The 122255-nt window shown below is 36.8% G+C and overlaps 9 protein-coding genes, 1 non-coding gene and 1 pseudogene across 10 annotated transcripts; 6 read left to right on the top strand and 5 right to left on the bottom strand.

The window, feature by feature from the left end:
* Positions 1–20947: 20947 nt before the first annotated feature.
* LOC116111341 lies at positions 20948–21373 on the bottom strand. Its single transcript, XM_031397537.1, has one exon. It carries the CDS (start codon positions 21371–21373, stop codon positions 20948–20950), a length of 426 nt encoding a protein of 141 aa, XP_031253397.1.
* Positions 21374–29642: 8269 nt separating this feature from the next.
* On the top strand, positions 29643–32104 carry LOC116111351 (ethylene-responsive transcription factor ERF054-like). Its single transcript, XM_031397549.1, has one exon. The coding sequence runs from the start codon at positions 30004–30006 to the stop codon at positions 31408–31410; it is 1407 nt and encodes a 468-aa protein (XP_031253409.1). The 5' UTR covers positions 29643–30003; the 3' UTR covers positions 31411–32104.
* Positions 32105–34301: 2197 nt separating this feature from the next.
* Positions 34302–36897, top strand: LOC116111352 (protochlorophyllide reductase-like). The gene is made up of 5 exons (XM_031397550.1): positions 34302–34437; positions 34605–34703; positions 35253–35787; positions 36129–36487; positions 36558–36897. Exons 1-5 carry the CDS (start codon positions 34387–34389, stop codon positions 36711–36713), a joined length of 1200 nt encoding a protein of 399 aa, XP_031253410.1. The 5' UTR covers positions 34302–34386; the 3' UTR covers positions 36714–36897.
* A 772-nt stretch (positions 36898–37669) lies between these two features.
* LOC116111350 (protein STABILIZED1) lies at positions 37670–41159 on the bottom strand. The gene has a single exon (XM_031397548.1). It carries the CDS (start codon positions 40980–40982, stop codon positions 37893–37895), a length of 3090 nt encoding a protein of 1029 aa, XP_031253408.1. The 5' UTR covers positions 40983–41159; the 3' UTR covers positions 37670–37892.
* Positions 41160–54508: 13349 nt separating this feature from the next.
* Positions 54509–57517, top strand: LOC116111369 (probable polyol transporter 4). Its single transcript, XM_031397568.1, has 2 exons — positions 54509–54792; positions 55715–57517. Exons 1-2 carry the CDS (start codon positions 54597–54599, stop codon positions 57076–57078), a joined length of 1560 nt encoding a protein of 519 aa, XP_031253428.1. The 5' UTR covers positions 54509–54596; the 3' UTR covers positions 57079–57517.
* Positions 57518–68191: 10674 nt separating this feature from the next.
* LOC116111368 (AB hydrolase superfamily protein YfhM-like) lies at positions 68192–71340 on the top strand. Its single transcript, XM_031397567.1, has 5 exons — positions 68192–68283; positions 68380–68594; positions 70302–70475; positions 70562–70797; positions 70893–71340. The coding sequence occupies exons 1-5, from the start codon at positions 68214–68216 to the stop codon at positions 71140–71142; spliced, it is 945 nt and encodes a 314-aa protein (XP_031253427.1). The 5' UTR covers positions 68192–68213; the 3' UTR covers positions 71143–71340.
* Positions 71341–71502: 162 nt separating this feature from the next.
* On the bottom strand, positions 71503–73721 carry LOC116111366 (lanC-like protein GCL2). Its single transcript, XM_031397565.1, has 6 exons — positions 73471–73721; positions 73190–73368; positions 72936–73047; positions 72701–72817; positions 72298–72615; positions 71503–71934 (listed from the first exon to the last, which is right to left on the bottom strand). The coding sequence occupies exons 1-6, from the start codon at positions 73630–73632 to the stop codon at positions 71596–71598; spliced, it is 1227 nt and encodes a 408-aa protein (XP_031253425.1). The 5' UTR covers positions 73633–73721; the 3' UTR covers positions 71503–71595.
* Positions 73722–76447: 2726 nt separating this feature from the next.
* LOC116111376 lies at positions 76448–76553 on the bottom strand. The gene has a single exon (XR_004125055.1). It is a non-coding gene; the product is annotated as a small nucleolar RNA R71 (small nucleolar RNA).
* Positions 76554–80784: 4231 nt separating this feature from the next.
* Positions 80785–81294, top strand: LOC116111340. The gene has a single exon (XM_031397536.1). It carries the CDS (start codon positions 80785–80787, stop codon positions 81292–81294), a length of 510 nt encoding a protein of 169 aa, XP_031253396.1.
* Positions 81295–99581: 18287 nt separating this feature from the next.
* LOC116111370 (clathrin light chain 1-like) lies at positions 99582–101382 on the top strand. Its single transcript, XM_031397569.1, has 3 exons — positions 99582–100047; positions 100410–100563; positions 100674–101382. Exons 1-3 carry the CDS (start codon positions 99662–99664, stop codon positions 101238–101240), a joined length of 1107 nt encoding a protein of 368 aa, XP_031253429.1. The 5' UTR covers positions 99582–99661; the 3' UTR covers positions 101241–101382.
* A 2653-nt stretch (positions 101383–104035) lies between these two features.
* On the bottom strand, positions 104036–105154 carry LOC116111339 (annotated as a pseudogene).
* Positions 105155–122255: the final 17101 nt, after the last annotated feature.

The raw sequence follows: 122255 nt of genomic DNA, 5'->3' as shown, positions 1-122255 counted from the left end.
TGGATAAATTCATTATTATTTATCCCAACAAAGATTTCAGAGTAATTAATAAAAACTATATTTTATAATGGCATTATTGGTGGGTCCTTTTTCTAGGTTTCTGCCCAATGTTTGCATGCCACCTTTCAATCACAATGTCTCTCATGTCAAACATTAATTTCCGCGTGCTCCCCACTCCTCTGCTTTTAATTATTTCTATTTCTTAAGATAAGTTTAGCTGCTGAAATATTATTATATTCTTAAGATATGAATGTCACGCGCTCTCCTTAAGGACTCTCCAGGTATAAAAATTAAAGTTGACCTTCTATAAATAGCGCTTCTCATGATCATCAAGTTGACCAAACTTTCTTCAATTCTCTTACTCTCACTGCTTATGTGATTAAGATTATTCATGCAAAATTTCAGAGACATATTAGTACTCACTTAAGATTAAAGATTATTGGAATGAAGGTAGAAGAACTCCCTATATTTTTGGGTTGTGCTTGTAATAAAACAGATATCTGGGTTTTGTTCATAATAGAATAAAACTTAGTGGAAAACGGTGCATTTTACTCTGTATTCAATGTATAAAAACATTGCTACCTTGTAACAAATTTCAGTTAGAAAAATTAGAAGAAGAAACTCGTCTTCTCTATAATCTTTTCTTTGTTTCTTGTTCTTTATTTTTCTTTGGTTAAACAAGAATCTTCATAGTATCAGAGCCTCGACAAACGTCAATGCCTACTTCGATTCCTGAAACTTCAAATGTCAGCTTGAAGATGGATTGAGCAAATTAGGAATGCAAACGCATCAGGCTTAGGAGCTCACTCTTCCCTTCCAACACTCTCTGTTAAACTAGTAGAGAAGAACTATGGATATTGGAGGTCCCAAGTTCTTCCTGCTCTTGCTTCACACAATCTTGATGGCTTCGTTAATGGTGAGAATATTTATCCCCCTATGTTTCTAATTGAGAAAGTAGTTGAGACTAAAGAGTTAGTAAAGAAACCAAACCCTAGGTATTTCAATTGGAAGAGAACAAACAAATTTTTAGTGAGTTGGTTGTTTTCGTCAATCTCAGAGTCTATGTTTCGGCATGTGACCAAATGCACTAGCTCTTATAAAATATGGAATACACTGGATCTTCATTTTCAGTCTTTTTGAAGGCTAGGACATTACATTTAAGAAATCTTTTACAGACCACAAAGAAGGAATCTTTTGAGTGTTAATGAATATGTCTTGAAAATGAAAGAGCTAGGAGATGAATTAGTTGATAGTGGAGTCAATCTTAGTGATGAAGAATTGCTATTATACATATATACGTGATGGTCTAAGACCAGAGTATGATGCGGTGGTACCTAATTTGACATACAATAGTAAAGATGCAACACTTCAAGAAGCTCAGCTTATGCTTCACAAGCATGAACTGAGACTGGCAAGAGAATCTAGTGCATTGACTTTCATGAGCAATTTACTTCTGCACTAATTTCTTCTAAACAAGGGCATGTCAATTTTTCTCCACATGTGCAATCTAACACGTCAGGGACTGTGTTTCCAAATACCACACACGTAGCAAACACAAGATCCTTAAACTACCAAACTCATGAAGTTTACTCTCAGCCATAAGGTATTAGTGTTGGTTTTACAACTCAAATGTTTCCTCAGTCGACAAAAGGAATCTTGAATTTGGGAAATGGTAGATAGTTAAGAAGCAATCTTAGAGCTCCTTATCCTGCTGGTCTTCCTTAGGCCTATCCTACTAGTCCTCCTTAGGTCTTCTAAAACAATATGGTGATAGGCAGAGGCAGAGGACGCAACTACTTTAAACCAAAGCTGATATGTCAAGTCTGTGGGAAAACAGGCTATTCTGCCCTCCAATGCTATCATCATTTCGATTAGGAATATCAGGGGTTTAACTCACATACCTACAACTAGTCAGTGCATCCAATTCGCTATAACCCTCAGTCAACCCACAAACTAACCTATCTGGAAACTTTAATGAACTTGCTGCTCTTTTTGCTTACAACCATTCACCTAACACCTATTTTAACAACTCATATATTGGTCTTCATAATGCTTCAGTTTCTACTCCTACTAATCTGACTCACAGTTCTCCTTATGCTCCTAATGACATTTATCAATACTCTTGTGGAACTTCACCTATACATACAAATAAATGACCATTTCCTAATACCTCATCACCAACTATTCCAACTACACCATCCTCATCAGCCTCCGTAAACTCTTTTCAATCAACCATTGCCACTCCACAAACTATCCATGATAATTTTGGTACATGGATTCTGGTGGGTCACACCACACGACTACAGATGCCTCCAACCTAACTCATGTAGCCAGTTATCCAAGGAACTTTAAGGTTCAAGTGGGCAATGGATAGTCTATACCTATTACTCATACAGGTATGCTATTTGTTCCCTCTTAGGATTCACATATAATTATTCAACTTAGAAGAGTACTATGTATTCCAAAAATTGCTAAGAATCTTTTGAGTATTTCTCAAATAACTAAAGATAATAATGTCATTGTGGAGTTTTACTCTAATCGTTGCCTGGCAAAGGATAAAAACAGCCAAGTTGTGTTGCTACAAGGAGCAATAAAAGATGGTCTTTATCAGTTAGACCTTCCTCGTACTATTTGAAAGATGGAATACATGGAGAATGATGCATGTGATACTATAACATGTATATTCATATTTTGCAAAAAAATATATATATTCAATCAAATTGAAGACAAGTAAGGTATAACTTGTTACCTCAAGTCCTTAGCAACCTTGGAGACTTTTAATTTCAAGAGAAAATAAAGAAAAGAGTATCCACACTAAGGTAAAAGAAGAATTAGGCTAACAGAGACATTTAGGGTTCATAGAAATTTTGATTTCTACCCTAAAATTGATATATCATTTTGTTCATATATGTAGCCTTGTAAACAATTCAATAATTGTTTTGAACTTCCTCAAACAATTCCATAATTTTTTTGGAGTTGTAAACAATTCCATAATTATTATGAAGTTGTTAAACTTCTTTAAATAACAACATTGGATTAACATTTAATCACAATTAACAATTTAACTCTTAAATTGTTTACATAAATATTATTACAACCCATTATTAAATCCAATTTAATATAAAGAAAATGATTAATTATGAATTGGAATTCCATTTAATTCTAATTAGCAATTTAACTCTTAAATTATTCATAATAACTAATATAACCATCCATTCAATCTAATTCAATGAAAATAATATAAATAACTTTCTTATCCTTGGTAGGTGCTAGCCAACCTTGGATAATCAACGCTCTTTGGCTATTTCTCCATTCTCCATTCTCCTTGGTTTTTATGTGTGACCTCTTAGGTTCACTGTGGCCTAGCCGTGGGCCCAATATCATAGTCTATTTTGATATGTTTTGTCATAAATCTTTATGAACAAAACTCCTATAGATTATGGTAGGCATCAAGCAATGCTCCATAACCCCTAAGTCACAATGAAGATATACTCCAACGAACCCTTCTATAATCATATGCGCTGTATAATCAAATCCTTTCGTTGTCTAATCCCAATTACGAATGGATTCATGGTATGTCAAAATCTTTATCTTAATTTTATATCAAATTGACAATCAATACATATGGAACGTGTCACCATGAAACAACCTTTCAAGTAACATTTTATATACCTCGATCGAAGATTTCTCTTTTCCAATGTATCTTGACATTTGTCTAGGAACTTGATATCAATCTATACCAAGTCAACAGATCACATCTTAACTATCACTTGTCCTCACACATAAACAACATATAGCCAAATCGACTTATTAACACATGACATGATTAGCCTCGTGTTTATACACCATATGAACCATATGCATTTATGTAGAATCCAACCATGATATCTCAGGTCTAAGGATTAATAATACACTAGTACGATCTTATGATAAATCATTGATTACATTTTAAATGTCCATGTGATTCATCATAAATGGCCATATTCGATAAATAGTTCACTAACCGCTTATCCATGCTAATGCCCTAGTGATATAACTTTTATAATCACCCACACTAATACCATTATATGATATTCTACGGAGGCATTCAATATGCCTACTATGTAATATTATTGCCCAATTAATATTATCTATGTAGGGAATACTTTGATGATTTTGATCTTCTAAATATTTGTATCATCCAGACATTTCACATGTAATATATATAAATAAATGAAGCAATATACCACATGTGAAATAAGAACACTTTCTTCTATTGATAAGATAAAATGTATGTACAAAATATATACATTAACATATATATATAAAACATAATGTCTTGGAACTGATGACACGATTGGTTCCTAGGGCATACACCAACAAAACTCCCACTTGCACTAGAGTCAATTGTTATGGTATCTAATACCCATCTTCTCAATATGATGATCTAATTGCTTCTGTGTCATCGCTTTAGTAAGTGGGTCAACTACGTTATCCGCTGAAGGTGTTTTCTACACCAAAATTTCTCCAGTTTCAACAAGCTCTCTCAAAATATGATATTTATGCTAAATGTGTTTTGATTTTTGGTGTGCCCTTGGTTCTTTTGCTTGTACAATAGCACCATTATTGTCGCAAAACAATGTTATCGGATAACTCATGTTCAGAACCACGTCAAGTTCAACTACAATTTTGTGTATCCACACACGTTCTTTTGCTGCTTCTGAAGCGTCAATACATTTAGCTTTCGTAGTGGAGTCGGCAGTGGTCGATTGTTTGGAACTTTTCTGACTAACTGCTCCTCCATTACATGTATAGATGAATCCGAATGTGGACTTTCTATCATCCATATTTGATTGAAAATCAGAATCTAAGTATCCCTGGATTTTCAATTCTGAACCTCCATAACTCAGTATTAAATCTTTAGTCCTTCTCAAGTATTTAAAGATTGTTTTAATTACTGACCAATGTTTCTCTCCTGGATTTGATTGATATCTGCTCGCAATACTTACAGCATAGGCTATATCAAGCCTTGTACATAACATTATGTACATAAGACTACCTATGGCTGAAGCGTATGGCATATTATGCATCCGCTATCGCTCCTGATCAGTCTAGGACTCATATTCTCATAAAGATGTAGTCTATGATCGTAAGGCAAAAAACCTCTTTTGGAGTCTTGCATGTTGAACTTTTTCAACATTTTTTCTATATACATGTTTTGAGAAAGCTTTTGACCACCACATCTTAACTTCAATCATTATGCCAATATCATTTCCCATTAATAATATGTCATCTACATATAATATGAGGAAAATTACATATACTATGAGGAAAATCGTGACATGATCTTTTACCCACTTGTATACACACGGTTTATCCGTATTTTTTATGAAACCAAAAGTTTTGATCGGTTCATCAAATCGGATATTCCAGCTTTTAGAAGCTTGCTTCAATCCATAAATGGATCTATGTAATTTGCACACTTTATGTCTCTCAGTATTGGATACAAAACATTCAAGTTGTTGCATATATATGTTTTCCTCAATAAATCCATTGAGGAACGCGGTTTTGACATCCATCTGCCAAATTTCATAATCATAGTGTGATGCTATGGCTAGCATGATTCTGATGGATTTAAGCATTGCAACTGGTGAAAAAGTTTCCTCATAATCCAACTCTTGTTTCCGAGTATAACCTTTCACTACCATTCTAGCCTTATAGGTCTCTACCTTTCCATCTGCACCAACCTTTCTCTTAAAGACCCATTTACAACCAATAGGAACTATTCCTTCTGGAGGATCAACAAGTGTCCAAACTTGATTAGCATGCATGGATTCTATTTAAGAATTCATCGCTTCTAGCCATCTTCCAGAATCGATATCTAATATCGCTTCTTCATAAGTTTTAGGATCATCTCCTGAAAAAGATTCAAAAACTTTTTCATGTAGAAAGTCATAATATCTCTCTAGAAGTCGAGATATTCTAGAAGATTTATGGGCTGGAACCATTGTGTCATGCATTGAGGGTTCTTGATTTGGTTCACCTATCGGAGTATTATCGATTTGAGACTCTTCAGAATATTCCTTAAGTTCAGTTTTTCTTCCTGCACCTCCTTCTTCTAAGAATTCTTTCTCAAGGAAATGTGCGTTTCTACTGATTGAAATTCTTTGATCAGTAGGGAAGTAAAAATAATAACCTAAACTTTCTTTAGGATACCCTATAAATCAACCTTTTTCAGATCTTACGTCCAACTTGTCTGTTTTAACAGTCTTTACATAAGCTGGACAACCCCAAAACTTTAAATAGTTAAGACTAGGTGGTTTGACATACCACACTTCATATGGTGTTTTCTTGACTGATTTAGATGGTGCTCTATTTAAAATATGCATTGTTGTTTGTAGGGCATACCCCCACAAGTAAATCGGCAAGTTCGTAAAAGTCATCATCAATTGTACCATATCCAATAAAGTACGATTTCTCCTTTCAGATACACCATTGTGTTGTGGTGTAAATGGAGGAGTTAATTGTGATATAATCCCATTTTCTTTTAGAAAATCTCGAAATTCTGTACTTAAGTATTCACCTCCATGATCTGATCGTAGAATTTTAATATTCTTTCTAGTTTGTTTCTCTACTTCATTCTTGAATTCTTTGAACTTTTTAAAAGATTCTGATTTGTATTTTATTAAATACAAATACCCATACCTTGAATAGTCATCAGTAAAGTTAATGAAGTAGTGAAAACCTCTTCTGGCCATTTCAATAAACGGTCCACATAAATCTGTATGTATTAATTCCAACAATTCTTTGGCCCTTTCCCCTTTACTTTTAAAGGGTGACTTGGTCATTTTTCCTTGAAGATAAGATTCACAAGTCGGATAAGGTTCTGAACCCAATAAACTTAAAAATCCACTTTCTCCTAACTGGATTACTCTTCTGTCTCCTATATAACCTAATCTATGATGCCAAAGTAATTTAGGATTAATTTCATTTCGAGTTCGTTTATTAGTAATGGAATTCATTATGCTATGCCCATTTAATTCTATCACATACAAACCATTTGTATTGATAGCTTTGCCAACAAGTTTATTTCCAAAATAAACTAAACATTCATTTCTATTGAACTGTACACTGTAACCATATTTGCATAATACAGAAATAGAAATTATATTTCTAGTGGCTTTAGCAAACTACAGGACATTATACATATAAAAAAGGTGTCCTAATGGAAGCATCAAACTACATGTTCCCATGGCTTTGGCAGCAACATTTGCTCCATTCGCCATTCTTAACATGACTTGATCTTTTGCCATAGCAAAACTATTCTACAGATCCTGCAAACAAACACAAATGTGTGAAGTAGCAGCTGAATCTAATATCCAGGATGAATTATTTGAACTAACATTTAATTTAAATTCAATGACATAGCTTTGGGACATACTTGATCCAGTCTTCTCCATGAGAAGAGCTTTAGTCTTCTTAAGACTTTCTAGATAGAGAGGACAATTCCTCTTTCAATGCCCACTTTCTTTGCACCAAAAGCATTGGCCCTTTTCTTTAGATTTATTGGCTTGAGGTGCAACCTTTTTCTTAAACCCCTTTCCCTTGGGTTTTGTTCCCAATTTCTTTTGGGATTTCATTGGCTTTTTCTTCTTTGTCTTATTGGAAGAAGCCATACTTACAACCTCTTACCTTTTGCCTTTTCTTTCCTCATCATAAAACAATTGAATCTCATTCAACAAATCAAGAAGTTTTGTCTCAATCCTATTGAGATGATAATTATCGATGAAAGGTGTGAAACTTCAAGGTAGAGATTGGAGAACTAAATCCACCTTGAGGGTGTCTGGCATTTCAATTTTCATAGCATGTAATTGCCCCAGAATGTTAATCATTTTCATGACATGTTCTTCTGGTGACACACCCTCTTTCAACTTCATTCCGAATAAAGTTGAACTTAATTCATATTGCCTTATCCTCGAATTTTCACTGTACAACTCTTGTAATGCGAGGTAAATTTCATTAGCACTTTTCATCTTTTCACACTTTCTCTGGAGCTCGTCACTCATCGATGCCATCATATAAGAGCGAGCTTTAAGTTCATCTTTCTTCCATTTTTTATATTCGTTATGCTCATCAAAAGGAGCATCAGAAGGAGGAGGTTCAAGTAGGGGCGTTTCTAAACAAAGGCTGCATTTTCTGAATTCAATATTATTGTCAGTTTCCTCAGCCAATCATTGAAATTACTACGGCCAACTAACTTTGTCATCTAGGATTTTCAACAGTAGGTTATTCATCTTTCACGGTTTTATATTTTATGGGAGATGCTGCAAGGAAATTAAAAATTGTGAGTGTTTTGTCACATATATCTTTTATTAATCTAATCTAATTAGCTCCAATATTTTATTCAAATCCTATACTTCCCCGGATAAAGATTCAAAAACTTTGCTGGATTAAAATTTCTAGTGGAGAATCAAATTCTTATCAAATTTAATAAACCTCACATAATAGAAATCTTGGTCCATTAAATTCGATAAGTAGGAAACTATTTCCTTTTATATCACTATATAAGCTATGATTCATTTCCTTGCCTCTAGTTTTGAATACCTCACATAATAGAAATCTTGGTACCCTAGACTAGTTAAATCTGACCCATTATGCTTTCTTAAAATAGAATTCCTATTATACCCTCACATAATAGAAATCTTGGGTACAATGTGAATTTCTATCCAAGAACTAAGACAATCAATTCTATGTCATAAATTAGCATCCCTCACATAATAGAAATATTGGGATCTCTGATTCTATGGCAAAGAATTAATTGATTCATAATGGAAGGCTTAGACTTAATATTTTAATTAGGGAAGACTTAAAGATTAGGTTTTGTTTTAGGTTAATGTTTTAATATCTACCCAGTAGCAGATCCAGAAATTCTTGTTAAGGTGGGCCAAAATAAAATGTAATAGCATATAATATTCATATTATATGTTTTTAGTTGAAATTGTCATAAAAAGAAAAAAAAAATTACAAATAAATATTTGTATCTACCCTATACATATCAACCATATGGATCAACTAAATATAAAACATAAACCTCAAACTACAAGCCTAAAACTAAATGTCATGCCATAAAATTAAGTTTTGACACTTCATATAAATATTAAAACTTAACTATAAATAATGGCATAATTAATATGCATAAAACATACAAGCATATTACATGCTTCAATATGACATCACATGTTATCAAACATAACAAATATGCATTATGTTAATATAACACACATATATCCCATATATCAATTATATTCAATAAATTGCCTATCAATAAACATTAATTGAAAACAATTAATTAAACTTTAGGGTATAATGTAACATTTACATTAAATAAGCAATTATTCAACCAATATTTGACCATTAAAAATTGGTGAAGAAAATTTATGCTTATCTTATAAGACACATGGCATATTAATATATATTAATCCAATTAATCTTATCAAACACACAATTAACAATTAAATTGTGTTCACACTACTTTTCCATGTTTTTGGCACAAAGACAATTTTACCCTTAACTCTTTAAAGCAAATTATCTTAATACCCTTTAATGTCCATTAAATCACATATTTAACAAACATAATATAACATAACAAATTATGCCAATCAAGATCAAACAACCCTTTTTGCACCTAATGAAAAATATGCAACTATTTCTCACATGAACAAAATTCATCTCCAAGCATCCATGAACATTTTAATCACTATTAAAACATTAAAACTTTTGAATTGTCTAAACAAGTATGCTAATTAATCAATAATTAATTTACAAACTTGTCATGGCCAAAATTTCACATAATCAAAATTATGTGAACAACATCAATTTTCATCAAAATTGACATATTTGCATCCATACAATGTTCTAAACACCAAGAATCATATTCTTCAAGCCACAAATATTGAACAAGCAACATTTTAACTCAAATCTCATTTGGCCAACTTCAATCAAACACTAAAATTTTAGTTAAATCTTGATGTTCGTGCCATAACCATCATGTTCTCTAAACAAAAATCATAAGAACATTGATAGAAATTAAAAATTTCAAAAACTTAAGCCATGGCCGAATTTTGCTAGACAACTAACATGATCAAAAACAAATTTTATGGCACATAAAGGATACACATGCAAGGATCTACAACTCTTACAAAGCAAGTTAACATGTAACTTCACAAATCAAAATTTGAAAAATTACACAACATTATTCAACATATGAACATGAAATTTTTGGCCAATTTTAGACAAATAAGGATCAAATCATTGGCTCTAATACCATTTGAAAGATGGAATACATGGAGACTGATGCATGTGATACTATAACATGTATATTCATAATTTGCAAAAAAAAATTCAATCAAATTGAAAACAAGTAAGGTATAACTTTTTACCTCAAGTCCTTAGAAACCTTGGAGACTTTTAATTTCAAGAGAAATTAAACAAAAGAGTATCCACACTAAGGTAAAAGAAGAATTAGGCCAAGAGAGACATTTAGGGTTCTTAGAAATTTTGATCTCTACCCTAAAATTGATATATCATTTTCTTTATATATGTAGCTGTTAGTGTAAGCCCTAGGAACCAATCGTGTCATCGGTTCCAAGGCATTATATTTTGTATATATATATTACTGTATATATTTTGTATATACATTTTATCTTATCAATAGAAGAAAGTGTTCTTATTTCATATGTGGTTTATTGCTTCATTTATTTATATGTATTACATGTGCAATGTCCGGATGATAAAAATCTTTAGAATATCAAAATCATCAAAGTATTCCCTACATAGGTAATATTAATTGGGCAATAATATTACATAGTAGGCATGATGAATGCCTCTGTAGAATATCATGTGATGGTATTAGTGTGGGTGATTATAAAAGTTATATCACTAGGGCATTAACATGGATAAGCGGTTGGTGAACTATTTATCGAATATGACCATTTATGATGAATCACATGGACATTTAAAATGTAGTCAATGATTTATCATAAGATCTTACTAGTGTATTATTAATCCTTAGACCTGAGACATTATGGTTGGATTCTACATAAACGCATGTGGTTCATATGGTGTATAAACACGAGGATAATCATGTCATGTGTTAATAAGCCGATTTGGCCATGTGTTGTTTATGTGTGAGGACAAGTGATAGTCAAGATGGAATCCGTTGACTTGGTATAGACTGATATCAAGTTCCTAGAGAAATGTTAAGATACATTGGAAAAGGGAAATCTCTGGCCGAGGTATATAAAATGTTACTTGAAAGGTTGTTTCATGATGACACATTCCATAAGTATTGATTGTCAAATTGATATAAAATTAAGATAAGGATTTTGACATACCATGAATCCATTCTTAATTAGGATTAGACAACGGAATGATTTGATTATACAACGCGTATGATTATAAAAGGGTTCGTTGGAGTGTATCTTCATTGTTACTTAAGGATTATGGAGCATTGCTAGATGCCTACCATAATCTGTGAGAGTTTTGTTCATAAAGATTTATGACAAAACATATCGAAATAGACTATGATATTGGGCCCACAGCTAGGCCACAGTGAACCTAAGAGGTCACACATAAAAACCAAGGAGAATGGAGAAATAACCAAAGAGAGTTGATTATCCAAGGTTGGCTAGCACCTACCAAGGGTAATAAAGTTATTTATATTATTATCATTGAATTAGATTGAATGGAGGGTTATATTAGTTATTATGAATAATTTAACGGTTAAATTGCTAATTGGAATTAAATGGAATTCCAATTCATAATTAATAATTTTCTTTATATTAAATTGGATTTAATAATGGGTTGTAATTGTAAACATATGAACAATTTAAGGGTTAAATTGTTATGTAAATAATTTAAGAGTTAAATTGTTAATTGTAATTAAATGTTAATCCAATGTTATTATTTAAAGAAGTTTAACAGCTTCATAATAATTATGAAATTATTTACAACTCCAAAAACAATTATGGAATTGTTTAAGGAAGTCCAAAATAATTATTGAATTTTTTACAAGGCTACTGAAAGATGAAATGCATGGAGAATGATGCATGTGAAACTATAACATGTATATTCATATTTTGCAAAAAAAATTCAATCAAATTGAAAATAAGTAAGGTATAACTTGTTACCTTAAGTCCTTAGCAACCTTGGAGACTAATTTCAAGAGAAATTAAATAAAAGAGTATCCACACTAAGGTAAAAGAAGAATTAGGCCAAGAGAGACATTTAGAGTTCTTAGAAATTTTGATCTCTACCCTAAAATTGATATATTATTTTCTTTATATATGTAGCCTTGTAAACAATTCAATAATTATTTTGGACTTCCTTAAACAATTCCATAATTGTTTTTGGAGTTGTAAATAGTTCCATAATTATTATGAAGTTGTTAAACTTCTTTAAATAATAACATAGGATTAACAATTTATCACAATTAACAATTTACCCTTAAATTGTTTACATAACAATTTAACCCTTAAATTGTTTATATGTTTACAATTACAACCCATTATTAAATCCAATTTAATATAAAGAAAATGATTAATTATGAATTGAAATTCCATTTAATTTCAATTAGCAATTTAACTCTTAAATTATTCATAATAACTAATATAATTCTCCATTGAATCTAATTCAATGATAATAATATAAATAACTTTATTACACTTGGCAGGTGCTAGCCAACCTTGGATAATCAACTCTCTTTGGCTATTTCTCCATTCTCCATTCTCCATTTTCCTTAGTTTTTATATGTGATCTCTTAGGTTCACTGTGGCCTAGCTGTGGACCCAATATCATAGTCTATTTTGATATATTTTGTCATAAATATTTATGAACAAAACTTCTATTGATTTTGGTAGGCATCTAGCAATGCTCCATAACTCCTAAGTTACAATGAAGATATACTCCAATGAACCCATTTATAATCATACGCACTGTATAATCAAATCTTTATGTTGTCTAATCTCAATTAAGAATGGATTCATAGTACGTCAAAATCCTTATCTCAATTTGATACAAATTGATAATCAATACATATAGAACGTGTCACCATGAAACAACCTTTCAAGTAACATTTTATATACCCTGGCCGGAGATTTCCCTTCTCCAATGTATCTTGATATTTGTCTAGGAACTTGATATCAATCTATACCAAGTCAACGGATCCCATCCTGACTATCACTTGTCCTCACACACAAACAACACATGGCCAATAGGATTATTAACACATGACATGATTATCCTCGTGTTTATACACCATATGAACCATATGCGTTTATGCAGAATCCAACCGTAATATCTTAGGTCTAAGGATTAATAATACACTAGTACAATCTTATGATAAATCATTGACTACATTTTAAATGTTCATGTGATTCATCATAAATGGTCATATTCGATAAACAGTTCACTAACCGCTTATCTATGCTAATGCCCTAGTGATATAACTTTTATAATCACTCACTGATACCATCACATGATATTTTACGAAGGCATTCAACATGCCTACTATGTAATATTATTGCCCAATTAGTATTACCTATATAGAGAATACTTTGATGATTTTGATCTTCTAAATATTTGTATCATCTGGACATTTCACATGTAATACATATATATAAATGAAGCAATAAACCACATGTGAAATAAGAACACTTTCTTCTATTTATAAGATAAAATGTATATACAAAATATATACATTAACATATATATACAAAACATAATGCCTTGGAACTAACGACACGATTGGTTCTTAGGGCATACACTAACACTCTCTCTCTGCAATATAAACTCTCAACTACACCTACCTCATTTACTTTGTCACAAGCAGCTCAACTTGTTGCTGCCAACTCTGCAACTGGTGTAGGTCATCTCGTTAAGCATTCTGGTGTTGAGCAAGCTATATCTGAAAGTTGAGTTTCTGATTCAAAAGGACTTCAAGCTTTTACCACTGCTGTTTCTAGTACCTCTAAATCTAGTATTAGTTCTTAATGAAATAGCTACAATGTATCTTTGAATTCTTCCAAGTTATGGCATGCAAGATTAGGACATCCAAATGTTAAGATTCTTAATGTTGTACTGAATAAATTGAATGTAAAGAACTCACTTTCTAGCAATAAAAAGTTTTTCTCTGAGGTTTGTCAGTATGATAAATTACAGCAATGTACTTTTCCCTTTTCTTCCTCCAAAGTAGCAACTCCATTAGATTTAGTCCACTATGATCTTTGGGGACCTGCTCAACTTCTTTCACATGAGGGTTATAAGTACTACATTATTTTTATTGATGACTTTAGTAGGTAAGCTTGGATTTATCCTTTGAGACAAAAATCAGAAGCATACACTATGTTTGTGCAATTTCATAGCTTCATAGAGAGACAGCTAGGTGTAAAAATGAAGTGCTTGCAAACCGATTGGGGTGGAGAATTCAAGTCCTTTGCTGGATACTTACAACATCATGGTATTATGTTTTGACATTCATGTCCATACCTTCACCAACAAAATGGTCGAGTGGAACTAAAACATAGGGTTATTACTGAATATGGGTTATCTCTTTTGGCTCATGCTGGTATGCCATTGAAGAATTGGTGAGCTACTTTTAGCACAACTACATATCTCTTAAACAAATTACCATCCACTGCACTAGAGTTTGTATCACCTTGTTATGTTTTGCTTCATCAAGAACCCAATTATAAAAAAAAACTTAAGGTATTTGGATGCAACTGCTATCCATATCTTCGACCCTTTTAGAAAAATAAGTTTTCTTTTCAAACAAAAAAATGTGCCTTCATTGGCTATAGTTTAGCCCCCAAGGGATATCAATGTTTATCATCATCCGATAGGGTGTATATTGCCAAGCAAGTGAGGTTTAATGAAGAAGATTTCCCATTTAAGTCTGGTTTTCATATAGGGAGTAGTGCAGATTATGTTCAACCTAATGAGGTCTCATATTGTGATAATGCTAATCTTTGGTGTCTTCCACAATTTGCGCATGACCTTACTTTTATGAATATTGTTCCTAATTCTTCTTCTCCTGCAAGTTTTCAAACATATCCTATGGTTCTAGAGTCTAATATTATTTCCTCTTCCTCTATGGCATACTCTCGGCATAGTCTACAGGAAGCTCAACCTGGTGCATCTCCCTTTGTTAATACTTCAATTTCTACTTCCACATAGCAAACAGACCAACTCAAGGTCGATATGTCTATAGCTCCTCAGCTTGAAAGTTCAACTAGAGCTACTCAATTTGAAGAATTTGTTCCCAGTTGGACAAGGTAGAAAGCACAAAACAATGTTAATATACCTGAAGCTTCCTAGTTTGATAGATCAGCTAAAGCTCCTTAGTGTGAAAATTCAATTCCTATTTTGATGAGTGATAAAGACTAAATTAATGCTTCAATTCCTATTTGTTGGGATTCATGCATTTTGGATATGGAAATGGAGAGAAAATGATGATCAAGATGATGGACATAAGATAGAAAACAAACCATAATAACATTAACATATTAATGTAAGAAAATGATAGAAAATTACCAACTCCTTTTCCTATTAAAAGCTTGATGTTAAAATTTGGAGTCTAGATTCTTCAAAAGAGAATGAAGAAACTCAAAATGAAGTCCACTCAAGCCAAAGATGAGAGAGCAGAGAGAGTGAGAGATTGCTTTTTGTTTCAATTGAATTAAAATGGTATAAAACTTAATTTATATACCATGGGCACAAAGTATAATTTTAAATGTTTTGAGAAGGCCTCAAACAATTTAAAATTAACTTGAGAATAAACATTTATGTCAAGTCCTTGGTTTTATGGTTAATTCATAATTAGACCAAATTTTAATTCCATTAAATACTTTAACCCTTTGGAATAAAACCAATACACTTTTGCCCCCATCATTGAATCCAATTCAATAATAATATTTAATAAATCCTTATTACCCTTGGTTAGTGCTAGCTATCCATGGATAATCATTTCTCACCAATACATTAATTCGGATGCAACCGTTTACGCCCGAACATCATTAATATGATTAATGATATGTATTACTCTTTCTCTTTGAGTTTGGTTTTATGTGTGACCATTTTGATTCATTGTGATCTAACCGTGGGCCCAATATCTGATTTTCATATGTTTCGTTATAATTCTTTATAATCGAAACTCCCACTGATTATGGTAGACATCTAGCAATGTTCCATAACCCCTAAACCACAATGAAGTGTAAACTCCAATGAACCTATTTTGATCGTACGTACCGTGTATCAATCTCTCTATTATCTAATCCCGATTAAGAATGGTTCATGGTATGTCAAAACCTTTAACTTAATCTTTAATCGAACTATCAATCGATACAATGGAATTCGTCAACATGAAACTACTTTTCATCTGATATTCATTATACTTTGGCCAGAGATTTCCCTTTTCCAATGTTTATTGACATTCATCTGGGAACTCGAGATTGAACTATTTTGAGTTAACGGATCCCATCTTGACCATCACTTGTCCTTGCACATGAATAACATATGACCAAACTGGCTTATTACACAAGACATGACTAGTCTCGTGCTTATACACCATATGAACCCATATGCATCCTATTTTGAATCCAACCGTGATGTCTCAGGTCTAAGGATTAGTGGTATACTAGCACGATCCTACGATGCATCATTGACCATATCCATGTTATTCATCGCAATCGGTCGTATTCGATAAACAGTTCACTAACCGTTTATCCATGCTAATGCCTTAGTGACATACTTCTTATAATCAACCACACTAATACCATCACATGATATTCAATGGAGACATTCATCAGGCCTACTATGCAATGTTATTGCTCAATTAACATTACGTGCGTAGGGAATTCTTTGATGATTTGATCTTTTGAAGATCCTGTCGTTCGGACATTTCACATGCGATATTAAATATAATATAATATAAATGAAGCAGAAAATCAAAATTTGAAATAAGAACACTTTCTTTTATTCATAATACATTTACAAGATATAATGTCTTGAAACCGACAACACGATTCGTTCCTAGGGCATACACTAACAAAACTCCCACTTGCACTAAAGTCAATCGCTATTGTATCTAATACCCATCTTCTCAAGATGATAGTCCAACTACTTCTGTGTCATCACTTTAGTGAGTGGGTCAACTACATTCTCTGCTGAAGGTGTTTTTTGCACCAAAATTTCTCCAGCTCTAACGAATTCTCTCAAAATGTGATATTTACTAGGGGTGTTCAAAAGCGGTTAACCGAACCGGTTAACCGCTTTTCTAAACCGAACCGGATTTTCGGTTCGGAAAAATTCCCGAACCGAAACCGAACCGGTTTTAGGGAAAACCGGTTTTTCGGTTAACCGAAAAACCGGTTAACCGTTTTAAAAAAAGCGGTTAACCGGTTTTGAACCGGTTTTCCCTTTTCTTTTTATAAAACTTTTTTTTTTAATTTTGTCCTAAATTAAATTGTAAATATAGACAATACATTGGAAACTAAGAAAAAAAATTTGGGTTGGGATTTTAGATTGAGTGAATTAGGGATTTATTTTAGTTTAGGTTATTATTTATTTATTTAATATATATATATATATATTTGAAAAACCGGTTTAGAAAACCGGTTTTCGGTTAACCGTTTCTAATTTTGCCCAAACCGGTAACCGAACCGAAAATTCGGTTTTTTGAATTTTTCGAACCGTAACCGAACCGTTTTTTCGGTTAACCGGTTTTTCGGTTCGGTTAGCGGTTCGGTTCGGTTTTTGCATTTTTTTGAACACCCCTAATATTTACGCTAAATATGTTTTGACTTTTGGTGTGCTTTTGGCTCATTTGCCTGTGCAATAGCACCAGTATTGTCACAGTATAAGGTTATCGGATAAACCATGTTTGGAACCACACCAAGTTCAATCATGAACTTGTGCATCCAAACAGCTTCCTTTGCTGCTTCTGAAGCGATAATGTATTCAGCTTCAGTTGTGGAATCGAAAGTAGTTGATTGTTTAGAACTCTTCTAACTGATTGCTCCTCCATTGCATATGAAAATGAACCCGGATGTAGACTTTCTATCATCCACATCTGATTGAAAATCAGAATCAGATTATCCTTCAATTTTCAACTCTGAACCTCCATAACTTAGTATTAGATCCTTAGTTCTTCTTAAGTACTTGAGTATCGTCTTAACAGCTGATCAGTGTTTTTCCCCTGGGTCAGACTAATATCTGCTTGTAACACTCATAACATATGCAATATTAGGCCTAGTACATAGCATAGCATACATGAGACTACCTACGGTTGAAGCATAGGGTATTCCACGCATCTGCTCATGCTCCTGATCAGTCTTTGGACTCATATCTTTTGAAAGATTAATTTCGTGACTACAAGGCAAAGTTCCCCTTTTGGAGTCATGCATGCCAAACCGTTTTAGCATCTTTTCTATGTACATCTTCTGGGATAAGCCTATTAATCCTTTCGTTCTATCTCTATAGATACGAATTCCTAAGATGTAGGTCGCTTCTCCTAAGTCTTTCATGGAGAAAGTTCCAGATAACCACAACTTAACTTCAATCATCATCCCAATGTCATTTCCCATCAATAGCATGTCATCTACATATAGTATGAGAAATATGATTACATGATCCTTTGTCCATTTATAAACACAGGGTTCATCTGAATTCTTTATAAAACCAAACGTTTTGATTATTTCATCAAACCGAATGTTCCAACTTCTTGAAGCTTGTTTTAACCCGTAAATGGATTTATGCAGCTTACACACTTTATTTCTTTCAGAACTGGATACAAAACCTATAGGTTGTTGCATGTAGATATTTTCCTCAATAAATCCATTGAGGGAATGCATTTTGACATCCATTTGCCATATCTCATAATCATAGTGTGTAGCTATGGCTAGCATAATTCTGATTGATTTAAGCATAGCGACTGGTGAGAAAGTTTCCTCATAATCAAACCCTTGTTTTTTAGTATAACCTTTCGCAACCAGTCTTGCTTTGTAGGTCTCTACATTTCCATCTTTGCCAATCTTTCTCTTGAAGATCTATTTACATCAAATAGGAACTATTACTTCTAGAGGATCAACGAGAGTCCATACTTGATTAGCATGCATGGATTCTATCTCATAATTCATAGCTTCTAGCCATTTTCCAGAATCGATATCTAATATCGCTTCTTCATAACTTCTAGGATCACCCTCATGATTGACTTCTCAAATCATGATATATTCAAAAATTTCTTCATGAAGTAACCCATATCTTTCTAGAGGTCGAGATACTCTAGATGATTTACGAATCAAAACCATTTCAGGTATTAATGTTTCCTGAGAGGGACCACCCATTTGAGTATTTTCGGTCTAAGGCTCCCCAGACTCTTCATAGAGCACAATTTTTCTTCCTGCACCACTCTCTTCTAAGAACTCTTTCTCAAGAGTGCATTCCTACTTATCGAAATTCGTTAATCAATGTGGAAGTAAAAATAATATCCCAAACTATTTTTGGGATACCTTATAAACCGACATTTCTCAGATTTAACGTCCAACTTGTCTGTCTTGACAATCTTGACATAAGCTGGACAACCCCAAATTCTCATATATTTAAGACTAGGAGGTTTACCATACCACATCTCATATGGTGTCATCTCAATAGATTTAGATGGTATCCTATTCAGAATATGCACAGAGGATTCAAGGGCAAATCCCCATAGTGACGTTGGTAAGTCCGTAAAACTTACCATCGACTGTACCATATCCAATAAAGTACGATTCCTCATTTCAGACACACTGTTATGTTGCGGCATATACGAAGGAGTCAACTGGGATATTATACCATTCTTCTTTAGAAAATCTCAAAATTCTGTACTTAAGTATTCACCACCACGATCTGATCGCAGAGACTTAATACTTTTTCCAGTTTGTTTCTCTACTTCATTCTTAAACTCTTTGAACTTTTTAAAGGATTCAGATTTGTATTTCATTAAATATAAATACCCATACCTAGAATAATCATCGATAAAGGTAATGAAGTATTGAAAACCTCCTCGAACCATTTCATTAAATGGTCCGCATACATCTGAATGTACAACCTCTAATAATTCTTTGGATCTTTCCCCTTTACCCTTAAAGGATGATTTGATCATTTTTCCTTGAAGACAAGATTCACAAATTGGATAGGGTTCTAAACCCAATGGGCTTAAAAACTCATTTGCTTTTAACCTGATTATCCTTTTATCTCCTATATGACCTAATCGATGATGCCAAAGTAATTTTGGATTAATTTCATTTCGAGATCTCTTATTTGTAATGGTATTCGTTATGTCATAATCATTCATTACCAAAACATACAGACCATTTGTATTAATTACTTTGCCAACTAATTCATATCCAAAATAAATTAGACATTCATTTCCATTAAACTGTATTTTGTAACCAGATTTACATAAAACATAAATAGAAATGAGATTTCTAGTTGCTTTGGCAAAATACAAAGTTCTGTACAAATACAAAATGTGTCTTGATGGCAATGTCAAATGGCAAGTCCCCACTACCTCGGTTGCAACTTTTGCTCCATTTGCCATCTTCAAAATGACTTCACCTTTTAAGAGTGCAGAACTATTCCGCAGTGCCTGCAATGAAACACAAATGTGAGATGTAGTAGCTAAATTTAATATCGAGGAATGATCATTTGAACTAACATTTAATTCAAATTCTATAACATAAGAATGGAACATACCTGCTGGAGCTTTTTTCAAGCTCTTTAGATAAAGAGGACAATTCCTCTTCCAATGTCCATCTTTCTTGCAATGGAAACACTAGCCTTTATCATTGACCTTTTTTTTGCCCTTCTCAGTCTTAGAAGCATCCTTCTTAAAAGGCCTTTTCCGTGGTCCAACTTTTAGACCTTTTTTTTGCTTTCATTGCTTCTTCTTGGTCTTACTAGAAGAAGCTGCAAAAACATCCTCTTGCCCCTTTTCCTTTGTTCCCTGCTTATAAAACTGTTGAATCTCATTCAACAGTTCTGCAAGAGTGCACTCAATCCTATTGAGATTATAATTTGTGATGAAGGGCTTGAAACTTGGTGGAAGGGATTGCAGAATCAAATTCACCTCAAGACTGTGTGGCATCACAATCTCAAGTGTACGCAATTGCCCTATAATATTACTCATTTTCATAACATGATCATCCGGGGCAACTCCCTCCTTAAGCCTCATTGTGAATAGTATCAAACACAATTCGTACTGCTTCACCACTGAGTTCTCACCATACAACTCTTGTAAATGAATCATTATCTCATTCGCACTTTCTATCTTTTCATGCTCAACCTGGAGCTCAGCATTCATTGATGCTAGCATGTAGGGTCGAGCTCGTAAGTCATCCTCCTGTCACTTACTGAAAACTTCATTTTCTTGCGGTGTGGCATCAAGAGACAAAGAAAGTGGAAGAGGTGCTTCCAAGACATACCTGGCCTTTTTGAAGTTGAGAATAATTCTCAAATTCCTTAACCAATTATTAAATTAGGTCCGATCAGCATGTTGTTATCGAGAATCCTCAAAAGCAAGTTATTGCTCATTTTCATTAACTAAATATCACAAAACACCGAAAGAGACTACAAGGAAAAATATAAGTTTTATTAGTGTCTTGTAAATTCAAACCCTTTAATGCTAATCTTATTAGCTCCCACTGTTTTATTCAAATCCCATACTCCCCTAAATGATGATTTGGAAATTTCGTTGGAATAAATTTCTAGTGGGGAATCAAATTCTTATTAAATTTAATTAAACTTCACATAATAGAAATCTTGGTCAATTAAATTTAATAAGTAGGAAACTATTTCCTTTTATATCACTATATAAGGTATGATTCAATCCTTGTTTATAGTTTTGGATACCTCATATAATAGAAATCTTGGTACCCTAGACTGGTTAAATCCAACCCATTATGCTTTCTTAAAATAGAATTTCCATTATACCCTCACATAATAGAAATCTTGGATATTATGAAAATTTCTATCCAAGAACTAAGACAATTAATTCCATGTCATAAAATTAGCATCCCTCACATAATATAAATCTTGGGATCTCTAATTTTATGCCAAAGAATTAATTGGCCCATAATGGAAGGCTTGGATCTAATATTGTTTGTCAGGGAGATTATTAGGTTTAACCTTTGATTAAAAAATGTTTTACATTTATCACATACATTAATTCAAATGTATCCATATAAATATAAAACATGGTGGGATGATCATGAGGTTTTGGAAAATACATCCTAATCAGGTAAACTATTCACCTAATTCTATTACTCCTTGCGGATCTTCATCCGGTGATTGATCGGATCTACATCCTCCGTCCGGTCGTACGATTACATAAACCAATTTAGGACACGCAGACCCGGATAACAAACTAATAATAAAATTAATTATTATTACAAGCAATTGAAAGAATATTACATGCCCAAATATCAAATATTTTTGGGAAAAATAAATATACACCCATGATCATCCCATAATTAATATTCATCCATCACATTAATAAATATTAATTCAATCAAGGGCATATAAATAAATATTTATGTAAGTTGCAATATTTATAAATAAAGAACTTCGTGTAATAAATACGTAAAAACATGTCATGATTGAACAAAGGTACATGCATAATTTTACTATCCGTAAACTTATAATATTATTATATTATCCATCACATAAATATAAAGAAATAAACTTATAATATCATTATATTATCCATCACATGAATATAAAGAATATATATATTTATTTATTTATATATATATCCTAATTATTTCATGCAATAAATGTATAAAATATGCCATGATTTAACCAAGGGTACATGCATAATTTCATCACCATAATATTTATAAATAATATTATATTGCCCATCACATTAAAAAAATCTCTCACATCACATTCAATCAAATAAAATTAAAAAATGTAAATCTATGCGTCATGCACCGATTTTTACTCAAAGATGAATCAACCAACTTGCATTCACAGCACAATCTAAGTCAAATGCATTTATAGACTATTGTATCACAGATAACACTTTCAAATATGCATTTAAAATATATTATTCATTTGAATAAGTTTTGACCGAATTCATCCCTTCTCAAAATCATCAAATTTGCATCAAATATGCTTATATTACACATGCATGTATCATATGAATGAGACATATTCATATTTAACAAAAATGTATCAAGATGCAATAAATCAAACATACATGTTACATATGACTTCAAGAACAAGAAATTTTGTATTCTAAATATCAAAATTTCATAGAAGCATGTTAATAAGCATGAATATCACATATCCATCATCATTTGTATTCAAAATACACAATAACTTCAACATGCATCTAAAGAAAAAACATATTCATGCCCATACCAAGCCATTTTTCACCAAAAATGCTACATGCATGCATGAATTTAAACATGCTCTGATACCATTGTTGGGATTCATGCGTTTTCGACATGGAAATGGATAGAAAATGATGATCAAGATGATGTACATAAGGTAGAAAACAAATCATTATAACATTAACATATTAATGTAAGAAAATGATAGAAAATTACCAACTCCTTTTCCTATTAAAAGCTTGATGTTGAAATTTGGAGTCTAGATTCTTCAAAAGAGAATGAAGAAACTCAAAATGAAGTCCACCCAAGCCAAAGATGAGAGAGCTAAGAGAGTGAGAGATTGCTTTTTGTTTCAATTGAATTAAAATGGTATTATATACCATGGGCACAAAGTCTAATTTTAAATTGTTTTGAGAAGACCTCAAACAATTTAAAATTAACTTGAGAATAAACGTTTATGTCAAGTCCTTGGTTTTATGGTTAATTCATAATTAGACCAAATTTTAATTCCATTAAATACTTTAACCCTTTAGAATAAAACCAATGCACTTTTGCCCCCATCATTGAATCCAATTCAATAATAATATTTAATAAATCCTTATTACCCTTGGTTAGTGCTAGTTATCCATGGATAATCATTTCTCACCAATACATTAATTCGGATGCAACCGTTTATGCCCGAACATCATTAATATGATTAATGATATGTATTACTCTCTCTCCTTGAGCTTGGTTTTATGTGTGACCATTTTGATTCACCGTGATCTAACCGTGGGCCCAATATCTGATTTTGATATGTTTCGTTATAATTCTTTATAATCAAAACTCCCACTGATTATGGTAGACATCTAGCAATGTTCCATAACCCCTAAACCACAATGAAGTGTAAACTCTAATGAACCTATTTTGATCGTACGTACCGTGTAGTCAAATCTCTCCATTATCTAATCCCGATTAAGAACCGTTCATGGCATGTCAAAACCTTTAACTTAATCTTTAATCGAACTATCAATCGATACAATGGAACTCGTCAACATGAAACTACTTTTCATCTGACATTCATTATACTTTGGCTAGAGATTTCCCTTTTCCAATGTTTATTGACATTCGTTTGGGAACTCGAGATTGAACTAGTTTGAGTTAACGGATCCTATCTTGACCATCACTTGTCCTCGCACATGAATAACATATGACCAAACCGGCTTATTACACAAGACATGACTAGTCTCGTGTTTATACACCATATGAACCATATGCATCCTATGTTGAATCCAACCGTGATGTCTCAAGTCTAAGGATTAGTGGTACACTAGCACGATCCTACGATGCATCATTGACCATATCCATGTTATGCATCGTAATCGATCGTATTCGATAAACAGTTCACTAACTGTTTATCTATGCTAGTGCCTTAGTGACATACCTCTTATAATCACCCACACTAATACCATCACATGATATTCAATGGAGACATTCATCATGCCTACTATGCAATGTTATTGCCCAATTAACATTACTTGCTTAGGGAATTCTTTGATGATTTGATCTTTTGAAGATCTGTGTCATCCGAATATTTCACATGCAATATTAAATATAATATAATATAAATGAAGCAGAAAATCAACATGTGAAATAAGAATACTTTCTTTTATTCACAATACATTTACAAAATATAATGTCCTAAAATTGACAACACAATTGGTTCCTATGGCATACATTAACATTATCTGCCACATCAGGAAAAACAAAATCACGTTGTTGTCCCTCTGGTAGTAACTCATCCGCAAGGTACTGCTGGTGTTCAGTTGGAAGTATTACCTCCTTGTTGTCCCTCTACCTCAGCTACAAATAGCCATCCAATGCTTACCAGATCCAAGACTGGTTCTAAACCTCATCATTCATATCAGACTTTCTTGTCTACTTGTCCCATATTAAAGAAGCCAAAATCAGTCTCTGAAGCTTTACAAACCCTTGAATGGAAACAAGCCATGACTACTGAATATGAGGCACTTTTGAGAAATTAAACTTGGGAGCTTGTGCCTTATGAAGAAGGAATTCATGTTGTTGGATGCAAATGGGTGTTTCAGACAAAATTAAATTCAAATGGGACTCTTCAGAAGTACAAGGTCAGACTTGTGGCTAAAGGGTTTCAGCAAACCCCTGGCCTTGATTACTTCAATACGTTTTCATTGGTTATTGAAGCAGCTACAATTAGAGTTATGCTATCTGTTGCAATGCATCAAAATTGGAAAATACAACAGCTCGACGTTAATAATGCTTTCCTAAATGGGGAATTAGCAAAAATAGTGTTTATAATGCCTCCTGAATGTCTCTCCTCTACATGTTCTCAAGGTAAACAAGTCTGTCGATTACACAAAGCCTTGTATGACCTTAAATAATCTCCACAAGCTTGGTTTGACAAACTTAAGGCTGCATTGCTAGATTTGGGGTTTGTTAATTCTGCTTCAGATGTGAGTATTTTCTTTTATAAGAAGGATTCTCAAGTTGTCTATTACTAGTCTATGTAGATGACATTTTGGTGATAGGAAACAACAGTCAGCTTATTGATCAAGTAGTGACTAATCTTCATAATTAGTTTGCTTTGAAAATTTTGGGAGAGGTGCAGTATTTTCTTAGCTTTGAAATTAAAAGAAATGCTGCTGGTTTACTTTTCACTCAAACTAAGTATACATAGGATCTGTTGCAAAAGGCTGGAATGGAAGATTCAAAACCATGTCCTACCCCTATGGCTACTGGAGTGAAATAAAGAAAAGAAGACAATGAGATGTTTGATCAGCCTACTTTGTATAGAAGCATTATTGGGGGTCTACAATATCTGACCCTATCCAATTTGACTTAGCCTTTTCAGTAAATAAATTAAGCCAATTTTTACAAAGTCCTACAGTAGCTCACTGGATAGCATGCAAAAGAATTTTACGATATTAAAGGAACTTTACAACATGGTGTTATATTCACAAGAAGTCAGAAGTTCATTCTTGAAGCCTATGCTGATGCAAATTGGGCTAGTGATATTAATGATAGAAAGTCCACCAGTGGGTATACTATATTCCTTGGGGGTAATATGATTCAATGGTGTTCACGAAAGCAAAAGGTAGTCTCCTTATCATCTACAGAGGTAGAGTATCGATCTTTTAAGTCAAGCAGCTATTGAAATTGTGTGGGTTCAACATTTATTTGAAGAACTTGGAATTACAATTAATAATGTGCCTGTGATCTGGTGTAACAACATGAGTGCTGGTGTCTTGTCCTCAAATTCAGTTTTTCACATTAAGACCAAACATATAGAGATTGATGTGCATTATGTGAGAGAACTTGTTGCAAGAAAAGCTCTGAATATGCAGTACGTATCCTCTGAATATCAGGTTGTAGATATCCTCACTAAGGCTCTGCCTAGTAACAGGTTTGTTTTGCTACGAGATAAGCTTAATGTGACTTCTGTGTTGACTGATTAGATCAAGTTCTATTTCTGGTTTGTAAGTTGTCAAATGAAGCTTGTTACTGAGAAGCGTTGTTGATATGTTTTGCTCCTGTGATCTACACTGGATTTGTATTTTTTTTTTTNATCCTCACTAAGGCTTTGCCTAGTAACAGGTTTGGTTTGCTACGAGATAAGCTTAATGTGACTTCTGTGTTGACTGATTAGATCAGATTCAAATGAAGCCTAGTACTGAGAAGAGTTGTTGATATGTTTTGCTCTGTGATCTGCGTTGGATGTGTATTTTCTATATCTGCATTGTTAAAAGATGATTTGATTGGGATCTACAATAGTAAAGTTTTTTTTGGTTTTTTTTTTTTAAATTGGTGTTGAGATGTGAGTAATCTGGAAGCTAATGTATGTTGAAGTCATAGTATATTTTGTGAAGTATATCGCGTGCTACTGTTGAGGGTGTAAAAGCTAATATGTGGCAGTATAATTTTGAAGTGTTTGAGGTGTTATCAGCATGAGTAATAGGAATAGTTGTATATCAAATGATTAGCAGCAAATGATTTAGTAGGAGTGTTGCATTTGAGGGGAAATATTGGAATAAAGGAAGAGATAGAAGAATTCTTGATATACAGAGTGGTTTAGCTTAAGGGGAAATATTGGAATGAAGATAGAAGAACTCCCAATATATCTGGGTTGTGTTTGTAATAGAATAAAACTTAGTGGAAAACGGTGCGTTTTACTTTGTGTTCAATGCATAAAAACATTGCTACCTTGTAATGGATTTTAGTTAGAAAAATTAGAAGAAGAAATTCACAATTCTTTCTCGTCTTCTCTAGATTCTTTTCTTTGTTTTTTGTTCTTTATTGTTCTTTGGTTAAACAAGAATCTTCAAAGATTAAAGTTTCCGCTCCCACTAATCAATTAATAGCAGTAAAGATTGATTAAGCAGAATGATGGAAGGGTAAATGTTTAAAATCAAATAAATAGAGTGTTTGTTGTGAAATCAAGAAGACACAACAATAATTGTTGTTTGGAAATTGCATGTGTGGCATATTCATGCATGTGTCCCTAAATTTGTGTAGAAAGAGGCAGATGGGTTGGTAATGGATAATTACTTGTATATGAATTGGGGTCAAAAGAGGATGACTCAAACTTTGTCTTCGTCTACTTCAATTCCCCTTTTTAAAAGCATAAATAGATAGATAGATAGATATTGAAGCAACCACGAAAGCTAAAAGCAACATGTTCATTTTGATGGTGGGTCTCCTTCTCATATTTGTTTTAAAGGAATGCCACCTTATATGACCATTTCACTGTGACCTTCTTTTTCATTACTTGTACTAAGGCTTTATTCGGTATTTTCATTTGATTATAACTAGAGCGTATGTGGTTATTGTAGTTTCGTTTTCATAGGATGATGATAGATATTTATGTAATGTCATAGTATACAAGAAAGAAAGCCAAGTTATCAAACTTTATATGGCTTGAACGTTGGGAAATAAAGAAAAAAAGAAAATGATGAAGTGATAGGTGGACCACCGACACGTGCCGATTTCGCACCGACTTTTAGAAGACACCGTTATGCTGGTTGACTTTGTAACGACAAACCCATGGATCTGACATTTGTTTTTCAATCATTCCACCGAAAGTTATACCACCCCCCAACGTGGATCACTTGTTCGCCACATTAACTTAACCCGAACCCATCTACCCGTTCGGTTTAAAACTTTGCATGGGTCTTTTAAATGGATATAATTAAAAATTGATTTGATCTGATCTGACAAACTCCTCTGGAATTATTTTTAGCTATCTAAAACTAGAGGATATCATAAATTACTTATTAAAGTTATAAATCAAGTTATTCTTCGTTAATGTGGGTCAAATTTGGAATAACAATTCAAACATGTTTTAATTATGGTCGGTCCGATAGAAGTCTCTAGTGTAGACTTTGGTGTTGAAAATTTTAAAACACCCATAAATTTTCTAAATTCAACATAGTAGTCTAATCTCAAAAGTTGTATTTTGGCCCCATTCAATATACTTCATTATGTAATTCTCAAATTATTCAATTATTTTTCCCTACCATATACATTATTACTTGTAAATTTAGTAGTAATACACAGAACTATGTTTAAGCTGTAAAATCGAAAAAGAATTATACTAATATGAAAAGTAATATTTTAGTTTTATAAATATCTATCAAGAGATATACTCCCCTTAGATAACATGTTTGTATTTATTTTTAAATTTAAGAACATCATCAATTCATCATTGATAACTTTCGTATAATTAAAATTTTGATTAAATAAATACACAAAGCAATATTTAAATATTGGTTGACCATTGTATTTGTATCACAACTTTCTTCTTAAATTAAAGATTTTTCATCCAGTTAAATAAAAATACTAAGGAAGAATAGCATGCACATCCACTGTTAATAATCCAATCGACCAACAACATAATGCCACATCACCGTACGGACAGAAAACAGTGATGTAACTGTATTTTTATTCTCCAATCTCCACCACCAGAAGTCCGTACGCCCTCTGATTTGCCCAAAACGATTTAACTTTAAAAAGCTAAATACTACTGTTGAATGTAGCTGAATTAATTTTACAGTAAATTAATATTAGTGGGAGAATGAAAAATTGGAGTATAAGTAACGACACTAGAAAGACAAAACGTGTGGGTCCTATTCCAACCAACCAACCACGAGAATTTGTACAAAATCTTTTTCTCTTCTCCTATAAACCCCCCTTCACTCCTCTGCTTTTCATTCACCATTTTAACTACAAACACACGCACCCTCTTCCCCTGCCTGCCTTCTAAATCTCTCTAATTACGCCCCCATTTTGGATTTGTTCAACCATCTTTACCGCTCGCTCTCCATGTTTTTCCAATTTTTTTAGTGTTTTCGTATCCGATTCTTGTTCGGATTAGATTTTGTAATCACACTTCAGATTCTGTAATTCGCTCTTGTTTCTTCTTTTGACAATTTTTTTTCATCTTTTTGTCGGTTGTTTTTTCGCTATTCGGGTTGGTGATTTACGTTTGATTCGAATATTTTTGCAATCTTTTGTATATAGAGTCTTTTACGTTTGTTAAGAGAGCGAGCGGGTAGTCAAGATTTGTTCAGTTTTAATCTAATCAATGGCTGCAGATAAGAACAGTGGCAAATCCAAAAAGGGTGTTGATGAAACCACAGAGAGGATGGCGACGAGCCAAGATTGGGATATTGGTAAAGGCAAAGATGTCGATTTTAATACTAGTTTCGAGAGGCGTCAGCAATGGAGGCCCGTTTTAGAAGAAGCTTCCATCTCACAAAGACCTCTCAAGAAGATCCGTAGCCCTGAACGTTTTCAATCTTCATCTTCTGTTACTCATCAATCACAGTCACCTTCTTTTTATGTTTCTCCAAGTTCAGCTTCTTCACCATCTTCTTTGTCTTTGCCATCTTCAAGATTTTTTCCTTTTGCTTTTGATTCATCTCAACAAGAAGCCATGCAATTTTCTCAACAGTTGAGAACATCACCAGCTCCTCTGCCTCTTTTTCGACCTCCGATACAACCGACACAAACTCAGCAACAAATGATTTCTTTCAGTTCTCATCAACCACAGCACGGCTTTAATTATCCTCAGTTTTTCACTGGAGAATCAGCGCTGGCTTATCAACAACAGCAGCAGCAACTTCTTCAGTATTGCGAAGCATTGAATTTAACCCCGAGAGGAAGAATGATGATGATGAATAGGTTGGGACCAGATGGAAGGCCATTGTTTAGGCCTCACGTTCAGCCTTTAAACGCTACAAAGCTTTACAGGGGAGTGAGACAGAGACATTGGGGCAAATGGGTAGCCGAGATTCGTCTACCTCGAAATAGGACTCGCCTTTGGCTTGGAACATTTGACACGGCTGAAGATGCCGCCTTAGCCTATGATCGCGAGGCCTATAAATTGAGAGGGGAGAATGCTAGGCTTAATTTCCCTGAATTGTTTCTGAATAAGGATAAAGCAACGTCCACATCTCCTGCTTCAAATGTTTGTTCTTCACCCACTACTCATGAAAGTTCAAGCTCAAGTTCAATGCCAAGTCGATTCCTAAGCCAGTCTCAACAAGCTCAAGAAGGCCTGAATTTGCAGGTTATGAGTAGGGAACCGATGCCGCCACCACCACCACCACAGCCTCAAGGAGACAATCCTGACAGTAATTCAGGAATAGGGTCAAGTGAGGTTACAGCGAGTGATGAGATGCAGGCGGTTGCCGAGGGTTCTGGTTCAGGAGAAGGCGTTTCGGGCTCAGAAGATTTAGTATGGGGAGAAATGGCAGAGGCTTGGCTCAATGCAATTCCAGCTGGTTGGGGTCCAGGTAGTCCAGTTTGGGATGATTTGGATGCCACTAACAATCTTCTAATGCCTTCAAACCTTCCTTTTGTCAATCAAAATCAGCATGAATTTAATGAACCTGATCGTCATAAGCAGCAGGACAATTTGGGTTCTGCTTCTTCATCTTCATCTTCTTGTCCCATGAAGCCCTTCTTTTGGAAGGATCAAGACGGATAAGTCACCCACAAGAATCATCCTTGCAAGTGGTTTACGAAAACAGTTTTTCTCTTCTCGCTTTCTCTCTATTTTGTCAGGTTTTTGGACCACTTTTTGATTTTTCTCACTGGTTGCATATTTTTTTCAAGATACCATCCTGTGATTTTCATCTCATCTCTACATTTTCCCTCTATCTTTAGAAAAGTTTTAATCCTCTTTATCTTCCACTGGTTGCCGATTTTTTTCACAAAACAACCTGTGATTTCTTTTTTTTTTTTTTTTTTTTCTTATTCACTCATTTTGCGTTCAAAGGCTTTTATGGATGGATTGTTCTTCCTATTAGATTCTCCGTCTACTTCCACTTGAATTGCTGCAAAAAAGGCTGCGTATTTTCAGGCCTTTTAGTAGTGGTAATCTAGTTGATGCTCTATAGATCATGCATTTTGTCCCTAGTGGTACTAGTATCTCATATGTCTCTAGCTAGAATCATTCTCAATCATGTTTTTAGTTTTGTCTCTTAACCTTTGGGGATGGAATTGTAGTGATTTTTAGTGCAGGACCAGCATAGAAGGAGACAGTTTTGTGATCTCCTCTTTGGTCCATCCACCTCGAGCTCTCTATTTTTCTGCTCGGTGGATGAAATCAATATGTAATATTGTACATTGTGCAGTTCATTATGATTACAGCATTTCAATTTAATGTCTATTTTTACAAACAGTGGTAGTTGTAATGACGTAGTTTTCATTTATTATTTGGGTTTTTGTTCAACTTTGTTGGTTAATTCTGAGCCACCACACACACAGATTGGGTCTAATACTTCAAACGATCTGAAATCATGTAATTAATGGGTTATTACTTGTGTTTTTATTGCGTTCTAGAGTGTGCTCCACTTGTTAGTCAAAATCATTTATCATCCGCAGAAAGTAGTAAGCATTATGCTTATTGTGATACCAAATTGAAGATGCAGATAACCTTGGGAATCATCAGATGTAGTAACCTAATCTTCCTAGTATAAATATTTCTAGTCAGGGAGCCGACCAAATCAGGAATTTAATTTATGAAACATACAAATTGTGGAATAAAGTGATTTGGTGCATTTGGGAATGATTCCTTCCATACACCGACTTACAGCAAAACTATTTGATAAGTTTACTGGAAAAACATTAACGACTGAGAATGAAATTTTTTTCAAAGCCAACATCAGGAGTTTATAATATAACCGGAACCGAGGTCCGGGTACCCGGATAAGAATTAGGACTGAATTGTAATTTTTATAACCTGTTAGGGGTGTCTGGTAATTTTTGGGGATGTTTTTGTCATTTTTTAAAAAGTAGGGGGATAAAAAATTAACAAGTTCTGGTTCTAGGTTTCTAGGAATCGGAATCGGCCGATTCTTATTTCGGTTTTAAATTTTAGGAACCGATCGATTTTGATTCTTTTAAAGAATACAGGATACGCGGAACTATTCACCTCTAATAATAGTAAAAAAAATTCATGAACTCTAATCAATACCGAAATTGAACTTATTTCTTAAGCAAATGCTATAAGAAAATATTTCCGATTCTTTATACAATCTCAAGCAACATAAATTCTCTTGTGACAATATCCTTGTGAACCATGATAATAAAACTCACACATTTATGATAGTGGTGATCTAAAAATTGAAATAAATTAAAATGAAGAAAAGAAGCTAATAACTTGATTAAAATAAAAATAAATAAATATCTAGAGATTGATTAATGGAGTAAAACAAAGAAGATTGGAAATTGAATAGATGAGGGCGAAAGGTGGGGTCAGTCACCGGCCCATGAGATCATGTACATTTCTTATTTGTGACGGCACGAGAATGATGAAGTAGAGATAAGTTATGAAATGATGCAGGTGATATATTAAAGGAATCATAACCTTAAATAAAAAAAAAAATCAAAATATCTAAAACAACCATGGACTTGGAAAGCTGCTGTTGCTTTCTGTAAACCAAACCCAAACTTTTAATTGTCTTGGTGCGGCTGCTACAGTCTTCTTCTTCTTATTATTTATTTTTCCTTGGTTATACAATATTCTTTTTTGCCTTGACTACCCATGGGAAAGTGATGTGTAAGTTGAGGACAAACTTGGATTGGTAATGGGTCAGCATAAATTAATCTGTAACCATTATTTGGGTTGAGTGGACATGTTTTTTTTTTCATAAATTTTAAGTCAGCTGTTGTTCCTAGAACTTGGGGAAGGGAGGCATAAGAAGATAACACAATATGGCATGGAAGCCTGCATCTATGGTTCATTGACTACTAGTATTGCACAAACTTGGGTTTGGCAAGGGAATTTATACCATAACTATACTCATCTAAAAAAATAAAATTTAGTTTCGACAATAAATCATACACAATACATTAGATGAATCTCCTCATAAAATAAATTGAGAGTCAAAGCATAATGAATAAAAAAATACAGGGATCACTACTTTTCAACTTTCTTTATGTTTGTGAAATAGGGCGTAGCTGTTATTGTAGATGAGACCTTATTTGTGACCTAACCAATTATAAAATTAGGTCATAGTCGTAAACTCGTAACATTACTTATAAAAAAAATAGAAGATTCAATCGTCAGAATTCACGCCATCCCTCTTTGTTTTGTTGACTCCGTGGACTGTGGTTGTGTCTAAATGAGAGTTTAAACGCCTCTTTCCGCTCTTCATACAAGTCCAAGGAGACTATGGTTGGGCTGACCCAGAGCCCAACCCATTAGTTTTGTTAGAACACTCTAGAAGTGAAACCCATTTTGCAAGATCACAGTTGGACACACATATCAAGGGAATCCAATATTCAAAAGCTCATTGGGTAATAGAATCCACGTGGCTAACTAGTCAGCAATCTATAATTGTCTTATCTGTTCTCAAAACTTAAGCCCAAAATCCAATATCTAAACATTAACTTCAGAAAGGGGGTCCTTAAAGAAAATAGTGCTTAAAACAGCAACATAGGAAGAGCTCATCCAATCATGGCTCTCCAAACATCCTTTTTACTTGCTTCTATCTCCATCTACAAAGAGGTCGGCTGCTAGTAGAAATCAGCTCCCATTTTTTTTTTTTTTTTTTTTTTGGGTACTTGTAAAATTCTTGATTATGATTTTTCACTAGTATTAGTGTATTACTATTAGTACTGGTTTACTAATGGTTTCTATTAAATGGGCTTCGTATATCTTCTTTGTGTTGACAGGGAAAGTCTAATGTTTGTCTTAAGGAGACTAGTTTCTTCGGAGTTACAATCTCATCACACCTTAAAGCTGAGTTCAAGTCTTCTCAGATCAGTATAAAGGTAGCTAAACTATATCGTCAATCCTCTTTTCTTTCTGTATTCGAATGCTAGTTGCGTGCAGTAAGTTTCAGTGAGTGGTGTAAGGGATTAACATGAATATTCATTCAACATACGTTTTTTTTCTCGAAAGTATTAAGTGCTAATGAAAATGTAGTCAGTAACGAAGATTATAACCGGAGAATTGTAAATGATGTTGTTCTTTTTAAGTCCATGAGTTGAATCCTCTCAATTACTATGTAATACGCATATATAATTTTTGCTATGTTTTGAGAATGTTGATGTTGTTTGCACTCAATTTGTAGCTGATACTTAGAAATTGAAACTATGGTCATTCATAGAATCCACAGATGAGTGAAGAATCCATTTCAAAATTACTAAAATAGCAAACAGTTACTGAAATTTACATGAAATTCAGTTCCATGGACTACCTGACAACTGCATGTAAGAGCACCTCACTTTAAGATAAGTAGCGTCAGTTGTTTCTAAGTTCTCGTAAACACAGTCAGGTCTTATCTTTTTATTTAATTAACCATAGTGTTTCACTTACAGAATTTCAGAAAAAGGGAGCTACCCATTGTAACCGTTAAGGCTCAAACAGCTACTACAACTGCTGCAATCACCCAGGCTGCACCAGACGGAAAGAAAACTTTGAGAAAGGGCAATGTAATAATCACTGGAGCCTCCTCTGGACTAGGTCTGGCCACAGCCAAGGCACTAGCCGATACAGGAAAATGGCACATTGTTATGGCGTGCAGGAATTTTCTCAAGGCTGAGAGGGCAGCTAAATCAGTCGGCATTGATAGGGAGAATTATACTGTCATGCATCTTGACCTTGCCTCCTTTGACAGTATCCGGCAATTTGCTGATACCTTCCAACGTTCTGATAGGCCGCTTGATGCTCTGGTTTGTAATGCTGCTGTCTACTTACCCACTGCCAAGGACCCATCTTACACAGCTGAAGGATTTGAGCTTAGTGTTGGGACAAACCATCTTGGTCACTTTCTCCTCTCAAGACTGCTTCTTGATGACTTAAAAAAATCAGACTACCCCTCAAAGCGTCTCATCATTGTTGGCTCCATCACAGGTACTGACTTGGATGCAGAATCCAAATTTCCATAGACTGTCAATTGGAAATTGCATGCAACACAAACATTTAGAGATATAGAGATCAGGGGTACAAAGTAAAAAAAAAAAAAAAAAATTGAGTGTTAATACATTGATTGTTTCAGAATTCTGCAGTGAAATAGGAGTTATATGCAGCCGTCAGAATTAACTCATGGACTAATTAATGATACACTCATTGCATTAGAAGTGTAACTTTGAACATATGGTCTTGTGTAAATCTATATGCATAATTCAAGAACTGAAAGTTATGACAGAAGGAGAAAAACTTTTAATGGGGTTTTGTTACTGCTTGCATTTTAGGAAACACAAACACCTTGGCTGGTAATGTGCCTCCAAAGGCCAATCTTGGGGATCTGAGAGGTCTTGCAGGAGGGTTGAATGGGCTGAACAGCTCACCTATGATAGATGGAGGAGAATTTGATGGTGCTAAGGCCTACAAAGATAGCAAAGTCTGCAACATGCTTACTATGCAAGAGTTCCATAGACGCTACCGTGAGGAGACAGGAATCACCTTTGCTTCGCTCTACCCTGGTTGCATAGCTACAACAGGCCTGTTCAGGGAGCACATTCCCTTATTCAGGCTTCTTTTCCCTCCCTTCCAAAAGTACATAACCAAAGGCTATGTATCAGAAGAGGAAGCAGGAAAAAGGCTCGCACAGGTCAGTTGGGCTCCTTAATTTATAGTTTAATATATCTGTGGGTCCTTATATTAACACCTCTTTAATATAGGTTGTGAGTGATCCAAACCTAACAAAATCTGGAGTTTACTGGAGCTGGAATAAGAACTCTTCTTCATTTGAAAACCAGCTATCTGAAGAAGCCAGTGATCCGGAGAAGGCACGTAAGATGTGGGAGGTTAGTGAGAAGCTCGTTGGATTGGCCTAAAGGAGTTAATGAACACCAACAACCTACCTTTTTAAAGAGAAGATACACTTTGAACTTCATATCAAACAGGAAAACTCCGCACGATTTACTTTCCCTTGTGGATTTAAGAATTTTTCAATGACAAGACAGTAGAAATATTCACCCGTTTGGTTTGCATAATATGAGAACAAGGGAAGTTTGCTCTTGATAGTCCTTGAAACTTGAACTGATGTATTGTTAAAATGCTAGATGGTCACTTCAGTTAAGTTTTAGCTGTACAGTATTCCCAGATGCAAAAAAATTACATTTGAGGGGTCAAAGTTTAATGTTAAACTAAGGAGGAAACCAATGAGAATAAGGGGAGCTAAAGGAATAAAAATGAGATATTTATAAAAAAAAAAAAAAATTCAATTGGGCAGCTCCAGGACTGCAAGAATGGGATTTGATTTCTCAAATGGTTGACTGAACTTCAGACTTTCATGGATTAATATGTATACTAATAACTGGTAAATGCTTACTAAGTTTATTTGGGGTCTCAAGAATTTGAGAAAAAATCTGAAAGAAGGAGATGAGTATTTCAATTACATTTAAAACCAATAAGAAAAAAAAAAAAAAAAAACAAAAAATTTGAGTTGAGCTGATGTATGAGAAAAAATTTAATCAACCAAAATTCTTTGTCTGTCCAGTGTCCATCATACCCTTCGATTGAAACGTGAAAGGAAAATATCTTCTCGAGGCTGAAAGCCTGAAACAACTTGGACTATACAGTCACAGGCAATAGACTTACCTCATACAGGATCCAATGACTGATAACTGCAATACATAATTCCAATCCTCCCGCAACCTTTATGTTTCTGATCCCACATACTCGGATTATAAATACAAACATTTGTCCTTTCAACATAAAAGGAGATTATTATACTAAAACCCACAAAGTAAAGCTATAACGTTTCAGACTGATCCAACACAAAAATACATATTGCAAACCAAGCATGTCATTGATCATTTTAAGGGTAAACATAATACATTGAATTTCGCTACCAGATAACGCAAACTAATAATCATTACATGATTGAATTCTAGCAATTGCCTAATTGATGACTACAGTACGTAATTGAAATGTCAAAATCAAACACTCCAAAACTAAAGGATAGGAAAGATCATTCTCTACCAGTAAACATTTGCAAAACTACATGCTTACTAGTGTCTATTATTTTCTGCAGCACTCTCTTCCTTCCCAAGTGCAACGACGACTTTCTTCAAGATTGCTTCGGTTGGCTGGTGAGAATTCTCCACAGCCTTGGAAATTGCTTGCCATTTCTCGCCGTGTTTTGGTTCAGCAGCAATGCATCTTTTCAAAACATCCTTCTGGGTGTCTTCAGTTCCATGCTGCAATTCAAACTTATAGTATAATGCCCAGAAATCCCCAATATCCGGAGCAAGAGTAACTGCCCTGTTGAGCCAGTTCCTAGCTTTATCAACCTTCCTATCATGCCAAAACAACTTTGCCACAGCAGCAATAACATGAGGATCATGATCACACTTCTTCAGGGCATCAGTACTCTTGGTTTTGCGTTGAGGACGGGAAACCATCTCAATAGATGCAGCCCACAATATGCCACTATTGGGACACTCCTGCAATGCCTTTGCCATCAATATATCAGCTTCCCTCTTGTTTCCATGCCCAGATTCAGCTCGAACTGCAGCAAGCCAAAGTTCCGGATTGTGAGGATTCTTCTTCCTAGACATCGTGAGCACTGCCCGTGCTTTGCCCAACCCATTCATTTTCTCCTCTAGATTAGCAAGTGAAAGCCATAGAGGAATACAATTAGGACAGTGCTTAAGACCTGACTCATAAGCTTCCTTGGCTTGTTCTGAGTTACCAAGTCGTTCCTCTAGCTGCCCCATCATCAACCACAACTTGAAGAAAGAAGGAAATTGTTTCAATCCTTCATTAAGCAACCTCCTCTCCTCAGTATTGTTCCCCAATTCTCTTTCAACAATAGCAGATTTCATCCAAACTCTTTCTGTGCCACCCATATCTCTTGCCTTAGCAAGCAGCATTCGTGCTCTTTCAGGCTCATGGTTCTCGAATTCAAGTTTAAATGCTGCAAGCCAAATCTCCTCTGAATTAGGTATAGCTGCATAAGCTTCTTGAAGAATTGCTCGTGCCGCAGGCACATCCCCAGCAAGCCACTTCTCTTTCGCACCCATAAGCCAAAGAACCTCAGCCTGTGGACAATAAGTAACAGCTTTTCGCAATAAAGCATCTAGACTTTCCCTAGTTCCATGGCTTTTCTCAAGCTGAGCCGCCTTAAGCCAAATACTCTTCTTAGTCAAAAACACAGTGAGTGCATGTGCATAAATGGCTCTGGCAGTTTCGATAGACCCTCTTTTCTTACACTCTTCAGCATCAGCCACCCAAGTCCTTTTCCTATCCTCTTCTTCCACACCAATCCCAATTGTATTCTTAATAATTGCTTGACAAGTCACCACAGACCCTGCTCTCTCTGCAGCCTCAGCCTCTTTCATCCATGACTCTCTATCAATAACAAACCCTTCTCTTTGTAATGCCCTTACTCCCCTCTCAATAAGCTTTCCCACCATATTGGTATTGCCATTGGCTTCCTCCAACTTAGCAGCAGTTATCCAAATTGCTGGTTCTTTAGGCAACTTCTCCCTTGCCCTATTAAGCACTTTCTTGGCATTAATATAAGTTTCCAACCTGGCTAAGGCTAACCACAACTCCACATGTAAAGGACAACACTCAACCGCCCTATGCAACAACAATCTAGCATCCTCCTCATTTGCTAACTCCACAACAGCCTTCCACAACCTAACTGAATCAGGTATATTCTCCAATCCCTTTCTCAAAACTCTACTCTTATTCACATCATCATGCTCCAATTTCGCTGCCTGTAACCACAACTTCACAGAATTAGGAATCATTTTTACACCTTGAGCAATTACAGCTTTGGCCTCCTCAGGATTTGCAAGCCTACAAGCTTCCAGCCAAACATCTTCATTTTTCGGACACTCCTCACAACCTCTTTGAATCAACTGTCTTGCTGCAGCAATCTTCCCAGCCACTTCTTCCAATCTGGCAGCTGCAATCCAACCAGGTGGATGCTTCGGATTTGTTTGAATTACACTCTTCAACAACAATCTAGCCTTCTTAATATCCGAGATTTCTGCATCACTGGTTATCTTCATACTCTTCAAATCAGTCAAGTACCCTTTCGGGTCCACCACAGTCAACCCCGAAACAGAATCAGACAAACGGTCCAATTTCAATGACAAAACTGTTCCTCTCCCTTCACCAACTGCCGTCAAGTCAGTAACAGGGGTCTGACCCCAAGGCGTTTCTGTTCCACCAGCTGCTCGACTCTTGGGATCCAAAGCAGTCACATGCTCTTGCTCTTGTCTAGCTTTCTCTAACAATGTATCAGGTACAGGCACGAAACTTTCAAACCGTTTCTTCTTGTTTCTCAAAGAATAATCTCCAATTTCAGGGATGCTATCCCACTCATCCGCTGACAATGAATACAATTTCCTCTTTAAATCAGCGAACTGCTCTGTGATTTTAGGATTCGAAGCACGATACTTTTCAATCTCTTGCTTTAACCTAGCTTCTCTCCTATCTTTTCTTCGCGAATCCATTCTTTTATCAATAGCTTCCCAAACAGCATCAGCTTCTTTATCATCTTCATCATACTCAGAATTCGCAAACAACCCCACATCATTTCCTTCAAATTCATCGAACTTCTGATTCTCATCATATCCTTTATCATCCCCTTCATCATCATCTTCGTCATCTCCAGCTTTCCCACGTCCCCTGCCCACTCCAGCCGTACTAGCTGCACCGCCAATTGTAGTGGCCGACCGGTCCGGGAGGTCAGGAGCCGCACGGGCTGGCCCAATATCAGACCGGGTGGTGAACCCAGTAGCTCCACGACCCAACCCGGCAACATAATTTGGAGGCGGTTTTGAATTGAGGAAATCAAGGCGAGGCTTACTGGGTGGAGGCGGAGGAGCAGCAGGGGTGGTCCCACCAACACCACCTAGGAGAGGAACGTGGAGGGCCAGGGTTGAGTAAGAGGTGATGCCCAGATGGGAGAGAAGGGCAGAATCGTCATAGGTGGAATTGTTGGGGGGAGTTAGGAGATGTTGAAGAGAGATTGGGATGCGCGTTTGGAGTTGAAGAATTTGTTTGAGGGAGTAAAGAGTGGTGGTGTTAGGGTTTAGGTTGAAAAAGATTGTTGTGGAATTGGGTGATGAAATGAACACCATTATTGATTCTGAATCAAGATCAAATGATTTGAAGAAGGTGATTGATGCTAGGGTTTTATTGTGGACATTACAGAGAAAAAAGAAGGGGGTGAAGGAAGGTCGGTGGTTCAGTGGTGCTGGGCCTGAATCTGAATCTTGAAGGCCCGCTTGTTTTCACATGTCTGAATCGAGTAATTATGAATTGGGTCCAATTTTTTTCAAAGAACTAAATCTACTCTATTACTCTGATAAAATAAAAAATTTAAAGGAGGGCCATCCTACTGGACCTACTCTAATAATATTAAAATAATAACAACCCTACTTTAAACAGTAAGAACTGCATATATAAAGTTTTTATTCGAGTAATATTACAGTTATCAAAAGTAGTATACCAAATTTATACATCGAATGATATGATATAATCTTAAATATTAATTAATATTAAGTTATAATTAATAAATAATTAAGACTATGTTACGTTATTCAATATATAAACTCAATATACTATTTTCGATGGTTGTATTATTTTTCTTTTTACTATATGAAATAATATTCGTTAAATGGGTAACATATTTGTTATTGATTTCAAACGTCTTCTCTTTGAATCCAACTGACATCCTCCAATTTTATTGTCGCACTCGCACCGGTGAAATTGACGTTTCTTAATGGGTTTAAATTTTGATTAAACATCTTTAGTGCTGAACTCGATGGATTGAATTTGCCTACTCCATACTCCACTTACTCATCATATATTTACCGTGCAAAAATCCCCACATTAATACCCTGATTAAACTTCCATCCCGTCGTGAACTATTTCATTTTCATTTTATTTTTATTAAGTTTTTCCTGTGGAAATGACTATTGACTTCTTCAATGGATCTACCCCAATAATTTTTTTCCCAGCAGAAATTTCAAAGCTTTGACCATAACCAAAAACTTCATTTGATTTCTCCCTTGGATTTATTCTAAATAATATCGTGGTATGAATAGGTCAACGTTTTATTTTCAAGCAATACTATCATAATACAACCACCTATCAAATTAATTTCATTACATTCATTTCAAAATATTATGCCTGAAAAAGTATGGCTGACGCAAGACCCAGTCAGCATAAAAAGTCAGAGCTTAGGTAGGCCCGTAGCCAATCAGATGCAGCCACGTTATGCAATGACAGGGACGACACGCTCCTGTCAAGGCAGTGGGTGCGCGTCAGACTGGCCAGGGGCTATAGCAATTCCACGTGTCTAATCCCTGCACCAAATCGCGTAAATCACTCTAGAAGGTGGGCAATGTGACATAAAGAATGATTTGCACGGATAATCCCACCAACTCACAGATTTAGTAATCATAACCTTAATCCATTCCACTATAAATTGAGAGCTCCTCTCTCATTTGGGAGATTAGCTAATCTCTCTAAAGAAAATAGCATTCTCTCTCTCGTGTAATCATTTGTAAGTCAGTCCGCTGAACGCGACCTGACCACTATTATTAATACAAAATCAGTGGACGTAGGATTTGCTTCCTTAGCATCCGAACCACTTTAAACGCTATTCTCCATTTTATTTACTCTCATTCATTAATCCACATGTGTCTTCTGGGCCAGCTCAACATTTCACACGTGCGTTTGGTTGGTGTCAAAATCACGCATCAACAATTTGACACTAGAAGGAGGGCCCTTGATTTAGTATTCGTCCTTCACCAGGAGAATCTCTTACTAAATGGTCCTACAATAGCAAATGGCACGTCGACTTGAACCTAAGCGAACCCATCAAGGTGTTGAGGAGATCCCCCAAGTACAGGAGGACGCCTCTCCCGAGGTACCTCTGGTTCAGCAAAATGTCGCGGGGGATATCCCTTCAAGTTCACAACTTGACCCTGCCATTAGAAACTACCTGGAGAGGTTCGACAATACTCTCTAGACGGTTAACCGAAGGTTGGACCGTTTGGACCAGGGCGTGTCACCCGAATCAAATAAGGCGGTGCAACCGCCAAAAACGCCTGTAGGTCGCACGAAAGAGCGACAAAGGGCGATAGCCCACACCGCGAGCACTGCAGTGCGCCGAAGAAAGGGTAAACAAGTGGCAAAAAATGGACCTAAGGGCTCTAAAGGGCTGGCGAACACCGACCACGTCTCGAATAGAATACCCGTGGCGTTAAGACTCAGTGAAAAGTCACAGCTCGAGCCGTTCTATGCCACGTCACATGGAAACCCCCATAAAAGTGTTGGGCGAGGCGATTCTCATCATCGCCAAAGAAGCAATCCTGATCATAGTCGTGCGGGAGGTTCCCACACTCCGCGGGGTGGTTCTTACCACCGTGGAGGTCGTGAAAATTTCCCGCACCATTCATCGCCATCACACGGCTCTAGCCAGCGTGTGTTGAGAGTGACCAGAACTGTCGACTGAGGCGAAGTGGAATCCGACCTCCGGACTTTCCTCAATCGCAACCACGAGGGTCAAACTCGCATAGGGGAAAGCAATCCCCAGATAGCTCCGCTGCCCCAGATTGAAGAGCTGCAACGAGTTATAGACCAGCTAAGAGCTCAGCAAAATGAGCAAGGGCAGGTTGCATCAGCGTCTCCCTTTTCTCCGGCAGTACTAGCCACCCCTCTCCCATCAAGATTTAGAATGCCCGACATGCGGGCGTTCGATGGAAATTCTGATCCGCAGGATCACTTGTATGAATTCAACGACTTGATGGAGCTTCACTAAGTTTCAGATTTGGCAAAATGTCGTTGTTTGGCAGTAACTCTAACCTCTCATGCTAAACGGTGGTTCAGGTTGCTCCCAGCAGGATCAATCAGTTTGTGGACTCAGATGAGCACGATGTTCTAAGGCATTTCCAAGCAAACCGAAAGTTCTTAATGCTTTTGAGCTACCTCTGCAATATAAGGCAAGAGAGGGATGAATCCCTCCAATCGTACATCGATCGATTCCATAGAGAACTTAATAAAGTAGCTCACACTCTTGAAGAGTCTGTTCGAACTCTCATCATAGCAGGAGTTTGCCCACAGACTGACCTGTGGAAGGAGTTACAGGCTGAGGATGATGTTTCCCTCACCCGCTTCTATAACCTTGCGAAGAAGTATCTTTGTATTGAAAATTTAGTGGCGGCGCTCCACTGCCGCGACCCCGGCGCTTCAGGTAGTACGTCTGGTCGGGGAGAAAGTAGGAGAGTTGATCGCAGGTGAGCTACTGACGATCAACGAAAAGGAAAGAAATTGCGTTATGAATCAAAAAAGTCTTATGCTCCAGTTCCTCGTCGCAATTGCGACCGAAATCAGTATACGCCTCTAAATGCGTCCGTATCAACTATTCTTGATAAGTCGGAAGAGGTCAGCCTACTCAGAGAGCCTAAGCCCATGAAAAATCCCCTATCAGCCAGAAATAGTAAAAAATACTACCGTTTTCATCGAGATAATGGGCATAACACCGATGAGTGCCAAGCTCTCAAACAGGCAATCGAATACCTCATCAAGCAGGGGCATTTCAAGGAATATATTGATGATTCCACTCCCGTATAGGAGAAAAATCAAGGGGAACCAGGAAAGAATTGACGTGATCGCAAAGGTATATGTAGCGTCAATCTGATCTTTGGGGGACCACACCTCACGGGGAACTCGCGAGATGCCCAAGAAAGATATGCTCGCGCAGCCTATCACGATCCCATCAATTTGATGAGCATGATGCGGCGACCATAAGAGGTTCGTAGGGAGGAGGAAATTACCTTCTCCGAAAAGGATGCGGTTCATTGCATCATCCCCACGATGACGCTCTTGTGATCACATCCCTAATAGGGCGCCATAACGTTCACAGAATGTTGGTGGATAACAGAAGTGCTGTGAACATCCTATTCCTGACAGCTTTCGAAAGAATGAACTTGGACGAGGCCAACTTGAAGCTTGCCTCGATCCCCTTATATAGTTTTACTGGGGACCACCTGATTCCCAAAGGAACGTTGGGTGACTTTGATGAAGTGACCAAGGTAACTGAATTCTTGGTAGTGGATTGCCCATCCGCTTTTAATGGTATCCTAGGGCGACCTCTGCTGAGAAACTTTAAGGCGGTCACTTCGATATACCATATGAAGATGAAGTTCCTCACCCCGACGGGGATAGGGGAAGTCAGCAGATCTCAGCGCGCATCTCGCGACTGTTATGTGAAAGTAGTGCAGATGGCGTGTAAAGGGAAAGGTATCTCGCGCGGCATTCCCCGACAGGCAATGGCGATCAGTCGGATCGAGCCACAGCCTGGCCTAACCGAGGATAACATGGATCCTCGTATTCAGGAATGCCCCTCCAGTGGGCCAGTTAAGGATCTGTCTGAAGTATCAATCGACTAGAACGAGTTGAGCAAAGTGTTAAGGATTGGGAGCAATCTCAACCCCTAGCTTGTCGCCGAACTGACCAGCTTCTTTAGAGAGAATATCGATGTGTTCGCATGGTCGCATGCGGATATGTTCGGGATTAGCCTGGATATTATTTGCCATGCGTTGAACATCGACAGTGAAACCAAGCCGGTTCGCCAAAAGAGAAAAGCGATGGATCCAGAACAATATGCAACCTTAAAACTTGAGGTGGATAACCTCATTCGAAATGGATCCATCCGAGAAGTGTTCTATCCGACCTGGGTTGCCAACCTAGTCTTAGTGAAGGAGCCCAATGGCAAATGGCAGACATGCGTCGACTTCACCGACCTCTATAAGGCATGCCCAAAAGATAGCTTTCCCCTGCCCATGATCGACCAGCTCGTAGATGCCACCTCAAGGCACGAGCTACTGAGTTTTATGGACGCGTACTCGGGATACAATCAAATTCTGATGTACGCACCGGACGAAGAGCATACATCCTTTGTTACAGATCGGGGGCTGTACTGCTACAGAGTTATGCTCTTCGGCCTCAAGAATGCTAGCGCAACTTACCAGCGGTTGGTTAACCGAATAATCTCCGAACAGATCAGAAAATCGATGGAGGTATATGTAGATGACATGCTGGTCAAGTGGCATGTTGCTTCAGATCACATAGCGCATCTCGCTAAGATGTTCGACATCCTCCGGCAATATAGAATGAAGCTAAACCCCCTCAAGTGCTCATTCGGAGTATCCTCAGGAAAATTCCTAGGGTACATGGTTAACCAACGGGGAATAGAGATTAATCCCGAGAAAATCCAAGCTCTCCTCGATATGAAAAGTCTGACCAACAAAAAGCAAATCATGAGCCTCAATGGGCGAATAGCGGCACTAAATCGCTTCATATCGAGGGTAACAGATCGTTGCTTGATAAGAACTTGAATGTTTATATTTTGTTAGTGATTTAATTGGTTTATTTATGGAAAAATGTGCTTAAAGTGTGGAATTTGAATTAATTCTTTCATAAATACCATTTATGGGATCACAGGTGCATTTTGAGTGTTTTCAGGCTCAAACAGATTTTTGAAGGAAAAATAATGATGTCGATGGAATTCATAACAAGTATGAACAAACGGTGCAAGAATCAGAGTTGAAACGACAAAGTTGTGACGCGTCGAAGATACAACATAAAATCTGGAAATTCTTCAAGATGGGCATGCTTCGCTGTTTGGATCATAACTTGAGCTGTGGAAATCCGAATTCGACTATTCTTATGGTGTTGGAAAGCTTATTCAGAGAGATACAAAGTTTGTGTTGATGACTTGACCAAATTCTGAATATTACGGATGCCTTGGACAGGAAGAACGATCATCATGGCGACGGTTCTCACCACCGGTGCGATGGATCACGGGCTTATTTGGTTAATTCATTATCCTAATCCGAATTGGAATGGGCTAAGACATTTAATCTTTTACTAATTAAGATCAGAACCCTAGGACTATAAAAGGAGGATTTTTGAGAAGTTTTAGGAGTCTTTTAGAGAGAGAAAGAGAAGGACAGCTACGAGTTGGAGATCAGGATTCTTGAAGCTCTCGTTTAACGATTAGAGAAGTGTTTATATTTTTCTTTCTCAACTGATGTTATTGAAGAGAATGATGGATTTTTTTATTATAATTATGAACTAACTCTCTTTTCTAGGGCTAAGATGTAGCCCAATTTATGAATATGTATTGACTTAAATTGTTGTTAATTCTTATTGAGCTTTTAATTCTTAGTTTTATTATTGTGCATAATGCTTTCAATTCTTAAGGGCCTGAGAGTTGAATGATTTTATGGGTTGGGTTGAGATCGAGAGATGAAACCTGATTAGTCTAAGGTAATAAAACCATAGATTGAGCGAACACTAGAGATAGGTTACCGCGATCTGTGAGGCTCTGGTAAATTCCATAGAACTTAATGATCTCTTAGCTTCTAAATTCAACTTAGAGATATTTTGGGTTGTTGCTTAAGGGTTAATTCACTAATTTTTCGAGAGAAAGTTAGTGGAATATGAGGGAGTTTGGTCTTTAGAATAAGCTTAATTAGGTTAGCAATAATTGTCAATGCATAAGATTAAATTGGTGTGAAATCTGTGCCCTAGGTTTAGTTATATTGATCTTTACTTCAAAGTGTTTACAAATTCTGCATTTGTTTAGTTTTTAGTTTATTACTTTTTCATTAAAGTCATTCTTAAAATTTTGTTTTATCAAATAGCAATAGAATAGACTAGTTTGGTACTTGGTAGGTAGTTCCCTTGAGATTCGACACTTATTTACTCGAGCTTTATTACTTGCACGATTTTGTATACTTGCGAATAGCCTATCACTGCGTACCATTCTTCAATGTTCTAAGGGCCAATAAAAAGTTTGAGTGGACTCCCGAGTGCGAACAGACATTCCAGAGTATTAAAGAACACCTCGGGAAGCCACCTCTTTTGTCCAAGCCTCTCCCGCAAGAGATCTTCCTCCTGTATCTGTCCGTCTCTCAGTTCACGGTCAGTGCAGCCTTAATTCGGGAAGAGGATAAGGTCCAATGGCCAGTGTATTATGCGAGCAAGTGCCTGTTAGATGCTAAAATACAGTATCCAGAAATGGAACGATTAGCTTATGCCCTGCTGATCGTTTCTAGAAAGTTGCAAACTTACTTCCACGCCTATACGATCCATGTAATGACTAACTACCCATTCAGGCAGGTCCTTCAGAAGCCGGAGGTGTCGGGTAAGTTGCTTAAATGGGCCATGGAATTAAGTCAGTTTGATCTAAAGTACAGACTGAAATCAACTATCAAAGGGCAGGCTATTGCCGACTTCATATCAGAATTCTCATATCATCCGACGAATGGGTCGGGGCAACAGCCTAGCGAAATCATTTAAGAAACTGCTCAAAATCTATCGACCTGGAGCCTCTTCTCCTTTTGAGTCCCGAAGGGGCTCGCATTCATGGCATTCTCCGGTTCGGTTTTAAGGTAACCAATAATGAGGTCGAGTATGAAGCTCTGCTCGCTGGACTGCGGTTGGCTAGAGAAATGGGTGCAACTGCGATCAGTATCCACAGCGACTCTATGCTGGTCGTTAACCAGATTTTGGGAAAGTACCAAGCCAAGGAAGAAAATATGATAAGCTATCTGAAGAAAACTAAGGCCGCACTCGAGCCGTTCAAGCAATTCACGATCACACAGATTCCTAGAGAAAGCAACTCTATGGCAAATGCCTTGGCAAGGATAGCCTCGTCATTGGACTCAGATGCAACAGAGAGCATTCCTGTTCGATTCATCGAGAACCCCAATACTAGCCCGATCGAACAGACCGTGAATGTAACAAAATCAGATTTCTGGATGACCCCTATCATTCAGCATCTCAGGGATGGGACCTTGTCTGACGACAAGGTTGAGGCAAGGATTCTGCGAACAAGATCTGCTCGTTACACCCTCATCGGAGACCAGCTGTATAGGCAAGGATTTAACGCCCCTCTCCTCCGATGTGTAACCAATGAAGAAGCAGATTACATAATGAGAGAGATATATGAAGGGATCTACGGTAACCACACCACCGCATGATCTCTCGCCAACAAAGTTGTTCGTCAAGGATACTACTGGCCCCTAATCCAAGAAGACACCTACAACTTTGTCAAAGTGTGTGACAAGTGCCAACGGTTCGCAAACATACCGCAGACTCCCTCCCACTAGCTGATAACTATGACCAACCCTTGGCCGTTCTCCATGTGGGGGATCAATCTCATCGGTCCCATGCCAGTTGGTAAAGGAGGAATAAAATATGTTGTGGTTGCGGTGGATTACTTCACCAAATGGGTCGAAGTTGAACCGTTAGCCGCAATCACGACCAGAAAGCTCAAGGACTTTGTCTTCAAAAACGTTGTGTGTCGCTACGGGATTCCTCATACTCTCATCTCAACAATGGTAAACAATTCGACAACGAGGAGTTCAAGCAGTTTTGCGACGAGCTGGGTATTCATAAAAAAATTTGCCTCAGTCGCAAGAAAATGGTCAAGTTAAAGCTGTTAACAAAACCATCAAGCACACTCTAAAGGCAAAGCTTGGCGCAGCCAAGGGGAATTGGGCCGACGACCTCTTCGAAGTCTTATAAGCATACAGAACAACTCCGAGAACCTCTACCTCAGAAACCCTTTTTTCGCTAGTATATGGCTGCGAAGCGATGATCCCTGTGGAGGTAGGAATTGGTTCACTTCGGAAGGACCTATACAACGAAGCCGACAATGAAGCGCTTATGCATGCAAGTCTGGACCTAGTTGAAGAACATCGCAGCAAAGCTCAGCTAAGAATAGCTGCCTATCAGCAACGCGCAAAGAGGTTCTTCGACTCTAAGGTCAGGAGAAGAGACTTCTAGGTCGGCGACCTTGTTTTGAAGGAAGTTCTCGGTACTAGAAAACTAAGTGCGGGAGTCTTAGGACCGAACTGGGAAGTTCCATACTGCATCGCCAAAGTGATAAGACCGAGAACTTATCATCTCAAAAAGCTGAATGGTTCCGAAGTATCCTGAGCTTGGAATGCTAAGCATCTCCGACCATATTATCAGTAATTCCGAACTCAGTTTTTCCTTGTAATGATTTTATTTTTCAGTCTTTGTAAATGTAAATAACAAGTGTATTATCCTGTTCCTTTGTAATAATCTTCGCATGTAATTTTGCTCGTATAGACGTGTTATAATTATGTTCGCATAGGCTTGTTCTAATGTTATAAACTATTAGAATGCGATCTCATAAGGTACATAAATTATAAGTGCTCTAGAGATTAAGAAAGATGCATTTCATTAATAAGTACAGCGAACAAGATCCCAAAAATAAATTACAATCATCGGTCCTAACCCCCAACTCCTGGAGGACCGACCTCGTCATCTTAGAGCTGGTCGCCATCCGTCTAGTCGGCTGTAGACTTCTCTGGGGCATATCCCGAACCCTCTCCCTGGTCAAATCCTTGGGCGGCCTCCGCTACTTCCTCATCCTCAAGCCGCGCCATGGATATGAGAGTTTCTCGCCAATCCTCCGAAAGGTCGAACATATCAATCTCCAGATTCTTCTACCGCAAGGCATAAATGGACTCAATCGCCCATTCAACAGCCTTTGCCTTAATCTCCTCTGCTTGGCTCCACATCTCTTTGGTTAGAGAAGTAACTCTTCCTTAACTTGCTTGGAGTTCGGCCTCGAGAGCCTGCCTTTGCTTCTCGGAGGCCTCCCTCTATTGCTCTGCTCGTTGAGAGGTCATTTTGAGCTCCTAGTCTTTCTCGCCGACCTCCCTGGAGAGCCTGGCTATAGTCTTCTAGAGCTCCTTTACCTCCTCCCCGTGCTTCTTGAGCTCGGACCTTTGAAAATCCACCGTGCGAAGAGCTGCATTCCTTTCGTTCAGATACTGATCTGCCGATCCAATGGATAGCTCATTTTCTGCTTTACCGGCTTCCAAATCCCGTTTGAGCCGTGCGTTCTCTTCCTTCAGCGCGACCTCTCCTGCAGCAGCTCCCAGCCGAACCTTTTGCAGGGATAGTTGCATGGAGAGCAGAGCCTGCGAACAAAAAGAATAATTTCAATTTACCAAGAACAGAAAGGCAAAGTCCTCGCTGAGGACAGTTCGTTTTACCTTGCTTATGTGCTGGATTGATGTGGACATCAGGTCCACATGGTTGGAACCCACGAACTCTTCAAATACTTCTACAAGTTCACACTCCAACAAGGCAAAGACCGTCGACTACAAATGATCCGACAGTTGTCCTATCGAATCCAACACTGGAGTATCCTTACCGGTAACCCCGGTAGGGGTGTCGCCTACCGGCTCCTTACCCGACCTCTTTCCTGCGACCTTGATTTGCCTTGCTCGAGATGCTCCCGAAGTAGTGGGAATGCCAAACTGCGACCTCCCGGGCTAAACGCCCAGATCCTCATGTTCGGACTCTTACTCTTCGACCTGAATTTGTTGCCTCTTCCTGGGTCACTAGGTCGTTGTCTTTTACTTCGAGTGAGCAGCCAAAGGCTAGGAAGTGCCTATAAGACGGATCGGGGCACCCGTCAAAGGTTGGGAAGCCTCAACAGGACGAGTCGAAGCCCCTGATGTTGCCCCTTCGGCCGGGGGACCACTGGGAGCGGCTTCGGTCGTCCTAGCGGTCCTCGCTCGAGGGAAAGTGAACTGCCTTCGTTGTGGCGACCCTAGCACATTCGGAGGCATAGTTGCTGCATATGAGTATCGTTAGTAAAAATAGTCCATTGCCCAATCAAGAAAGACCCAGCTAGCGCGACTTATTCGATGGGGGCTCTAAGGTCACGTCTACATTGAAGAAGCTGTACCTCTGCAGATTTGCGGTTGTCACGAGCAGCTTTGCGTCGCAACTCGCTTCGGGGAAGAAACCAAAGGCTACGATTCTGTCTGGATCCGCGAGTAGCTCCAAACTGATCTTTTTGTTAACTACCAAAAAATAAACAGCTCGTTAGCAAAAGACCAAAAACAAAAATAAATTCATTAAGGGAAAAGAACCTACTCGGGTCTTGGAAGCGGCAAAGGCCATCGTAACGAAAGAAGAAAAACTTTGTTTCGTAGGCCCCTGCGTTGCTAGGGTAACTGTGTATCCTGGCTACTATAATAGGTCGCCTGGACAAGTAGTAGGAATCCTTGTCCTTGTTCTTTTTAAGATATACGAGCAACCGAGCTCTACCGCAGTCAGCTCACCCAACCCGTTCTCACGACACGCGATGTACATGGTAACGACAATCATGTACGCATTCGGTGTGAGTTGCATCGGCGTGATCCTGAAATGATCCAGGACCGACCTGATAAAAGGGTGGAAAGGAATCAACCCCCCCCCCCCCCCTGAAGATTTCCTCGGAGATCGCAGCCAACCCACATGGTGGATGCCGAGCTGTGCGTGTCCTATCATGGAAGACATCCATGCAGATAGCGTATTGGTCTACCACTCTTTCGAGATCATCCTCAGTAAGTACCGAGAAGATCTCTTGGGTGGGACTCGTAGGAGCATCCTACGTAGACGAACTGGTCCCTTCCTTGGATCTGGTCGTTGAGGGGTCCATCCTACTGCAGTCTGCAAAAGCGACAAGCAGGGAATCTTTTAGCCTTCATACACTTCCGTACGATGACGTGGAGGAAAGCAAACACTTCCCTTCCTAAATCCCAGAAAAACCCTAACAGAATGTTTCGAGCCGCCATTCATGGCTCGAACCCAACAAGGACATTTCGTCTCTGATCAACTACCGGTAGACTAGTATCATTTATCAACTACTGGGAGTAAGAAATAAAAACAGAAAAAGATTCTTACCTCTCGGAATATGAAGATGAATCCTTCTGCTTCGAATATCAGGTACGCACTGGTTTGGAAGGCAAAGAATCCAAGTTTGCGAAAGTCTCTTGCTCTCTCTGAAAAAGAGTGCGGTGACATTGCCTGTAATGAACTTGGGTCTCATAGTGAAAGAACTGGCACTTGGTCTCCCTGAAATCAAACAACGTTTAGGTGAAAAAATATATCTCACGATTGATCGTGACCGCGCGTCGCAGATCAGCGGGAGAGAGGTGATCGTCACAGTCCAAGAAAACCAAACCGTCGTCCTTCTCCGTTGAAAAACTCAAGCGACGACACGGTTCTCCTACCGCATTAAATGCGCCCCAATCTGCATTTAATGCTCTGATAAGGGATATCGTTTCAGCATGTCATGCATTTAATGCGCATGGCTCGCATTTATTGCGCACAGGACACGTTTGTCAAAGCAGAAGGCGCTTCATTAAATGTATCCATCACGAAAAATGCAACAGGTAACCTCTGAAGAGATCATTACATAGAACACTCTTCGTCTAGCCAGTCACGAAGCAACGTGACTCCTTGATTCTACCCCATTGATCGTGAAGCGACGTGACTCAACAAGTACAGTTTTGAAACAACCCGATCCCTTGCCCAGAGGCGAATTCCAAGTATAATCAGGTCGTGAACCTAGGAAAATCGAAATCAAAGCACTGGTATGGTCTAAGATCAAGTCGTTCATCCTTAAGCAAAGACTGTATCAGGTCGCGCGTTCAAAAGCGCAGTCTCGACCTCTTTTCAAACAGATCGGAATCACCAGAGTTCCCTCGAAGGCGTCTTGTCAGGGCATGAATTATAGTTTCCAAGGTTCGATCCTCAAACCTTAAAAACTAGGGGACTTCGGTTATGCCTGAAAAAGTAGGGCTGACGTAAGATCTAGTCAGCATGAAAAGTCAGAGCTTAGGTAGGCCCGTAGCTAGTCAGAGGCAGCCACGTCATGCAATGACAGGGACGACACGCTCTTGTCAGGGCAGTGGGTGCGCGTTAGACTGGCTAGGGGCTATAGTGATTCCACGTGTCTAATCCTTGCACCAAATCGTGAAAATCACTCTAAAAGGTGGGCAATGGGACATAAAGAAGGATTTACACGGATAATCCCACCAACCCACAGATTTAGTAATCATAACCTTAATCCATCTCACTATAATTTGAGAGCTCTTCTCTCATTTGGAAGATTAGCTAATCTCTCTGAAGAAAATAACATTCTATCTCTCGTGTAATCATTTGTAAGTCAGTCCGCTGAATGTGACCTAACCACTATTATTAATACAAAATCAGTGGACGTAGGATTTGCTTTCCTAGCATCCGAACCACTTTAAACGCTGTTCTCCATTGTTTTTACTCTCATTCATTCATCCATCTTCTAGGCCAGCTCAGTATTTCATACATGTATTTGGTTGGTGTCAAAATCATGCATCAACACAAAAACATGTTTTTTTAAAATAAAAACATCTCTTACATAAAATACTACATTAAAATCCATAGACAGAAAGTAGTACAAATCTGTTATTGTCCTTGCTATCACTAAAAAGGAATTATGGTTAAATGGTTAAACGAATAATACTCTAGTCCTCTCTGATTAACCTAACCAAGAACAAGATAAAAAACCCAATTAAAAATTTTCTGTACAGGAACAGCTGTGTATATGATGAAACCTCTGTTTACCTTATTTTAAAGGAATAAATCAGCCAATGGTAACTTGAGATGTCAACACTTTCGACGTGTTAATGCTGAGAAAATACCAAGTGGGTAGCTTGCTTGTCAAATAGAAAGGCCCCACTTTGCTAAAGACTTGTCGTCTCTTTCTCTTTTAGATCTAAACGCAGTACATGCCTCAATTTACGACATTTGCAAGTCAAGGATAACCAAAACGCCTTCTGTTCTCTGTGTTGTGTCTGAAAAACAGGCGAAATAACAGAGAGATGGGGTTGGTGGGTGTCCAAGAAAATGGTAGTGGAGAAATGGGAAGGAAGAACAAGTACAAGAGAATGGATTCTGAGTTGACAGAGTTTGATGATGATAATCTTCAACTTCATGAAGATAGGAAAAATACTACCAGAAAATATGTTCTTGCTTGTGCTGTTTTTGCATCTCTCAATAACGTTCTTCTTGGATATGGTAAGCTCTTTATCATCTGGTGATAACAGTAGAACTTTTCCCTGTTGCTGTTTTGTTGAGTAACTGTTGTTTCCATGATATATTATGTTTCGTTTTGTTTTGTTGTCCTCTTTGCTAATTGATTGAGGTCTATTAATGCTGTGTGGAAATCATTCATAGTTCAGGTTTTTCATTTGATGTCTAAGTTTAGCTGGAAAAGGATAGAAAAGATGAATTTTTTTAAGCATTCAATTATTGCAATTTTTACAAATGGATAGTCTGAATTAAAGTTAATTTTCAAATATTTTTTTTTTTTTTGGTTCATTCTTCCTGATTGAAAATGATGTATACTAGGCAAAATGCAATTAGGCTCATGGTAAATTCCCACATCCGGGGGGTTACTCTCTAAAACCTATTAAATTAAATCTATCATTGGGAAAAATCGTTAATCTTCTGGTTTACAATCTATTATCGTTGCTCATTGTCATTGTGTGTTTGATTTCAATATCAGAATGGCAAGTAAATTTTGCTAAGATGCATATCACGAAAGAAGACCATGGCTTCTAGCCTTTTTTTAAGGAAAGAAGACCATGGCAAGCAACGTTTCAATTCCAGAATATCTTAAATTGGTTTTATCACAACCTCTACCGCCTGATCATATTATGCTTTGACCTATGATAGGAAAATGCTATTGACACAGTATTAATAGTTTTTCAAATTCATCTGTTAAAGGGTAATCTAGAATTCATGTTCTTCATCCGTTGACATTTTATTTTTTTTGAGCTTATGATAAATTTAAGGTACTATGGCTTTATTGTCTCATGTGTTTGATTTTTTATTTTTAAATTACCTTCGGATTTCTTCTTATGGTGCCAATCTTCTACACTTGATAAAGCAAGTGAAACAAAAATGCAGTTAACAAATTAAACTGTTTAATCTGCAGATGTAGGTGTCATGAGTGGAGCAATCATATTCATTCAAAAAGATTTAAAGATAACTGAGGTACAGCAAGAAGTTCTTGTTGGAGTCTTGAGCATCGTTTCGCTTTTTGGTAGTTTAGCGGGTGGGAGAACATCAGATGCCATTGGCAGAAAATGGACCATGGGCTTAGCTGCTGTTATCTTTCAGATAGGTGCAGGTGTGATGACACTAGCTTCTTCATTCCAAACACTGATGATAGGAAGATTCTTGGCTGGGATAGGAATTGGCTTGGGAGTCATGATTGCCCCTGTGTATATAGCTGAGATATCACCTACTATTGCTAGAGGATTCCTTACTTCATTTCCGGAGATTTTCATAAATTTAGGAATATTACTAGGTTATGTTTCCAACTACGCGTTTTCAGGTCTTTCAGAACACATAAGCTGGAGGGTAATGCTGGCAGTGGGAATTCTGCCCTCAGTGTTTGTTGGGTTTGCTCTATTTATAATCCCTGAGTCACCAAGGTGGTTGGTGATGCAAAACCGAGTAGAAGAAGCAAGATTAGTGCTTCTGAAAACAAATGAGATTGAGAATGAGGTTGAGGAGAGACTTCAAGAAATTCTACAAGCTGCTGGAATTACTGATGGAGAGAAGTATGAAGAAAAGGCTGTGTGGCGTGAACTGTTGAGCCCTTCCCCATCACTATGCCGGATGCTAATTGCTGGGTTTGGAATCCAGTGTTTCCAACAGATCACAGGCATAGATGCAACAGTCTATTACAGCCCTGAAATTTTCAAAGAAGCTGGGATTGAAAATGATACAAAACTTCTTGCTGCAACAGTTGCTGTGGGTGTTACAAAGACTGTCTTTATACTGTTTGCCATGTTGGTTATTGACAAATTGGGGAGGAAGCCCTTGCTCTATATCAGCACAATTGGAATGACTATTTGTTTGTTCAGTTTAGGTCTTAGTCTCACTTTTCTTGGAAAAGGGCAAGTCGGTATTGCCTTCACAATTTTGTCTGTTTGTGGAAATGTAGCTTTCTTTTCTCTTGGCATGGGCCCTGTTTGCTGGGTTTTGACATCTGAAATCTTCCCTTTACGTCTACGTGCTCAAGCAGCAGCACTTGGGGCTGTGGGTAATAGAGTGAGTAGTGGCTTGGTTGCTATGTCCTTCCTTTCTGTCTCTCAGAAAATTACAGTGGGCGGAACATTCTTTATCTTTTCAATTGTTTCGGCGCTTTCCATTCTCTTTGTCTACAAATGCATTCCAGAAACAAAAGGAAAGTCCTTGGAGCAGATTGAGTTGCTATTTAAGAATGAGCTTGACTGGCAAGGAAGTGAAGTTGAGCTGGGAGATGTTGAGCAACTTGTGCAGAAAGAATGACTAATGAGAACTTGTGAAGGTTCATTCAATGAGCCCACATGTTACTCTTCTTATGATTCAGTGACTGGATTGCAGAGAAAGAAAATCATTCCATGTCCATTGAATTTTACACACATAATGGAGCTACTGTCAATATGAACACATGTATCCAGAGGTAATCCTTCCTGGCATCTATACGTGTCCATGAGCGAAGGTGTTAGGATGTGATCAGTTAACGCTGCTTGAGTTGTATTCTTTATGTTTAGTCAGAGGCATACCTAAATTGATTACAGTAATACATCCCTATTAGGTTGAAAACAAATATGTTAGTCAGAGAATGTAATATGTTTCTGGCATGAATTGCTGATATTGGTTTTTGTTTTAGGTGCTAGTCTTGTGAATTGTGATTATTTTTTGGAGAACTTTCATTTGAGAGTGTAATTAAGTTGGTTTCTCTGTATTTCCAACTGTCTTTAAAAGAGCATAAGCAGTCTCATGTTCCATCTCACATGCATGCCGCCTCTGTAAAATTCCTAATTTTCAAAATCAATTAACACTTCATACTGAATCAAAACATCGAAAAGGGCGAGCTCAAGCATATCGCAAGGTCATAAAATAACAAGCCTCTATCAAAAAAGATCAATAAATTTTAAACCAAATTACAATTTCTTAAAACCAGGAACATCCTGCAATTTTTTTTTTCTTTTAAACTGGGACATGAGATTAGTATTAATTCTTCTAATAGGATTTATGAATTTTTATAAATACAAATTAAGAAAAAGGTGAGTTAGATAAAAAGTTACCTAAATTAAAGAAAAAAAAAATGGTTTTCAATGAGTTGAATGATGTAAACTTGAACGAAAATTAAATCCTAAACTATAATTTAGTATTTTGCGTTGTATATGAAAAAAAAAAAAAAAAAAAAAAAAAAGCCTATTTAAAGTTTTCGCCTTAGGCCAAATCTTGTTGAGCCGCCGCGGGCATTGGAGTCAACTTCATCGTCTTTTTGGTTTTTAACACTAGCCCACCCACATGTATCTATCAATATTTTAGGGTTCAAACACAATAATCCCCCTCAATTATAATTAAATAATAAAATCTTCCTATGGTTAGAGATTTATTTCCTTATTGTTAAATAATTAAATAATAAAATCTTCCTATGGTTAGAGATTTATTTCCTTATTGTTAATTTGTAGGTATTAAAATAATTAGTAGAGGTGTATTTAAGTATATATTTATTAACTTATCATGTTATAAATTCTAAACACTACACTAATCATTAATTAACAACAAGGTAGTTTTTATTAATTTCGAAATCTCAAGCGAACTTTTATTACTTGATTAAAACTGAGCGATTTTTAGCAATATTTTATCTTTTATAGATCACACAGTAGGCAAAAACATTTCCATAAAATTTAAAGTTTTTTTATAAAAAAGAAAAAGCACAAGCATTTGGCTAAGTACCCATGATACAATAATGTTACACATTTATAAAACCGAATATACCAAGTTTTTAGTTTGCTACAAAATCATAGGATATTTATTTAATGAAAATAGAGTAAAAAAAAAAAAAAATTTGATGTGATATTGACATGTATATAAAAATATGTACATTTAATTAACAAGTTTAGTTTTCACTTTCTAACAAGTATGAATAAAATCATGGCCATAGTAAATGGTTTGATTTTACCCAGGATAATTATTAATAGTAAATTAAAAATGAAAGAATTTATAAGTTACAAAGATTTCAGATATATCTACCAATAAATATTTTGCTAGAATTACAAATTAAAAGAATTTTTTTAACTGAAAACAAATGCTATTGAAAATATTAAAGAACTTTGTTAACGTCTTCTTCCCCTTTATTGAAGTTATAGTTTAAACTTTAATTGCAACACACTGACACAAATCTACATTAATCTCCCTTAATTATTGATTGTGCTCTTTCAGTTCTTTGAAACTTTAGAGTTCATTCCCTGGGAACCGAGCCTCAAGGAGGTTCGAACATGCGCAGAAAAAGACAGGCCATACCTCCTAGCCCTGAATCAAGTTAATAATAAGGGTAAAAGCTCATATTGAATCAAGACGTTAAAAATGCAGGTTCTAGCATACCATAAGATCTGAAAATAACTGGGACATAAGATCAATGTTCATTTTAATGTTACTAATACCAACATGTAGTGGCGGATCCAAGATTTTTGTCGAAGAGGGGCCTCCGTGGCTCGGCTATTATTTATCAAATAATTAGTGAAAACTTTAAAAAATCACCAAACCTTAATCAAAAAAATAATACAATATTAAGAACCTGAGAAAAAAGAATATGCATTAACACAATATTTTTTTTACTTGAATAAATCTATGAGAAGCAAAATTTTGAGTAAAAATATTGAGTAAACCTTGAACAAAACCTTCTTTTAATATTTTTATTTTTGACTTTCAAGTATAATAATATAAATTTTCATATTGTTGATCAAACCTAGCCTAATTAAGCTAAAGTCAACCAAAACTTAAATCAAGTCAACATTACATTGACTTTTAATATGAATTAATAAAAGAGGGGAAATTTTTTTAATATAAACATAGATAGTAACTCAAATTTCTTTAATAATTTTAAACAATTGAAAGGCGACGTTTAAAATATAGTAAAGTGGTGGGTGAAGGATGAAGAATAACGTCCTTTAAAATATAGTTAAGGTTTTAATTTGAGAAAGCAGGTTCATTCTTAGACAGAAAATACAAAATAAACTCACAAGATTAATATTTTTTTCTCTCAAATTAGAATAAAAAACCTCAAAAAGAAAACAAAATGATTAAATCCTTAAATAAACTAAATTGAAATGAATAATACACATACCTAAAATCTATAAGACAGAAAACGGAGCTAATTATGACACCTTGAGTAGTGAAAATTTAACAATTTCAGTCTTTAAAAATTTTAAGAAAGGACAACATGAGAAAGAGAAAGAGAGAGTAAAGAATTTGCGGATAAAATCGTAAAAAAAAGGTAAAGCTGTGTAGAAAAACACTGGAGAGAGTTTTAAATTTTTAATATGATGTGGGTTTGGAATATATATATATATAACAAGTTTTTTTGTAGACCTAAATATACAGCATGTATAATAATTCTTATTTTTTAAAAATTTGAAGATGCGTCTGTGTATATATGTTAATTAACAATTTTTTATGGCCTGTATATTAATAAAAAAATTTTCAAATCTGAGGGTAGGCCTGAATCCGCCCCTGCCAACATGCCTATTGCCTACTGAAATATAGGAACCAGGGCGAGCTGAAGCTGTAAGAATTCAGGTTTCAGCATTGCACAATGTAAAAACATTTCTATTCCATCTTTCATATAAAAGTTCATAATATAATCAATTATAAACATGTCAAATATTCATGAAATATTACGGAAGTAATTTACAAACCTCCAGCCATAGCAATTGTTGTTTAGTCTTCTTGCTTCTATCACTTCAAAATACAGAGTCTTCCACTGACTGCAATTTTTCAGAGTGATAGTTTTGGGAAAAATGAATTAATTGCATCAAATGGGAACTTGTAAAATCTCCTTCATAAATGCAGTTGTCTTTCCATCAACGACAACTGCCCAAGAGACACAACTGCATGTAACTTTCATTATAATCCACATCAGCAGTTACCCATTCACTTTATATTAAAAGTGTAGGACCATAATATAATTATATTAAAAGTGTAGGACCATAATATAATTATATTAAGTGTAGAACCAAAATATAATTATATTAAAAGTGTAGGACCATAATATAATTAAAATTCTAACATTCTCCCATTTGGTCCAAACTTTTATTATATAATCCACAACATAGGAGTTGTATATTCTGTATGCTTAATCAGAAAAATAAAAATTACATGAATCATAGCGATAAGTCCCTTTCAAACAAGTATTACATTTCATGTATTACTATGCAATTTTTCTCTTTCTAAATAAACGCTAAAATGTGGAATATTACTTTATAAACAAACCTCAAACGTTTGTTCCAGGTCCTCCAGAATGTTCATTTGTCTCCAACCAAAATGTATACAACTTAAAAGAGAAAACAAACTAAATTAAAAAATTTCAGAGAATGAAAGTATTACCTCTCATAGTGACAACGCGGGACATAGTCTCATTTGAACTACATGATTCTTGAACGTCTTTGGTGGCATATCTTTTATTAGAGGATCAGCAATGATCATCTGCTCGGTATGTATGTGTTCAATGAGCACTTCTTTGGCTTTAATGTGCTCTCTTATTGCTAAGTACTTAATGTTAATATGTTTACTTCAACTTCCACTCTTATTATTCTTAGCAAAGAATACAGCAACTGAATTGTCACAATATAACCTTATTGGCCTAGAGATAGACTCAACAACTCTAAGCCCAGAAATGAAACTTCTCAACCAAATACCCTGTGTAGTGGCCTCAAAACAAGAAACAATACCCTGTGTAGTGGCCTCAAAACAGGAAACAAACTCAGCTTTCATGGTAGAGGTGGCAACCAAAGATTGTTTGACACTTCTCCAAGATATAGCACCTCCGGTGAGCATAAAAACATATCCGGATGTTGATTTTCGAGAATCAACACTGCCAACGAAGTTTGAGTCTGAATATCCGAAGACTTCTAGAATGTCGGACCGTCTATAAGTAAACATGAAACCTTTAGTTCCTTGAAGATACCTCATGACCTTCTTTACAGCTCTCTAATGATCCAAACCTGGATTACTTTGATATCTTCCTAACATGCCAACTGCAAAAGCAATGTAAGGTCTAGTACAGACTTGAGCATACATTAGGCTTCCAACAATTGAAGCATAAGGAATAGTTTTCATTTGTTTCTTTTCAATCTCAAGTGTAGGACATTGGTTCATATTGAACCTGTCACCCTTAACAATGGGTGAACAATCCTTCATCCTAAATCTCTCAAGAATTTTATTAATATAGGCTTCCTGAGATAGTCCCAAAACATGTTGAGACCTATCCCTGTGAATCTTAATGCCAATGACATAAGACGTCTCACCCATATCCTTCATACTAAAATGTTGAGAGAGAAATTGTTTCATCTCATGTAGCAAACCCAAATCATTGGTTGCAAGTAGAATATCATCTACATATAACACAAGAAAGATGATTTTACTCCCACTGACCTTATGGTATATACACTGATCCATGACATTCTCTACAAAACCAAATGAAGAGATAACAGTCTGAAATCTTAAATACCACTATCGAAAGGCTTGTTTAAGTCCATAAATGGACTTCTTAAGCTTGCAAAACAAATGCTTACCATCACTTGAAATGAACCCATTAGGTTGTTTCATATAAACCTCTTCCTCCAAATCTCCACAGAGGAAAGTTGTTTTCACATCCATTTGATGTAAATCTAAATCAAAATGAGCAAACTAATGCCATTATGATGCGAAAGGAATCCTTTTTAAGAACTGGAGAAAACGTTTCTTTATAATTTATCCATTCCCTTTGAGTGAACCCCTTGGCAACAAGCCTAGCCTTGTATCTCTCAATGTTGCCTAATGAATCCCTTTTGGTTTTAAATACCCATTTACAACCAATAGGTTTCTTTCCAGTAGGCAACTCAACAAGGTCCCAAACTTTATTATCTACCATAGAATTCATCTCGTCAATCATGGTATTATACCATAACTCAAATTTACTGCTGTCTATAGCTTGTAAAAACGTGTCTGGGTCATCCTCAACACCTATGTCACAGTCAGACTCTTGCATATACACTTCATAATAAGTAGGAATTGCTAATTTCTTTGCTCTAGTAGATCTCCTTAATGTTGTATCAACAGTCTCTTGTTGAGACTGTTGCATAACTGGTTGTTCCTCCTGTAGCAGAGGTTGTTCAAAATGATCTTCTAAAACAATCTCATCAGAACGTGGACTTTGATTGAGTGGTTCCTCATTGTTCACCCTGTTTGGATGAACAACCAATCTTTTACTTGATGTAGGAGCATTATCTGAAGCATCAATTTTCTTAGGGACTAAGTCTCTGATTTGATCACTCCCACTGACCACGTCATTTTTAAGAAATTTGGTATTTCTTGATTCAACAATTCTATTGGAATGGTTCGGACAATAAAACTTGTATCCCTTGAATTTTTCCGCATTTCCAATAAAATATGCACTAATAGTCTTAGGATCTAACTTCTGTTCTTGTGGATTATAAACTCTAACCTCAACTAGGCTACCCTAGACACGTAAATGACTTAAACTTGGTTTCCAGCCTTTCCATAACTCAAATAGCGTTTTGGGAACCGCCTTAGTTGGAACTCGGTTTAATATATACGCTGCAGTTTTGAGAGCTTCAATCCATAAAGAATGAGAAAGTTTGGAGTTACTCAACATACTCCGTACCATATCCATTAATGTTCTATTTCTCCATTCTGCTACACCATTCTGAGATGGTGTGCCAGGCAAGGTGTATTGAGCCACAATACCTTGCTCTTAAAGAAATTTAGCAAATTGACCAAGTGCTTGTCCTGTACCAGTGTATCTAACATAATATTCACCACCTCTATCAGATCTCACGATCTTAATTCGTTTTCCACATTGTTTCTCTACTTCTGCTTTATATTTTTTGAAAGCATCCAACACTTCATCCTTGTGATAAAGCAAATAGAGATACATATATCGTGAGTGATCATCAATAAAGGTGATGAAATATTTCTGACCACTAGAGCTCATGTTAGGGCAACAAATATCTGTGTATGATCTCTAAAAGTTCAGAACTCTTCCTGGCACCCTTCTTGGATTTGTTAGTTTGCTTTCCCTTAATGCAGTCTACACAAGTATCAAAGTTAGTAAAGTCAAGAGTTTCAAGAACTCTAGCATTTACCAACCTTTTAATTCTATCAATGGATATGTGTCTTAATCTCCTATGCCACAAAAAAGAAGAGTTTTCATACATAACAGTATATTTAATACCAGTACTAGCATGTGAAGTCATAAGACTATAAGAAACAGTATCACTTAAATAAATTTTAAACAAACCATCAGCCATAGTACCATTTCCAACAATAAATGAGTTCTTAATTAAATTAAAAGAACTACAATAAAAGTTGAAAGAGTATCCACAAGGTACAAGTTTAGAAATTGAAATTAAATTCCTAGAAAAACTAAGAATATAAAAGGTTCGTTCCAAATCCAAAATATAATTAGTGCTTAAAATAAGTCTAAATATTCCAATAACTTCAACACGTGAAGGCATCATGTTTCCCGAATAGATGCTGCATTCACTTCCCAACGGTTTCCTTTGATCCAAAAAACCCTGTATGGTATAAAAAACATGGATTGTAGAACCAGAATCAATCCACCAATCATTATGTGAAACACAAATCATATTAGATTCATAACACACAAGAGATGTGAGGTTACCTTTCTTGTCAAGCCAAACATTTTTTTTAGGACAATCCTTCTTCATGTGTCCCTTCTTTTTACAGAAGAAACACTTGATGTTGTCCTTATTTCTTTTGCTCATAACCTCATGCAGCTTGCCTTTTCCCTTCCATTTCTTATTCTTGTTTGAAGTGTACTTGACATTTCCTGTCACCAGGTGTGCAGTTTCATTCACTTCCTGAAGCAGTCTCTCCTCCTCTTGAACACACATGGTCAAAAGCTCATTGATAGACCATTTATCCTTTTGTGTGTTATAAGATATATTGAAAGGAGTATAATGAGACGAGAGAGAGTTCAGGACATAATGCACCAGGAAATCATCATTAATCACCATCTGAAGGGATCTCAACTGAGCAGCGATGTCCCTCATTTTCATAATATGCTCACAAACTCCTTTAATACCGGTGAGCTTTATGGATGTCAATGGGTGCTACCTAATGCCTTGTCTGATGTTTCAAACTGAGCATGAATTGCATCCATTAGATCCTTGACATTTTCACACTCCGGTATCGACCCACGAATACTACTTGTAATGTGAGATTTGATAAACATCATGCTTAAACGGTTGGATCGCTCCCACCGTTCATAGAAAGCAATCTCAACCTAAGAACTAGTATCCATAGGTGTAGATGGCTCTTCCTTACGAAGAGCATAGTCAAGATTAATGCACCCTAAATGAAGAAGGATAGCCTCCCTCAAGGATTTGTAGTTATCACTATTTAAATAAGGAACCTTATCCTCAACCATCATCAAAGTTTGATCAACTGTAGGTATATCAACAGATATGCTTACTAAATAAATTATGAGGCACAAACAATCTATAAAAATTATAAGTTTACCAATGTAAAACAAATAATAAATCATAAATGAATCGACATATCATAAAATCTCCCTGTGGGTAAAGACATTACATATTATGATTCATTATCCTTTAATGATGAAACTATAAATTATTAATATTTCATAATACCTGTGGGCTAATTAAGAAATAAGAATAATTTCTATTTCGTCCCTAATTAATCATGAAAATATAACATTCCCTGCAGGTAAAATGGAAAGACAACTGCATTTATAAAGGAGATTTTACAGGTCCCCATTTGATGCAATTAATTCATTTTTCCCAAAACCATTGCTCTGAAAAATTGCCGTCAGTGGAAGACTCTGTATTCTGAGGTGACAGACGCAAGAAGACTAAACAACAATTGCTATGGCTGGAGGTTTGTAAATTACTTCCACAATATTTCATGAATATTTGACATGTTTATAATTGATTATATTATGCACTTTTATATGAATGATGATCATAATTAATATCATCATAATTAATATTACTTAATGCATATATTATCATAACTTAGATGTTGTGGCTACTCTAAATTAATCAAATATATACGATCATAATTAATCAAATAATTATAACATGAATTATTGCATATAATACAACATAACATAAATCAATACAAGAATAACACATTATTTATACATAACAAAGTAATACATGACATAAAAACCATCATACGCATTGTCACCGACTCCCACGCGCCACCGTGACAAGACCACGCACAGCCACTTGACTCCACGCGTCGTCACACGCTTCCAGAAGATAACACGTGATTGCACGCGCCTTCACGACCTAGTCACGCGCCTCAACACATAACTCCACATGCCTGACGCAATCACAAGCGCCATAAGTCAACACGGGTTCGTTTGATCGGGTCAGGTTGACCTGTTACCCAGTTCATTGACCTAGTTTGACCTATTTGATCCGGTTTGACCTGTTGACCGGTTCGTTGACCTGACTGACTTGTTGACCTAGTTTGAGTCGTTGACCATGTTGATCGGGTCGGGTTGACCCATCGGGTTCTAGGCTGGTTTGGTCAGGTCGGTTTGACCCGTTCTAACCTTTGACTTTGACCAGGTCAATTTGACCCGTTGTATCCTTGACCGGATCGATTTGACCCGTTTACCAAATTGGGTCGGTTCTTCTTGACCCATTTTTTTTTCAACTTTTGACCTTTTTTTTACAGATTTTAACAGCCCGATTCCGGCCATTTTTTCGACATTTTAGAGGGGAAACTTGAATGTGGACGTATGACCTATGCCGGTGACATCCCAAATGACATTTTCGTCCCAAATCGGTGCCGTAAATGGCTACCGAAACACCCAAACGACAATTTCTAGCCGAAACTTTAAACTAGCATAGCTTTGCAATCATAACTCCGTTTTTGACAAATAATATATTGTTGGAAAGCTTTTTCAACAAGGATTCCAATGACACCAAAATCAAAAACATATTCTATTTATAATAAAAGTTATGCTTGATTTATAGTACGGGTTTTAATTGAAAAAATCTCAATTTTATGCAATATTCACCAAATTTGCAACAAACAATTTCATGCTAGGCAGAGATTCAAACATTTGCTCTGATACCAAATGTAAAAACATTTCAATTCCATCATTCATATAAAAGTTCATAATATAATCAATTATAAACATGTCAAATATTCATGGAATATTGCGGAAGTAATTTACAAACCTCCAGCCATAGTAATTATTGTTTAGTCTTCTTGCTTCTGTCACTTCTAAATATAGAGTCTTCCACTGACTGTAATTTTTCAGAGCGATGGTTTTGGGAAAAATGAATTAATTGCATCAAACGGGAACCTGTAAAATCTCCTTTATAAATGTAATTGTCTTTCCATAAAAAATAACTATCCAAAAGAAACAACCGCATATAACTTTTATTATAATCCACATCAGCAATTACCCATTCACTTTTAATAAAGGACCATAATATAATTAAAATTCTTACGTACTGTAGGTCCCTTTAGAGGTAACGGAACGAGGATTAAAAAATTTCTAAATGGGAGAGGCAATCATCTAAATATCTAATCACACATGCCCTTAATTAATGGAAATCATGAACCCTTAATTAATGGAAATCATGAACTTATTGGTCATCAGGTGTAATTCAAATTCTTTTCTGAAATCCAGCCAGGTCCTGTATACAGGATGATTGGACCTTCTATATCAAAACTTCTCAGAACAAAAACCATTTCAAGTTCAAGTATAGTTTCATTACAAACAGAAGAGAAACTAGCGCACACACCAAAACAAAATGTTTGTGGGATATCCAGCGTTATTCTTTTCTTATAAGCTAGAAAATAGTGAAGAAAAAAAACATGTTATGTTTAGATGGTAATCGACGTAATCTCAGGTGTGATCTCACCTATTAGTCAAACAACCCTTCATCTAATTCAACAAAACTGTGAACTGTGATTTAAAAAGAAAAAACGATAACTAAAAATGGGGTTTTATTACCTGGGACTNGTAATCAACGTAATCTCAGGTGTGATCTCACCTATTAGTCAAACAACCCTTCATCTAATTCAACAAAACTGTGAACTGTGATTTAAAAAGAAAAAACGATAACTAAAAATGGGGTTTTATTACCTGGGACTTTAGAGTTTGCAGATCCCAAAATCTTAGATAAGAAGATGATGCCAAGTACATAACATTATCCTAGTATGATCGTGGGCCAAGTCGGGCGAGCTATAAAGCCCAGTAATAACGAGGGCCCTGATATTATTGATCTCTATCAGAGACTTATATTACTGAATAGAATATCATGCGTTGGTGTTTCAACATCTGATCCCCAAGACGTCATTTTCAAAGCATCTTCTCCTACTGTCTTTCTCTCTAACTCTTATCTCTCTTCATTGATATGGATCAAATCCAACACACTCATGTTGAAGTAAGAGGAGTAAAGCTTCACGTTGCTCAAATTGGAACAGGTAATTCGCATATAAGAAGTAAGATATATAGATATTGTATTAATTTGTTCATTATTGCTTGCTGATCATGAAAATTAAATAAATTTTGTGTTGTAGGTCCTAAGGTGGTGTTGTTCTTGCATGGATTCCCAGAAATCTGGTATTCATGGAGGTACCAGATGATTGCAGTTGCAAACGCAGGCTACCGAGCCATTTCGATCGATTTCAGGGGCTATGGACTCTCTGACCACTCAGCTGAGCCCGAGAAAACAACCTATATGGACCTTGTTCATGATGTTGTTGCTCTTCTCGACTCTTTCACCATCCAAAAGGTAAATGCTCTTTCTTCGTTTCAAACTCATACAAGTACACTCTGGATTGGATTAGCTGGCTCTGTGTATATATATAAACCATATTAAAGATTTTTTTCACGATTTGGTTGTTTTTATTTTTTTCACGATTTGGATGTTATTATTCATAATTGATCAATAATATTTTATCGTGAGATTTATTATAAATTGATTAATTAAAAAAAAAAAAAAAAAGTTGGTGAAAAGGTGTAAGCGCAATAGCCAATAACCAATCGGGATTCCTTTTTATTAGTACTAATAATTAAATAATTACATTAATAAGAGCACATGGGCGGTAGTTACAATGCCAGAGGCAAATGTATTGAAGTTGACTTCAGTCGTTTCTTTAACACTAGCGGCTACCCCACCCACATGTATTTATAATTTTCTATCTGTTGTAGATTATAATGCGGTGGAAAGACATTGATAATGTTTGAATTTGACACCAATTATCTTATACGGTAAAGTGTTAAATAGGTTTTAAAAATTATACGTGATTAATTTATGAGTTAGGACAAAGTTATTCACAGTGAGAATTTTATAATGATTCAGATACTTAAAGCGATTCCTACATTCATTATTTCTTTTATATAAGTATGTTATAAAAGATTGCGAACAGTAAACAGAGATACAGAAGCCTAGTATTAAGAGAGAATATTAAACCAGTCTCTTTCTCATAAGTTGTCTTTACTATTAATTGTTCTGAAAATTAGAGATCTTCCTTTTGTGAGGGAGAGTCTTCTATTTATAACTGCTGATTTCAAGATAATGATTATAAGTCTGTAAGTGGATAGGTGCCATGCAAGTCATTCTTTACGTCCCATTGGTTGATAATTTAAGAAATATCTTCAAATTATCAGGGGTTTGGACATGTGTGTGGACCTCATTCATTCACAGACAAAACTTAAACTTGTTGGGTTGGTGACAACTGTATTCTCTTTGTCTTGGGTGATGTGGCAGATTCTAGATGACGTAAAGTCATCTTAAACTCTGATTGTTGTTTGCTGATGTGAGTTTACGTCAGCCTTAATTTTTTAGGCATAACAAACATTTTCATAAAGTTTAGTTTTTTATGAAAAATAAAAAGAGCATGACAATTTGGTTAGCTTAGATAACATCGAAAAAAAAAAAAATATATATATATATAACTTTTGAGTATATGAAAATTATTTAATAAAATAGTAAAAATTTGATGTGATATTAACACGATAATTTGGTATTGTATATACAAACTAATGTAGCATAATTTTTTCTTTAAAGTAATAATACATATACAATATTTTTCATATAACATGATGTGACAAAAGATAATTGAATAAAATTTTATGCAACTTTGAATATGCTTGAGATAACCAGAGTTTTGGGTGGATAAGAAGGTAGGAATTAGGATGGGTGAATGAAATTTAACTAGGTATTTTTCAGTCACAAATTTGTAGTCAAATTTATGATAAAAAGGGCAAGCACACAATATATAAAGAGAGTATAGGTTACAAATACTTGACATTTGTCTACCAATAAATATAATTTCTTTTTAAGAAAATATCTAGATTTATATTACAGATCGATAATGGCTAGCTGTCCAGTGATCTTGCACCACATAAGACCTTCTTTTCCCGTAAATTTTCCATATGTGATAATCCTAGACAAGTCCTAATAGTGTCGCCTGTGGCTTCATAATCAATAAACCAGGCTCTGCTTGTTGGGAAGGACTTTGGTGCCCTGCCAGCATTCATTCTAGCTACACTGCACCCTGAAAGAGTGGCCGGACTTGTAACACTGGGCATTCCTTTCATGGTACCGGGACCATCTATTGTCCAGATGCTTGATAACCTTCCAAATGGGTTCTACATAAAGAGGTGGCAGGTAATCTCTTTCTTTTCAATCAGTTAATTTATAGGAATGTTCATTTTAATTAATTTAGTAATAACTGAGTGCTTTGTTCAACTCAGCTACCGGAGCGAGCTGAAGCGGATTTTGGCCGATTTGATGTGAAAACGGTGATAAGAAAGATTTACACTCACTTCTCAGGAAGTGAGTTGCAAGTAGCTGCTGATGATCAGGAGACCTTGGACTTGGTTGACCCATCTACTCCTTTGCCACCTTGGTTCACCGAGGAAGATCTTTCTGTTTATGCTTCTTTATATGAAAAATCAGGTTTCCGTACAGCATTGACGGTTCCTTACAGGTAACCTGACAAATCCCAAATTTGAGCTAGTTACTTCAAGGGTTATATTATTGTAGTAAACAGGTTGCTTCGCCAACGCATATGCAATTATGCAGGTCCTTTGCAGAAGAATGCGTGACTACTGATCCGAAAATCAACTGTCCATCGTTGTTGATCATGGGTGAGAAGGATTATGTTCTGAAGTTCCCAGGGATGGAGGAGTTCATTCGGTCTGGGCTGGTGAAACATTTCATGCCTAACTTGGAGATCATCTTCAGTGAAGAGGGAAACCATTTCATTCAAGAACAACTTCCAGAGAAAGCGAATCAGCTCATTATTACCTTCCTTAACAAATGTAGCATCTGATGAGATCGGCCAAGTGTTTGAAATGTCATTCAGAAAGAATAAATCCTACATGTGTAGGCCAGATATGTTGGGAAAAGATTTGTCTTAATAATGTTGTAATCAGCAAATCTGAGCAAGAATCATGTTTCTCTACTTCTCCTTACCCATTTTAATATTTCTGGGTTTCAATTAATATATACGGACATTGAAAATATAGCAGATATTGGAGTAAGATCAACTATAAGAGAACCTTCTTATACTGGACATGTCATTGAACTTGGTGTTCCCACTAGCACAAGTATCACAAGTAGTTTAGGCCATCCAAACATTATTAACAACTCAAACCTAATAATGCCAACAATGTGAAATGTGATTAATGCCAACGACATGCCGCTATAAGCACTAACATCAATCCTAGTACTATACTAAAATCTCCCTTCATTATCAATTGTGCTCTTTCAGTTCTTTGCAACTTCAGAGTTCATAAGCTGGGAACCGAGCCTCAGGAGGCTCGAACATGTCCAGAAAAAGATATGCCATACCTCCAAGCCCTTCAAATAGGGAATGAGGGTTATCACCTCCATGCATCTCTCCTTTTGCTATAAGTTTGTGAGCTCTATCAAGAAGAAAGCAAGCAAATGCTTTAGCCCTATATAAGAACTCTAAGTTGCCTGTCAGGTGATAGAGTGAGAGGAACATATATGCGTTCCCACTGATTCCATGGCATATCCCAACTCTCTTAAGCAGGCCACAGTTCCACACCACCTCCGCTGCATACTCAGCTGCTTCCAGAAATTCTTTATCTTCAAAAACCTGAAATTTTGACATGTTTTGCAAAATCTCTGAGAGAAACAATTACCAGAAAGAGCAGTTCAAAATACGGTGAAAAAAGGAAACAGAAATTTTAACTGAACAAGCTAATAAAGTTCAATTAATTAATGTGGACAGTCTGAAACAACTTCAAGAAAGTGAGATTTACATTTGAAATCTATGTAAACTAATGAATTACTTCAAGTTTATTTAATCCAAAACTGAAGTTATTCCCAAAACTATTCAAGTTATTTTTAAATAAAACAGGCATTAGAATAATTCCACATCATGTCAAACACGCAATCCAAAACTCAACCATTCTGCTCTAATAACAAAACATTTTTGAGAATTTTGATAAACTAATACCTTTGCTGCCTTCACAAGTGTGAGACCAACACCAGGAGCACCATGACACCAGTGCACAAGAATATCCCTCTTTCTATCTTCTTCACTCACAGGGTAGTTCCCACTAAGAAAACAGTTCTTAATCATGTATTTAAGTGTGGCCTTGACATCCTCAGCCTCATCTGGCTTCAATACGAAGTCCATTAAAACATGCATGATACCTGCCAAACCATGTGCAGCACCCCAATACTTTGTTCCATACCATTCGTACATTAATGGAGGTCCTCCTCTTTTAGCCAACTCTCTTCCATCCTTAATAATCTCATCTATAACGGCCCGCTAAACAAGAACTACCATATGATTAAAAATCAAAAACCATAAAAACCATGAAACTAGGATTGATCAGGTAAAATGGGAAACTTACAGTGGTCGTAGAAGGAATAGTCCCATCACCAATATGTTTGTTCAAGAACAAACAAGACCACAAATACCCAATTCTTCCATACAATAACTCATTAGGGACATTCCGGGACAGCTTAATCTGTTTCATGGTTCAACTTATCCTTAAGTTTAACATCAAGAGCTAAAAACATAGTAAATAAACAAATCAACTTTAATGACAAAATGCCATTAAAACTGGAGCAAACAAACGAAATTACCTCTCTGAATTGAGATAAATAGTATTTGAGCAACTGCTCGTTGCCAGCACATTTAGCTGCCACAGCACCAAGGGCACAAACACCAGCCCGCCCACAAATAAAAGTCACATCCCTAACAATGAAAACATAAAAATGAGAAATGGTAACATCAAGTCTGAAATAATTTAGTATGAAAACACTCTGTACAGCTTATTTGCACTAAATTTAAATTAATAAAAACAGAAATGTAAAGACTGAAGAAATAGGAAGAATACCGAGAAGCTGAAGAAGAGGAGTCACAAGCTTTTACAATCTCTAAGCAAAGGCCAAGATCATTCTTGTTTTTATCAACTTGATAGGCTTTGAAAAGCAAGAAAGCCGTACCGAGGGCACCGCTATACAGAGTAAAGTCACGCACGTGTTGCCCGGTTAAACCCCACGTCTCCATCACAATCTGAAAACAAAACGAAACAATTCCAGAAACAGTTTATTAGCATTCAAAAAAAAAAAAAATTAAACCAATAATAGAGCAAAGAAACAAGAGAGAGAGGGGTACAGTTTCTTTGAGGTCGAGAGCAGCTCGTTTGAATCGTTGAGAAAGAGAAGGGTATGGCATTGAGAGAAGCTTCAAGAGAGACTCCCCGGTTGTGTCATCTTTTTGCTCAGTTGTTTCTTCAGCAAAGTCTGGCATTACATTTGGGAAGAATCGATCAGACATTTCTTGTGTTCGTCTAAGAGAGCTCAAAGAACTGAACCGTACAGAGAATGTTGATGAAGAATTAAAAAGGATTTTTTTTTTTTTTTTAACTATTGACCTCTTTGTTGCAGAAGGCTACTTACCCGTAGAAAAACTATTATGCGTGCGTGGCGGGCATTTGAATGACGAGTTAAACATCTTTATTACGCGTGTCACATATGTCGAGAAAGAATAATATTATACACACATTATTTTCATATAATATTTTTCGTACACTATTATATGATAAGATATGATTGGTTAATTTAAAGTTAAAATTAAACTTTTACCCAATCATATCTTACCACATAATATTATATGAAAAATGTTGTATGAGAATGATGTATATGCAGTATTATTCGTCGGAAAAATGATAATGTGATGTGATGTGTGTGTGCATATATATATCAAAATGTAAAAGAAACAAACTATATTTTATTTTCTGTAATGAGGTCAATAATATTAAAAATAATGAAGTAGAAAATCCATAAATTAAAAATAAATAATAAAAGTTACTTTTATAAAAAGGTAAAAATTTAGAGAAATATATTTATATATTACACTTTACCTCAGGTTTTAACCTCTAATAGGCAGATACATAAAATCATTAAGTTGACATTGTTGATGCAAAAATACACAAATTAGAGTGATCCGATCGATCTTGATGGGATCAAAACTTATGTGTGTATGATTACGAATAACCAACAGTGAATAAATAATAAAAAGCAACAAAGTAAATGACAAAGAGGTTTTTAAAGTGGTTCAGCGAATTGAACTCTTGAGCCTATATTTACTATTTTTGTATTTGCTGTGAGAGACTGTTTTGGTATTTGATGTTGAAAAGTTGGATAATTTGAGTGTTTTTAGGGTTGTTTTGATGTTAGTTTAGTTAACTTCTCATTTATTTCCTTTGTTTTGATGTTTGTTTTTGTTAAGTTTGAGATATAAATGGTTACCTATTGATTTGGATAACTTTCGTGTTTTTTTTAGACTTTGATTGAGTAGATTTGAGTATTGGAATGAAATTGGGACTTAAAGCTTGAAGAAGTTGAGATTACCTCTTGAAGGCCACTGTCATGCCTTGGTAGTTCACCATGGCCATGGTGATGGAACAAAGAGAAAACAAAGAGACCAGGAAGCACCACGGCCTAGGCTATGGTGACTTAAATTTGGCCACGGCCAGGGTTGTGGCAAAAACTATTAGGGCATTTTTATCAGTTTTTCTTTCCTTTTTCACTTAGGACTCTTTTGGGTATTTAAGTATAATTGAGATCAGTTGTTAGATGACGAATTTTGCATATTTTTGAGAGGAGAAGACGCATTCTTGGGGCTTGAAGACTGAAGATCAGATTTAAGAGTTTGATTTTTATTTATTTTCAAGTCTGATTATGTTTTCTTTCTTCTCTATTTATTTCTTTATTCTTAGGATAGAGTAATTTATTTCTTTGTTCTTAGGATAGAGTAAATCTCTTTTGTCAGGGGAGGATGGAACCCTAATTATGTTTTGAACAATTTTTATTCTTAATATTATATTTATATTTATGAATTTGTGCAAGAGTTTAGGTTTAATGTTTTATGAATGTTGGATTGATTCAATTACCTTGATGATGTTTCGAATAGAGAAGTTAAGGTTTATTGCTTAATTCATATTCATAATTGTTCTATGGGAATAACATTGCACAACATATTAAAACTAGAAGTAATCGAATAGAGATTCTAGGATTAATTTGTGATCCATCTAATTCATAACCGAATAGGGCGAATTAGTCATAAGGGATTGATGAATTTATGCTTCTTAATTTCAGAGTAACCGAATAAGGATATGTATAAAGTTGAATATTATGCCCGAATAAGGATAATTAGCCTTAGAAGAATCCTACCAATTCATAGCACAAACAGGTATTAAGAGTGGTTGTCAAGCATAATTAAGGGGAAATCTGTACCCTAACTTCATTAATATTGCAAAGTTCATCACATTATTTATTTGTTTAATTTAGTTATTTTTAATCCGCCATTTTTACACTATAAGATTTCGTTTTCTCAAATAACGTGTAAGTAGTTTTAGGTAATTACAAATATTCGCTTTGATCTGTGTGGGACGATACTCAAACTCATTACTTTATTACTTCAACATGACTAGTGCACTTGCTGAGGTTGATTTAGTCGCATCAAGTTTTTGGCGCCATTGCCGGGGATCATTAGATTGTTTGTGATTATTTTAAGATTACTTGTTACTTCGAGATTTTTTTTTTTTTAAATTTGGTTGGAAACCAATAGGTGTTTCTGCTAGTGTATGACCAGAGCTTCTGGAAAGATTTTACTAGCATTTGATCCTGAGATAGAGCGCACTTTTCACGTAAGAAAGAGAGCAATCAAAAGGGACATCATGGGTGATCACAATAACCCAAATAATGGAACACCACTAGCAGCTCGTACATTGAATGAGTACTCTACCCCATCTCTAAATGGAGCATCATCGAGCATTCAATGACCAGTGATCAATGCAACACCTTTGAGATAAAGCTAGCAATCATCCAGATGATTCAGCAGTCATTGCAGTTCGGTGGTTTCGCACATGAAGATCCCAACTTACATATTGCAAATTTCCCGGAGATTTGTGATACTTTTAAGCACAATAGAGTTTCCGATGAAGCTATAAGACTAAGATTGTTCCCATTTTCATTAAGAGACAAAGCTAAGAGTTGGTTGACCTCATTACTAGCATGCTCGATTACAACCTGGGAGCAAATGACACAAAAATTCCTGAGTAGGTATTTTCCTCCTGCAAAGACTGCACAATTGCGTAATGATATTACTATGTTTGTGTAGGTGGATACAGAGTCATTATACGAAGCATGGGAAAGGTTCAAGGACATGCTCTAGAGATGTCCCCACCATGAATTACCAGTTTGGCTGCAAGTCCAGACGTTCTATAATGGTCTTAATAGTGAAGTTCGAAATATGATCAATGCTGCTGCGGGTGGTACTTTAGGAAAGAAGACACCAGAACAAGCTTATGAATTGCTGGAGGAAATGGCTTCAAACTCTTATCAATGGCCGATAAAGAGGTTGCCTGTGAGAAGAACGTCGGGTGTTCATAACATAGATGTTATCACAGCTTTGGCAACACAAATGCAGGCACTAAATAAGAAGATTGATGGACTTCAAATGCAAAAACCTGCAATAGTTGCTTCTATGTGTGATTTTTGTGGCAAGATCACCCTAACCATGAGTGTTAATCAGGTAACATGTTTGGTATTAATTCTATGCCTGATCAAGCTAACTATGTTTCAAATTTTCGCAAGCCTAATAATAATCCATATAATGAAACATATAATCCGGGGTGGAGGAATCACCCAAATTTCTCTTGGAGTAACAACACTCAAGTGAAACCTCCACCACCAGGTTTTCAATCTCAAGAGAAGAAATCAAATTTAGAGGAGATGATGGCGAAGTTCTTGAGTACTACAGAGACAAGAATTCAAAATCAAGAGGCTTCCATCAAGAATTTAGAAGCTCAAATTGGCCAGTTGGCCAATATCATTTCAGGTAGACAGCAAGGGCATTTACCGAGTGACACGGAAAGGAACCTAAAGGAGCAATGTAAGGCCATAACCTTGAGGGATGGAAAGGTGATTGGTGAAGAAGAATCACAAAAGAAGGTGAAAAGTGAAGCAGAGTTACCGATCTCTATTGAGGAAAAGAAAGCAAATTCAGAAAAAGAGACAGAGACTAAGGTAAAGGAAATTGCAAGAGGTAAAGGAAAAGGTATGTCAAATTATGATTCTATTGTTGTTGAAAAAAATGTATCTAAATTTCCTTATCCTGATAGAATTAGAAAGGATAAACTGGATCAACAATTTTCAAAGTTTTTAGATGTCTTTAAGAAATTGCAAATAAATATTCCATTTGCTGAAGCTTTAGCACAAATGCCTAGTTATGCAAAGTTCTTAAAAGACATCCTTTCTAACAAGCGGAAGATCGAGGAGCATGGAACAGTTATGCTAACTGAAGAATGCAGTGCCATACTCCAAAATAAATTACCTCCTAAACTGGGAGATCCAAGGACTTTTACTATACCTTGTGCATTAGGAGATTCATTCTTTGATAAAGCATTGTGTGATTTAGGTGCTAGTATTAATTTAATGCCTTTATCAATTTTCAGGAAGCTAGGACTTGGAGAAGTGAGAGAGACGAAGATGTCGCTCCAGCTTGCTGATAGATCAATTAAATGACCTAAAGACATTGTTGAAGACATTTTGTTAAAGGTCGACAAATTTATCTTTCCGGTGGACTTCGTAGTTCTTGATATGGAGGAGGACCAGGAGGTGCCTCTAATTTTAGGACGTCCATTTTTAGCGAAAGCTCGTGCTCTGATAGACATGCAACAAGGAAAATTAATTCTAAGACTAAATGATGAAGAAATAGTGTTGATGTCCATAAAGCGATGAAAAATCTTACTACATTTTATATTGAATCTTGTTTTCACCCTAACAGTTTTGGTGGGATTGTAGGTGATCATAGAGAAAAAGTTTTGCAAAAGGACTCTTTGGAGAGATGTCTAATGGAGTCAAGCACAACAGAAGATGAAGACCCATGCTTGAGAGAAGAAGCTGAAACGTTAGAGAAAGAATCTCTGACTGATAATAATATGGAGCTAAAGGAGGATTTACATAAAACTCCTAATGAGGCTCCTAAACTTGAACTTAAACCTCTTCCTTCACATTTAAAATATGTTTTTCTAGATAAAGATGCTTACCTTGTGATTACTTCTGCATCTTTGACAGATTTGGAGGAGAAGTCACAGCTAGACATTTTGAGGAAGCATAAGAAGGCTATGGGATGGACAATCACTGATATCAAGGGAATAAGCCCTTCCATCTACATGCATAAGATCCTCATGAAAGAGAATTTCAAGCTAGCAATACAACCACAAAGGAGATTAAATCCTGCCATGTAAGAAGTGGTACAAAAGGAAGTGGTAAAATTACTCGATGCAGGTATTATTTATCCTATCTCTGATAGTAATTGGGTTAGTCCTGTGCAAGTGGTGTCTAAGAAGGGGGGAATGACCGTAGTGAAGAATGAAAATAATGAGCTTATCCCCACTAGGATGGTAACTGGATGGCGTGTGTGTATAGACTATAGAAGATTAAATTCTGCCACTAGAAAATACCATTTCCCATTGCTGTTTATTGATCAGATGTTAGAGAGATTAGCAGGTAGTAAATTTTACTGTTTTCTTGATGGCTATTCTAGTTATTATCAAATTCCTATTGCTCCAGAGGACCAAGATAAAACAACAGTTACTTGTTCTTATGGCACGTTCGCTTATCGACGTATGCCATTTGGTTTATGTAATGCGCCAACTACTTTCCAACGTTGCATGATGGCAATTTTCTCTGACATGACTGAAAAATTTCTGGAAATTTTCATGGATGATTTTATTTTGTATGGACTAACCTTTGAATCTTGTTTGCAAAATCTTGCGTTAGTTTTAAGCTTTGTGAGGAATCAAATCTTGTGCTGAATTTGGAGAAGTGTCATTTTATGGTACGAGAAGGTATCGTGCTGGACACAAGATCTCTGAGTGAGGGATTGAGGTTAATAAAGCAAAAGTAGAAGTGATTGAAAAATTACCTCCTCCGACAACAGTTCGAGCAGTCAGAAGTTTCCTTGGCCATGCAGGATTTTATAGAAGATTTATTAAAGATTTCTCAAAAATTGCAAAACCTCTATCTAATCTTCTTGCCAAGGATATAAAATTTAACTTTGATTATGAATGTTTGCAGGCCTTTAATTTCTTAATTTGCTGAAGGAGAAGCTAGTGACAGCACCAATAGTGGTCGCACCAGATCAGAACAACCCCTTTGAAATTATGTGTGACGCGAGTGACTATGCCATCGATACTACTCTCGGTCAAAGGAAAGACAAAATGTTTCATGTCATATCCTATGCCAGTCATACCTTAAATGGTCCGCAACTGAACTACACAACAACCGAGAAAGAATTACTAGCAGTGGTCTTTGCATTCGAGAAGTTTAGATCCTACCTTATAGGCATGAAATCTATAGTCTACACAGATCACGCAGCTCTACGACCTCTCTTTGCTAAGAAGGATGCCAAACCACGTCTTATCAGATGGGTCCTTCTACTTCAAGAGTTTGATTTGGAGATTAAAGATCGAAAGGGGACATAAAATCAAGTTGCTGATCATTTGTCTCGACTAGATAATTCAATCCTTGAAGAGGGAGATATTAGTGTAGAATTTCCTGATGAGCGAATTCTATCTCTTAACTCTTCTTTTTCTAAATCTCCATGGTTTGCTGATTTGGCTAATTTTCTTGCAAGAGGCTGGATTCCAAAGCATTTTACATTCCAGCAAAGGAAGAAATTTTTGGCTGATGTCAAATATTATCTGTGGGAAGACCCTTACTTGTACAAACTATGTGCAGATCAAGTTGTTTGAAAATGTGTGCCAGAAGAAGAGATTGGAGCTAGTTTGAGTCACTGCCATGATAGAGAAACCGGAGGGTATTTCGGGGCGAATCGCACAGCAGCAAAGGTGTTGCAATCAGGTTTTTATTGGCCCACTGTGTTTCGGGATGCTCAAAGGTATGTATCCTCTTGTGATCATTGCCAAAGAATATGTAACATTTATAAGAAAGATGAGATGCCTTTAAATAATATATTGGTATGTGAAATTTTTGATATTTGGGGTATTGATTTCATGGGACCGTCTCCATCATCGTATGGAAACGCTTTTATACTTATGGCAGTAGATTACGTTTCTAAATAGGGGGAGGCAATTGCCACCAAAACTAATGATTCTAGAACAGTACTCAAATTCCTTAGGCGGAATATTTTCACTAGATATGGAACTCCTAGGGCAATCATTAGTGATGGTGGGAAGCATTTTTGTAATCACCAATTTAATGCACTCTTAAAGAAATATGGAGCACACACAAGGAAGCCACTCCCTACCATGCCCAAAGTAGTGGTCAAGTAGAGGTATCTAATAGAGAACTAAAACGAATTTTAGAAAAGACCATTAGTGCCTATAGAAAAGATTGGGCGATAAAGTTAGACGATGCTTTATGGGCATATAGGACATCCTTTAAAACACCTATAGGTATGTCACCTTATAGGTTAGTATTTGGAAAAGCATGTCACCTGCCGGTAGAATTAGAGCACAAAGCTTATTGGCCTACTAAATTTTTGAATTTTGATGTGCAAAGTGCAGGTGCTAAACGTCTTTTGCAGGTGAGTGAGCTAGATGAATTTCGTCATTGGGCATATGAGAGTGCTAGTTTGTACAAGGAGAAGACAAAGAGATGGCATGATAGGCACATTGTGAAAACGGAGTTCGAGCCAGGACAGCAAGTTCTTCTTTACAATAGTCATCTTCGTCTTTTCCCAGGAAAGCTGAAATCAAGTTGGACGAGTCCATATGAGGTAATTCAGGTAACACCTTTTGGAGCAATTGAGATCCACCATGGAAAGACAGGTGAAACGTTTAAAGTTAATGGACACCGTTTGAAGCACTTATTAGAGGACGTTTCGATCCAAACATCACGTCCATCCAGTTTCTTGAATGAAGAAAGTGGAGAAAGTCAAGCTAACGACTCTAAATTAGAACTATAAATTTTTTTTGCTTTTCTCTCTTCTACAATTAATTTATTTTTGTTTGATTTTGTTTTTATTTTTGTTTTGTTATCGTTGGAACAAGAAACAAGTTTGGGGGAAGCTTAAGTGATAGAAGAAAAAGACAATTTTGAGCAGAATAAAACATGGGCTACCCTGTGTTATTTTACACAGCCGTGGCCATGTTAAAAGATAAAAAGCTTGCAGATTCCAACCTTCACCATGGGGTATCCCGTGTCATTTTACACAGCCATGACCATGTGCCAAAAAAAAAAAAAAATCTTTTTTTTTTAAGGGAAGTTTCTATATTTTATTTTCCATATTTTCTATTTTGGTTTTTGTTTTTGATGCATTGAGGACATTGCATTCTTTAAGTTTGGGGGAGTGAGCAGTTTGATTTATGTTAAATTGTTGTTTGGTTTGTGTTGCATTGTTGATAGTCTGTTTCTTTTGTTTGGTGGGTTTGTTTTTAGGAAGTGTTTATTTTATTTGTGTGTTTTTGGTTTGTATTTTTTTATTTGTTGCATGGTGGTTATTATGCTTGTGCTTTTGATACAATCCCAAACGAAACTTTGTGATATCCCCAAAGAAAAAAAAATTGCTTTTTGTGATGAACTTTGTAATAATTTGGAGTAGTGGTAGTATCAAGTCATTGAAAGGATTCAAACATGCTTATATCTTTAGGAATACTGAAGAGTATGCAATTCTAGATGGTTGTGCAAATATGGTTTATTACTTGACTTTGTTATGTACTAGCTGAGCCTTGTCTTCACTCCCTACAAAAAAAAAAAAAAAAAAAAAAAAAAATTGTATATATGGTCTTGAAATAAATTAACAATGCTATTTTTTTGTTTTTGATGAACTACTCCCTGTTTTGAGCTGCTTAGTAACCAGGAGTATTCATGAGCCCCATGTTTACTTTTACGTCAATCGGGGCTTGAAGTATGAGTATACAAAGCACTTTATGTGTGTGACATTGTTGAGTAACCGGGGGCACTCATACAATGTGTGCATCGTGTAAAAAGGTGATGTGACAATCTGAGGAAGCAATTGAAAAAACAAAAAGAAAAACCAAAAAAAAAAAAATAAGTAGGGGGTGAGTAATACAGTCTTGGTGAGGCATGATCAGGTTGAGGAAAGATTAGAGTTGCACAATTAGCTGGGTTGTATGTTTGGTAGCATGAATATTATTTAAAGCATGTTTGATTTCTTTTCCTTGATTTTGGGATTGTTACGAATCCTTGATGATTGTTGAGTTTATTTTTTCTGATATTTTCTTTACTTAGGGACGAGCAAAGGATTAAGTTTGGGGGAGTTAATAAGTTGCATAATTTGAGTGTTTTTAGGGTTGTTTTGATGTTAGTTTAGTTAACTTCTCATTTATTTCCTTTGTTTTGATGTTTTTTTTTTTTTTTTTTGGTTAAGTTTGAGATATGAATGGTTACCTATTGATTTGGATAACTTTTGTATTTTTTTAGGCTTTGATTGAGTAGATTGGAGTATTGGAATGAAATTGGGACTTAAACCTTGAAGAAGTTGAGATTACCTAACAGTCTTGAAGGCCATGACCATGCCTTGGTAGTTCACCATGGTCATGGTGATGGAACAAAGAGAAAACAAAGAGACCAGGAAGCACCACGACCTAAGCTGTGGTGACTTAAATTTGGCCACGGCCAGGGTTGTGGCGAAAACTATTAGGGCGTTTTTATCAGTTTTTCTTTCCTTTTTCACTTAGGACTCTTTTGGGTTTTTAAGTATAATTGAGATCAGTTGTTAGAGGACGAATTTTGCATATTTTTTAGAGGAGAAGACCCATTCTTGGGGCTTGAAGACTGAAGATCAGATTTAAGAGTTTGATTTTTATTTATTTTCAAGTCTGATTATGTTTTCTTTCTTCTCTATTTATTTCTTTATTCTTAGGATAGAGTAAATCTCTTTTGTTAGGGGAGGATGGAACCCTAATTATGTTTTGAACAATTTTTATTCTTAATACCAGATTTATGTTTATGAATTTGTGCAAGAGTTTAGGTTTAATGCTTTATGAATGTTGGATTGATTCAATTACCTTGATGATGTTTTGAATAGAGAAGTTAAGGTTTATTGCTTAATTCATATTCATAATTGTTCTATAGGAATAACATTGCACAACATATTAAAACTAGAAGTAATTGAATAGAGATTCTAGGATTAATTTGTGGTCCATCTAATTCATAACCGAATAGGGCAAATTAGTCATAAGGGATTGATGAATTTATGCTTCTTAATTTCAGAGTAACCGAATAGGGATCTGTATAAAGTTGAATATTATGCCTGAATAAGAATAATTGGCCTTACAAGAATCTTACCAATTCATAGACAAACAGGTATTAAGAGTGGTTGTCAAGCATAATTAAGGGGAAATCTGTACCCTAACTTCATTAATATTGCAAAGTTCATCACATTATTTATTAGTTTAATTTAGTTATTTTTAATCCGTCATTTTTACACTCTAAGATTTCGTTTTCTCAAATAACGTGCAAGTAGTTTTAGGTAATTACAAATATTCGCTTTGATCTATGTGGGACGATACTCAAACTCATCACTTTATTACTTGAACACGACTAGTGCACTTATTGAGGTTGATTTAGTCACATCAGCTGTGAAAGCTTACAATAACAGTCCTAGAAATATTTGCAAACCTCCTTATCATTGGAGGGGATTTATATACTGAATTTGTGTAAAGGAAAGAGCGAAAGTAAATGGATTACAATTAAGTTTGAAATTAACTCTGATATTCTCAAGATTAGGTGTTGTGATTGCACAAAAATTGTTGTTGATCTAATGCCTTTCGAGATATCCAAGATCTGGAGTTATCTGTTAGCTAGTTGAACAACTGTAAGGATTGGTCACAACTAGCTTGCACTAGGTCGAGCTATAACTCGACGAGCTTATGTTGGGTTGGACAATCGATAGAGTTAAGCTGGTTCTGGATCGAGCTACAACCTCACAATTCTCCGAGCTTGATGGAAAAGTCACACACAATATCTGCTTCTAAGTGTTTGATGTTTGTTTCGAGCGTCGAATATAGATTTGTTGAGCTTCATGAGTCGGACTCATCTCCAATCGACGTACTCAACACTTGACCATTTCTCCTCTGTGATATTCCTGACAAACTTAGAATTTGAAAAGAAAGGGTATTGGTGTAAATTCCACGTGATCATGTCACATTAAATACGGCAACCTTTGGCAATTACTTTTCATCACACGTGTGCGACTGTAACTGTCCACACGCAAAGTTGAGGTGACATTTGGCGATGGTTATGATCATGGCAGTCTGATGGTTGATCACCCCTCGTGGATGATCGACACGTGGCCACGTTCAAAGGTCGAGATTGCTCGTCAAATGAAGGGTCGAGATTCACTATATATCGACGGCTACAATCAAACCCCACCCTTTCGTATCCCAAGCAAACCACTATAAAAGTGGGCAAACTCGTCAACAAGCTTATTCACCTTGCAAAAGTTCTCAAGTGTTTTTGCTCTTTCGTTGCTTCTTCTTCATCTTCACGACGCTTTTCCGACTATTTCATCCTATTCTCTTATTCCAGTAAGGTTTCTTTTCCCTTCCTTTACTTGTTTTCTTGATTTTCACAGTTGTCGGTGGCCATTGTCATGGCCACATTGAGTCTTTTAGGGCCTTGTTAGAGTTCTTGAGTGTGTCTTTGGTGGTCTTGGGTTTAAGGAGGGTTTATCATAATGGCCGCCGGAATCCCTGGTAGGTCGCGTTTGTATGTTGTCCGACGTGAGCTATCTCGAGTGCCTAAACTAAAAGCAAAGTGTGGATAGGTCACCGAGGTTTTTGAGCTCTAAAGGTTTTTGAGCTCTAACACATGTTCACTTCTGTTCTAGGTAACTAGAGGCGAGCTATAATCATGTCTTCGTTAAGCAACCACACAATTGATCGCATGTCCTTAGGGGCATAATCCACAAGGTTTATGAGGATGTTGTTTCATGGAGCTCAGACCCCGATGCGGCGGGCTCTTTTGACCATGCCTCTACAGAGGTCGTGTAAAGAGCCATAATCCTTGATCGAGATCGAGGATCTAAGGTGCATAACTGAGACTTATGCGCCTCAACTTAATTTGAGGGTTTCGAGAGAAGAATCAGCCGATGGGTTGCGTGGTGGTTTCTGAGTCCTTCTTGAGGTACGGGTTATCTATCCTCGCTCATCATTTCATCGACAGCATTTTGAGACGGTTCGACATCGTCCTTCTCCAGCTATCTGCGAACTCATATGTCATAATCATAGGGTTGTACATAGCATATCAAATTGCTGAGTTGAGCAAGCCATCTGTTGAGGAGCTCATCCATATATATAGGTCGAAAAAGGGTCAAGACCAGACATACTACCTCTCCAAGGCGAGGAGGGTAATTTTAACAGTTTGATTGATGTTTCAAAGAAGGTCCCACATTGGGATTCTTAGTTTTTCTTTTATGAGGTTGGGGAGACTAGCTTTTTTGTTCAAAAACTAGTAATGTAAGACTTCGACCTCTAGTGAGTGCTAGAGCTTTCAAGCTCGATGATCGAACTAACTAAACTTCTTTATTGTGTAGTTAACGTCGAACAAAATTTTCTCCCCGAAGAGAGCTTACAAAGGCATCAGTGCTTCAGTAATCTCTTTGACAATGAGCGTAATGTCAACAAGATTATCTCACTTCCTCGACTAAGGGCATATGACTTTTGCTCGAACAGAGCAAATTTCATCACCATCCTTCATAAAGGTAAAGTGTTTATTGGCTCGCGCTCCTTTTTTAATTTGTGGAGGTCATTGATAGTTTGCCTCTCTTTTCCCAGAAATGTGGGCTGAGAAACCGAAGGGCATAAAGAAGAAAGTGGCAGCTTCTGGGGCTGCCAAGAAGCCTTCGGTTGCTCCGGCAAAGAAGTAACCTAGCAATGCTACTGGAATGGTTGGGCGGGGTGCCTTGCATCCGACCCTTAAGCGAAGCGGGGGCGAGCTTGGGGAAGGCCTAAGTGCCAAGAAGCTCGTGACTGCGTCTAAGACAATCAGCGGGAAAGGTGCCCCCGAGCTCCAAAATGGGTTGGCGAAGAAAGCATTAGAGCTAACTAAAGGCTCGAAAAAATAGAAGCACCCGAGCAACATGGTTGCTCAGGCAAGAAAAAATCGACTAAGCCTTAAGGGGGCATGGGAAAACAAAAGGTTGTCGAGCAGTAGGGTGGCTAGGGCAAAGAGACCATAGGGCAGGCTGGCAGCTCGAAGAAGTCAGCAGCCAAGGACTTGGCCAAGAAGAAGTCTATTCCTATGGGCGAAGCTGCCGTTAGGGAGGTAAAAAGATGGATAAGGCTGCTCGAGCTGCGGTTGATGCATTAATCAATCAACTCCCTAAGTACATCAAAATCGGGGCTCGGTGGCCAAGGATGTTGTCACCCCGTGAACTTTTGCGGGTATTAGGGATTCATCTCCCCCGCAGTTGCTAGCTTGGGTGTGCAGCTATGCGGCAAAGGTACCAGTAGTTCACCCTCTTCTCTTTCTTTTACATATACTTTCTTTATTCCTTGCTAACTTTCATTTTTTCTTTTTTAGGCTTGCTTGGCAAGCAAACTTCTTTATGATAAGCGTTACCCTATATTAGAGGGCACTCATCAGGGATGGCAGGAAGCGGAAACACTTAAGAAGGATGCCTTGGCTAAGGCTCAGGTACTAGAGAAGGAGAATCATTCGAAGCAAGCCGAGCTTGAGCGGCTTAGGGAAGAAATGACGACCTTTGAGGTCAAGGAAATGGAGTTTCTTGACAAAATTAAGGTAATTAAGGCCACTTGGGCAAAGGCTGAAGCCAAAGCGATCGAGGTTGAGAAGAGTCTGGCACAAAGTGAAGTGCCAACAATAAGCTAAACTCCGAGCTCACCTCGGCTCAAAAGACTGCCTCGGATTGGGAGGCAAAGCTCAAACAAGTCTCGCTTTACCTTGCCCAGGAAACGGAAGGTCGACAAAATGCTGAGGCTAAGGCTGAGCAACTCTAGCTTCAAATCGGAGAGCTGAATGAAGCCTTACTAACTGAGCTTGGGAGACATCGGTCTTCCTTGTGCAAAAGTTGTGAGAAGCTCATCCCTCGATCGACTTCTCCTTTCTTTCGTGGGCTTATCAAAGAGAGGCTGACGAGATGAGGACCAAGGCTCAAGGGATGGCCTATTTATGCTCGGATGATTCCAAGCCCGATGATGAGAGTCGGGAGGAAGCAGAAAAAGGCGAGGAGGACATTGGCCTTAAGTAGGAGGTCGAGAATCTGACTCTTCTGGCCACACTTCCCCTTCTTGCTATCAACCTTCCTTCGGGCGAGGCTCTAAAAGATATCCCAGCTCCTGCCCCTAAAGAGGCTGCCAAGACTCCTACTGTCGAGGACCCTTCTGGTAAAATCGATGATGATCTCCCTGATCCTGTTGGTGATGATGCCTCCAATCCTCCAACTATTTAGGAATTTTTGTTTTCTTTTTTGTATCCTTTTTTTTTTTTTTTTAGTTAGGTTTGTAAGCAAACTTTACAATCAATGAAAGATATTTTTTGCATATATCTTGTCAAACAATTTTTATTTCTGTAAAGTCATTTTGATCGTCCTAATTGGACTTGTCATAAAAAATTCGAATTTGCTCCAAGTTATGCGTAGCCTGCTTCTTGAGGAACTTTTCGAATATAGGATAGGAAATCTTATGCGACAACTCTAACTTCGGACTCATTGTCCATCTCAAGTTTTGGTCGTCGGCTTATGACAGATTTCCTTTAACGTGTTTTACTTGGATTTTTCCAAGTATAACTTCATCGATATGGGGAATTTCACCCTTAATTAGTTGGATTTTGGCATGACTTATTGAGCTAAGCTGTCTTTTTCCGAACTTTTGACTCTGAGTTTTTGGATGTGATCGCGTAGGTAGCGATTTTTGAACCATAGATGATAAATGATAAACAATAAATAAACAAAAAAACAAACAAAAAAAAGTTTATGAATAATACCTCTTTTATTGATAGAACTTTTTAGTCATAAACAACCTTACAATGAATACTTGAAAGAAAATAAAATATGGCTGGAACCCGAGTTGCTCATTGGTAATACCCTCACAGATGCTCGGCGTTCCAGGCTCGTAGAACAGCCTCACCATTGAGGTGTTCCAGGTGGAAAGTTCATGGTGCGAGCTTCTCAGAGATCCTGAATGGACCTTCCCATTTGGGCTCGAGTGCTCCTAAGTTCGAGTTTTGTGTACCTTAGACAACCTTTCTGAGGACTAGGTCACCCACTTCAAAGTCCCTGTTCTTGACTTTGGTATTGAAGTATCATCTGGCTCGCTGTTGATACGAGACGAACCTTAGCTGAGACTTGGCCCGGTGTTCTTCGACTAGGTTTAGCCTCAAGCGGATAAGATCTTCATTTATTTCTTCGTTGAAAACTTCCCTTCGGAACAAACTAATCCATTGCTTTACACCCGTATGACAGAGAGAAGGGGTTTTTCCTGTCGAGTTTTTGGTTGTCGTTTTATAAGACCACAAGGTCTCGGGCAATTCTTCAGCTCATCTTTCCTTCAAGGCATCAAGCTTCTTCTTATGGGTGTGCTTGATCACTTTGTTCACTGCCTCTACTTGACCATTAGCTTGAGGCTGGTAAATAGCAGCAAAGCTCTTCTTAATACCAAGTCATTCGCAGAAAGATCTTAAGTCCTCACTGTCGAACTGTTCTCCATTGTCGGTTATTATAGTGTAAGAGATTCTGAATCTTTAGATAATGTTTTTGTAGATGAAATCTTTCAGCTTGTTCGACGTGATGGTAGCTAATGGCTCGACTTTTGCCCACTTAGTGAAGTAGTCCACAACAACCACTGCAAACTTAACACCCTTTTTCCTTGAGGCAAAGGGCCTATCAGGTCAATCCCCCAAATTGCAAATGGTCAAGGGCTTGTCAAAGTAGTTAACTCTTGGGGTGGAGCTCACGGAACATCTGTGAATCTTTGGCATTTCCACATCTGCGCGTATAGTCTGTTGTATCATCAAAGATTATTGGTCAGTATTAGCACTGACAAAGCACTTTGTATGCTAGAGATCTGCCCCTACATGGTTCTCACAGATGCCTTCGTGGATCTCTCTCACAACACAGTCTGCATCTTCATGGTCAACGCACCACAAGAGCAACGAATTGTATCTACGCTTATATAATTTGTCGTTGATGAGCATGTATCAAACTGACTTTGCGCGGAGTGTTCTAGCTTCATTTCTTCCTTCAAGCACTGTTCTGTCTCTTAGGTAGACAATTATTGCATCCATCCAACTGTATCTCTGACTTGTCGCTAAAACTGGTTCCTGTGGAGTGGAGATGCTTGGACTTGGGAGGAACTTAACAAGTATTGAATTAGTTTTCTTTTGGCTAATTACAAAGGCTAGGCGAGCCAGAGCATCAGCTCGAGCTGGTCAAAGACCAGTCCCAAGCAGGCTCGAGCCTAGGCCCATTTGGGATTGGTCCCATTTTAGACCAGTCGCTCATGGGTTTGGGACCAGTGCCAGACCCATGAGCAATTTTAGGACTCGGATCAGTCCCTAAGATCGGTCTTATGGGCTTGCAAAATTTCTTTTTCTGCCATTATCTTTTTTTTTTTTTTTTAATATTTTAGGGGCGAAATGAAATTCTGTAGGGGTTTAGTAATTTTTAGGGGTAGATTAGTTAGTTTTTAAAAGTTTAATTAATTTTAAAAAATAATAAATAAATTAATGGTTAATTTTAACATAAATGTAATATTCATACATTTACGCTTCACAAATAAAAAATTAAATAATTTTTTTATTAAATTATTCATCTTCATCGTCAACAATATTTAAATCATTAAAATCTGTGTTCCTAAAGAGTTCGAGTAGTTCGGGATCTTCAGGGTGTTGTTGTAGTCTTTTCTCTATATGAGTCCAATCCCATAAACACGTTATCACTTTAATCATCTCATCGGTTAAAGAGCATCTTCTATCTTCAACAATCTAGCCACTCGTTGAAAATGTTGACTCTGATGCAATTGTAGAAATCGGCACAGATAAAATGTCACCTGCCATTTGGGCTACAATGGGGAATCGACTTTGATGTTGGTTCCACCATTGAAGCAAATCCATTTTATGTTTCTCCTTCATCGTCATGTAGGACAGATCCATTTGTAGGCAGTGATTAAGCTCATTTGGTCCATGTATGTACGAACTAGAGCTGCTACTTCTGCATGTTCCATATACGTCAATATGCTCGATCCTTGACGGAGGTCTCCATCAGGGTCGAGTCCTGATCATCTCTCCTGGACGTTCCACTTCCACTTCCACTGTACCTCTTTTGATATAAAGAAAAAAGACTTTCCAATCCTTGCTTAAAGTCAGTCAAATAAGACGTATAATCATGTCCTAAATGCTGGCCTATCTCAGTAATTATATAGTTAACTACATGTAATTTAAACTTAGGATCTACAACAAGGCCTAATCCATATAAGAATGGAATATCTAACCAATATTTCTCACATTTTTCTTCCATCTTTAAAACAATTTCCATTAAAACTTCATTATATCTATATTTAGCAAAAGTTTTAGAAATTTGAAGTAAAATATCTAACGCTAAATTAGTAGTCGGATAATAAATACCACTTAATGTATTAGTGGAATCATAAAAAATTTTAAGAAATGAATAAAAAAGTTCACAAACTGCCCAATCATTATAGCTGACAACTTCCTCTAGATGGTTCTTCCGGTTGATGAAATCTGTAATTCGTCTTGCGGTTGGCAAAGCTTTTTCCAACATCAAGTAGGTGGAGTTCCAACGGATAGACATATTCGTTCGTACATAACTTCAAAGGTCTAACCGGTGGGTTCTCTTGCCTACAATATTTGACGTACTCCTACCATCTTTTATTGCTACCGCTAACGATAAATCTGATAGCCGCATGCACCCTCTCCATCTTCAAATGTATAGCATCTAAACCTGTTTTAACAATCAAATTGATGATGTGGCAAGCACATCTCTGGCGAAAATAATTTCCTTCACCACGCGGATCCAATCTCTTGTTAGATAAAGAGATTGTCATAGTGTTAGCAACTACATTATCAAGCGTTAGCGCTACAACTCTATCAGTTAATACATATACTTGCAAAACTTCAAGAATTGTAAAATAAATAGTGTCAGCACTATGTTTTTCATATAATGGATTAAAACCCATCAATTTTTGTTGTAAACCCCAATTATGATCTAAGAAATGTATTGTGACAGTTAAAAAATCTGTTTTTGATCTACAAGCCCATATGTCTGATATAAGTGCAATAAATATATTCCTAAAATTTTGAAATTCGTTTTTAAGTTTATTATTTATTTTGTTATAAAGTTTTAGTATTTATTTTTAGAGAGTTGAGGATTGTGGATTAAAATTAAGTTGAGTTTGAATTTGCCTACCTGATCTTGTTGAAGATGTACCGGACAGCTGCATTATTTGAGAGTGCTTCTTCTCCAAGTGTTGTCGCATCGTCAAAGTCCCCTTCTCAACGCCAATAATGGTTCTATAAAAATTACATACCCCACACAATTCTTCCCCCTCCCCATTTGTCTTTGGCCATTTTGATTTGGTGAAGTATCACCATACATCGGATACGACCCTCTTTGACAGTCGAGGGGGTTGGGCCATGCCTGTGCCCATTGAGTCGTAGCTCGCTTGTGTTTGGTTGCATCTCGTCCCGACCAAATGTGGTTGTTGAATTGCAGTTGCTGCCTCTGGAGGAAAAGGTGAAAATGGATTGAACCCTTCCATTTCTTCGATGGATGGAACGTAAAACTCATTTGGGGATGATCCTCCGAATGCATCATTTCGGGAATTCGTTATGAATTTATGATAAAATAATAAATAATTAAATAATAATATGAATAAGCGATGATGAGATGATATTGAAAAATATAAAAAACTGAATAATATAAATAAATAAATAAATTATAATATGAATAAATTATAAATATAAATATTAATATAAATATAAATTAAATGAGAATTTGATTGGAGATTTGGAGTAGAGAGTAGAGAGATTGAGTGGTGTGGAAAAAATGAGAAATTTAAGGAATATTTATTGTGTAGCATTGAGGGGGAATGAAAAAAAATTCCCTCCCTCCCCCCCCCCCCCCCCCCCCCCCCCCCCCCCCCCCCCCCCCCCCCACCCCCCACCCCCCCCCCCCCCCCCCCCCCCCCCCCCCCCCCCCCCCACCCCCCACCCGACCGTTGGCTGGCAGCCAATGGTTTTTAAATGAATTTATTTTTTTTTTCTTAAAGTTTGTAAAATTTTATTTTAACCCTCACAATTTCTGTTTATTTCAAAATTTATAGGGGGTTTTATGTAATTATACAAGGGGCTAAAAAAACAAAAAGGTTTGGGCCTGGGCCTGGGACCGAGCCTTAGAGGAGGGCCCAGTGGAGGGACCGAGCCCTCCTCCTTAGGCCTGGTCCGGTTTTGGGACCAGGCCTACTAGGATCGATCCTATCGGGTTTTTGGGTTGGGTTTTTAGACCCAATCCTAAATGCCTAGCTCTAGTGTCAGCCACTGAATTCCTTTCCCTTGGGATATGAAGAATTTTGAAAAATCTGAACTGTTCAAGCTCGAATTTCTCTAGCTGGAGATAGGATGCCATTTATTCCTCCTTCGCCTGATATTCCCTAGTAATCTGATGGACTACGAGCTAGGAGTCGCTATAAATCTTGATGGACTTTGCCTCTATTTCCTTAACAAGGTAGATCCCCGCAAGCAAAGCCTCGTACTTAGCCTCGTTGTTAGAGGCGACAAACCTGAATCTGACTATAGCCCTGATCGGGTTTCCTTCAAGACTTTCGAGCAAGGGCCTAGCTCCTACCTGCTTCTCATTTGAGGACCTGTCTACATACATAGTCCACTTCCAAAGATCATCAAGCTTTGGCTTCTACTGTTTACTTTCCTCTTAGGTGCTTGGCCCTGGCGGGCTTACTTCCCCTTCTGGTTGATAGGAGAATTCCGAAATGAAATCTGCTAAAGCCTGACCTTTGATTACTATTCTTGGGATGTACTGGATATCATGCTAACTCATTTCCATCGTCTACTAAATCAATATGTCCGATGCCTCAAGCTTCTGCATTATCTTTCTCAATAGGAAGTTTGTCAGCACATGTATGGAGTGCGCTTGGAAATAGGGCCACAACTTCTTAGCGGCGATGATAAGGGCATAGGCAAGTTTCTCCATCTTGGGGTATCTTGTCTCCGCGTCAAGCAAACTCTTGCTCACATAATACACCGGCCATTGTACTCCCTCTTCTTCGCATACCAAAACTGCGCTGATCGTGGACTTGGACACCGATAAATATAATAGCAGTAGCTCACCCTAGATGGGCTTTGATAATAAAAGAGGTTGTCCTAGATGTTTCTTCAATTCCTGGAAGGCTTTCTCACACTCCTCTATCCACTTGAAACCCTTCTTCTCTTCAGAGTCTCAAAAAATGGTAAGCACATGTATGTGGCTTGGGAAATAAACCTGCTAAGTGCGACCACATGCCCTGTCAAGTTTTGTACCTGCCTTATGTTGGTCGAGCTTTTCATGTCCAGGAGATCTTGAATCTTCTCTAGGTTGGCTTCGACACCTCTCTGATTTATTAGGAATCCTAAAAACTTTCCCGAGCTTACTCCGAAAACGCACTTCAAAGGGTTGACTTTCTTTTTGTATTTTCTGAGGATGTAAAACATTTCCTCCAGGTGCTCAACGTGGCTTTTGGCTACCTTTGATTTGACGAGCATGTCGTCGATATACACCTCCATTATCTTGCCAATTTGTTCGGCGAACATCTTGTTCACCAAACACTGGTAGGTCGCCCCAGTGTTCTTCAGGCCAAACGGCATAACCCTGTAACAATAAATCCCCTCGTCAGTAATAACAGCAGTGTGTTCTTCATTGGACTGATACATCGGGATTTGATTATATCCCGAGTACACATCCATGAAGCTGAATAGTGCGTTCTCGATTGTCGCATCTACTAACTGGTCGATCTAAGGCAGCGAAAAATTGTCTTTGGGATAGGCTTTATTCAAATTTGTCAAGTCGACGCAAGTTCGCCACTTACTATTCGACTTCTTCACTAGGACTAGGCTAGTGAGCTAGTCTGGATATTTCACTTTCCTAATGAAGTTGATGTTTAGGATTTTGTCAACTTCATCCTTGAGCGCTTTAGAGCGCTTTAGAGCGCTCTGCATCCATAGACCTTCTTTTTTGTCTGATGGGTCAAACTGTTGGGTCGATATTCAATCTTTGACACATTACCTTAGGGCTGATCCCCACTATATCCGCATGTACCTATGCAAACATGTTGAGGTTTTTTTTTCAAAAACCCCACCGGATTGTCGACCATTTCTTTGCTCAGACTGCTGCCAATCTTTAATATACGAGTTGGGTCTTCCTCATCTTACAACTCTTCTGTTGGCCCTGCTACGGTCTCTTCCCTATGGATGCGAGGATTTATTGTATCTTTGAGAGGTCTAGGGTGCGGCTTGGACTCTACACTGACCATAGTTTTCGAGAGCGACCATTTTAGTGCAGCATTAATGACTCGGTTGTAACATTTATGAGATTCTTTTCTGTAGCTTCTGATCATCGCAACCCCATCTGGTGTCGAGAACCTCATTGCTTAGTAGCACACTGAAGTGACTACACTCAGATCATCCAAGATCGACCTTCTGAGGATGACATTGTATGTGGTCATTCCACCACTAAGAATTATGTCATTACCGTCCTTATTTTGGGTTCAGCCCCCAGAGTCATGGGTAGGTCGATCGTTCCCTTAGGGATTAGGCTGTCCCCAATGAATCCATGAGCGGCGATGGGCACGCCCTTAAATCTCTATCTGTGAACCTCATTTCTCTAAAGGCTCCTAAGAAAATTATGTTCGTTGCACTCTCATTATCGACCATCACCTGTAGTACTCTGACATTGTCGATCCTAGTTGTGATTACGATTACATCATGATTATGGCGAGGCGATTCTTCACATTCTTCCACTGTGAATCTTGCCACCTTGCTCTCTTGCCTAGGCCGCTTCAGCGGTTTTTTTCACAGCTCATTACTCAGGGGACCAAGTCTGTTCTGGCCTCTCCAACATATTGCTCGCAGGAGCTTCTTGAGCTCGCTACAATATCTAGACCCCTGTAGATCATGACCACCAGAACTTCGTTGTTGGCGTTTGTCAGGGCTTGTTGAATCTAGTTATTCTACTCGTTAGTGCCTTTGCGAGTTGGTGTCTCCTTAACAAATTCTTTTAAATGGCCCCTTCTGATCAGATCTTCAATGACGTCCTTTAAAGCCCAACACTTGTTGGTATTGTGTCCTATGGCTCGGTGGTATCTGAAATATTTCTAACTATCTCTTCTGCCCAAAGCCCCTTTATTCTTTCTGGAGCGGGCAATTTCTTAGCCTCATATGAGACTTCATATATATGAGCTATGTTTTGTGTGAAAGGGGTGTATTCTACATATCACGGGAAAGGATGCCTATCCTTGTGGTTATCTGTTCTCTGTCTCTTTTGGGACCTGTTCTGATCCCTGTCATTGCGGTCTTGACCCTTCCGCTTGACTGATGGGTGATCTTGTCACCTATCCGGGGCTCTTCGGGATGAGTTTCTGGCTAAGGCTACTAGCGAGCTTTCTATTTTGGTGCTTTATAGCCATCGGGTAAAACTTTGTCAAGCTCACGTGATCTTCACTTTGGAGCTCTTTTCACAGCTCTGTTTGCGGCCTGATGCCTACAATTAGATTGACTACTCAGGTGCATCTACGACCTTTGCTTGCTCGTTTTGAAACCTTGTTAAATATGAGGTCAATGTTTCGTATCTCTCCTAACGAATGTTGCTCAAGTAGTTGAGCGACATTGCGAATTGTCTCCTCACTTGAAATTGTCATAAATACAGCGAGGAGAATTATTGCCAAGAACTGATGGAGTTCACCTTGAGTCTTTTGTACCACCTCTTAGCATCCCCTACCAATGTGACTCCGAAGCAGTGACACTTTGCTAAGACACAGACTTGGTGCAGCTCTATCAGGTCATTAAAAGTGTCGAGGTGGTCTCTGGGATCTCTTTTCCCATCGAACTTACTTTCTAGCGCCCTAAATCCTTGGGGAAGTGAGGCTTGGTGAACTTTCTCTGTGAAGGGAGAGCTTACTATTTCTTTCGTCGCATTGTTCTAGTGGGCTCTTAGATTGTTGAGCATTTTCTGCACCCTATCCAAGTCTTCGTTGTGATTGTCATGGCTGGCTCTATTTAACCTTACCTTGAGCAGGTGAGTTCTCAAATTTGTTACTTGTGAGCCCGCTCTATTATGCTCATTGATGCGCGAGGTTGAGTAATGATGGCTAGGCTTGTAGGTGCTATCATGCTCATCATGCGTTGCTCGCGACGTTGGTTATAACCAGAACGTCGATTATTGCCAGATTAGCTCAAATGACTCATCTCACAAGCTTGCAAGGACTGAGCATGTCTTGGGTGTGGGTTAAAATCGACACACTGACGTTGGGGATATCGCCAGGCAGGTTGAGCGTCTCGTGGACCACCATTACCTTTGCTTTTCCCCATTTGTTGTTTTCATGGTCGCCTCCCAGGGTTAGTTTGCTCGCAGAACTCATGCTCGTGAGCTGAGTGTACTATGTGATGTCAGGGGTGCTGATCGCCCCTCGGTGCCGATGAACCAGATTGGTCGCGGGTTGAATTCTAACCTGTCGAGGTGATATCATTGAAGCGTGGCTGGTCAAGGTTCTATGCGGTTGGTTGTTGATTTCTCAGCTCAACCACATTCTGTTACACCATCTGTGCAACCATTGTTCTGATCATTTCTACTAGTTGACCGTTCTCGGGGTTTGACATCCCTGTTCCTTGGTTATTTGCGACCTATTAAGTTGGCGACACTGGTGGTCGACGCCCAACGGCATCTTGTTGCACCTTTTGGTGGGTAGTCTCCACATTGTCATGGTTTCCAATGGTATTCTGATATTGTTCGTACCATTTTAGGCCTTGATTGATTAGATCACTGAGGTTGTTTGCTGGAATTTATGAGATTTTGGCAGAGCCCTCCTTTTAGAGCCAAAATGTTGATGAAAAAATACGCCAACTAGAGTGATCCGATCAACGTTGATCAGATCGGAACTAATATGTGCGTGATTACGGGTAAGTAACAGTGAATAAATAATAAAATGCAGTAAAGTAAATGACAAAGAGGTTTTTAAAGTGGTTCGGCAAGTTGAACTCTTGAGCCTATGTCCACTGTTTTTGTATTTGCTATGAGAGCTTACAATGACAGTCCTAGAAATATTTGCTAACCCCCTTCTCATCGTTGAAGGGGGTTTATATACAGAATTTGTATAAAGGAGAGAGCAAAAATAAAAAGATTACAATTAAGTTTGAAATGTAACTCCTATATTCTCGCGATTGGGCACTGTGATTGCGCAAAGATTACTATCGATATGTTCCCTTCCGAGATATCCGAGATCTGGAGTTATCTGTGAGCTGGTTGAACAACTGTAAGGATTAGTCACGACTAGCTTATGCTAGGTTGAGCTATAACTCAACAAGCTTATGTTGGGTCGGACAATCGATAAAGTCGACTTGGTTCTAGATCGAGTTATAACCTCACAATTCTTCGAGCTTAATGGAAAAATCACACACAATAGACATAAACACTTCGTTCCTTCAACTTTTTATATCTTTTGCCCTTTTTTTTTTTAGTTAAAGTTAACTGTAGGAAGGGTAAAATAGACTTTTTATAATAAAATATTATTTTATGTATTAAATATTTCAAAATAATAATAAAGTACTTAGATTTTTTTTTTTAAATATACTTAAGATTTAATATTATTTTTAAAAGAATTTATTTTTATTTAAAAAGAAAAAAGTACAAAACTATCAAAGGCTTGGACCCACAATTCTTAAATCATCCTAATTTTTTTCTTCAAAAATAATTATTGTTGAATTTTCAATTTACAAAAATATATATTTTCATATTTCAGTTCTATATTTTTACTTTACAAAATATTTTAATTTTCACATTGTGCCTTGCTGTCAATTAATTTAACACCAAAATTCGACAATAAGAGATATAAGTAGCCAATTATAGGGGCCAACTGTGAATTTATATGTTGAAGAGAGTGTAACAGAAATAATCCAAATACAGCATTAACAAAAGTTAAAAAGAGTGAAATTTAATGTCCTAGTTTCTCCGTAGACTTTATATATTATAAAAAGCAAAATAATAATAAAAATTGTGATGAAGCCTCTGAAAGGTCATTGTAATTAACGCCAATCTGAAAATCGAATCAGGCCTTGACCCTGTCAAGGTTCCGGTTCACAATTTGACCGGTCAAACAGCTGGTTTAACAGTGATCTAAAAAGTTTAAATTCTTACAAACACACCTCTAAAAATTTTCAGCCCCTATAGGTTTAAAATAACAAATACACCCCTATGATCTGTTTGGGTTTTGACTTTTTAGGCCAAATTATGGTTGATTCCGATGGCCAAAATTCAATTCGATACCATCACTTCAATCACCGTCCTCCACTCTACAAAACCCTTCTAACCCCAGAACTTGGTAGCCCTCGTTCGTTGATCGTGACTCGCCAACACCGCCGCGATTGGGTTGATTTTTCGGGCCAAATTCTGGCCTCCAAAATTAAATCAAACACCACCACCTAAACCTTCGACCTCCATTCTACAAAACCCCTCTAATCTCGATACTTGGTAGCCCCATGTTAGCCAATCGTGACTCTCATATTGGGTTGAATTTTTCAGCCAAATTCTGGCTTATTCTGACATCGAACATTCAATCCAACACTACCCCTTGAACCACCAACCTTCACTCTACAAACGCCCTCTAACTTCGACACTTGTAACCCCTCGTTCGTCGACAATCAAATTTAAGATTTTGGTAAACAGTGAAATTAAAATTTCAAACCGGAAAGAGACTGATGGACAGTTGGACTGACCGACCGGCCGGTTCGATCCGATTTTTAAAACATTGATTAACTTAAAATATTATAGAAAAGCAAAATAATACTAAAAGTTGCAGTGAGCGTGGATTGAACACGCGACCTTTCGATCTTTAATCTCACGATCTCCCCCCGAGCTATCCCGACCGAAGGGTTTTGATTTTACAAAAAAAATAAGCTGATTTTGAGTATACATAAAGCACGTTGATTAGATGATAGTGTAATTTCCAAGGTTCCAAAGCGAAGACTTTTTATCCATATTTTCGTTTTGGATCCGAACAAAATGATCTCTTTCCATACATAAACTCTGACTCTATAGAGTGAGATCCAAACCACCACCAAATCTAACAGAAATGGAGTCATTCGACACATTTAGCAACGACGGCCAACCCCATTCATCCTTGGACTTCCACGACAACGTCGACGACAACATTATTCCCTCTCAATCCTACGACTCTGCATTCACTCCCTCTCCTCCTGCTCCCGCTTCCTCCAACTACGTGTCACCCTTTGATACCACAAATGAGACTGATCCTTTTGAGTCAGCTAACGGTAAACATCCGTTTGAATCCGCCAGTGTGAATGATCCGTTTGAGTCTGCTTATGTGAATGCGAATGACGGTGTTGTTGGTGCTGTTGATCATCGTGATCATGAGAATATTTTCGTTTCTGACGAGCCCATTTTGCCTCCGCCCGAGATGATGGCTGAGGAAGGCTTGGCTCTCCGCGAGTGGCGCCGGTTAGTTTCTTCAGCACTCTGTTTATTCTTATAATGTATGGAGCATGATGCATTTTGATACTCATGGAATGTGAGATAGTGAGCTACTGCATGCAATATTTGATGGCTGTGTCTGCTTATTTGTTTAGAATTAGAAACTTTATTCGGTTTACATGGCTGGTTAGGTGGTAGTCAAGGAAAGAAACAATATTCAATTGGAAAATTGCTTTCATCTGGTGAATTGTTGGTATCTGAGATCTTAGGCTGCCAATTTTGAAAGATGTAAACTCAGAAATTATGTTTCACTTTTCTTTACAGTATAGCCTGGCTAAAAGGCATCGAATATCTGTAGATTGTGAAACCTTTAATTTCAAATGGTGCAGTCAAAATGCCATCCATCTTGAGGAAAAGGAGAAAAAAGAGAAAGAAATGCGGAATCAAATCATTGAAGAAGCTGAAGAATACAAACGAGCTTTCTATGAGAAAAGAAAGCGCAACATGGAAACTAACAAGACTCATAACAGAGAAAGAGAGAAGGTAAAACTTCAAGAATATGTCTAATTTGATCTTGTTTTGGTAATGTTAGGACCCAATTCATCCTTTTGCTGTATCTCTACTTGGATAAATGAATTTCTGTTTTTGTGTAGCTCTACTTGGCGAACCAAGAAAAGTTCCACAAAGAAGCTGACCAACATTACTGGAAAGCAATAGCGGAGCTCATCCCTCATGAGGTTCCTAATATTGAGAAGAAAAGAGGGAGTAAGGATCCTGACAAGAAACCTTCGGTCGTAGTCGTTCAGGGTCCAAAGCCTGGGAAACCAACTGACCTTACTAGGATGAGGCAAATGTTTATGAAGCTAAAACATAAACCACCACCTCATATGATGCCTCCCCCGCCCAAACCTGCCAAAGATGGCAAGGATGGAAAGGATTCAAAGGATGAAAAAGACGCAAAGGACGGCAAAGATGGAAAGGATTCAAAGGATGGAAAAGTTGCTAAGGATGAGAAGGATGCTAAGAACGAGAAAAGTGGTACACCAACTGATCAAGCTGGGAGTGCGCCTGCTTCATTACCCACTAAAGATGTAGCTGCTGCAGGGAACACACCCATATCACCTGCTAAAGAAGTTTCCCCTGACACACTTAATTTGGGGACTCCTGCATCAGTTGAGGGTGAAGAGGCTGCTAGACCTGAGCCAGTAATCGCTCTGTGATGAGGCATCATATTTTATAGTCACTAATTTCTTTACCGTATTTCTGAATTCTCTACCAAACCAATCTGTATGAAAAATAAAAGCAGGTTAGGCTATGATGAGCTTTCTTCCTAACTTGCTTAAAGATGTTGTAGGCGAAATTTTTTTGGTTTTTGGTTCTTCAACTTAATGTTTATGTAGCTAAATTTTGAAGAAGTTTGCATATTCTGCATCATTTGTTTGTACTTATGTTTTCTTGTGATGAGTTGTGAGCATCTTGATTCGGTAGTTGAGCATTGACATTTGACTTTCTAATTTCCGTTCTTTGAATCCTTGATAAGCTCTACCCTTTCCAAGTCTTATGGCCCTAGAGAAGAAAATGAGGACATTTAATTTGGAAAGCTTATTATTCTCTTTCCTATTGGCAATAAGGTATATATCAACCGTGTGTTTCGTGGATGGAGGATGTTTCTTTATTTTAGATTGATTTTGTACAATAAAGAGATTGAAGGATGCTGTTAATTGCCATAACTTTAGAACGAGTGAATTTCTTTTGCCCTATGGAAACTTTCTCTTGCCCCCAATTAAACTGAGAGAAAGCAGCAATGCTCTGTTCCACTTGTGGCGATTAACAGTCATCAATTCAATTCGTATCAAAACAGAGCGCAGTTGGGGTGTAAACCTGCTGACATATTGCTTCTTTTTCCTCCCCAGTCGCTGACCTGGTAGAATATGTTGTATAGGGAACTGATCCAGGCAGCATATCTGGACTCTAGTTTGTTAATAGTACTCTCTGCCTTCGAGGCTTTGACCCCAACAAGTGTAACCTTTTATTTCAAAAAATACAAGGCAGGGTGCAGTGGGGTGGCTTTTTGGCCCAATCAAACTATGCTGAAGAGTGAAAGCTGAATCCGGACCAGAAAATCAGTTGCTACCAAAATTTAACTAATTCCATGACAGATGACCAAGTCTCCGTTGGTTGATGATCAAATTCTCACCAGAATTAATTAGATCTACCAGACGTACTCTAATCAAGATTGATTGAATGCCTGCAGGTACACCATTTTTCCAAATATATTAAATAACGTAATATTGATCAAACTTTACTTTCTCAAACATCACAGTAAAAATTAATCTCAAATATAAAAAGGTAAAATCTCGGTCTGGGGATGGGAGAATAGTCTGTCAGCTTCATGAGAAACTAGTTTGTATTTGTGCTTGATGCAGCCTGCTAAAATTACCAAATTACAAACGGTAACAGATGCAAGAATAAAAAATTGTACAAATGAATTCAATAGGAGGTTAAGATGCAACGGTGGACATTAAAATTAAAGAGAATCTAGAATCAAATGATTGTGTTAATAATAAAATACCCGATGGAAAAACTGTAACAAAATCTTTGAGCTTATTTCTTCACGTGGAAGAACCAACTTTTTTTTCTGTATAAATTTCTATTTTCTTGGTGCTTGATTGTCAAAGTTTCACTGAACAAAAGTTTTTCTATTTATCCAAAAGGGATTGCACATGTCTGGTCCTTCACATGACAAGAAATGTGAAGTTCCAATCAGCGAGGATTCAAAGGGATCCTCCTCCACGTGCGGTGGTCACAGTGTTCTTGTCACCACTCCCCACCCACCGTAGATACTTAGCTTGCGGTACTTCTTGGTGGGGCTTGGAATCACTTCACATGTGAGGAAGATCATGTTATTGTTATCCATATCATACGCATTTAAGATCACTACACATCTTAAGCTCACGGGACTAGAACAAACCCCACATTCATGGAGCTCAAACGACAAAAGTCTTTATAACAAAAAAAAAATCTGTAGGATCCCTAACGGAATTCTATCACCCCCCCTACATATATCTTGGTAAATATGTAACTATCTCTCTGATGGTGGTAGGTTCGTTTTAATTTCCCGCGCCACTTGGGCTTTGTCATGCTAATGTTCGCTAATTCTGGGAATTGCAATGAAATTCTTGAATTAGGTGTGTGCATTACATGATAATATTAAACAATAATCCTTTTTTTTTTATTTCCCTATTTTAACTCATCGAAATGAATCTGTATCAGGTAATAAAAAAATTTCACCCTTACATGAGAGTGAATAACACATCTGGGTTTTTATATTTGCTCTCGGAGATAGTCATAATGAATGTTAATCGTGACATAAGTGGAGGTAACCAGAAATATGATTCCAAAATATTCATCCAGTACTTTATCATATTATATTAACACTGTGCCAACGGAGACCAATTAATTTTGCTTCAATGCAAAAAGACCAATAAGGCTCACAAGCTCAGTCTGTCTGCAAATACAACTCAGCGCATTCAATTTTAATGCTAAACTATAAATTCATTAGAAACAAAACGGGTCCACAATCTTACTTACATAACATATACATTTGCTTATACGCTCTCTCTCCCGTTTGGAGAGGGCTACACACCTAAGTACACACACTTGCACACAATCATGGTCACCAAATGAAGTTAGACAAAAACAGAAATGGGTAAAAATGAAAGAGCCCTTGGAGTGCTGTCCAATGGCTCTTTCTTTTAAAAAAAAAATGTAAAAAAAAAAACCCACAGAGAAAGGCTACTTCTGTGCCACGGGAGACTACTGGTGGTGTCAAATAAAAAGGCTTATTGCAGTATCTTAGTTAAACTTAAAGAGGTAAGTATTAGAAGTTGAAATTGGCGAGATCTGTAAGTTGCTTTCGGAGACAGTTGCTTGGAATAACATCCATTGCAGAGAGAGCTCTTCCTGTTGAAAGTGTAGTTATCTGCCTGAGAATGGTCCCTTTAAGGGTCCCCAATTATACACAATTTGCTCCCCATAGATGATTCATCTGCAACCACTGTTGGAACTTGCCTGCCCATTTTGGAGATAAAATCAGTTTCAATTAATATGCTGTTCAACTTTTTTGGTTAAGAGCGCCATGCAAATGGGTGGTGAGGAAAGAAAAAGCTCGGCGAAAAAGTCTTTATAACCCATTGCACAATGGCGCCATTAAGTTCAGCATAGCATAATAATAAAACTATCATAAAAATATCTTATGTATCATAATCAGGAACGACACGTCCCACAATATTAGGATTTTGTCTGCTTTTAATAAAGATAAAAATGATAATCTTAATCCATACTGTAATTACGTTGTTACTGTTCTATCTATCTTATTTATGAAGGTCCGTTTAGGGAAAGGGAAAGTGCAGCACTTTGAACAAGCACGACTTCAAAGCATGTTATTTCTTCACGCTTTTTTTGACTTGGAGCGTGTCTCAATATTTTCAGCTTTATTTACTAAAGTTAAAAAAAAAAGAGAAACACTGAACTAAATTACTTCTCTTATATGTCATCGATCCCACGTCTCCTTCTCCATCCTCAAATTCCACAGAATGGACAGACAGTAATCATTCGAACCTCGTTCACATGGACCGCTATGTCTTTCCAGGATATTTACACGGCGTCCTGAATTAATGAAGAACGACAAATAAGAATAACGTAAAGATAAACTTTATAGAAGGAAACTTGGCATTAAAAATAGGCGTAAAGTGACAAAAGAGGATGGCAGCCGTTGAATGAACAAGGTTGCGAGACACGTACCTCCTGTAGATGACTGAAGCTCGCCTCGGTTCGGATCTGGGAGCCCTCGCCGTAACGGCCAGCGACCAAAGGCTGCACCGCTGAGTGCCAAAGTGGGTGCGAGACTTGGAGCAGTATCCACCTGGGCACTCGTCCGTTACATATGGTGACGGCCCTTCCCGAGCATACGCTCTTGTCCAGCACCTCACTTTGTAACATGCCCCACACCCCTCTCCGTTCTTGAAAAGTATTGGGCTAACCGCACCCCCCTGGCCCTCAACGGCTTTACGTCCACTAATGACCCATACCCACAGCCCCTCCTGCCCCAAACATAAACTTTCTTACTTAACATAACTCCCTTGCTCCTAAATTTAGAAAAATAGCCAATTGGGCTCTGAAAAACCTCACACTTTTATTTAACCACCGAGTTGACCCAGCTCATTCGAGCAACTCACAGAAGTGACAGCAGAAAAAAAAGGTTCAAGGAAAATCACTAGCTTAAAACAGATATTGACTAAGAACTCTAACAACAGGCATCATAGAGTATAAGGTGACTTACCGTCACTACCGTCGCCTTCGGGCTCGCCGTACCAGTGTAGTAGCGGGTTTCAATGTGGTCCGTGACAGGTGTTTAACGCTGGCGGACACCACTACACACTTGAACACCAACAAAGGAACAACTTCATGACTTGGCTGAGACTGCGGTGTTAACTGCTTGTGTATTAAATTGTCAGGAAAGAAGCGGCGCCCACCACACACACCACCACCACAACTCCGTCACTTTCCGGCAAAAGCGGAGAAACCGAGAAAGCAGAAAATTAAAATGTGATTTAGGTTTGCCGACAGTTTTTTTTCACTGACTAGTGAAGACAAAAGCTATGGTGTGAAGGCTTGTGTCAGGTTCTATAAAAGAAGAAGGTAGGAACAGAGACGAGAGGAAGGCTTTCTCTAGTTCTTTTCGGTGACCATGTGATACATTGTTTTGAATCATTTAGAGTCATGCCATTAGGTCTATGGGCCTCCGACCGGTTAAGGCGTTAAATCCGCATGACCGTACGTTGGCCGTTAGTATTAAAGAATGAAAGGGGTAGGTTTGTAATTTGAAAAAGGACCGTTAGATGTGTTTGGTTCTTGGGTCATGTGAAAAATGGAAAATAGTCGTTAGATGTTGACAAGCAACAGATTATATTGTAGAAGATTAGGAGTTTTTAAATAGAATACATTTACAAAAATGATTTTTAATTACAAAAAGATCAATTATTTACCATAATGAGAAGTTGTCGGTTGTAACCATAGGACACCTTGAATTTACAATAACTTTACTTTATTCTTTTCTATTTTTGGTTTCTGTATAGCAAAGGTAACAAAGTTGGTCTCGGTTATTATTATTATAATGCAAATTTATTCTTCCATGTCTTGTCTTGGAAACTGATTAGTAATATACGGGCCAAAGTGTGAATGTGCTTAGCCCAATATGTGACCTCCTCATTTAATGGAAATGTTCTATATTTAGGAATTATTTTCAAAAACAATTTTAAAATCAACGTCTGGAAGGCAAACCGCACATGGGCTCCTACTATATAATTGTATGGTATTCCTACACAACAATTTTCCTGAAAAAAAAATGGTGTTTGGAATGCAAGAAATCAGAAATTAGAATGTGAGGTAAAGTGGTGAATATTGGCTCAAGTGTTAGCACCTTATCCATCGAATTCCAACTGGTGGCAAGACAAGACAGACAACCCCATTGAATTCACTTGTAATACGTATAAAATGATGTAAGGTTAGATCACATGCGATGGTCAGGGTGGTGTGACATGACTCATTAATTCAACAAAATAGATGGTTAATTAGGTATAGACACACACATCCAAGTTCCAATTCCATCTTTCCTCATACTCGAAAGATTTAGATCATTGCCCTAAAAATATTCGCTTCTTCTCCCCCCCCCCCCCCCCCCTTTTTAGTGAAATAATCAAGTTGTCCATCCATGCGAAATAAATGATGGACTCCCATCCATATTATATGGGTAAGAGTCCATTTACTATAGACGAGAGTCCACATAAAATGGACACCCGTCCATACTTAAAAAAATAAAATTAAGGGATAGCCGTTCACCATTTCTGGACAGCCGTTCCTTAATTTTGGACCCTCATCCACATAGTATGGACACCCGTCCATACTGTAAATTTAAAAAAAAAAAAATTAAAAAAACTTATGGACGTCTGTCCATTATATAGTGGATGGGAGTCCCTCAATGATGGACAAGCGTCCACATATAATGGACGCCCGTCAATTGTTTCAATTAAAACAAAAATTTGAAATCAATTTTTTGGGCATAATATAATAAAATGTTTTTTTAATTTACTTTTTTTTTTTTTTTTTCTATTTGTATAAAACAGTAGCTTCTCCAATACATTCATCGTTGGCGTTTGTTCTTCGCGTTTGCGTTCTTCTCGTCTGCATTATACCAATATCTTCCTCAACAACCACAACCGTTTTCTTCATGAATAACCAACTACCATGACAAGAAAGGAAGCCATCCATTTTTCATAAAACAATCGTTTAGGGTGGAAAGGGAGATAGGGAAATCAAAACTTGTTCAAATTAGAAAGATTTGTTGAGGTTGTTAAGTGGTTTTTATTTAACTTATGCATTTATTTAGTTTTGTATTCTAATTTGGATTGAATATATGTTGCAATAGAAAATAACTGATAGAGAATATTTGTTGGTGATTGTTATGAATTAGATTCTTGAATGCGAACACTAGTATTGGTTTTGCATTAAATTACAGAATATGGAAGAGTCCAGTTTGCCTCATTTTAATAATGTTGAGGTAAATTGTGCTTGAAGCCTTAACTTTTTCGTTAACATTATTTTAAATTTATTGTATCGTATTATTTCTTATGATATGTTGTATTAGTATATTCTAATTTTGTCCATTATAAAACTATTAAATGATCAGGAAAATGACCGTGATGAATTAGAAGATATGAGATGTGCGGAGGAAGAAGTGGAGCCTCATATTGGAATGGTGTTTGATTCAGTTGATAGTTTGGTGAAGTATTACAAATGGTATGGTAACAAAATGGGTTTTGAAGCAATGATACGTACGTCAAAGAAAGGCGATGATGGAGAGATGAGATATGTGATAGTGGCATGTTCTTGTTCTGGGAATGAGAGATGTAAATCCAGAAATACCTTGAAAAAGCTACATGTTGCCAAAACAGATTGTAAGAGTCGAATTAGTGCAGCTTTGAATGGTCAATGCAAATGGGAAATTAAATCAGTTGTACTTGAACATAACCATGATTTTACAAGTCTAACAAAAAGAAGATATTTCAAGGTTAACTGAACGATACAACCTTATGTGAAAATGAGGCTTGAAGTTAATGATGTGGCTAGGATTAGACCATGTAAAAATTTTCAGTCATGTTCAGTTGAGGCAGGAGGTGTAGAGAATTTGACGTTTCTACAAAAAGATTGTAGGAACTACATTGAAAAAGTGAAAAAGCTACAACTTGGAGTTGGAGATGCTTCGGCAGTACTCGAGTATTTTATGAAAATGCAAAAGGAGAATTCAAATTTCTGGTACATGATTGATGTAGATGAAGAGAGTTGATTACAGAATGTGCTATGGGTTGATGCTAGATGTAGGGTTTGGCAGTGTTGTCACCTTCTACCCAACATATCTGACGAACAAGTATGATATGCCATTTGTTGCTTTTGTGGGGTTTGATCATCATGGACATTCGACATTGTTAGGTTGTGGGTTAATTTCTCATGAGGATACTAAGACATTTGTATGGCTATTTCATTCTTGGCTTGAATGTATGGATGTTGCTCCTAATGGAATTATCACTGATCAGGATAAGGCCATGCAAAATGCAATTGAGATCGTTTTCCCTAGTACAAGACATGGGTGGTGTTTGTGGCATATAATGAAGAAACTACCTGAAAAGTTAAAAGGGTATAAGGAATATGAAACTATAAAGTTTAAGTTGCAAAATATTGTGTATGATTCCTTAATGCGTGAAGAGTTCGAACAACGGTGGAACTAATTTGTTGATGTGCACAACCTTCACGAGAATGGATGGTTATGTGGATTGTACAAAGAAAAAGTGCGATGGGTGCCTGTATTTCTTAAAGATACTTTCTAGGTAGGTATGCCTACTACCCAACGTAGTGAAAGTAGACATGCATTTTTTGATGGATATGTAAATTTCAAAACTACTTTGAAACAATTTGTGGAACAATATGATAATACATTGCGAGATAAAGTGGAAAAAGAAAGGGAGGTTGATTTTAGATCTTTCAAATCTTGGTTACCATGCATAACTAATTACCCTATTGAGAAACAATTTCAAAGTGCATACACAATTGCAAAGTTTAAAGAGTTTCAAGAAGAGATTGCGGGGAAGATTTATTGTGAATTGTCTTTTTTGAATAAGTGTGATTCATTCAAGGAGTATCAAGTTTTATAAGATGTTTGGTTTGGAAATAGTAGTCACCGTGTTCCTTTTGCGGTATACTTAGAAGAAAGTTCATGTGATATTCGTTGTACTTGTCATTTGTTTGAGTTTAGGAGGATTTTATGCAGACATGCCATTATGGTGTTGATTTATAAAAGGGTTTCACGTGTTCCAGAAAAGTACATTTTATGGCGTTGGAGGAAAAATATAAACAGATATCATACGAAAATTAAGGTGAGTTATAATAGGTGGAGCACCAATATTGAAGGACAACGTTTTGATAAGTTGTCTAATATAATGCTGACAGTAGCCGATATGACATCAAATAATGAGGAAGATTATAATATGTTAACGGAGTTTATGATTGACATGAGAAAAAAGTTGGAGCAAAAGGAAAGTGAGGGAGGGCTTGGTAGAAAAGTGAACATCTCTTTCACAACCGGTTTGAGTAGTACAGATGGGGACAGTCCTCCAAAAGAGGGGAATAGTTTAATTATTAGTCCATAGGTTGTTCGTAGCAAAGGTCGTCCTCCATGTAGAAAAAAGCAATCGAAGGTTGAAGAAATTATACGTAGGGTTAAAAATAAAAAATTACAAAAACAAATAATTGGTATGAGTTATACACCTATTCTTACATGATATTTCTTTTTTAAAACATTATTTACTTATTTGAATTTTATAATAATATCGACTTGATTATTAATGTGTTTATGCTACTTTTTAGGAAAATGATCATCAGTACAACAAGAAAATGAACAATTTCTTTCATCTACTTCTGTGGTTGATGTAGAAACTCAAGTGTTGTCGAATGATGTTGTTATCACCCAAGTATGTGTTATGTATGTTGTATAATTGTAATTGGATTAAGTTTTCTATAACGTGTGCTAAATTGTGGTTGTTAAATAATGACAGTTGTCCACTGGTCCGGTTCAAAACCTCGCAGGACAAAGTAATTGTTGTACTGGACAGGAGTTTATAAATGATGAACATGTCTTGTTGGGAGATATTTGATATTGTTAGCAGGTTGAAGCATATAGAATTATATTTGGTAGAAATTATTCACGCTTTGGTTAATTTTTTCCGAATGCAGTTGAGTTGTACGCTGATTCAGTTGTTTTGTTTTTAGTACTTTAGTCATTGGTTGTGTATGAGTAGACTATCTGCTGTAGGGTTGTGAATTCATGATAATTACCTTAATGTAACTTATTATGAATGTTTTCAATATCTATTATCATCAGATTGCAGACTCCGATTGTAGATAGAATTTTAGATATTCATTTCATTTAGATTTGAATTTTGATGTCTTTTGGTATGTCTAGTATTACATATACATATGCATTCAAAAGAGTAGTTGAGATATGTATAAACAAAAGGCAAATCTATTTATAAACAAAAGGCAATCTTTATCAAGAACATCCGTTGAAATCAATCTTTAACAATTAACATATTTATAAACAAGAGGCAACTATAATCTTCGTACATAACCCTTAGTATTTGAAATACACATAATGACAATTAACATTCATAGTGCATTCCCCAACAATGTTGAGAAGGAAGAGGCTGTTGAGAAATTCTTCATCATAGTGCGAGGGGTGGAGGTTGATTGGAGGAGGAGGAGGCTGTTGAGAAGTTCTTCATCATGCTGAAAATTTATGTCATGCGTTCCCCAAGGATGTCAACTGTTTCTTCTATTCTTGATGCGAATGAATTGAAATCACTTTGTAATTGATCCTATTGTTCCTGCATTTTCCTCTCAATACGCGAAAAACGCTCCTCTTGAAACTTTTCCATCCGCTCAAATCTGCTTACTATTTTGTCTAAAGTATGAGAAGACATATCTTCTACATTCTGAGATGATCCAGGTTCAATACTCGTTCTTCTTCTTTTGCGCACATAGACTTGTCCTTCATTTACCCCTTTTGGAACACTGACACCTTCCTGAACTGTTGCATCTCCCTTTATTTCATCCCTAATCACAAATCATTCTCCTGCCATATTCTTTTTAATCAAACCCATTTTCCACAATGGTACATCCCTCAACACATTATTTGCAGAAAACTTAATTTTATTTGCTTGATCATTAGGGGTGATCTGAATACCCAACTTCTCACATATTAACGTAACAAGCATCCCCTAATATATTTTTCCTTTTTCTGCTTGAACCTCTCCCAACTTCTTAATCAATAACTTTGCTGAATTGACTTGCCTCCCTGTTATTACTACTTCCATGAACATTAAATCTTTAACCGTCACATTTCCATTTGTCTTTTTCCTACCATTAAATGTGTAAGTTAGATATCTGTGAAATACTCTCATAGTAGGATTCTTTAACTTTGTAGATTTACACCTATGTGGATGGTAAATCCCTATCCCAGAAACATCCATCTAAGCTTGTTTGGAATCCCACGTTCTAGATACGCTATCCAAACCTTCAAAATCAAATCCTATCTAGGTTGCTAAATCTTATGGTCTCACTACAAAGTTCTGATTCTTTAATCTAAAAAACATTGTATACACTAGAAACTCATCAGTATATGTCTCCACAACTTCCAAACTACCAAAAAACTCATTGATCAAATGCTTAATCCATTATATCTCATACTCACCAACCGGTCTCATTTCAAATTATGAATTCAACCATTCATTTCATCACCTAAACCTAAACTTGTTATAAGTCCTAAATCCAAACTTCTTCCAAAGCAAATATCTCTTTATGACACCTCCTTGTATTGTTTTTTATGTCGTAAGTCTCGAAATTGGATTCCAAATGATGATGTGCATTCATGAGGAATGGTTGTATTTTTTGCTCTCACCATTTTTTGCTTTCTTCTAAAACCTGTATACATAAAAAATTCATCATCATAATCAGTCATAACTAAAGAAGTTTACAAGAAGTAGATAAAGATTAAATCCTAAAAATATGTATTACAAAAACATTTGAACCATTCAACATTTCCTCTTAAGCTGGTTTGAAAGATGTCAGTCATTCCTATCTTGCTAGTTATGTGTTCTGCATAATCTTTATGGATTGTATGGTATTTTAAGGACTTCATCTCTTCTCCATCAAATTTTTCATTGCATCATTGTATGGATTATTTTTAAATTTGCTGTTCAGTGCTGACAAATAGTTAACTGTTATGCTTCGTGTATAGATGTTATCGAGTTTCCGTTGTTTATTATATCATTCTGTCATTCATGGATAAACTTTATGCATAATGATGTAGCATGTGGTGCTTTTACATTTTTTAACACAGGTTTGGTCACTTGGCCTGCTTCACTTTTGATGTTGAGAAGTGTCTTCTGGTCTTACCTCTTGATAAGAAGACTGAACTTTTGGAGAAGTTAACTAAAAGCGCAAGCTCCCTTTCAATAGTGCCAATTAAAGTGCTTGGGCAGTCTATAACACTTTGGAAAATTCAAGAACTGATTGGAAACATGTCNGCAATTGATGGGATTTGGTGGGTGGCTGACCATTACAATGGTATCACTGCAATATCTTCAAAATCTCACCCTACATCCAAAATCCAAATCAAAAATCAAGATTGAGCGGGTAAATTAACGATTTATTTCCCTGCACAAACTCACGGTTCAACTAACCCGAGTTGGAGGACCACAGATCTTCCAGTCTACGGTCATATTTCAATTTGGGTCTGTTTGATTCGGGTCATATAAGATTACGAGAGTAATTTTTATTTAATTTTCAAGATTTCGTTATTTAATTTATAAGTAATAAAATATTATAGGTATCTTTTATTGTACATAGTATTTATTGTTAGTAATATGAGGGTAATCAAATACCACCACGAGGTATTATTAAAAGATTATCAAAGTAATCTAATTTCTATACCTATTTTGTCCTTAATTAAATACCATTTTGAACTCAATTGTCTTCAAATGTCTACCAAATAACCAATAGTTCAATTCCCTTACATTTGAGAATTTAGCTAAAACACCTTAGCCATACAAAGTTTAAAAGTTAATAAAATACCTTCAACCACCTAAGACCACTGCCAGCCGACGATGGTAGTAGCTGTAATGGTGCACGACCGATGAGATCTAACTAGTCGTGCGCTGGTAAGGCCGTTTTTAGCCAAATCTAGCCATTTTTATGGTCGTTTCAGGCTATGGATTAGAGATCCATGGCTAGAAACGGCCTTACCGCCGCATGACCCGTCAATCGTGCGCCAGTGGTGGTTGGCTGTTGACAGTGGCTTAGGGTGGATGGAGATGATTTTGCCACAAATTAAAGTTTTTATATGGTTGGGTATTTTAGCAAAATTTCAAATGTAAGGGTTTTAAAAAAATGATTCAAAAAATAATAATAAAAATAATATTATATTAATATTTAAAAAAGAGATACCCACTTATTTATCCTCTCAACCAAACGTATTAATATAACATATTCACCAATTTATTCGAACCAACCAAACACATTTTCTTAAACATTCCTAATAATCTTCAAGATGATCTATCTTTTTATTAATATAACAACCTCTATAATAGAACATTATATGAACGAAACGCACATTTATGATAAGTTTATATACAATCTTGAACTCTCATTTTATATTTTGAGTGACATTAGTTGATACACAGAAACTTTGTAAAAACTCGTTTACAAAGTTTCAATGACTTAAATTATGCATGTGTATGAATGTTAAACAACAATGCTACGGACACCGACACTGTGCACTGAATTGTTACACCGAATTATGTGTCCCGTGGCTCAGACCAACCACGTATCCCATGAACCAATATTTTGCGAGTGAACAGCCGTTCATAAACTATGGACGGTCGTTCACTGTTATTGGACGGGAGTCCATTATATGTGGACGCCCGTCCATGCGAAATGAACAATAGACTCTCGTCCATATAACATTTAATGGACGCTCGTCCATACTTAAAAAAAATAAAATTAATTAAATAAAATGCAGGGACGACCGTTCACCATTTCTGGATGGTCGTCCCTTAATTTTGGACCCCCCTTCACATAGTATGGACACTCGTCCATACTGTAAATTTAAAAAAAAAAATTAAAAGAAATTAATAAAACTTATGGACGCCCGTCCATTATTCAGTGGACGGGCGTCCCTCGGTAATGGATAGGCGTCAACATATAATGGACGCTCGTCAATTGTTTCAATTAAAACAAAAATTTGAAAACAAATTTTTGGGACAGCCGTCCATATCTTATGGACGACCGTCCATAATATAATAAAATGTTTTTTTTAATTTACTTTTTTTTTTTTTTCTATTTGCATAAAACATTAGCTTCTCCAATACGACCTCTCCAAAACAAAGCGCCAATTTTTTTACACAACACAAAAAAGAAAAAAAAACTTCATTTTATACTTATTGACTTTTGCTTCATCATTCGCGTCTGTTCTTCACATATGTTCTTCGCGTCTGCGTTCTTCTCATCTGCGGTTGTACCAGTATCTTCCTCAACAGCCACAACCGTTTTCTTCCTGAATAACCAACTATCGTGACAAGAAAGAAAGCCATTCATTTTTCATGAAACAATCATTTAGGGTGGAAAGGGAGATAGGGAGATCAAAACTTGTTCAGATTAGAAAGATTTGTTGAGGTTGTTAAGCGGTTTTTATTTAACTTATGCATTTATTTAGTTTTGTATTCTATTTTGGATTGAATAGATGTTGCTATAGAAAATAACTGATAGAGAATATTAGTTGGTGATTATTGTGAATCAGATTCATGAACGCGAACACTAGTATTGGTTTTGCATTAAATTACAGAATATGGAAGAGTCCAGTTTGTCTCATTTCAATGATGTTGAGGTAAATTGTGCTTGAAACCTTAACTTTTTCGTTAACATTATTTTAAATTTATTGTATCGTATTATTTCTTATGATGAGTTGTATTAGTATATTCTAATTTTGTCCATTATAAAACTATTAAATGATTAGGAAAATGAACGTGATGAATTAGAAAATATGGGATGTGCGGAGGAAGAAGTGGAGCCTCATATTGGAACGATGTTTGATTCAGTTGATAGTCTAGTGAAATATTACAAACGGTATGGAAACAAAATGGGTTTTGAAGCAATGATACATACGTCAAAGAAAGGCGATGATGGAGAGATGAGATATGTGACAGTGACATGTTCTTGTTCTGGGAATGAGAGATGTACATCCAGAAATACCTTGAAAAAGCAATCTATTGCCAAAACAGATTGTAAGAGTCGAATTAGTGCAGCTTTGAATGGTCAATGCAAATGGGAAATTAAATCAGTTGTACTTGAACATAACCATGATCTTACAAGTCCAACAAAAAGAAGATATTTCAAAGTTAACTGAACGATACAACCTTATGTGAAAAGGAGGCTTGAAGTTAATGATGTGGCTGGGATTAGACCGTGTAAAAATTTTCAGTCATGTTCAGTTGAGGCAGGAGGTGTAGAGAATTTGACGTTTCTACAAAAAGATTGTAGGAACTACATTGAAAAAGTGAGAAGGCTACGACTTGGAGTTGGAGATGCTTCAGCAGTACTCGAGTATTTTATGAAAATGCAAAAGGAGAATTCAAATTTCTGGTACATGATTGATGTAGATGAAGAAAGTCGATTACAGAATGTGCTATGGGTTGATGCTAGATGTAGGGCTGCATATAAAAAATTCGGTGATGTTGTCACCTTCGACACAACGTATCTGATGAACAAATATGATATGTCATTTGCTGCTTTTATGGGGGTTGATCATCATGGACATTCGACATTGTTAGGTTGTGGGTTAATTTCTCATGAGGACACTGAGACATTTGTATGACTATTTCGTTCTTGGCTTGAATGCATGAATGTTACTCCTAATGGAATTATCACTGATCAAGATAAGGCCATGCAAAATGTAATCGATATTGTTTTCCCTGGTACAAGACATAGGTGGTGTTTGTGGCATATAATGAAAAAACTACTTGAAAAGTTAAGAAAGTATAAGGAATATGAAACTATAAAGTTTAAGTTGCAAAATATTGTGCATGATTCCTTAACGCGTGAAGAGTTCGAACAATGGTGAAACCAATTTGTTGATGTGCAAAACCTTCATGAGAATGGATGGTTATGTGGATTGTACAAAGAAAGAGTATGGTGGGTGCTTGCATTTCTTAAAGATACTTTCTGGCAGGTATGTCTACTACCCAACGTAGTGAAAGTATGCATTTTTTGATGGATATGTAAATTCCAAAACTACTTTGAAATAATTTGTGGAACAGTATGATAATGCATTGTGAGATAAAGTGGAAAAAGAAAGAGAGGCTGATTTTAGATCTTTCAAATCTTGGTTACCATGCATAACTAATTACCCTATTGAGAAACAATTTCAAAGTGCATACATAACTGCAAAGTTTAAAGAGTTTCAAGAAGAGATTGTGGGGAAGATTTATTGTGAATTATCTTTTTTGAATAAGTGTGATTCATATGAGAAGTATCAAGTTTTAGAAGATGTTTGGTTTGGAGATAGTAGTCATTGTGTTCCCTTTGCGGTATACTTAGAAGAAAGTTCATGTGATATTTGTTGTACTTGTCATTTGTTTAAGTTCAGGGGGATTTTATGTAGACATGTCATTATGGTGTTGATTCATACAAGGGTTTCACATATTCCAGAAAAGTACATTTTACGGCATTGGAGGAAAAATATAAATAGATGTCATACGAAAATTAAAGTGAGTTATAATAGGTAGAGCACCAACATTGAAGGACAACGTTTTGATTAATTGTCTAATATAATGTTGACAGTAGCTGACATGACATCAAACAATGATGAAGATTATAATATGTTGACGGAGTTTATAATTAACATGAGAAAAAAGTTGGAGCAAAAGGAAAGTGAGAGAGGGCTTGGTAGAAAAGTGAACATCTCTTCCACAACTGGTTTGAGTAGTACAGATGGGGACAGTCCTCCAAAAGAGGGGAATAGTCTAATTATTAGTCCACAGGAAACTCGTAGCAAAGGTCGTCCTCCATGTAGAAGAAAGCAATCGAAGGTTGAAGAAATTGTACGTAGGGTTAAAAATAAAAAATTATGAAAACAAAGAATTGGTATGAGTTATACACCTATTCTTACATGATATTTCTTTTTTGAAACATTATTTACTTATTTGAAGTTTATAATAATATCGACTTGATTATTAATGTGTTATACTACTTTTTTAGGAAAATGATCATCAGTACAGCGAGAAAAGGAACAATTTCTTTCATCTACTTCCGTGGCCGATGCGGAAACTCAAGTGTTGTCGAATGATGTTGTTACTACCCCAGTATGCATTATGTATGTTGTATAATTGTAATTGGATTAAGTTTTCTAGAACGTGTGCTAAATTATGGTTGTTAAACAATGACAGTTGTCCACTGGTCCGGTTCAGAATCTCACAGGACAAAGTAATTGTTGTACTGGACAGGAGTTTGTAAATGATGAACATGTCTTGTTAGGAGAGATTTGATATTGTTAACAGGATGAAGCATATAGAATTGTATTTTGTAGAAATTATTCACGCTTTGGTTAATTTCTGCGGAATGTAGTTGAGTTGTATGCTGATTCAATTGTTTTATTTTTAGTATTTTGGTCATTGGTTGTGTATGAGTAGGTTATCTGCTGTAGGGTTGTGAATTCATGATAATTACCTTAATGTAACTTATTATGAATGTTTTCAACATATATTATCATCAGATTACAGACTCCGATTGTAGATGGAATTTCGGATATTCATTTCATTTGAGATTTGAATTTTGATGTCTTTTGGTATGTCTAGTATTACATATAAATATGCATTCAAAGGAGTAGTTGAGATATGTACAAACAAAAGGCAAATCTATTTATAAAAAAAAAGGCAATCTTTATCAAGAACATCCGTTGAAATCAATCTTTAACAATTAACATATTTATAAACAAGAGGCAACTATAATCTTCGTAAATAAACCTTAGTATTTGAACTACACATAATGACAATTAATATTCATAGTGCGTTCCCCAACAATGTTAAGAAGAAAGAGCCTGTTGAGAAATTCTTCATCATGGTGCAGGGGTTGGAGGTTGACTGGAGGAGGAGGAGGCCGTTGAGAAGTTCTTCATCATGCTGAAAATTTATGTCATGCGTTCCCCAAGGATGTCAATTGTTTCTTCTATTCTTGATGCGAACGAATTGAAATCACTTTGCAATTGATCATGTTGTTCCTGCATTTCCTCTCAACACGTGAAAAACGCTTCTCTTGAAACTTTTCCATCCGCTCAAATCTGCTTGCTATTTCGTCTAAAGTATGAGAAGACATATCTTCTACATTCTGAGATGATCCAGGTTCAATACTTGTTCTTCTTCTTTTGCGCACATAGACTTGTCCTTCGTTTACCCCTTTTGCTACACTAACACCTTCTTGAACCGTTGCATCACCCTCAATTTCATCCCTAATCACAAACCATTCTCCTGCCATATTCTTTTTAATCAAACCCATTTTACATAATGTCACATTCCTTAACACATTATTTGCAGAAAACTTAATCTTATTTGCTTCATCATTAGGGGTGATCTGAATACCCAACTTCTCACATATTAACGTAACAAGCATCCCCCAATATATTTCTCCTTTTTCTGCTTGAACCTCTCCCAACTTTTTAATCAATAACTTCACTGAATTTACTTGCCTCCCTGCCATTGCTGCTTCCATGAACATTAAATCCTTAACCATCACATTTCCATTTGTCTCTTTTCTACCATTAAATGTGTAAGTCAGATATCTGTGAAATACTCTCATAGCAGGATTCTTTAACTTTGTAGATTTACACCTATGTGGATGATAAATCCCTATCCCAGAAACATCCATCCAAGCTTGTTTGGAATCCCACGTTCTAGATACGCTATCCAAACCTTCAAAATCAAATCCTGTCCAGGTTGCTAAATCTTGTGGTCTCACTATAATGTTCTGATTCTTTAATCTAAAAAACATTGTATACACCGGAAACTCATCAGTATCTGTCTCCATAACTTCCAAACCACCAAAAAACTCATAGATCAAATGCTTATATCCATCATATCTCATACTCACTCCCATTTCAAATTATGAATCCAACCATTCATTTCATCGCCCTAAACCCAAACTTGTTATAAGTCCTAAATCCAAACTTCTTCCAAGGCAAATATCTCTTTTCGACACCTCCTCGTATTGTTTTTTATATCGCAAGTCTCGAAATTGGATTCCAGATGACGATGTGCCTTCATGAGGAATGGTTGTATTTTTTGCTCTCACCATTTTCTACTTTCTTCTAAAACCTGTATACATAAAAAATTCATCATCATAATCAGTCATAACTAAAGAAGTTTACAATAAGTAGATGAAGATTAAATCCTAAAATTATGTATTACAAAAACATTTGAACCATTCAACATTTCCTCTGAAGCTGGTTTGAAAGATGTTAGTCATTGATCAAAAGATGGCCTTTCGTATTTGTAATAAAGGAGAATTCTTCGGTAATTTGCAGAGGAATTCCAGGAATTAATCTAATGTATCTATTTTTGAACAGTTGGTTTACATCCCCTTTTTAGACAGGAAATCATTGTCTACTATGCCAGAGCAAGGAAACAAATATTATGGATGAGATTAAGAACTAATAGCAGATTTCTCTATCATAGACGAAATGCCCTTTGCTGTCTTATGGTTGATTTCATTGACCAAATTATATAGGGATAATACAGTCATCTGAGTACCAAATTATTCTATAATGATAAAGATATTACAAAGTTTGAATGCATCTGGAACTAGTTTGTTCTGATGGTTTCTTTCAAGAATGTTGAGTTGAAAACTGAATCATTCTTGCAAAGAACAACATTGATAGGTTATGAAAGACATGCTTACATCCCTATCTTGCTGAATCATTTGTTCTATTTATACCTTTTTTTGAGGTATACATCATGATCACAAGTTGATACTCAAAAAATAACAACTACTATTTAATTTCTAAATTTTTTTGGCATAATATCGAACTTAATGCTTGAATGTTTATTAGGCTAATCTATCTTATAAGCTCATAGGAAAGTGGGGAACTAAACCTTGTTGGTAAGCCATTTTTTGTAATGATCACTTGTAAAGGTTGACATAAAATTAGCTTGCCCACAAGTCGCTGATATTGTTCCTTATCTCTTGGTTGCCCTTTAGTTTCATTACCAAGTCTATGATTAGGATCAATCGGTGTTTCACCAGGTTTACTACCAAGTAGACCGGTTTCCTTAAGTAAATCAAGGGTACATTTTCTTTTAGAGACAAATATCCCTTTGTTGGACCTAGCTATCTCCATACCTAGAAAATACCTCAGAGGACCTAGATCCATAATCTCAAATTCATGAGCTAGAATTATTTTTTATTTTTCTATCTCAACACTATCATTGTTACCAAGCCAATCGTTAGTGATATACTTCCATTAGTTTGTTACCAAGCCAATTGTTTTCTACAGAACACATACCAACAATATTTGGCTGCAAAAGAGCTAAAAAAGCAATCTTCACCAGCTGCCACACAACTGGGTCATTGTTCTCTATAAACAAGAAAATAGTAACTCCTTTAATTTGGTGATGTTTTGTTCAACACATTCAACTGATTGCTATTTGCTGTAGAGGAAGAATTGCTAATTTACATTCATATCAAAATTTACCAATGCAAAGCAATCACACACTTGTGTGCGGGTGTGCATAAATATGTGTGTGTGCAACAAAAAAAGTGCACATGCACTAGCATATAGATCCATTTTGTTTCACCTACAACATCTTTTATGAATACAGTGACACCAATCTCTTCCTCCGTCCTCCCAAAATCACTTGGAGGAGAGTGACCTATTAACAGTTAATTGATTCAAATAAGAAACACTTCACTATAATCACATTCATCAACCAATACTTCATACCTTAGCCACTCAACCTCAATCATCAATCAAACCCAATAAAAGATGATGAACACAGACCAAATTAACTGAAACACTTACTCGAAAAATGGCAGATGGCTTTGACGACTTGGGCCAGCAGATGAGGAACCAAGACAAAAAAGTGAACGCTATAAAACAAGCTCAATCATCAATCAAAACCAATAATTAACAGAAACCAAATAGACTAAAACACTTACAATAATAATGGCAGATGAGGAACTTGAAGAAGAATGACGGCAGATGAGGAACTTGAAGAAGAATGACGGCAGATGAGGAACTTTGACGAAGAAGAAGAAGAGCGGCAGATGAGAACTTCGAAGAAGAAGAAGAGTGCAGATGAGGAATGAAGACGAAGAAGAAGAGCGGTCCAAACTGATTTTAAAATTTGCCCCAAATTGATTTGACCTATATTCTTGTTTAAAGTTCTCATTAAACGATGCACGCCCGTCCATCAGTTAAGGACGCCCGTCCACTGAACAATGGATTGGCGTCCATCAATTTTTTTTAATTTACAGTATGGACGGACGTCCATTATATGTGGACGCCCGTCCAAAACTCAGGGACGACTGTCCATAACTGATGAACGGGCGTCCCTAAATTTTGTATACAATTGTATTTTTTTTAATTTACAGTACGGACGGGCGTCCATTAGATATGGACGCCCATCCAAAACTCAGGGACGGTCGTCCATAACTGATGAACGGGTATCCCAATATTGTAAATTCAATTGTATTTTATTTAAAGTATGGACGGGCGTCCATTATATGTGGACACCTATCCATTTTTCAGGGACGGTCGTCCATAAACTAAAAATGCCCGTCCATTATTTTTGTTCAGAAACTTTTTTAATTTAAAGTTTGAACGAGCGTCCATTAAATGTGGACTCCCGTCCATATAATATGGACGGGAGTCCATCGTTCATTTCGCATAGATGAGGGTCCACATATAATGGACTCCCGTCCAATAACAGTGAATAACCGTCCATAGTTTATGAACGGCCGTTCACTTACAAAATATTGATTCATGGGATACGTGGTTGGTCTGAGTCACGGGATACGTAATT

Source organism: Pistacia vera, unplaced genomic scaffold (genome assembly GCF_008641045.1).
Source record: "Pistacia vera cultivar Batoury unplaced genomic scaffold, PisVer_v2 Contig631, whole genome shotgun sequence".
Lineage (NCBI taxonomy): Eukaryota > Viridiplantae > Streptophyta > Magnoliopsida > Sapindales > Anacardiaceae > Pistacia > Pistacia vera.
Note: the sequence above shows the minus strand (reverse complement) of the source record. Positions and strands in the feature narration are given on the sequence as shown.

Excerpts from the sequence above, each read along its gene's own strand:
- LOC116111341 (XM_031397537.1), bottom strand. The coding sequence starts at position 21,373 with ATGAATGCTGAGCTCCAGGTTGAGCATGAAAAGATAGAAAGTGCGAAT.
- LOC116111351 (XM_031397549.1), top strand. The coding sequence starts at position 30,004 with ATGGCTGCAGATAAGAACAGTGGCAAATCCAAAAAGGGTGTTGATGAA.
- LOC116111352 (XM_031397550.1), top strand. The coding sequence starts at position 34,387 with ATGGCTCTCCAAACATCCTTTTTACTTGCTTCTATCTCCATCTACAAA. Across the intron at positions 34,438-34,604 it reads CTATCTCCATCTACAAAGAG|GGAAAGTCTAATGTTTGTCT; the intron begins GTCGGCTGCTAG and ends TTGTGTTGACAG. Across the intron at positions 35,788-36,128 it reads CATTGTTGGCTCCATCACAG|GAAACACAAACACCTTGGCT; the intron begins GTACTGACTTGG and ends CTTGCATTTTAG.
- LOC116111350 (XM_031397548.1), bottom strand. The coding sequence starts at position 40,982 with ATGGTGTTCATTTCATCACCCAATTCCACAACAATCTTTTTCAACCTA.
- LOC116111369 (XM_031397568.1), top strand. The coding sequence starts at position 54,597 with ATGGGGTTGGTGGGTGTCCAAGAAAATGGTAGTGGAGAAATGGGAAGG. Across the intron at positions 54,793-55,714 it reads TAACGTTCTTCTTGGATATG|ATGTAGGTGTCATGAGTGGA; the intron begins GTAAGCTCTTTA and ends TTTAATCTGCAG.
- LOC116111368 (XM_031397567.1), top strand. The coding sequence starts at position 68,214 with ATGGATCAAATCCAACACACTCATGTTGAAGTAAGAGGAGTAAAGCTT. Across the intron at positions 68,284-68,379 it reads CGTTGCTCAAATTGGAACAG|GTCCTAAGGTGGTGTTGTTC; the intron begins GTAATTCGCATA and ends TTTGTGTTGTAG. Across the intron at positions 70,476-70,561 it reads TCTACATAAAGAGGTGGCAG|CTACCGGAGCGAGCTGAAGC; the intron begins GTAATCTCTTTC and ends TGTTCAACTCAG.
- LOC116111366 (XM_031397565.1), bottom strand. The coding sequence starts at position 73,632 with ATGTCTGATCGATTCTTCCCAAATGTAATGCCAGACTTTGCTGAAGAA. Across the intron at positions 73,369-73,470 it reads CTCTCGACCTCAAAGAAACT|ATTGTGATGGAGACGTGGGG; the intron begins GTACCCCTCTCT and ends TTTTGTTTTCAG. Across the intron at positions 72,818-72,935 it reads ATTTATCTCAATTCAGAGAG|ATTAAGCTGTCCCGGAATGT; the intron begins GTAATTTCGTTT and ends ACCATGAAACAG.
- LOC116111340 (XM_031397536.1), top strand. The coding sequence starts at position 80,785 with ATGTCACCTTATAGGTTAGTATTTGGAAAAGCATGTCACCTGCCGGTA.
- LOC116111370 (XM_031397569.1), top strand. The coding sequence starts at position 99,662 with ATGGAGTCATTCGACACATTTAGCAACGACGGCCAACCCCATTCATCC. Across the intron at positions 100,048-100,409 it reads GCTCTCCGCGAGTGGCGCCG|TCAAAATGCCATCCATCTTG; the intron begins GTTAGTTTCTTC and ends CAAATGGTGCAG. Across the intron at positions 100,564-100,673 it reads ATAACAGAGAAAGAGAGAAG|CTCTACTTGGCGAACCAAGA; the intron begins GTAAAACTTCAA and ends GTTTTTGTGTAG.